This window comes from Crinia signifera, chromosome 19 (genome assembly GCF_055691185.1).
Source record: "Crinia signifera chromosome 19, ASM5569118v1, whole genome shotgun sequence".
NCBI lineage: Eukaryota > Metazoa > Chordata > Amphibia > Anura > Myobatrachidae > Crinia > Crinia signifera.
Window position 1 is genome coordinate 2,100,709 of NC_139226.1, and position 144,179 is coordinate 2,244,887.

Here is a 144,179-nt window from a genome sequence, read left to right on the forward strand (position 1 = left end):
ATACTGTCCTGGCCGCAGCACACAGTGTAACACACAGGCGTCACCCCCGGATACTGTCATGGCTGGGTAATGTCTGTACCGGGCACACTGCTAATTGCATTTCTCCTGTGTGACAGGTGCCACGCACACCCCTACTGCTGGCAGCACAGAAGTATCAGCAGGTACTACTGCCCGAGAAGCAGCCACAGCAGGAGAACAACACAACCACTGACTCCGAGATGGAGACCTTCGTGCCAGGTACCCAGGGGCAGCGGGCCATACACGAGTGTGCGTAGTCCGGCCTGTACACTGCCACACAGTCTCTGTATGTCTGTGCTATGGTTAGTGTGTGATTGGATGGTGATGTCACAGTCTATGCAGCAGGTTAGTGTGTGATTGGATGGTGATGTCACAGTCTATGCAGCAGGTTAGTGTGTGATTGGATGGTGATGTCACAGTCTATCCAGCAGGTTAGTGTGTGATTGGATGGTGATGTCACAGTCTATCCAGCAGGTTAGTGTGTGTGATTGGATGGTGATGTCACAGTCTATCCAGCAGGTTAGTGTGTCAGGTGTGAAATTAGCGCAATTGCAGTCACACAGAGCACAAGCACTCCAACATGGCTGCTGCTGAGTTGGCCTCTGGATTAGTCTTAGGGCGGTGTCACGGACCCACCGGTCGCCTGCTCCGATACGTCAATCTGAGCAGCGCCGGCCGTGACTGGGGTTCACTCAGGACACTCGGGTCCTTTCCTTGAGGTACACTGCCACCAGCCAAAACCTGATTTTAGCGCCTGAAACTGCGCAAGGGGCGGCTTGGCTCGCCCCTGACCACACAATACAAGATAACAATGGTAACGTTTTCCAGCCTTTCTCTCCTGAGGCTAATGAGTCTTAAGAACACAGAACCAGAACTGGGAATATGTATTATTTATTCCTAGAAATACTACAGAACTTTAAACAAAATGGTTACAAGACATTACAATGATTTTAAAAGTACACACAACGATTTTTAAATGCAAATTTCAGAAATAAAATAAAAAGGGAAAAAAGACAGAACCGTATCTTACAATCCTGAAGTGGGGGGGTTCTCCACAAGAAATCTCTCGTCGCCTACAGCCTGATTGCTAGACCCCCAGGTAGTGACACTGACTATAGGGAGAAAGGTCTTAGTTATACCTTGCAGACTCCCTCATCCCTCCCACCCTTGGGATTCCACTCTTTCCATGCTGAAGGAGTGTGGAAGGTCCCTGGCAATATATCTTCACAGTCTGCTGTTTTCAAAGTGATTGATCCTCCTTCCTTGCATAGCAGACCCACTGATAAGAGATGTGAAGGAAGGGGACACTCTCTAACCTCTTCTTCTGGACCATGGTTTATGAGGGGCTCAGATCTTATCTTACATCCTAACTCCGGAGGAGTCCACAGGATGTCACACTGAGGGAATACAGGCCTCAAACTCAAACCAGGGTCACCTACAGTTTACATACAAGACATGTCCTGATTCCAATACTCACAGGAGACATAACTATTACACCAATATCAGACATACATTCACCGGACAGATAATCATAACAGGAGGCATACGTTAATTTGATCGATCACCTGATCTGATCGTTACACCTCCCCCTTTTAAAATGGCGCACAGAGGCGGTGACCCACGTCACCGTCTCATCAGTGCGCTATTAACTACATCACCTGGACAGGTAGCAGTGGTCTCTGTGCTGAGACAGACTGCCACTGATTCTGCGGGATCTGTACTAACACTTCACTATACTTGACGTCTGTCATGGCACCACCTGACGCCATAGCCGTGGCTAGGGTGGGCAATGGGCATAGTCCCTGTCCCTCTCGCAGGAGATGGCAAACTAAAAGCACACAGGTGTCCTCGAACCCATAGTCTGTGAGCACACTGATATAGTGGGAGCTGTGTCCATCCCGGCTGATATTGACACAGCCCACCACAGCTGTGCGTCGTACTCCTGGACACGGATTCTCCCCTGCAGCTGGCAGTTTGGCCTTACTCACTGAGATCAGTACCAGACCATTCCTCCACACCCCAAACGGCCATCCCCCTGGGACTCGCAACTCGGCACGTTTAACTATACCACAGGTGTGGGGCATTCTCCCAGCACTATATACAGACTTAAACATGTCTTCCCAGCACCTCTCCTGAGCTGACTGACCCCCCCTCCCCTTCACTGGGGGGAAGGTCCACTCACTCAACACCTCACACCTCATCCTTTTGTGAGGAGATTCGCCCTCTGTGTCTGTGTGTGTGAATTGTGAAGGGGGGCACGTTTCTGCAAGGGGGAATACCAGCAGGTCCTTGTCCCCTGTCTTGGGAACATCCCAGCTCAGCTTTTCTGAGGTTAATATAGCTGAGTTTACCTGTGCTTCGCGGGCCCTCCCACCCTTCTGGTAACACACAGCAGCTTCCCTACTAGCCACTGGCTCTATTCCTGAAACAACCCTCTCACTGTACCCAGGGGTATCTTTCCCACTTCCCAGGTATGGGGCAGCCTGTGCCGGGTTGATTCTCAGTTCTGCGTGGAAAGCCAAGCTTTCCATGGCCGTCCAGGACACCTTTCTGAGCCTGACCTTCCCTCCCAGACCCGCAGGTTCTGTGGCTGGGGTGGTGCCACTGAGGTTCTCAGGAGAGGCATCCGTTATCCAGTGATGCTGGAAAAATGCACTCTCTGGAGGGTTCTCAGTGTCTGGAGGGAACCCCTGCTGTGTTCCTGTATCTGTTCTTGTGTGGCTACAGTAAGGAGGGGGGTTTGCGGGGAAAGCTGCAGTAAGGGACACTCTCTCCCTATCTGACAGTTCTACAGTGCACACAGGACCCACCGGGTCACTTATTATACCTGGTACCACATTTCCCACAGTAGCGCAAGACATCACATTATCAACAGTAACATCAATATCATAACCTGGGGAGACATCCTGCAATACCTGCAAATTAGCCTGTGCATCTTCCACAACACATGGGGCCCATCCTGCTGGCTTACAATTGCACCATGGCAAACCCGCTATATCTGGGTCCCATTGTCTCTGAGCAGGAATGGGGTTATCTGAGCATGTTGTCACCAGTAACTTATTGGCAGGTACATGCTCTGCCTGCAACCAACTCAGATCTGTCCCATTTCTGCAGTTAGCGTCCCCGGGCACCATGTCACAACCAGACATCACTGGAGGAACAGGGTTAACTTCTAGCACAGCAACCTTAATGACATCACCAGCAGCACTCCTACCACTGGTGAGTGAGGGTGTCTCATTCCCAACTAGATTAGGGCATTCATTTAACCCCACCAACTGGCAAGGATTACCCACTATACCTGTCTCTAACTCACCCTCCACCTCTACCGAAGGTACGGCACTATCACAGATCATCCCAGGGGCTTCACACAAAATAACAACATTGCAATGTTCAGCATGGTTACATACTACCTGAGATGCATCATATGGTTCAGAAGGGTTAGCGACAGATATGTGTGGAGTTAATAAAAGTCCCACATCAGTAGTCCCACACATACTTGTGTGCATACAGTCAGAAAGTCCCATTCCTATTTCCGACATAGTCTCTCCCCTGCATACTTTCACTATGCAGCCAGCCTCTTCCGGCAACAAATCTGGAGCAACGGGTGGGAACATGCTGCTCACATCTTCCAGCAGTTTAAACTGGGCCTTGTGATGTGAGGTCTCCTGAGCAGGTTCCATGACTGCTGTAGTAGGCAGAGGCACCTTGCCCTGGTGGGGCACCCCTGGTGAGAGCAAGCTGCTGACATCCTCAGCTTCTGCTTCTCTCAACCGTTTAAACTGGAACTTTGCTTTCAGAGCTGGTAACAGCAGCTGTTCTAGGCGACGCCACTCCACACCTATCCGGCGGCACTGATCTCCCCAAAATGGGGTATCCAGCTTTCTCCAAGCATCGACCTCCTGCTGCGCAAATTTGTAACATTGTCCCAGTTCTCTCAGCAGCACCCAAGGAGACGCGGATGGACCCCAGAAACGAAATGCTGCACGATACTGGCTGAAGGCATTGCACCCATCGTCCCTGGCCTGGGTGAGCTGCATGATCATCTCCCCACGAGTATGGTTGTGGCAGGAGATACCTTGCAGCTGGCATTCTTCCGTTAGTTCCTCTGTGCTCAGTAGGGTAAACATATCATCATCCTCCACTGGGTCAATATACCCACTGGGCTCTTCTGGTGCTGTAGGGGATTGGTACTCTGCAGTCTCCCTGACTGCCACACATCCTACAGTCTCCCTGGTGCTAGCAGAGATGTCACCTCTCTGAGCATCGGTTGTAGTGTCCAGGGCCAGCTCATTACTCACAACCAAGCTGACACTCACTTGGCTTCCTCTGTCTGCTTCCAAGACAGGGAACTGTGCATGACACGGTCCGGTGAAATTCGCGTCAGCGGTCATTTGGGACCTCTGTCCCTTGTTAGGCTCCCCATGATTGATAACAGAGTCCACACCATGATCCAACACATTATTTACTTCCGCAGACAGTAAAAGTTCAGTACGAAGCCCATCTCCTGCTAACTCAGTAGCCACGGCAGATAAAGTCTCACGTAAAGGTTCGCCATCATGATGCCCTGTATCATCCTCCACTGGTTCACCAACAGCGATCAGGCCTCTGAGCCTCCCCAGCACCAACTGGTGTTCACGCTCAGCCTGACGCTCTGCAGCCTCTCGTACGGCTTTGCGCTCCTCAGCCTCTCGTCTGGCTTTGCACTCCGCAGCCTCTCTGTCGACAATGGCTTTGCGCTCCGCAGCCTCTCTGTCGACAATGCCTTGGCAGAACTGCACCAGCTGCAAAGCGAATACGGGGTTCACATTCTTAATTTGCCTGATAACAGCTAGAAGGTCGCTCGGCAGTGTAGACTTGCTGGGTCCAGCAGAAGTGTTTGACCCTGGCGCGGAATCGTTTGTACTGTCCAGTGCTGACTGAGCCCCTGGGGTAGGATTGTCCATGGACTGGTTTCCTCCAGCAGCTAGAGTCCGATCGGCATCCACTAGTGCCTGAATCATACGTTTTCTACTCTGGCCAGACCAAGGGATATTCCTCTGCACACACACGACCGCCAGGTCATCTCTCCTCATCTGCTGGTAATCAGCCATCCGGAGTCTCACACTTGTCAAATAAAATGATAGGACAGAAAAACAAGAGAAGGAAGGGGAACAGAAATTGCACTCACTGTGTGACCTTTAAACTATAGTAAAGCTCTGAGTTCTGATTCTGGTGATGTGGGTATTTCTCACAAAATTCTACCCACACTCACTTAAGTTCTTAAAGAGAAAAATGAATTCTCCACCCCACCGCTTGCCACCAAATGTCACGGACCCACCGGTCGCCTGCTCCGATACGTCAATCTGAGCAGCGCCGGCCGTGACTGGGGTTCACTCAGGACACTCGGGTCCTTTCCTTGAGGTACACTGCCACCAGCCAAAACCTGATTTTAGCGCCTGAAACTGCGCAAGGGGCGGCTTGGCTCGCCCCTGACCACACAATACAAGATAACAATGGTAACGTTTTCCAGCCTTTCTCTCCTGAGGCTAATGAGTCTTAAGAACACAGAACCAGAACTGGGAATATGTATTATTTATTCCTAGAAATACTACAGAACTTTAAACAAAATGGTTACAAGACATTACAATGATTTTAAAAGTACACACAACGATTTTTAAATGCAAATTTCAGAAATAAAATAAAAAGGGAAAAAAGACAGAACCGTATCTTACAATCCTGAAGTGGGGGGGTTCTCCACAAGAAATCTCTCGTCGCCTACAGCCTGATTGCTAGACCCCCAGGTAGTGACACTGACTATAGGGAGAAAGGTCTTAGTTATACCTTGCAGACTCCCTCATCCCTCCCACCCTTGGGATTCCACTCTTTCCATGCTGAAGGAGTGTGGAAGGTCCCTGGCAATATATCTTCACAGTCTGCTGTTTTCAAAGTGATTGATCCTCCTTCCTTGCATAGCAGACCCACTGATAAGAGATGTGAAGGAAGGGGACACTCTCTAACCTCTTCTTCTGGACCATGGTTTATGAGGGGCTCAGATCTTATCTTACATCCTAACTCCGGAGGAGTCCACAGGATGTCACACTGAGGGAATACAGGCCTCAAACTCAAACCAGGGTCACCTACAGTTTACATACAAGACATGTCCTGATTCCAATACTCACAGGAGACATAACTATTACACCAATATCAGACATACATTCACCGGACAGATAATCATAACAGGAGGCATACGTTAATTTGATCGATCACCTGATCTGATCGTTACAGGCGGGATGTACTATGACAAAAATGCTCCAGTTTTACTGCATTTTCAAATTTACTAAAACCCGGCCGCACCGTCTTCGGCAGGCAGGGTATCGCCACCTTTAGGTGGCGATACCCTATAGAAGCCTATGGGTTTCTATCGCTGCCCGCCATCCGCACCCCCCCTCCCCTGTCCTCCGTGCTGCTCCTCCTCCCCCAGCAGCATGTCCCAGCCGGGAACATCCCGCCTGCAGGGGGGAGGAGGACATGCCAGGGATGCCGCATAGCCCAGGCGGTGACGGATAACCCACACACACCACATCACAGGCACCACGATGCCAACCGTATATATTCGTACATATGCGCTGGCATCGGGGTGGACACGTGTGTGAGGGGTGGTGATCTATGTTAATACATCCCGCCCATTGTGTAGTACAGATCCCCTCCCCCAGCTCCTATATATTCACATCTTTGTTTTTGATTTTTTTAAGAATCCAAAAATGAGAACGATCCTCCAAAACTGAAGTGTGAGCTCTGTGGTCGGGTGAACTTTGAATACAAGTTTAAGCGATCCAAGAGATTTTGCTCCATGGCGTGTGCAAAGAGGTAAGTGGTTGTGTAATGAATGTGACAGGTGTGTACACCCGGGGACACCTGACACCAGACTGAGGCAGGTGTACGGGGCACATTGTGTTACAGGTGTGTACACCCGGGGGCACCTGACACAGGACAGGGACAGGTGTACGGGGCACATTGTGTTACAGGTGTGTACACCCGGGGGCACCTGACACAGGACAGGGACAGGTGTACGGGGCACATTGTGTTACAGGTGTGTACACCCGGGGGCACCTGACACAGGACAGGGACAGGTGTACGGGGCACATTGTGTTACAGGTGTGTACACCCGGGGGCACCTGACACAGGACAGGGACAGGTGTACGGGGCACATTGTGTTACAGGTGTGTACACCCGGGGGCACCTGACACAGGACAGGGGCAGGTGTACGGGGCACATTGTGTTACAGGTGTGTACACCCAGGGGGCACCTGACACAGGACAGGGACAGGTGTACAGGGCACATTGTGTTACAGGTGTGTACACCCGGGGGCACCTGACACCGGACTGAGGCAGGTGTACGGGGCACATTGTGTTACAGGTGTGTACACCCGGGGGCACCTGACACAGGACAGGGGCAGGTGTACGGGGCACAATGTGTTACAGGTGTGTACACCCGGGGGCACCTGACACAGGACAGGGGCAGGTGTACTGGGAACATTGTGTTACAGGTGTGTACTCCCGGGGGCACCTAACACAGGACAGGGGCAGGTGTACAGGGCACATTGTGTTACAGGTGTGTACACCCGGGGGCACCTGACACAGGACAGGGGAAGGTGTACGGGGCACATTGTGTTACAGGTGTGTACACCCGGGGGCACCTGACACAGGATAGGGGCAGGTGTACTGGTCACATTGTGTTACAGGTGTGTACATCCGGGGGCACCTGACACAGGATAGGGACAGGTGTACGGGGCACATTGTGTTACAGGTGTGTACACCCGGGGGCACCTGACACAGGACAGGGGCAGGTGTACGGGGCACAATGTGTTACAGGTGTGTGCTCCTGGGGGCAGCTGACACAGGACAGGTGTACGGGGCACCTTTGTGTTACAGGTGTGTACTCCCGAGGGCACCTGACACAGGACAGGGGCAGGTGTACTGGGAACATTGTGTTACAGGTGTGTACTCCCGGGGGCACCTAACACAGGACAGGGGCAGGTGTACAGGGCACATTGTGTTACAGGTGTGTACACCCGGGGGCACCTGACACAGGACAGGGGCAGGTGTACGGGGCACATTGTGTTACAGGTGTGTACACCCGGGGGCACCTGACACAGGATAGGGGCAGGTGTACTGGTCACATTGTGTTACAGGTGTGTACATCCGGGGGCACCTGACACAGGATAGGGACAGGTGTACGGGGCACATTGTGTTACAGGTGTGTACACCCGGGGGCACCTGACACAGGACAGGGGCAGGTGTACGGGGCAAAATGTGTTACAGGTGTGTGCTCCTGGGGGCAGCTGACACAGGACAGGTGTACGGGGCACCTTTGTGTTACAGGTGTGTACTCCCGAGGGCACCTGACACAGGACAGGGGCAGGTGTACGGGGCACATTGTGTTACAGGTGTGTACACCCGGGGGCACCTGACACAGGACAGGGACAGGTGTACGGGGCACATTGTGTTACAGGTGTGTACACCCGGGGGCACCTGACACAGGACAGGGACAGGTGTACGGGGCACATTGTGTTACAGGTGTGTACACCCGGGGGCACCTGACACAGGACAGGGACAGGTGTACGGGGCACATTGTGTTACAGGTGTGTACACCCGGGGGCACCTGACACAGGACAGGGGCAGGTGTACGGGGCACATTGTGTTACAGGTGTGTACACCCGGAGGCACCTGACACAGGACAGGGGCAGGTGTACGGGGCACATTGTGTTACAGGTGTGTACACCCAGGGGGCACCTGACACAGGACAGGGACAGGTGTACGGGGCACATTGTGTTACAGGTGTGTACACCCGGAGGCACCTGACACCGGACTGAGGCAGGTGTACGGGGCACATTGTGTTACAGGTGTGTACACCCGGGGGCACCTGACACAGGACAGGGGCAGGTGTACGGGGCACAATGTGTTACAGGTGTATACACCCGGGGGCACCTGACACAGGACAGGGGCAGGTGTACTGGGAACATTGTGTTACAGGTGTGTACTCCCGGGGGCACCTAACACAGGACAGGGGCAGGTGTACAGGGCACATTGTGTTACAGGTGTGTACATCCGGGGGCACCTGACACAGGACAGGGGCAGGTGTACGGGGCACATTGTGTTACAGGTGTGTACACCCGTGGGCACCTGACACAGGATAGGGGCAGGTGTACGGGTCACATTGTGTTACAGGTGTGTACATCCGGGGGCACCTGACACAGGATAGGGACAGGTGTACGGGGCACATTGTGTTACAGGTGTGTACACCCGGGGGCACCTGACACAGGACAGGGGCAGGTGTACGGGGCACAATGTGTTACAGGTGTGTGCTCCTGGGGGCAGCTGACACAGGACAGGTGTACGGGGCACCTTTGTGTTACAGGTGTGTACTCCCGAGGGCACCTGACACAGGACAGGGGCAGGTGTATGGGGCACATTGTATTGCAGGTGTGTACACCCGGGGGCACCTGACACAGGACAGGGGCAGGTGTACTGGGAACATTGTGTTACAGGTGTGTACTCCCGGGGGCACCTGACACAGGACAGGGGCAGGTGTACGGGGCACAATGTGTTACAGGTGTGTGCTCCTGGGGGCAGCTGACACAGGACAGGGACAGGTGTACGGGGCACATTGTGTTACAGGTGTGTACACCCGGGGGCACCTGACACAGGACAGGGGCAGGTGTACGGGGCACATTGTGTTACAGGTGTGTACACCCGGGGGCACCTGACACAGGACAGGGGCAGGTGTATGGGGCACATTGTGTTACAGGTGTGTACACCCGGGGGCACCTGACACAGGACAGGGGCAGGTGTACTGGGAACATTGTGTTACAGGTGTGTACACCCGGGGGCACCTGACACAGGACAGGGGCAGGTGTACGGGGCACATTGTGTTACAGGTGTGTACACCCGGGGGCACCTGACACAGGACAGGGGCAGGTGTATGGGGCACATTGTATTGCAGGTGTGTACTCCTGGGGGCACCTGACACAGGACAGGGGCAGGTGTACGGGGCACATTGTGTTACAGGTGTGTACTCCCAGGGGCACCTGACACAGGACAGGGGCAGGTGTACGGGGCTCATTGTGTTACAGGTGTGTACACCCGGGGGCACCTAACACAGGACAGGGGCAGGTGTACAGGGCACATTGTGTTACAGGTGTGTACTCACAGGGGCACCTGACACAGGACAGGGGCAGGTGTACGGGGCACATTGTGTTACAGGTGTGTACACCCGGGGGCACCTGACACAGGACAGGGACAGGTGTATGGGGCACATTGTATTGCAGGTGTGTACACCCGGGGGGCACCTGACACAGGACAGGTGTACGGGGCACATTGTGTTACAGGTGTGTACACCCGGGGGCACCTGACACAGGACAGGGGCAGGTGTACAGGGCACATTGTGTTACAGGTGTGTACTCACAGGGGCACCTGACACAGGACAGGGGCAGGTGTACGGGGCACATTGTGTTACAGGTGTGTACACCCGGGGGCACCTGACACAGGACAGGGACAGGTGTACGGGGCACAATGTGTTACAGGTGTGTACACCCGGGGGGCACCTGACACAGGACAGGTGTACGGGGCACATTGTGTTACAGGTGTGTACACCCGGGGGCACCTGACACAGGACAGGGGCAGGTGTACTGGGAACATTGTGTTACAGGTGTGTACTCCTGGGGGCACCTGACACAGGACAGGGGCAGGTGTACGGGGCACATTGTGTTACAGGTGTGTACTCCCAGGGGCACCTGACACAGGACAGGGGCAGGTGTACGGGGCTCATTGTGTTACAGGTGTGTACTCCTGGGGGCACCTGACACAGGACAGGGGCAGGTGTACGGGGCACATTGTGTTACAGGTGTGTACTCCTGGGGGCACCTGACACAGGACAGCGACAGGTGTACGGGGCACATTGTGTTACAGGTGTGTACACCCGGGGGCACCTGACACCGAACTTGTCAGGTTCTGGGTCTGCTGTGTTCCCGACCCTGACCGTGGTGAACCAGTGGAGGGCGCTGTGTAGCGGAAGGCCGGAGGCCTGATGAATGACATGCACAGAGGCACTGCCTTGCGTACCAGAGTGTTGGCTGAAACCAGAAACAGAGGCGCGGAGTCTAACCTGCCAGCGGTATTCACCAGAGACCCCCGCAAGGGGATATGGACTTCGCTGCGTCTGACAGGCAGGTCGCGGCCCTCTGCCCTGGTCCTCTGGACGTAGGCGGAGAGTGGTAGTGATATTGGAGACACTGGGAATTGGAATAGTCTCTGGAGGGTACAGTGTGAAAGTGTCAACACTGATGTCGACAGCAGGGTCGATGAGATCATTCAACTGCACGATGGTTATTTTGCAGGAGGCTTCTGGAGATGGTATGCCAGGTAAAGATGGTAACAGGAGTAATACTCGACTGCAGAGTGGAATGGCAGGAGTCTTCTGGAGATGACAAACCAGGTAGTATGCAGGAAACTGCGAGAGGTACACGGGGAGACCGGATAACCAGGAGCCTTTGGAAACAGCTGAACACAGGAGGGACTGAGGTCAGATGAACACATATTCAAGGCGATGACTGTGAGTTAGAAGCCGGAATATATCCCCCTTGCTGCGCACTGATTGGTTAGCGTCAGCAGCACCAATCAGTCCAGGGAAAGAGTGAGTACACCTGAGAGGTGTGCAGGTGTGTGGGTCAGAGGTCACCCTGGCTGGACCGCGGGATTGGACCCTCTGGTCAGCTGAGCGCATGTGTCATGGCGGCGCCCATGACGCGCGGGCTCCAGCGTGCCGGCATGTCGATTGCACGGGTCAACACCAGCCAAACATGGGACATCTCGCCAGGCGCTGACAGCTACCAGAGGCCTTACTCTCACCGCTGACCACCGGGAAGGTAATGGACGTGGTCTCAGACGGGGCTGAGACCCACGGTTTGTGACAGTACCCCCCCCTTTTAGGGTGGGCACCGAACACCCTTTAGGCTTGGACGGGTTCTCTTCGTGAAATACTTTGATTAGTCGGGGGGCATGTACATCTTCTGCATCTGCCCAACTCCTCTCCTCAGGACCATATCCTCTCCAATCAATGAGATATTGGAGATGCCCATACCTCCGACGAGAATCAACAATTTTATTAATCTCGAATTCTACTCCCCTGCTGGTTTGAACTTTGGGTAGTGAGGGTGAGGAAGTATGGAAGCGATTCAGGATGAGAGGACGTAACAAAGAGATGTGAAATGAGTTGGGGATGCGTAAAGATTTGGGCAACTTCAGTTTGTATGCGACAGGATTGATCCTTTGTAGAACCGTATAGGGACCAATGAATCTGGGAGCAAATTTCATAGAGGGAACTCTCAGTCTGAGATTCCGTGTGGAAAGCCACACTCTATCTCCTGGGTGCAACTCAGGAACAGCTCTTCTCTTGCGATCTGCAAAGAATTTATACCTTGTTGAGGCTTTCGTGATGTTGGAATGAACCTCTCGCCAGATTTGAGAGAAATGGTTAATGGCTGCTGCGGCTGCAGGTACCTCTATCGCTGGTAACATTTCAAAATTGGGGGCCCGGGGGTTTTGTCCATAGACTATAAAGAAAGGGGAATGACCAGTGGTTATGTGGTACCTGAAATTATGAGCAAATTCTGCCCACGGGAGGAGTCTCGACCAGTCATCTTGCGAGGATGATATATAAAGACGAAGGAAGGTTTCCAGATCTTGGTTCACCCTTTCTGTCTGACCGTTGGATTGGGGATGATAGCCTGAAGAAAACTTTAATTTGATTTGGAATGCATGAGACAGAGCTCTCCAGAACCGTGCCACAAATTGTACCCCCCGATCGGACACAATTTCGCTAGGCAAGCCATGACTTCTAAAGATATGCTGTACAAACAGCTGAGCCAGAGTGGGAGCGGACGGTAGGCCGGGTAATGGGATGAATCGGGCCATCTTGGAAAACCTGTCAACTATTACCCATATGGTGTTGTACTCTTGGGATTTGGGTAAGTCACAGATAAAGTCCATTGAGATGTGAGTCCAGGGACGAGATGGAACGGACAGAGGATGGAGCTGGCCGGCTGGGGCTTGTCGGGATACTTTGTGCTGTGCACATTCTGGACATGATGCCACGAACTCCTTCACTTCTTTGCCAATCTGTGGCCACCAATAGGATCTCTGAAGAATTTTTAATGTCCCTTGAGCGCCAGGATGCCCAGAGAATAATGACTTGTGAGCCCAGGAAAGAAGCTTCTGACGTAATTCAGTGGGAACGAAGATTTTACCAGGAGGAGGCACAGGCGACACCTGAGTGGGAGCAAAGGCGATGGGGTCCAGAATGGGCCGATTTTCCTGTAGGTCAGAATCTTCTTGCATGGAACGTGATAAGGCATCCGCTTTCACATTCTGAGTGCCAGGACGGTATAACAGTTTGAAAGAAAAACGAGAGAAAAACAAGGACCAACGAGCCTGTCGGGGGTTCATACACTGGGCAGACTGGAGGTACAGGAGGTTTTTATGATCTGTGAAGATCGTCACGGGAAACTTAGCACCTTCTAAAAGATATCTCCATTCTTCGAGAGCTAATTTGATGGCCAGTAATTCTTGGTCTCCAATGGAGTAATTTCTTTCTGCTGGAAGAAACTTGCGAGAGAAGAACCCACAGGGGTGGAGTTTTTCATCACTGTTCTTTTGAGATAGTACAGCACCGACTCCTATGTGAGAGGCATCTACCTCAAGAAAAAAGGGTTTGTCGACATCAGGCTGGGACAGGATAGGAGCAGTGACAAAAGCTTGTTTTAAAAACTGGAAGGCTGCGATGGCTTCTGAGGGCCAGTTGGCTGGATTAGCCCCTTTTTTTGTGAGTGCGGTGATGGGTGCAATCAGCGTGGAGAAGCCTCGAATGAATTTCCTGTAGTAGTTGGAAAACCCTATGAAGCGTTGGACTGCTTTGAGGGAAGTGGGTTGTGACCACCCATTAATAGCCTCTAACTTCTCTGGATCCATACGTAGGTCGAACCCAGAAATGATGTATCCGAGGAAGGGCACAGAAGGGACTTCGAAAGTACATTTGGAGATTTTGCCATACAGTTTGTTTCTGCGAAGACGAGACAATACTTCCTTGACCTGAGTTCGATGAGAGGATAAGTCTTTTGAAAAAATGAGGATGTCATCGAGGTATACCACAAGGCAAACGTAGAGCATGTCCCTAAAGACCTCGTTTACAAATTGCTGGAATACTGCTGGGGCATTACAAAGACCGAAAGGCATTACCAGGTACTCGTAATGACCATCCCGGGTGTTAAATGCGGTCTTCCACTCGTCACCTTCACGGATTCTTATTAAGTTGTATGCCCCACGGAGATCCAATTTGGTGAAGACTTGGGCACCTCGCACTCGGTCAAAAAGTTCTGTAATAAGAGGAAGGGGGTAACTGTTCTTGACTGTGATACTGTTTAAACCCCGGTAGTCGATGCACGGACGGAGGCCTCCATCTTTTTTCTTTACAAAAAAGAAACCTGCGCCTGCTGGTGAACTTGAGCGCCGGATGAAGCCTTTCTGAAGATTCTCTTGTATGTATGCCGACATGGATTGTGTCTCAGGAACGGACAATGGGTAAGTTCGACCTTTAGGGGGGAATTTCTCTGAGAGAAGGTCAATTTTACAGTCCCAATCACGATGAGGAGGAAGAGTATCAGCGGACTGCTCGCAGAACACATCAGCAAATTCACTATAGACTTCAGGGAGGCCAGGAAGAATTTTTACATTGGCTGAACGAGTGGGCACCACTGACTTGATACACTGCTGTTGGCAATGAGAACTCCATTGCTCGATCTGTAGCGTCTTCCAATTGATGTTTGGGTTATGAAGACGAAACCAGGGAAGACCAAGGACGATTTCATAAGAAGATTTGGGAATAACGAGAAATTTGATCTGTTCCTGGTGCAGCATGCCGACTCTGAGGGTGAGGAGACTGGTACAGAAGCGAACCTCACTGCCTGGGATTCTGCTGCCGTCAACTGCTGTCACAGCTAAGTGTTGAACTAATGGTTCCATTGGAATCTTCAGTTTAGTAACCAGGTCTTGAGAAATAAAGTTCCCGGCCGAGCCGGAGTCTGCCAGGGCGGTACTGGAATGGGTACCAGTAGGGGTATCCAAAGATACGGGTAAGACAAAGTCATATTCTGGAGGAGATTTTGCCACTTGACCCAACCTGACTCCTCCCTTGCAGGTTAGGCCCGGTCGTTTCCCGAACGCTCGGGACAATTGTTAATGAAATGGCTAGGAGCAGCACAATATATGCACAAGCGATTGCGCTGCCTACGGGTGCGTTCTTCGGGAGTCAGTCGTGATCTACCCACTTGCATTGGTTCTTCACGCGTAGGAGACTCAGAACGAATCTTGGGAGAAACTTTGGGAATTAACTTCTTGTGTTTTTCTAGTCCTCTCTCACGAAGACGTAGATCAATCTTGACACATAGAGATATGAGATCTTCCAAGGGGGTAGGAAGGTCGCGAGATGCCAGCTCATCTTTGATCCGGTCAGAAACTCCTAACCAGAAGGCAGCTGTCAGGGCTTCATTGTTCCACTGTAATTCAGACGCGAGAGTTTGAAAGTGGATTACATACTGCCCCATGGGGCGGGACCCTTGCTTAACCTGGAGGATGTCGGTAGCTGCTGACACGGGTCGACCTGGCAAGTCGAATATGCGGCGGAAGGTCAGGAGGAATTGGTCATAGTCTGTCAGCAGAGGATCTGCTTTTTCCCATAAGGGTGATACCCACTTCAGGGCCGAGCCAGTTAATAATGACACCATGTATGCGATTTTAATTCTGGCCGTAGGAAAGTTATGAGGAACCAATTCGAACTGAATTTGGCACTGGTTGATAAACCCTCTGCAGGTCTTGGGGTCACCATCGTATTTGGTGGGTGCTGGCAGGTGGAGACGGGATGATAAAGCTGGTGTTGCTGATCTTACGGTAGTGGTTGACACAGAAGTCGACAGGGACTGTTGCAGGGTGTCCAACCGACTGGATACATCTTGTAAGAATTTAATCACCTGCTGCTGAGTAGCTTCTTGGGTCTCCATTCTGGCAGCAACATTTTGAAGAACCGCTGGTCCCACACTTGGGTCTTGGGCCGAGTCCATCGGCCTTGAATATACTGTCAGGTTCTGGGTCTGCTGTGTTCCCGACCCTGACCGTGGTGAACCAGTGGAGGGCGCTGTGTAGCGGAAGGCCGGAGGCCTGATGAATGACATGCACAGAGGCACTGCCTTGCGTACCAGAGTGTTGGCTGAAACCAGAAACAGAGGCGCGGAGTCTAACCTGCCAGCGGTATTCACCAGAGACCCCCGCAAGGGGATATGGACTTCGCTGCGTCTGACAGGCAGGTCGCGGCCCTCTGCCCTGGTCCTCTGGACGTAGGCGGAGAGTGGTAGTGATATTGGAGACACTGGGAATTGGAATAGTCTCTGGAGGGCACAGTGTGAAAGTGTCAACACTGATGTCGACAGCAGGGTCGATGAGATCATTCAACTGCACGATGGTTATTTTGCAGGAGGCTTCTGGAGATGGTATGCCAGGTAAAGATGGTAACAGGAGTAATACTCGACTGCAGAGTGGAATGGCAGGAGTCTTCTGGAGATGACAAACCAGGTAGTATGCAGGAAACTGCGAGAGGTACACGGGGAGACCGGATAACCAGGAGCCTTTGGAAACAGCTGAACACAGGAGGGACTGAGGTCAGATGAACACATATTCAAGGCGATGACTGTGAGTTAGAAGCCGGAATATATCCCCCTTGCTGCGCACTGATTGGTTAGCGTCAGCAGCACCAATCAGTCCAGGGAAAGAGTGAGTACACCTGAGAGGTGTGCAGGTGTGTGGGTCAGAGGTCACCCTGGCTGGACCGCGGGATTGGACCCTCTGGTCAGCTGAGCGCATGTGTCATGGCGGCGCCCATGACGCGCGGGCTCCAGCGTGCCGGCATGTCGATTGCACGGGTCAACACCAGCCAAACATGGGACATCTCGCCAGGCGCTGACAGCTACCAGAGGCCTTACTCTCACCGCTGACCACCGGGAAGGTAATGGACGTGGTCTCAGACGGGGCTGAGACCCACGGTTTGTGACAGAACTGATGCAGGTGTATGGTGCACATTGTGTTACAGGTGTGTACACCCGGGGGCACCTGACACAGGACAGGGGCAGGTGTACGGGGCACATTGTGTTACAGGTGTGTACATCCGGGGGCACCTGACACAGGATAGGGACAGGTGTACGGGGCACATTGTGTTACAGGTGTGTACAACCGGGGGCACCTGACACAGGACAGGGGCAGGTGTACGGGGAACAATGTGTTACAGGTGTGTGCTCCTGGGGGCAGCTGACACAGGACAGGTGTACGGGGCACATTGTGTTACAGGTGTGTACTCCCGAGGGCACCTGACACAGGACAGGGACAGGTGTATGGGGCACATTGTGTTACAGGTGTGTACACCCGGGGGCACCTGACACAGGACAGGGGCAGGTGTACGGGGCACATTGTGTTACAGGTGTGTACACCCGGGGGCACCTGACACAGGACAGGGGCAGGTGTACGGGGCACATTGTATTGCAGGTGTGTACACCCGGGGGCACCTGACACAGGACAGGGGCAGGTGTACTGGGGACATTGTGTTACTGGTGTGTACACCCGGGGGCACATGACACAGGACAGGGGCAGGTGTACGGGGCACATTGTGTTACAGGTGTGTACACCCGGGGGCACCTGACACAGGACAGGGGCAGGTGTACGGGGCACATTGTGTTACAGGTATGTACATCCGGGGGCACCTGACACAGGACAGGGACAGGTGTACGGGGCACATTGTGTTACAGGTGTGTACACCCAGGGGGCACCTGACACAGGACAGGGACAGGTGTATGGGGCACATTGTGTTACAGGTGTGTACTCCCGAGGGCACCTGACACAGGACAGGGGCAGGTGTACGGGGCACATTGTGTTACAGGTGTGTACACCCGGGGGCACCTGACACAGGACAGGGGCAGGTGTACGGGGCACATTGTGTTACTGGTGTGTACATCCGGGGGCACCTGACACAGGACAGGGGCAGGTGTACGGGGCACATTGTGTTACAGGTGTGTACACCCGGGGGCACCTGACACAGGACAGGGGCAGGTGTACGGGGCACATTGTGTTACAGGTGTGTACTCCCGGGGGCACCTGACACAGGACAGGGGCTGGTGTACGGGGCACATTGTGTTACAGGTGTGTACACCCGGGGGCACCTGACACAGGACAGGGGCAGGTGTACGGGGCACAATGTGTTACAGGTGTGTACACCCGGGGGCACCTGACACAGGACAGGGGCAGGTGTATGGGGCACATTGTGTTACAGGTGTGTACACCCGGGGGCACCTGACACAGGACAGGGGCAGGTGTACGGGGCACATTGTGTTACAGGTGTGTACACCCGGGGGCACCTGACACAGGACAGGGGCAGGTGTACGGGGCACATTGTGTTACAGGTGTGTACACCTGGGGGCACCTGACACAGGACAGGGACAGGTGTATGGGGCACATTGTGTTACAGGTGTGTACACCCGGGGGCACCTGACACAGGACAGGGGCAGGTGTACGGGGCACATTGTGTTACAGGTGTGTACTCCCGGGGGCACCTGACACAGGACAGGGGCAGGTGTACTGGGAACATTGTGTTACAGGTGTGTACACCCGGGGGCACCTAACACAGGACAGGGACAGGTGTACGGGGCACAATGTGTTACAGGTGTGTACTCCCGAGGGCACCTGACACAGGACAGGGGCAGGTGTACGGGGCACATTGTGTTACAGGTGTGTACACCCGGGGGCACCTGACACAGGACAGGGGCAGGTGTACGGGGCACAATGTGTTACAGGTGTGTACACCCGGGGGCACCTAACACAGGACAGGGACAGGTGTACGGGGCACAATGTGTTACAGGTGTGTACTCCCGAGGGCACCTGACACAGGACAGGGGCAGGTGTACGGGGCACATTGTGTTACAGGTGTGTACACCCGGGGGCACCTGACACAGGACAGGGGCAGGTGTATGGGGCACATTATGTTACAGGTGTGTACACCCGGGGGCACCTGACACAGGACAGGGGCAGGTGTACGGGGCACAATGTGTTACAGGTGTGTACACCCGGGGGCACCTGACACAGGACAGGGGCAGGTGTACGGGGCACATTGTGTTACAGGTGTGTACACCCGGGGGGCACCTGACACAGGACAGGGGCTGGTGTACGGGGCACATTGTGTTACAGGTGTGTACACCCGGGGGCACCTGACACAGGACAGGGGCAGGTGTACGGGGCACAATGTGTTACAGGTGTGTACACCCGGGGGCACCTGACACAGGACAGGGGCAGGTGTACGGGGCACATTGTGTTACAGGTGTGTACTCCCGGGGGCACCTACTTCTGGTAGCAGCTGGCACTCGCCACATAATGGAAGGAGGTATATAGATATATAGCTGTCACTGGATTGGTTGTCCATTACACCCGCTGTGAAGTCACATCCTGCACAGCGTATGGGGTGGCGAGAGTTTGGCGGTCACTCTGGATTCCCCAGTAACCAGATATAATAACTGCTATTAGTACATTTTGGGGAATACATGTGTCAGCCCAGGAACCATGTGTCCCAGCTTCTCCCAGTATTGGGGTCCCTATTTCTATATCGGGAGATCACTCTGGATTATGCCCGGAGCACACGGGGAGCCTGGCGCCCACCTGGCAGAGCACATGGGGAGCCTGGTGCCCACCTGGCAGAGCACACAGAGAGCCTGGTGCCCACCTGGCAGAGCACGAGGAGTCTTGCGCCCACCTGGCAAAAAACACGGAGAGCCTGGCACCCACCTGGCGGAGCACACGGAGAGCCTGGCACCCACCTGGCGGAGCACACGGAGACCTGGACGCCCACGTGGCAGGGCACATGGGGAGGCGGGCACCCACCTGGCGGAGCACATGGGGAGCCTGGCGACCACCTGATGGAGCACACACAGGGCCTGGCGCCCACCGGGCGGAGCCTCCAGGGTGGGCACAGTGTACAGGAAGGCTAGTGTCAGACAGACCTGTATGACTAAATTCCGGTCAGTGAGTGAGCACTTCAGCTGCGTGTGAGTCCAGTTCTCACACAAGTCCTAAAAGTAGATACAGAACCAAATCAACCAAATGAGACAAATAACTGGAACCTTCTCATCCTTTGTCATAGAATAGGCTATGATCTATCTGTGGGTGGCAAAAGTCTGTGACACTTTGTCATTTTGTATCCCGTGTGACCCCTACTGCCGCAATAACGGCATTGAAACATTTCTGGTAATTGGTTATTAGTCCTGAACATCAGCTTGGAGGAATATAACCCCGTTCCTCCATATACCTACCGTCTATGTTGGTGGGATACCTCCCGTGAGCTACTCATCTCAGGTCCTTCCAGGACATTTCCATTGGACTAAGGTCAGGACTGTAACATGGTTATTCCTAAACTCTCTGTAACCTTCTTGTCCCATATGAATTGTGTTCCTTGGGTCAATGTCTTACTGGATGACCCACGTTCTCCTGGCTCAGGGTTCTAACCTTTTCCTTTAGAATATTATGTTATAATTCAGAATTCATTGTCGCATCAATGATGGCAAGCCTTCCTGGACAAGCTACAGCAAAACAGGCCCAGACCATGATTCAACCTCTGTGTATCACAGGGGTAGGGGGGGGGGGGGAGATATGAGGGTTCTATGCTGGAATGGAGTGTCCTCTGTTCTCCAAATGCGATATTTCTTATTTATACCAAAAAGCTTTATTGAGGTCTCCTCTATCCACAAAACATTGTTCCAATATAATTCGTCCAAGTGATCTTTAGCACATTGGAGATCATTCTGTTTGGAGAACAGAGTCTTTCTCCTTGTATCCCTGCCATGCACACCATGGTTGTTCAGTGTCCTCTTGATGGTGGACTCATGAACATTTGCTAATGTGAGAAGGCCTTCAGTTGCTTAGAGGGTATCTTTGGTTCTTCTGTGACCTTGGGAACTATTAGACCTTGCTCTTGGCGTGGTCTTGTTGGGAGGATAAGAATGGTCTGGAATTTGCTCTGTTGATTGGTGGAGTACAAACTCTTCATAGATGGTTGTGTAACCAGCATCAACAATTCTTCTTCAGAGGTCCTCAGACATCTATTTTGTTCCTGGAATGATACTTCCACAAACATGTGACTATCAGACTGTGATAGAACCCTGCTCTTCTATAAAGACGGTTGTTTCCTCACACCTGGTTGGTATCCCATAGAATGACCAAATCTGACTCTGTCACCTTCACAATATCTGCTAAGCCTAAGGTGCCCACACTTCTGTCCCTCACACGTGCCATATTGGATCCTTTTCCTCAATAAAATAATGAGAACATCTATTTTTTTGGTCTCAGTTGTTTGATTTTTAGTTTTTGTATCTACATTTAGACTTGTGTGATAACCTGAGGTAGTTTTGGGCCACATTCCAGCAGAAATGTAGAAAGTTTTGGAGGGTCACAAGCAGCACTGTAGATCTGAGTGTTGGACTTCATAGTGGGTTACTTCTGATAGTACATAGATAAATCTACTACCTTTGTCTATAGTTCTGTATTAGTTTTATAAAATTACATCTTTGTTCTTTGTTCCTATATTAACCATTGTGTAATTGTGCCGCAGGTATAATGTGGGATGCACCAAACGCGTCGGACTTTTCCACCCCGATCGCAGCAAGCTACAGAAAGCCGGAGGTCCTAAACATGTGCAGCGGAGATCACGAAAGGGCGGCCTACAAAATCCTGGAGCAGACTCCATAAAGCAGGTACCAGATGAGGTCTCTTTCTGTACAGTACCCTGAGATAATCTGGTCCAATAGTAAAGGGTGAAATAGGGTCCACATTTACAAAGGGAGAGGCAGAGTTTAGAGCATGGATGAAGAGGGAGGGGAAAATGCAGAGCATGGATGAAGGGGGGGGGGGGAAATGCAGAGCATGGATGAAGGGGGAGGGAAAGGGTGCAGAGCATGGAGTAAGGGGGAGGGGAGGGGTGCAGAGCATGGAGGAAGGGGGAGGGGAGGGGTGCAGAGCATGGAGGAAGGGGGAGGGGAAGGTTGCCGAGCGTGGATGAAGAGGAAAGGGAAGGTTGCGGAGAGTGGATGAAGGGGGAAGGGTGCAGAGCGTGGATGAAGGGGGAGGGGAATGTTGCAGAGTGTGGATGAAAGGGGAAGGGAAGGGTGTGGAGCATGGATGAGTGGGTGGGGTGCGGAGCATGGATGAAGGGGGAGGGGAAGGGTGCAGAGCATGGATGAAGGGGGAGGGGAAGGGTGCAGAGCATGGATGAAGGGGGAGGGGAAGGGTGCAGAGTATGGATGAAGGGGGAGGGGAAGGGTGCAGAGCATGGATAAAGTGGGAGGTGAAGAGTCCAGAGCAAGGATGAGGGGGGCGGGAAGGGTGCAGAGGGTGGATGAGGGGGGAGGAGAAGGGTGCTGAGCAAGGATGAAGGGAAAGGTGCAGAACATGGATAAAGTGGAAGGTGAAGAGTCCAGAGCATGGATGAGTGGGGGGGGGGGTGTGGAGCATGGATGAGTGGGGGCAGGAAGAGTGCAGAGCATGGATGAGGGGGGGCGAGAAGGGTGCAGAGCATGGATGAAGGGGGGCAGGAAGGGTGCAGAGCATTAATAAAGGGGGGGCGGGAAGGGTGCAGAGCATGGATGAGGGGGAGTGGGAAGAGTACAGATGAAAGGAGAGGTGAAGGGTGCAGAGCATGAATGAGGGGGGGTGGAAAGGTTGCAGAGCATGGATGAGGGGGGCAGGAAGGGTGCAGAGCATGGATGAAGGGGGCAGGAAGGGTGCAGAGCATAGATGAAGGGGGAAGGGTGCAGAGCATGGATGAGGGGCGGGAAGGGTGCAGAGCATGGATGAGGGGCGGGAAGGGTGCAGAGCATAGATGAAGGGTGCAGAGCATGGATGAGGGGCGGGAAGGGTGCAGAGCATAGATGAAGGGTGCAGAGCATGGATGAGGGGCGGGAAGGGTGCAGAGCATAGATGAAGAGGGAGGTGAAAGGGGAGAGGTGAAAGGTGCAGAGCATAGATGAAGGGGGAAGGGTGCAGAGCATGGCTGGGCAGGAGCAGGAGGCCAATGAAAGCATCTGTGAGTTCCTGGTTCGAATAACCGACCAATAAGAGTGTCTGTAACATAGTAATTAAAGCTGATAAAATACATTAGTCCATCGAGTCCAACCTATCTGACCTGTAACTACTGACGTGAGTAAGTCATATCTGCAGGGTTCCCTTAGTGGCCAATAATGTATCCAGTTTTGATATAAATTCATTAACAGTAGTTGCATACTAATCATATCACCTCTCAGCCTCCGTTTCTCCAGTGAGAACATATTCAGCCTGGTATAACCTATCTTTGTATTCTAGTGATTTAAGACCTGTTACTGGCTTAGTCGCCCTTCTCTGTACCTGTTCCAATTCATTTATGTCCTTTTTAAGGGATTCAGTATTGAATCCCGGCGGTCGGGATCCCGGCGTTCAGAATCCCGACGCCGGAATCCCGACAGCCGAAATGCCGACAAGGGGGGGACGTGGATCGCCCCCCCTTGCGGGCTCGCTGCGCTCGCCACGCAGCGGGCACGGTGCCTCGCTACGCTCGGCACACTAATTTATTCTCGTGGACACCCACGGAGGGAGAATGTGTCGGTATTTCGGCGGTCGGGATTCCGGCGTCGGGATTCTGAACGCCGGGATCCCGACCGCCGGGATATTAACTGCATCCCCTTTTTAAGGTGCGGTGCCCAGAACTGAACACAATATTCCAAGTGTGGTCTCACCAAAGCCTTGTAAAGAGGCACTATCACATTGGCATCCCTTGAATCCATGCCCCTTATAATGCATGCCAGTGTCCGGTTTGCTTTTGCTGCTGCACTTGAGCAGTGTGCACTATTACCCAATTTTTAATCTACAGATGGGGTAGTTCCCATCCTTGCTGGCGGGTCGCCAGGATGTCCCCTTTGGCGACCCGCCAGCAGCCTCGCCAGCGAATATACTGAGACGCGCGTGCGTCGCACGCGCGTCTCAGTCTCCGTCGCCAGTGCGATGGAAACCCTGTCCGTCTCCGCCTCAGGGAGACGGACAGGGTTAGGGGGGGGTGCGGGCAGGCGGCGGGGACCCTGGGTTACCGCCGGCAAGCCGGCGGGGACCCGGGGGAACGGATGGAAGCGCCATCGGAAGGGGACGCGCGCGCCTCTCGTGCGCGCTCGTCCCCTTCTCGCCATCGCCATGGCGCTGGCGGGGGATGGCGGCTGGCGACGCCAGTGCCATCCCCTGCCAGGATGAGACCTACTCCATCTGTATGATGACCCCCAAGTCCTTCTCTACTGCAGAATTCCCTATAATAACTCCATTTAGCCTATAAGTAGCTTGGTCATTATTGTTCCCATAATGAATTACTTTACGTTTATCAACGTTAAACTGCATTTTCCACCTTTCCAGTTTAATTAAGTCACTTTGTAGTGTAGCCACATCCTCTTTCTTGTCATCTGCAAATATTGCAATTTTACTCACTATGTCACTTCCAATATCATTAATGAATATATTAAACAAGGTGGGTCCCAATCCCAATATTAAACCTTGCGGGACTCCACTTTGGACCTTACCCCAGCTGGAATGTGTGCCATTTACCACCACTCTCTGTCCCAGATTGTGCAACCAGTTTTTAATACAATTACAAATTGTATCTCCTATCCCTAAATTACCTAGTTTCATTAATAACCTATGAGGCACTGTGTCAAAAGCTTTAGCGAAATCAAGCAGTATTATATCAACAGATTTCCCTAAGTCCAGCCCCCTACTGACTTCCTCATAGAAGCTAATTAAATTAGTCTGACATGATCTATTTTTGACGAACCCATGCTGAGCCTTAATTATCACTTTCTCCTGTTCTAAGAAATTCTAAGAAATATTGGATACTATCTCTTATTATTCCTTGTAATATTTTCCCCACAATGGATGTATGGCTGACTGGTCTATAATTTTCAGGGTTAGTTTTACTACCTTTCTTCCATACTGGTTCTACGTTAGCTATGTGCCAGTCCCTTGGTACCGTCCCCGAGATTATTGATTCCCCGAATATCAGATATAATGGTAGTGCTATGACAGAACTCAATTCTTTTAGTATCCTAGGGTGTATTTCAGCCGGGCCAGGAGATTTGTTACTGTTTACTATTTGTTACTATTGTTACTATATAGGTTCTGTAATCTATTTTTGACCATTTCCTCACTCACTTGGGAGCCATCCAGAGTCGAGCATTTAGGGGGGGTTATGCAATCCCTGATCAAGGCTGTCGATCCCTCCCGACAGCTGTGATCCGGGCCCGTTTGCAGTTTGTCCGATAGCAAATCGGCAGGCGAGATTTAATGTTCCACCTGCCGATCTGTGAAAAGGGGGCTTGTCCGCAAAAATGGGAGTGGATTGTCGTTCTACAGCCAGGATTGCGACAATCTACGGCCGTTATCGGTGGAACGGGCCCCACAGCTTCTAAATTCGGGCTCATTCTGCCATGATCCCTCTTCAATGCTGTTGGTAAAGACAGCATTGAATAGGGCCCCGCCACTATTTTCCCCGTCGGGAATAGTGGCAGAAGATTGCATACCCCCCTAAATCTGTGGGAGATCTTCTGAAGATTCTTCCCTTGTAAATACCAAAGCAAAAATGTAATTGAATAGTTCCGCTTTCTCTTTTCCCTTCTAGTACCAGGGTAGCTATTTCACATTTGACTTTGCTGTTAAGCCACATCGGTTTCCTTTTGACATTTGTTCTTTTATTTACCCTAGGAGTACATTTATCAGTGCCCTCATTTATTCTTTTTTATAAAATTTGCCACCTTTTAGTAGTATCCTCTAAATAAATCCTTCCAGTTTATATACAGTTTATATACTTTAAGGCAGGGGTGTCCAAACCTGTCCTCAAGAACTACCAACGGTGCATGTTTTCCAGGCAACCTGTGGATCTATAGTAGGAAGGAATGCAGCAGGTTTTAAAATGTGAGTTAGTAATGACTACAGCTGTGGCAACCTGGAAAACGTGGACCGTTGGTAGATCTCGAGGACTGGTTTGGCCACCCCTGCTTTAAGGACTCCTCAAACTTACCAAAGTTTGCTTTTCTGAAATCTAAGGACCTAGTTGCTTTTAAGGATGGTTTAACATATGAACAAACCACCCCTTCTACCTAATCTGTTTTTTTCTAACCAGACTATAACCTTCTATGTTAGCCTCCCACTCACGTGATTCATCCCACCAAGTTTCAGTAATACCTATGAGGTCAAAATCGTCCTCCAAAACTAGGGTCTCTAGTTCCCCCATTTTACCAGTTAATCTCCTAGCATTCAGATAAAGGCATTTCAGATCTGGTTTTTCCTTTGCCGTTGTCCTGTTACCTGTTACAGTCGCAGAAGGTTCCTGAAACGATAAATCCGTATCATGGACAATATTTGTACTTGGCCGTGTGTCTCTTATACACCTTTCGTATACCTTGTTCCCTTTTTCCTCCCTTCCCCTTGCTTCCTCCACAATGAAGCTGTCTCTGCCCTCTATTCTACACTCATTTATTGGTTTAAGGTTTCTTACTATACCCTCCCCCCCTCCCCCCACCCTCCTAGTTTAAAATCTCCTCAAGCCTTCCCACCATTCTACCCCCGAGCACCCCTGCCCCCTCCTTGTTCAGGTGCAATCCTTTGTGGCAAAAGAGATGGCGCCTGACCGAGAAGTCCACCCAGTTTTCTAGGAACTCAAATCCCTCCCTCCTGCACCAGTCTTTGAGCCACACGTTAACCACCCTAATCTCCCTGGGCTAGCTCGTGGCACAGGAAATATGTCTGAGATTATTACCTTAGATGTCATCGCCTTAAGTTTATTGCATAGATCCCTGTGAGTTCCTGGGTCAGATAACCAGACAATAAGAGCGTCTGTGAGTTCCTGGGTCGTAAAACCGGCCAATAAGAGCGTCTGTGAGTTCCTGGGTCGGATAACTGGCCAATAAGAGAATTTGAGTTCCTCTTGCTGCATTCAGCTGTGTGATCATTTGGGATAGCTGGAGTTGGGCACCTGAAATGATCCCCTATAAGGACATTTCTAAGGATCCTCTACCACTTATAACCTGTCTTTCTCTCCACAGACTCCTGAATCCGCTCCTCCTCTAACCCCGGCGCCCATAACCACTTCCAATGTAAAGCACAGCAACAGCCAGGAGGACTCCAGCCGCTGCTCAGAGAATTCCAGCTTTGAGGAGCCATTGTCTCCCATCTCCGTCAGCTCCTCCCTCTCCCGCAAGCATCACAATGACCGGAAGGCAGAGCTTCCAGACCTGCAGGGTGGAGACTTGTTGGAGAATGACCACACCTTCTTACCCAGCGACCCTACCAAGTGGAACGTGGAAGAGGTCTACCAGTTCATCCGGTCACTGCCAGGTGCATAATGACCTATATATTTATACTTGCCTCTCCCGGACTCTTATGGTGGCTGGCTTACCAAATCCTTGGATGGGATCCTCTCTAGTACATGAAGTGATCCAAGATTCTTCAGAAAATCCCAATCCCCATGGACCGGCGCTGTACATTAGGTACAGGATTAGCACATTGTGGGAGTGCTGATTGGCTGAGAGTGTGAGAACTGGTATTCTCAGCCAATCAGCCTTGTCCCCTTTCATCCCTATAAGAGCACCGTATCCGGTGTACAATACTTGTCGGCAGGGAGTAAGAATTTTATGTTTATTTGGTACACCAAAACCAACTGAAAATCACCCAAAAACATGGCGCATGTGCCCACTTTTACTGCCCTACCTTATTTCATATCCAAAATGTTGGCCAAGGCAAATTGTGGGTGGGTGATAGGTAAGTGACCAGTCTGTGTGGGTTCAAAAAAGTGTCAAATTTGATTTGTTGACCAATGCTGTTAAACTCATGCCCTACTACTTCTAATGCCAATCAATAACATTAGTTCCTGTGCCCACTTTACTGTCCTATTCTGTGCCCAAATCCTAGTTGCCATGGGAAAAAACAATTGGCGTTTTTGTAAGGGAGAGGATTCTTTGTTGACACATTGGTGTCTGAGCCATGCAACTGGATTTGTTGTCATAGAACATGTTCTGGGTAAGAAGCTGGGGCACAAGTAAGATGTAAGACGCCATATTGAGCCTCATTGTTCCATTGTTCCATTATGTCCGCTCTTCCCTAATACCTTCTTCTCTGACTGTCCAGGCTGCCAGGAGATCTCTGAGGAGTTCCGAGCACAAGAGATCGATGGACAGGCTCTGCTTCTTCTCAAAGAAGACCATCTTATGAGCACCATGAACATTAAATTGGGGCCAGCCCTCAAGATCTATGCCCGGATCAGTATGCTGAAGGACTCTTAAATAATATGGGACAGATTGATTCTCCAGCCTTGTTTCTCCACCTCCTCGGTGCGCTACCGCGTTCCACTACCTCTTGCTGTGTTGACGCATTCCACCACCTCACTCAATGAGAAGCTTCCACAGGAGACGGCAGCGAGGAAGCCCCTGTTCTTCCCCCGCAGAGTATGTTGGATTTAAACACCTGCCCCCCTACGGAGGGGATATGGGTTATGCTGTAACCAGTAATATGTGGACTGGGATCTAAACCATAGTATTTATAGGAATCTTCATCTTTTCTTTATATTTTTTACAACCAAATTCTCTATTTTAAAAGGGATGTTGTGGTTTTCAGCAGAGATAATTTTGTATGTGATGGGTTTTATGTTTAGATCACGTAGATATCGGCCGCGTCCCACGCCCCCTGGCTCCCGTAGATGCCGGCTTTATTGCAGCATCGTAATGTAAGCGCATTGTGTTCTCCTTCCAGTGTAGTGGTCAGGGCCGTGGAGTTGGTACGGATCATGGTGACCTATAATGCTACATGTATGGGGGAGATGAAATGGGCATGGTATGGACTGACGGCTATTACTTGGACCCTCCCTGATTTGGCACTTGCTCACCTAAGCTTCAAACCTTGTCTTTGGTGATAGACGCCTTCTTACCTCTTGCCCGAAATTGAAAAATAAAGGTTATCTGGTGCCTCCAGCAGAGTCCTGGCCAAGTCCCAAGGGTGCCCGTCTGTCTCGCCATGGTGTCTCCCAATGACTGATGTTGGTGAGGCCTTCCAGAGGTTTGGACTGGAGCCACCTGTGCAGCTTAGGGTAATGCTAGAACCTAATCATCTGCATTGTGTCCAGTGTAGGAGATCTGGCCGGGTTCCACTGTAGGTTGTATAGGCAGCCATTGTGGTCTGAGGTATGGGGCACATAGAGATAGAGGCAGATCAGAATCCTGTGCCTGAATTCCTAATGATAACTACACCGTGAGGCTAATATAATATGTATAATCCCCACACAGCCAAGCAGCATCTGCTGCCTCTCACCACTGCAATGTCCCATGGTGGTCCGGCAGTGGTGAACCCTAAGATGCTTCGGGGGTGGGGATTCACTAATCAGTGGGATCATTTCCAAACATCGGTCCAATTCCGTTTGTTTATAATGCAGCCTGTAAGCATCCGAGCAGCTCAGGGCCAGCGCTATACAGCGGACAGTACGCTAACTACAGTTGCACCCGCTTTCCTGATTTTTAGATGATTCCCGCAGGATTTGGGGAATTTTGCCACCATCAAATGTTTGTGCCAGACAAACTGAGACTTGCACTGTAAAGGAGAAGAGGGGTAAATGGCTAAGCTGCTAGCCCCTGTTTCTCTATACAGCCTGGGAGGGGTCCTGGGACTATCGCAGGAATAGTTACTGTGTAATACACCTCTGTAACCCTCCCGATGGTCTCTACTTTTCCTAGGCCCTGGGGACTGGTGAACTGGTGCTATATTGGTGCTAGGTTATAAAACATTTTGCAAGTGTTCTTTATTTTATAAATAAAGTTGCAGTTGACTAAACGCTATTTGTGGTGATATTTATAACTGCTTCAGAAAACTCATGCAAGACACTAACAGGCCCATTTATCGCATTTCTAGTTCAATATTAGTTCCCAGAATCACATTGCATGATGCGGTTCTAACAGAAGTACACCCGAAGGGAAAAGCCTGCAATGTCCAACTGGATCACTCATCTCCTGATATACTCTGTGCTGCTGGGGAACCTGCTCCTCCCACTATATAACTCTCAGTCTGTGGCTTCCTGCTGCCCCCATTACCCTCCTCACATCATGTCACTGCCCCTGTCACATGCAGCCTTGTCCTCACTGACACATCACTCGTCTCCTGAAATACCCTGTGCTGCTGGGGACCCTGCTCCTCCCACTATATAACTCTCAGTCTGTGGCTTCCTGCTGCCCCCATTCCCCTCCTCACATCATGTAACTGCTCCTGTCACATGCAGCCCTGTCCTCACTGACACATCACTCATCTCCTGATATACTCTGTGCTGCTGGGGACCCTGCTCCTCCCACTATATAACTCTCAGTCTGTGGCTTCCCGCTGCCCCCATTCCCCTCCTCACATCATGTCACTGCCCCTGTCACATGCAGCCTTGTCCTCACTGACACATCACTCGTCTCCTGATATACTCTGTGCTGATGGGGACCCTGCTCCTCCCACTATATAACTCTCAGTCTGTGGCTTCCTGCTGCCACCATTCCCCTCCTCACATCATGTCACTGCCCGAACAGCACATCTCTATCTTTCAGCAGTGAATACTAAGCCGAAATAAATATTAATATTATCTGCTATTACATTGTCCCCCTGAAGAAGACTTCCACTCTCTGCCTTTAGTCTTATTACTCCACTTTTTGTTTCTCCATTCACTTATATACCTAAAAGAAGTTTCCACCTCTTTACTCACTGACTGGGCCATTTTCTCCTGAGCCTGTGCTTTTGCACATCTGATTACCATCAGCCTCCTTCTGTCTGACCGATTTGTCTTCATTATTCTGCATCTGCTCATATTTGCTAAAAGCCAACTTTTTGCCTTCACAATACTTGCTACTTCTTTCGCAAAACAATTCTGGCTTCCTTTTCCTTGTGTTTTTCCGAACTTATCCTGCACTCCTTCCAAGTTCTTCCACTCTGCCAAAGAATCCCTTACAGAGTTTCCCATCTCTACAAAATCAGCCTTCCTAAAATCTATCACCTTTGTTTTTGTGTGCGATGAGTCAGTCTCTGTCTTTATCAGATATTCTGTCACCATTTGTAAGTCTAATATTGCGTCTTTACGAGTGGGCTCCCTCACCAATTACTGGAGGGATGCTCCTTGCAAGGAATTCAGAATGTCCCTACTTCTGGTGGAACTTGCAACGGGCAGCTCCCAAGTTCCTCTTCCTGAGCTGGTGGTTTGTAGATCACTCCTATACGAAGAATCACCTACTCCCCGTAGGAAGGCAAAGGGTTGATTTACCATGTCCGATGGCACTGGTCTCCCTGTTTGTCTTCTCTCCGATGACTGGCTGCAGTGGTGCCTCTTCTCCCTATGGTTACAGGTGACTGCAGCGCTTATAGAGATGCCCACATCAGTCTTATTGTAATTTAAAGGGCCAGACGTGCCAACATGTGATGTAACTTTTGGTACCAAATTTCAATCGCCACCTTATTTAGTTTCTTATATAGCGCAGCAGATTCCGTTGCACTTTACAATAGTAGACAGTGATAAAACAAACTGGGTAACAACAGACAGACTTTGAGGTAGGAGGGCCCTGCTACAAGCTTACAATCTATAGACAAAGAAGTACCTGTCCGCTATCCTGTGTCATTCTGTGGGCATTACGGACAGTGTAATGGTTAGCATTACTGCCTCACAGCACTGAGGTCATGGGTTCTATCCCCACCATGTGTTATATATACAGGGCAGTACGGATGGTGTAATGGTTACATTACTGCCTCACAGCACTGAGGTCATGGGTTCTATCACCACCATGTGTTATATATACGGGTCAGTACGGACGGTGTAATGGTTAGCATTACTGCCTCACAGCACTGAGGTCATGGGTTCTATCCCCACCATGTGTTATATATACAGGCAGTACGGACGGTGTAATGGTTATAGCATTACTGCCTCACAGCACTGAGGTCATGGGTTCTATCCCCACCATGTGTTACATATACGGGGCAGCACGGACGGTGTAATGGTTACATTACTGCCTCACAGCGCTGAGGTCATGGGTTCTATCCCCACCATGTGTTATATATACGGGGCAGTATGGATGGTGTAATGGTTAGCATTACTGCCTCACAGCACTGAGGTCATGGGTTCTATTCCCACCATGTGTTATATATACAGGGCAGTACGGATGGTGTAATGGTTACATTACTGCCTCACAGCACTGAGCTCATGGGTTATATCCCCACCATGTGTTATATATACGGGGCAGTACGGATGGTGTATTGGTTAGCATTACTGTCTCACAGCACTGAGGTCATGGGTTCTATCTCCACCATGTGTTATATATACGGGGCAGTACGGATGGTGTAATGGTTAGCATTACTGTCTCACAGCACTGAGGTCATGGGTTCTATCTCCACCATGTGTTATATATACGGGGCAGTATGGATGGTGTAATGGTTACATTACTGCCTTACAGCGCTGAGGTCATGGGCTCTATTCCCACCATGTGTTATGTATACGGGCAGTACGGATGGTGTCATGGTTACATTACTGCCTCACAGCACTGAGGTCATGGGTTCTATCCCCACCATGTGTTATATATACGGGGCAGTACGGATGGTGTAATGGTTAGCATTACTGCCTCACAGCCCTGAGGTCATGGGTTCTATCCCCACCATGTGTTATATATACGGGGCAGTACGGACGGTGTAATGGTTAGCATTACTGCCTCACAGCGCTGAGGTCATGGGTTCCATTCCCACCATGTGTTATATATACGGGGCAGTATGGATGGTGTAATGGTTAGCATTACTGCCTCACAGCACTGAGGTCATGGGTTCTATCCCCACCATGTGTTATATATACGGGGCAGTATGGATGGTGTAATGGTTACATTACTGCCTTACAGCGCTGAGGTCATGGGTTCTATCCCCACCATGTGTTATATATACGGGGCAGTACGGATGGTGTATTGGTTAGCATTACTCCCTCACAGCACTGAGGTCATGGGTTATATCCCCACCATGTGTTATATATACGGGGCAGTACGGATGGTGTATTGGTTAGCATTACTGTCTCACAGCACTGAGGTCATGGGTTCTATCTCCACCATGTGTTATATATACGGGGCAGTATGGATGGTGTAATGGTTACATTACTGCCTTACAGCGCTGAGGTCATGGGCTCTATTCCCACCATGTGTTATATATACGGGGCAGTACGGATGGTGTAATGGTTAGCATTACTGCCTCACAGCCCTGAGGTCATGGGTTCTATCCCCACCATGTGTTATATATACGGGGCAGTACGGACGGTGTAATGGTTAGCATTACTGCCTCACAGCGCTGAGGTCATGGGTTCCATTCCCACCATGTGTTATATATACGGGGCAGTATGGATGGTGTAATGGTTAGCATTACTGCCTCACAGCACTGAGGTCATGGGTTCTATCCCCACCATGTGTTATATATATACGGGGCAGTATGGATGGTGTAATGGTTACATTACTGCCTTACAGCGCTGAGGTCATGGGTTCTATCCCCACCATGTGTTATATATACGGGGCAGTACGGATGGTGTAATGGTTATATTACTCCCTCACAGCACTGAGGTCATGGGTTCTATCCCCACCATGTGTTATATATACGGGGCAGTACGGATGGTGTAATGGTTAGTATTACTGCCTCACAGCACTGAGGTCATGGGTTCTATCCCCACCATGTGTTATATATACGGGGCAGTATGGATGGTGTAATGGTTAGCATTACTGCCTCACAGCACTGAGGTCATGGGTTCTATCCCCACCATGTGTTATATATACGGGGCAGTATGGATGGTGTAATGGTTACATTACTCCCTCACAGCACTGAGGTCATGGGTTCTATCCCCACCATGTGTTATATATACGGGGCAGTACGGATGGTGTAATGGTTAGTATTACTGCCTCACAGCACTGAGGTCATGGGTTCTATCCCCACCATGTGTTATATATACGGGGCAGTATGGATGGTGTAATGGTTACATTACTGCCTCACAGCGCTGAGGTCATGGGTTCTATCCCCACCATGTGTTATATATACACGGGGCAGTACGGATGGTGTAATGGTTACATTACTGCCTCACAGCACTGAGGTCATGGGTTCTATCCCCACCATGTGTTATATATACACGGGGCAGTATGGATGGTGTAATGGTTACATTACTGCCTTACAGCGCTGAGGTCATGGGTTCTATCCCCACCATGTGTTATATATACAGGGCAGTGCGAACGGTGTAATGGTTACATTACTGCCTCACAGCACTGAGGTCATGGGTTCTATCCACCATGTGTTATATATACGGGGCAGTATGGATGGTGTAATGGTTACATTACTCCCTCACAGCACTGAGGTCATGGGTTCTATCCCCACCATGTGTTATATATACGGGGCAGTACGGATGGTGTAATGGTTAGTATTACTGCCTCACAGCACTGAGGTCATGGGTTCTATCCCCACCATGTGTTATATATACGGGGCAGTATGGATGGTGTAATGGTTACATTACTGCCTCACAGCGCTGAGGTCATGGGTTCTATCCCCACCATGTGTTATATATACACGGGGCAGTACGGATGGTGTAATGGTTACATTACTGCCTCACAGCACTGAGGTCATGGGTTCTATCCCCACCATGTGTTATATATACACGGGGCAGTACGGATGGTGTAATGGTTACATTACTGCCTCACAGCACTGAGGTCATGGGTTCTATCCCCACCATGTGTTATATATACACGGGGCAGTATGGATGGTGTAATGGTTACATTACTGCCTTACAGCGCTGAGGTCATGGGTTCTATCCCCACCATGTGTTATATATACAGGGCAGTGCGAACGGTGTAATGGTTACATTACTGCCTCACAGCACTGAGGTCATGGGTTCTATCCCCACCATGTGTTATATATACGGGGCAGTACGGACGGTGTAATGGTTAGCATTACTGCCTCACAGCGCTGAGGTCATGGGTTCTATCCCCACCATGTGTTATATATACACGGGGCAGTACGGATGGTGTAATGGTTACATTACTGCCTCACAGCACTGAGGTCATGGGTTCTATCCCCACCATGTGTTATATATACACGGGGCAGTATGGATGGTGTAATGGTTACATTACTGCCTCACAGAACTGAGGTCATGGGTTGGATTCCCACCATGGCCCTAACTGTGCGGAGTTTGTATATTCTCCCCGTACTAGCGTGGGTTTCCTCCGGGTACTCCGGTTTCCTCCCACAATCCAAAAATATACTGGTAGGTTAATTGGCTCCCAACAAAATGATCCCTAGAATGTCTGTGTGCATGTACATGTGGTAAGGCAACTAGGAATTGTGACTAAATCCTCTATGACTGCCGTCACAAGCCCTTTGCCGCCGATGTGCCTAAATCACTTTTTACTGTATCATCCTTGATTCTTCCCTATATAAATCTCATCCTTTCCGTTTCTATCGCTAAAATATCTTCAAGATCAGACCCTCTCTCTGCAGAGACCATCGACAACCTTATCTGTGCACTCGTCCTCTCCCGCCTAGACTACTGTAACCACCTTCTCCTCTCTGAAGCTCATCCACTCCTGAAGCTCAAGGAGGCAGCCACCGAGGAGTCAGACTGGTTTCTTTGTACCAAGAGAACGGGAAAGCCACACGTCATGGGCATCATAGACGTAGCAGTGGAAATGCAGATTATTCACCAAGTGGCTGCATTAATGAAGCCTATGACAAGTGCACTAGTATAGAAAAAGCATCTGGTTTTGCCACCTGAAGATCAAAAATCCAGAACACCGGCCTGTGCCCGCACTATGCAATTTCCAGGGTTCTTAATAGAATGGATTGCAATTCTCATGCGTGGGAGAGACTGTGCTCGGAGGTGGTGCACTTGGCAGAGGTGGGTGGCAGCACTGAAGAAGGACGGACCTCATGGAGATGGGGGTTAGGGGAGCATGAGTTGGTATACCATGCTGGTCAATTGGCTTCCATTGCCCAGGCCTGTGACATATATACAGTGCTACAAAACACAAGTTGGCATCAGTTCACACGTTGCATTTGGAAATAAAGTCTAAATCTGAAAATGAATGTACAATCCAATTCTCCATCTGCCACCGTCCCCAGAGGTCACATGTAAAGCGATTCATTCCCCGTGACCTGGGACTGTGTGATGCCGTGATGTCACTGGACTATACAGGAACGTGGAAATAAAGTGGTCAGGAACGGGGGTTTTATACAAATGTTGCATTTACAAGTTTATTCTCACAACAGATACAAATAGCAACTTCTCAAATTTTTTTTCCATTTTACTTTTTTTTTTTATTTTGTACATAATGCAAACTGATTGGTCAGCCGTCCCGATGGAGACATGTTACTGAATGAGATAGCTAGGCTCTACATACATGTGGCTTGTATTTCATATAGAAAAGAAAGGTGTTAATAAGTATATTAGCATATTTACACATTATTAACATGCCGAGGGGTAAGGTCAGTCCTTGCATAACCCTTACACAACACATCAGAAGCGGGGAGAGGGGCAGCCAGAGTCAGCCTAACAACAAAAGGGAACAAATGATAATAAAACATACAACTGGTAAAATAACAATATAGTTAAGGCTTAAAACGTGTATAAAAATAACAGTTACAGTTGGAGGAACGTATACCGAGTCATCTGAGGAGCGGATACAGCCGGAGGCCGCGGCGCGGGATGTACGTCTGTACAGGGCCAGGTCTCCTCTGCTGACAGCATGGTTGTGTAAACCCCCAATTCTGGGATGGGGGGGACCAACACAAGAGGAAGGCGGTGGGATGTCATTACTACGAAGTGGAGGTCATGGAGCAGGCAGGGGACCTTTCTGGTTACACCACAGCACTCTCCCTCCCGGCTGGGTAACTCTCGGGATTAGTACATAGGAGTACATTATGGTGACCGGGCCTCAGCAGGAGAGGTAACTGGTTTTCACTTTTGGTTCACTACTTTTAATGCAAGATCCATCTAAACAAGTCATCTGCTCCCGACACAACACATGGGAGACTCCTGCCCCGTGGTAAGAGGGAATGGGGGCAGGTGACATGAGAGGTAGGGGTCTCTCCTCAGCTATGAGGGATGTCCAATAACTGGATAATGGGGTCTACTGGGCACAGCTCCGTGGCTACAGTTTGTTCTGAGACCTTTGTAGAATGGCAGGAAGTATTCACGCCGTCAGCTCCATGAGACAACCGCCTCCTACTCGTCCGCCAGGCCCCGCTCAGTCATGTGACATAGACAAGCGCACCTTGGGACACCGCGGGGACACTCCTGCATCAGGCACACACTGCCGGCACATTTCAGGTACGCTGATCTGCGCTCGCACCTCACATCCATCTCTGAGAGCGGTCTCACAAAGCCGCAGGAAGCCATTCCGCCGCGCACGCAGGTAAGTGTATGGACTAACACCCATAGACACTGTCCTGTAGCATAACCAGACGTCCACCCTCCCTGTGAGACAACAGTCCGAGAGGAACGTGTAAGGGGGAGTCTCAGGATTTCCTCATCTAGTCAGAAGTGGCTACAAATACCTAATAGGGGTACCCCTGGGTCACAGCTACGCCCCTCCCCAGACTGGTGGTGCTACAACCCAATCTCTGGCGTTAGTCTGTATTTTTACCCCAGGACTTGGGATCATTATTTGGGAAACGGTTCCGGAGTTAACATTGTATGTAACGCAGGGATCAGAGCCGTGTAATAGGGCACAGCTGCCCCTCCAGCGATTACATACGCCACCATATGTGTTACGTGTAGGGCACAGCTGCCCCTCCAGCGATTACATACGCCATATGTGTTACGTGTAGGGCAGATGGAGCTACATATCCTAACACACATTTCCTGCCAGTAATACCCCATACATACAACATCCTGGGCCCAGCCTGGGTCACAAACATCGGTATCCAACCGGGTCACAAACGTGGGTAACCAGCCCGAGGCACTGAACGTGGGTAACCAGCCCGGGGCACTAAACGTGGGTAACCAGCCCGGGGCACTAAACGTGGGTAACCAGCCCGGGGCACTAAATGTGGGTAACCAGCCGGGTCACAAACGTGGGGGTACTTATGTAATATCTGGGCTCCCGGTTTTCTTATGAGACCGTGTCCGCTCGCCACACTATATAAAATCAACTCCATTGCATTTAACATGGGAGTCCAGATAATACATAAGTACCAACGTGGGTAACCAGCCGGGTCACAAACGTGGGTAACCAGCCGGGTCACAAACGTGGGTAACCAGCCGGGTCACAAACGTGGGTAACCAGCCGGGTCACAAACGTGGGTAACCAGCCCGGGGCACTGAACGTGGGTAACCAGCCCACCTGGGACCCTGTGACCTGTATACACACAGAGCCAGCAGTGATATCTGGGGACCCTGTGACCTGTATACACACAGAGCCAGCAGTGATTTCAGGGGACCCTGTGACCTGTATACACACAGAGCCAGCACTGATATCAGGGGACCCTGTAACCTGTATACACACAGAGCCTGCAGTGCTTTTGGGGGACCCTGCAACCTGTATATATACAGAGCTAGCAGTGAATTTGGGGGACCCTGTAACCTGTATACACACAGAGCCAGCACTGGACATGAAGTCCCTGAAACCTGTATACATAAAGATCCAGTGATCACCACTGGTGTAATACTGCTTTACCCAAACTATAATACTTAACCTCAGGATCCCCACTGTAACCCCGGGAACCCCACTGTAACCCCAGGATCCCCACTGTAACCCCAGGATCCCCACTGTAATACCCATCAGAAGGGATTGTCAGCTGTATGGGTAAGGTGGGGAGAGTGGTGGGAGGGGAGTCACTGCGAGGTGATGGGGGGGGACAGGGGTGACACAAGCAACCCAGACATGTGTGCAGTGCGCTCCATGTCACATGATGGACAGACGCCGGTGTGCATGACCGTCGCTGAGCAGCATATGTCCAAGACTCCCCTAGTACTGGCCTTTACCTGACACAGAAATAGGTTTCCTGAGAGGTCCCACCTAGTGGCCAGCAGTGTTATTGCAGCATCACTCAGTGACACCTGTAGCACGAGGTGACGGACCCGGGTCACTTCTGTGTACAGCGCATACTGTAGCATCAGCAATGGTCCAGATGGTCCAACGGCTCTGTACAGTGCTGTGTATATAGTAACTTCATACACTACTCGGCCACCTGGCCATGGGCATCGCTTGTAACCACAGTTGGACAATATAATGTGGTACTAGGGAGCCAGTGGGGGACGTCACCCCAACAGGCAGCTCCCAGCACACAGGACCCGTCAGTGACTGGGATGGAGGACGCGGGGGCACGGACCAGCATACAGGACCGTCAGTGACTGGGATGGATGATACCGGGGCACGGACCAGCATACAGGACCGTCAGTGACTGGGATGGATGATACGGGGGCACGGACCAGCATACAGGACCGTCAGTGACTGGGATGGATGATACGGGGGCACGGACCAGCATACAGGACCGTCAGTGACTGGGATGGATGATACAGGGGCACGGACCAGCATACAGGACCGTCAGTGACTGGGATGGATGATACGGGGGCACGGACCAGCATACAGGACCGTCAGTGACTGGGATGGATGATACGGGGGCATAGGCCAGCATACAGGACCGTCAGTGACTGGGATGGATGATACCGGGGCACGGACCAGCATACAGGACCGTCAGTGACTGGGATGGATGATACGGGGGCACGGACCAGCATACAGGACCGTCAGTGACTGGATTGGATGATACGGGGGCACGGACCAGCATACAGGACCGTCAGTGACTGGGATGGATGATACGGGGGCACGGACCAGCATACAGGACCGTCAGTGACTGGGATGGATGATACGGGGGCACGGACCAGCATACAGGACCGTCAGTGACTGGATTGGATGATACGGGGGCACGGACCAGCATACAGGACCGTCAGTGACTGGATTGGATGATACGGGGGCACGGACCAGCATACAGGACCGTCAGTGACTGGGATGGATGATACGGGGGCATAGGCCAGCATACAGGACCCATCAGTGACTGGGATGGATGATACGGGGGCACGGACCAGCATACAGGACCGTCAGTGACTGGGATGGATGATACGGGGGCATAGGCCAGCATACAGGACCGTCAGTGACTGGGATAGGGCGAGTCTTGGAGGGGAAGTCTCTAGGTGCAGAGTATGGTGGTATATCAGCATGGCCCCAATAATGCTCTATACACATAGCAGGGCGCGAGGAGAACCATCAGCACCTTCGGTATGGTCAGGACAAGACTGGTCACACGTTACTGCATACATCGGGCAGTTGGTATCTTCGTCCTACAGACACCCGATCCATGGCAGGTGATGGGCTTCCTCTAGGCATGTCTACCCAGCCCCCTCTCCCGGGACCCATCAGTGCCAGGATGCCAGGGATATGGGCACACTACTGTAATACATAAACCCTCAGTCCTCAGTCACCAGTAAATGTGGCATATAATTATCCCAGAGGCCTCGCTGGTCAGTCCATTCCTGGAGCAAAACAGTCAGAATGCGGGCAGGGCGCCCGGTAGAGCACCGCGGCACGTTATCGCCTTCTGCTTATTTTCTATTTCATTTCCCCGATTAGCAGCACCAAATTCTTGGCCAATAAATAGGATTTTTTTTTTTATTGTTTTCTTATATGTAAAAAATGGAGGATAAAAAAAGGTTAGAGAAACATAACGAGATATAAAATATGAAAAGTGCTCAGCTGGGGACTCCGTGTGTCACCAAATATTGTGGGCAAATTAATGTACAGTCTCACACCCAGGGCAGACCTCCACAGCTCAGCCAATCCGAGACCACTCCTAAAGCAGCCAGCCAATCACAAGTTGCTGCGGTTCCGCTTGTATGAAGCCAAATAAAAGCTTTGTAATCCCGGAGGCAGCCAATGACAGGCAGGAATCCAGAGGTAAAATCCATTTGTATCCATAGGTCAGTGAAATGTAACAAATCCACGAGCAGCCGCCACCAACGCTGACAAAAGGGTATCCGAGCCGGAAGGTGGTGGACTCACTCCTGGTCCCGATTCCCGGCCAGATAACTGCAGCTCAGGCTGCCCTTAGTCTTTGGTCACCGTCTCTGAGGCTGCTCTATATGAGGGAAATTCTAACGGGAATGCCGGGAGACTCGGTCCTCTGAGGAGAATGGTGGTTGACGAGGTGTTCGACCACAGTGTGCTTGGACATATGCTTCATCAAATAGGTCTCCTGCAAGGAGAGACAAAGTCATGGAACATAAAGCCAATAACAAGCCGGCGCCCCATATAATGCACAGACATGCGGTACTCACGGATGTGTACGCTCTCCCGCACATGCTGCAGCAGTACGCCTTGGCGTGCTTCACGGCGTGGGCCGAGAGGTGGATCTGAAGTGAGGCAGAGTCTGTGTACGCCCGGTAGCAGTTGGGACACTTGTAGGGTTTGTCTTTGTTGTGCTGTCGCTGGTGAGACTGTGAGAGAAGAGGAAGGTCATTACACACAGGGATCACACACACACACATCCGCAACGGCATAATGACAACCCTGAATGAGGCCCTTACAGCCCGCCCACTGTCTGATGTAACTAGGCGGAGTAACTCAGCACATCGGCTACACACCGTTACTGCCTACAGCCCGCCCACTGTCTGATGTAACTAGGCGGAGTAACTCAGCACATCGGCTACACACCCTTACTGCCTACAGCCCGCCCACTGTCTGATGTAACTAGGCGGAGTAACTCAGCACATCGGCTACACACCCTTACTGCCTACAGCCCGCCCACTGTCTGATGTAACTAGGCGGAGTAACTCAGCACATCGGCTACACACCCTTACTGCCTACAGCCCGCCCACTGTCTGATGTAACTAGGCGGAGTAACTCAGCACATCGGCTACACACCCTTACTCCCTACAGCCCGCCCACTGTCTGATGTAACTAGGCGGAGTAACTCAGCACATCGGCTACACACCCTTACTCCCTACAGCCCGCCCACTGTCTGATGTAACTAGGCGGAGTAACTCAGCACATTGGCTACACACCCTTACTCCCTACAGCCCGCCCACTGTCTGATGTAACTAGGCGGAGTAACTCAGCACATCGGCTACACACCCTTACTGCCTACAGCCCACCCACTGTCTGATGCAACTAGGAGGAGTAACTCAGCACATCGGCTACACACCCTTACTCCCTACAGCCCGCCCACTGTCTGATGTAACTAACAGAGTAACTCAGCACATCGGCTACACACCCTTACTGCCTACAGCCCACCCACTGTATGATGCAACTAGGAGGAGTAACTCAGCACATCGGCTACACACCCTTACTCCCTACAGCCCACCAACTGTCTGATGTAACTAGGCGGAGTAACTCAGCACATCGGCTACACACCCTTACTGCCTACAGCCCGCCCACTGTCTGATGTAACTAGGCGGAGTAACTCAGCACATCGGCTACACACCCTTACTCCCTACAGCCCTCCCACTGTCTGATGTAACTAGGCGGAGTAACTCAGCACATCGGCTACACACCCTTACTCCCTACAGCCCTCCCACTGTCTGATGTAACTAGGCGGAGTAACTCAGCACATCGGCTACACACCCTTACTCCCTACAGCCCTCCCACTGTCTGATGTAACTAGGCGGAGTAACTCAGCACATCGGCTACACACCCTTACTCCCTACAGCCCGCCCACTGTCTGATGTAACTAGGCGGAGTAACTCAGCACATCGGCTACACACCCTTACTCCCTACAGCCCTCCCACTGTCTGATGTAACTAGGCGGAGTAACTCAGCACATCGGCTACACACCCTTACTCCCTACAGCCCACCCGCTGTCTGATGTAACTAGGAGGAGTAACTCAGCACATCAGCTACACACCCTACTCCCTACAGCCCGATCACTGTCTGATGTAACTAGGCGGAGTAACTCAGCACATCCGCTACACACCCTTACTGCCTACAGCCCGCCCACTGTCTGATGTGACTAGGCGGAGTAACTCAGCACATCCGCTACACACCCTTACTGCCTACAGCCCGCCCACTGTCTGATGTAACTAGGCGGAGTAACTCAGCACATCGGCTACACACCCTTAGTCCCTACAGCCCGCCCACTGTCTGATGTAACTAGGCGGAGTAACTCAGCACATCTGCTACACACCCTTACTGCCTACAGCCCGCCCACTGTCTGATGTAACTAGGCGGAGTAACTCAGCACATCGGCTACCCACCCTTACTCCCTACAGCCCGCCCACTGTCTGATGTAACTAGGCAAAGTAACTCAGCACATCGGCTACACACCCTTACTCCCTACAGCCCACCCACTGTCCAATGTAACTAGGCGGAGTAACTCAGCACATCGGCTACACACCCTTACTCCCTACAGCCCGCCCACTATCCGATGTAACTAGGCAGAGTAACTCAGCACATCGGCTACACACCCTTACTGCCTACAGCCCGCCCACTGTATGATGTAACTAGGCGGAGTAACTCAGCACATCCGCTACACACCCTTACTGCCTACAGCCTGCCCACTGTCTGATGTAACTAGGCGGAGTAACTCAGCACATCGGCTACACACCCTTACTCCCTACAGCCCTCCCACTGTCTGATGTAACTAGGCGGAGTAACTCAGCACATCGGCTACACACCCTTACTCCCTACAGCCCGACCACTGTCTGATGTAACTAGGCGGAGTAACTCAGCACATCGGCTACACACCCTTACTGCCTACAGCCCGCCCACTGTCTGATGTAACTAGGCGGAGTAACTCAGCACATCGGCTACACACCCTTAGTCCCTACAGCCCGCCCACTGTCTGATGTAACTAGGCGGAGTAACTCAGCACATCTGCTACACACCCTTACTGCCTACAGCCCGCCCACTGTCTGATGTAACTAGGCGGAGTAACTCAGCACATCGGCTACCCACCCTTACTCCCTACAGCCCGCCCACTGTCTGATGTAACTAGGCAAAGTAACTCAGCACATCGGCTACACACCCTTACTCCCTACAGCCCGCCCACTGTCCGATGTAACTAGGCGGAGTAACTCAGCACATCGGCTACACACCCTTAGTCCCTACAGCCCGCCCACTGTCCGATGTAACTAGACGGAGTAACTCAGCACATCCGCTACACACCCTTACTGCCTACAGCCCGCCCACTGTCCGATGTAACTAGGCGGAGTAACTCAGCACATCGGCTACACACCCTTACTCCCTACAGCCCGCCCACTGTCCAATGTAACTAGGCGGAGTAACTCAGCACGACTACACACCCTTACTCCCTACAGCCCGCACACTATGCGATGTAACTAGGCGGAGTAACTCAGCACATCGGCTACACACCCTTACTGCCTACAGCCCGCCCACTGTATGATGTAACTAGGCGGAGTAACTCAGCACATCCGCTACACACCCTTACTGCCTACAGCCCGCCCACTGTCTGATGTAACTAGGCGGAGTAACTCAGCACATCGGCTACACACCCTTACTCCCTACAGCCCGACCACTGTCTGATGTAACTAGGCGGAGTAACTCAGCACATCGGCTACACACCCTTACTGCCTACAGCCCGCCCACTGTCTGATGTAACTAGGCGGAGTAACTCAGCACATCCGCTACACACCCTTACTGCCTACAGCCCGCCCACTGTCTGATGTAACTAGGCGGAGTAACTCAGCACATCGGCTATACACCCTTACTCCCTACAGCCCGCCCACTGTCCGATGTAACTAGGCAGAGTAACTCAGCACATCGGCTACACAACTATAAGAACCACTTGGCCCATCTAGTCTGCCCCTTTTTTAAACATGTTACCTCAAACCATATTTGATCCTTATTTTTCTGTAAGGATATCAATATGCCTATCCCAAGCATGGTTAAATTGTTCTACTGTATTTGCCTCTACCACGTCTGATGGGAGGCTATTCCACTTATCTACTACTCTTTCTGTGAAGTAATTCTTCCTCACATTTCCCCTGAATCTTCTTCCCTCCAGTATCAGTGCATGTCCTCGTGTTCTGCTGCTCCTCTTCCTGTGATGAATGTCTGCCACCTGTACCTTCCTCCCCCTAGTGTCAGTGCATGTCCTCGTGTTCTGCTGCTCCTCTTCCTGTGAAGAATGTCTGCCACCTGTACCTTCCTCCCTCTAGAGTCAGTGCATGTCCTCGTGTTCTGCTGCTCCTCTTCCTGTGAAGAATGTCTACCACCTGTACCTTCCTCCCCCTAGTGTCATTGCATGTCCTCGTGTTCTGCTGCTCCTCCTCTTCCTGTGACTAATGTCTCACACCTGCACCTTCCTCCCTCTAGAGTCAGTGCATGTCCCCGTGTTCTGCTGCTCCTCTTCCTGTGAAGAATGTCTGCCACCTGTACCTTCCTCCCTCTAGAGTCAGTGCATGTCCTCGTGTTCTGCTGCTCCTCTTCCTGTGACTAATGTCTTCCACCTGTACCTTCCTCCCTCTAGTGTCAGTGCATGTCCCCGTGTTCTGCTGCTCCTCTTCCTGTGAAGAATGTCTGCCACCTGTACCTTCCTCCCTCTAGAGTCAGTGCATGTCCTCGTGTTCTGCTGCTCCTCTTCCTGTGAAGAATGTCTCCCACCTGTCCCTTCCTCCCCCCAGTGTCAGTGCATGTCCTCGTGTTCTGCTGCTCCTCTTCCTGTGAGGAATGTCTGCCACCTGTACCTTCCTCCCCCTAGTGTCAGTGCATGTCCTCGTGTTCTGCTGCTCCTCTTCCTGTGAAGAATGTCTGCCACCTGTACCTTCCTCCCCCTAGTGTCAGTGCATGTCCTCGTGTTCTGCTGCTCCTCTTCCTGTGAAGAAAGTCTGCCACCTGTACCTTCCTCCCCCTAGTGTCAGTGCATGTCCTCGTGTTCTGCTGCTCCTCTTCCTGTGAAGAATGTCTCCCACCTGTACCTTCCTCCCTCTAGTGTCAGTGCATGTCCTCGTGTTCTGTTGCTCCTCTTCCTGTGAAGAATGTCTCCCGCCTGTACCTTCCTCCCTCTAGTGTCAGTGCATGTCCTCGTGTTCTGCTGCTCCTCTTCCTGTGGAGAATGTCTCCCACCTGTACCTTCCTCCCCCCAGTGTCAGTGCATGTCCTCGTGTTCTGCTGCTCCTCTTCCTGTGACTAATGCCTCCCACCTGTACCTTCCTCCCCCTTGTGTCAGTGCATGTCCTCGTGTTCCGCTGCTCCTCTTCCTGTGACTAATGTCTCCCACCTGTACCTTCCTCCCTCTAGTGTCAGTGCATGTCCCCGTGTTCTGCTGCTCCTCTTCCTGTGACGAATGTCTCCCACCTGTACCTTCCTCCCCCTAGTGTCAGTGCATGTCCTTGTATTCTGCTGCTCCTCTTCCTGTGACTAATGTCTCCCGCCTGTACCTTCCTCCCTCTAGTGTCAGTGCATGTCCCCGTGTTCTGCTGCTCCTCTTCCTGTGACGAATGTTTCCCACCTGTACCTTCCTCCCTCTAGTGTCAGTGCATGTCCTCGTGTTCTGCTGCTCCTCTTCCTGTGACTAATGTCTCCCACCTGTACCTTCCTCCCTCTAGTGTCAGTGCATGTCCTCGTGTTATGCTGCTCCTCTTCCTGTGACGAATGTCTCCCTCCTGTACCTTCCTCCCCCTAGTATCAGTGCATGTCCCCGTGTTCTGCTGCTCCTCTTCCTGTGACGAATGTCTCCCACCTGTACCTTCCTCCCTCTAGTGTCAGTGCATGTTCCTGTGTTCTGCTGCTCCTCTTCCTGTGACGAATGTCTCCCACCTGTACCTTCCTCCCCCTAGTGTCAGTGCATGTCCATGTATTCTGCTGCTCCGCTTTCTGTGACTAATATCTCCCACCTGTACCTTCCTCCCTCTAGTGTCAGTGCATGTCCCCGTGTTCTGCTGCTCCTCTTCCTGTGAAGAATGTCTCCCACCTGTACCTTCCTCCCTCTAGTGTCAGTGCATGTCCTCGTGTTCTGCTGCTCCTCTTCCTGTGAAGAATGTCTCCCACCTGTACCTTCCTCCCCCTAGTGTCAGTGCATGTCCTCGTGTTCTGCTGCTCCTCTTCCTGTGAAGTATGTCTCCCACCTGTACCTTCCCCCCCCCTAGTGTCAGTGCATGTCCCCGTGTTCTGCTGCTCCTCTTCCTGTGAAGAATGTCTCCCACCTGTACCTTCCTCCCTCAAGTGTCAGTGCATGTCCTCGTGTTGTGCTGCTCCTCTTCCTGTGACGAATGTCTCCCACCTGTACCTTCCTCCCTCTAGTGTCAGTGCATGTCCTCGTGTTCTGCTGCTCCTCTTCCTGTGACTAATGTCTCCCTCCTGTACCTTCCTCCCCCTAGTGTCAGTGCATGTCCTCGTGTTCTGCTGCTCCTCTTCCTGTGACTAAGGTCTCCCACCTGTACCTTCCTCCCTCTAGTGTCAGTGCATGTCCCCGTGTTCTGCTGCTCCTCTTCCTGTGACGAATGTCTCCCACCTGTACCTTCCTACCCCTAGTGTCAGTGCATGTCCTCGTGTTCTGCTGCTCCTCTTCCTGTGAAAAATGTCTCCCACCTGTACCTTCCTCCCTCTAGTGTCAGTGCATATCCCCATGTTCTGCTGCTCCTCTTCCTGTGACGAATGTCTCCCACCTGTACCTTCCTCCCTCTAGTGTCAGTGCGTGTCCTCGTGTTCTGCTGCTCCTCTTCCTGTGAAGAATGTCTCCCACCTGTACCTTCCTCCCCCTAGTGTCAGTGCATGTCCTCGTGTTCTGCTGCTACTCTTCCTGTGACGAATGTCTCCCACCTGTACCTTCCTCCCCCTAGTGTCAGTGCATGTCCTCGTGTTCTGCTTCTCCTCTTTCTGTGACTAATGTCTCCCACCTGTACCTTCCTCCCTCTAGTGTCAGTGCATGTCCTCGTGTTCTGCTGCTCCTCTTCCTGTGACTAATGTCTCCCACCTGTACCTTCCTCCCTCTAGTGTCAGTGCATGTCCTCGTGTTCTGCTGCTCCTCTTCCTGTGAAGAATGTCTCCCACCTGTACCTTCCTCCCCCTAGTGTCAGTGCATGTCCTCGTGTTCTGTTGCTCCTCTTCCTGTGACTAATGTCTCCCACCTGTACCTTCCTCCCTCTAGTGTCAGTGCATGTCCTCGTGTTCTGCTGCTCCTCTTCCTGTGAAGAATGTCTCCCACCTGTACCTTCCTCCCCCTAGTGTCAGTGCATGTCCTCGTGTTCTGTTGCTCCTCTTCCTGTGAAGAATGTCTCCCACCTGTACCTTCCTCCCCCCAGTGTCAGTGCATGTCCTCGTGTTCTGCTGCTCCTCTTCCTGTGAGGAATGTCTGCCACCTGTACCTTCCTCCCCCTAGTGTCAGTGCATGTCCTCGTGTTCTGTTGCTCCTCTTCCTGTGACTAATGTCTCCCACCTGTACCTTCCTCCCTCTAGTGTCAGTGCATGTCCTCGTGTTCTGCTGCTCCTCTTCCTGTGAAGAATGTCTCCGACCTGTACCTTCCTCCCTCTAGTGTCAGTGCATGTCCTCGTGTTCTGCTGCTCCTCTTCCTGTGAAGAATGTCTCCCACCTGTACCTTCCTCCCCCCAGTGTCAGTGCATGTCCTCGTGTTCTGCTGCTCCTCTTCCTGTGAGGAATGTCTGCCACCTGTACCTTCCTCCCCCTAGTGTCAGTGCATGTCCTCGTGTTCTGCTGCTCCTCTTCCTGTGAAGAATGTCTGCCACCTGTACCTTCCTCCCCCTAGTGTCAGTGCATGTCCTCGTGTTCTGCTGCTCCTCTTCCTGTGAAGAATGTCTGCCACCTGTACCTTCCTCCCCCTAGTGTCAGTGCATGTCCTCGTGTTCTGCTGCTCCTCTTCCTGTGAAGAATGACTCCCACCTGTACCTTCCTCCCTCTAGTGTCAGTGCATGTCCCCGTGTTCTGCTGCTCCTCTTCCTGTGACTAATGTCTCCCACCTGTACCTTCCTCCCCCTAGTGTCAGTGCATGTCCTCGTGTTCTGCTGCTCCTCTTCCTGTGACTAATGTCTCCCACCTGTACCTTCCTCCCTCTAGTGTCAGTGCATGTCCTCGTGTTCTGCTGCTCCTCTTCCTGTGACTAATGTCTCCCACCTGTACCTTCCTCCCTCTAGTGTCAGTGCATGTCCTCGTGTTCTGTTGCTCCTCTTCCTGTGAAGAATGTCTCCCGCCTGTACCTTCCTCCCTCTAGTGTCAGTGCATGTCCGCGTGTTCTGCTGCTCCTCTTCCTGTGACTAATGTCTCCCACCTGTACCTTCCTCCCCCTAGTGTCAGTGCATGTCCTCGTGTTCTGCTGCTCCTCTTCCTGTGAAGAATGTCTCCCACCTGTACCTTCCTCCCTCTAGTGTCAGTGCATGTCCTCGTGTTCTGCTGCTCCTCTTCCTGTGACTAATGTCTCCCACCTGTACCTTCCTCCCTCTAGTGTCAGTGCATGTCCCCGTGTTCTGCTGCTCCTCTTCCTGTGAAGAATGTCTCCCACCTGTACCTTCCTCCCCCCAGTGTCAGTGCGTGTCCTCGTGTTCTGTTGCTCCTCTTCCTGTGACTAATGTCTCCCACCTGTACCTTCCTCCCTCTAGTGTCAGTGCATGTCCGCGTGTTCTGCTGCTCCTCTTCCTGTGACTAATGTCTCCCACCTGTACCTTCCTCCCTCTAGTGTCAGTGCATGTCCTCGTGTTCTGCTGCTCCTCTTCCTGTGAAGAATGTCTCCCACCTGTACCTTCCTCCCTCTAGTGCCAGTGCATGTCCTCGTGTTCTGCTGCTCCTCTTCCTGTGACTAATGTCTCCCACCTGTACCTTCCTCCCTCTAGTGTCAGTGCATGTCCTCGTGTTCTGCTGCTCCTCTTCCTGTGAAGAATGTCTCCCTCCTGTACCTTCCTCCGCCCAGTGTCAGTGCATGTCCTCGTGTTCTGCTGCTCCTCTTCCTGTGAAGAATGTCTCCCACCTGTACCTTCCTCCCCCTAGTGTCAGTGCATGTCCTCATGTTCTGCTGCTCCTCTTCCTGTGAAGAATGTCTCCCACCTGTACCTTCCTCCCCCTAGTGTCAGTGCATGTCCTCGTGTTCTGCTGCTCCTCTTCCTGTGACTAATGTCTCCCACCTGTACCTTCCTCCCCCTAGTGTCAGTGCATGTCCTCGTGTTCTGCTGCTCCTCTTCCTGTGATGAATGTCTCCCACCTCTACCTTCCTCCCTCTAGTGTCAGTGCATGTCCTCGTGTTCTGCTGCTCCTCTTCCTGTGAAGAATGTCTCCCACCTGTACCTTCCTCCCCCTAGTGTCAGTGCATGTCCTCGTGTTCTGCTGCTCCTCTTCCTGTGAAGAATGTCTCCCTCCTGTACCTTCCTCCCCCTAGTGTCAGTGCATGTCCTCGTGTTCTGCTGCTCCTCTTCCTGTGACAAATGTCTCCCACCTGTACCTTCCTCCCCCTAGTGTCAGTGCATGTCCTCGTGTTCTGCTGCTCCTCTTCCTGTGACTAATGTCTCCCACCTGTACCTTCCTCCCCCTTGTGTCAGTGCATGTCCTCGTGTTCTGCTGCTCCTCTTCCTGTGACTAATGTCTCCCACCTGTACCTTCCTCCCCCTAGTGTCAGTGCATGTCCTCGTGTTCTGCTGCTCCTCTTCCTGTGAAGAATGTCTCCCACCTGTACCTTCCTCCCCCTAGTGTCAGTGCATGTCCTCGTGTTCTGCTGCTCCTCTTCCTGTGACTAATGTCTCCCACCTGTACCTTCCTTCCCCTAGTGTCAGTGCATGTCCTCGTGTTCTGCTGCTCCTCTTCCTGTGACTAATGTCTCCCACCTGTACCTTCCTCCCCCTTGTGTCAGTGCATGTCCTCGTGTTCTGCTGCTCCTCTTCCTGTGACTAATGTCTCCCACCTGTACCTTCCTCCCCCTAGTGTCAGTGCATGTCCTCGTGTTCTGCTGCTCCTCTTCCTGTGAAGAATGTCTCCCACCTGTACCTTCCTCCCTCTAGTGTCAGTGCATGTCCTCGTGTTCTGCTGCTCCTCTTCCTGTGAAGAATGTCTCCCACCTGTACCTTCCTCCCTCTAGTGTCAGTGCATGTCCTCGTGTTCTGCTGCTCCTCTTCCTGTGAAGAATGTCTCCCACCTGTACCTTCCTCCTTCTAGTGTCAGTGCATGTCCTCGTGTTCTGCTGCTCCTCTTCCTGTGACTAATGTCTCCCACCTGTACCTTCCTCCCCTTAGTGTCAGTGCATGTCCTTGTGTTCTGCTGCTCCTCTTCCTGTGAAGAATGTCTCCCACCTGTACCTTGTTAAAGCCCTTGATATATTTGAAAGTTTCTATCATGTCCCCCCTTTCCCTTCTCTGCTCTAAAGTATACATATTAAGATCTTTTAGTCTTTCCTGGTACGTTTTGTGATGTAGGCCATGCACCATTTTAGTTGCCCTTCTTCGTACAGTCTCTAATGTATTTATATCCTTCTGGAGATATGGCCTCCAGAACTGAACACAATACTCTAGGTGAGGTCGTACCAATGACCTATACAGTGGCATTATTACTTCTTTCTTTCTACTGCTGATACCTCTCCCTATGCAACCAAGCATCTGACTTGCCTTCTTCATTGCTTTGTTACATTGCCTACCTGCCTTCAAGTCCCCAGAAATAGTGACACCTAGATCCCTCCATTATTTCCATTATATTGCTATATCTGCAAGACATGAGCTATTGGGGGCACCACAGAATCAGGGCAGACAAAATGGAGTCACTCACCTGCAGGTTGGAGAGCTGGGTGAAAGCCTTTTCACAGCCGGGTTGAGGACATTTGTAGGGCCGGTCTCCAGTATGAATCCTTCAAAACAATCAGAAACATCATTATACTACAGAGGGAAAGCATAAAGAACAAGTAGAGTGCACAAATGCTGTATATGATGGTGGAGCCGCCAGTACACCAATGGTTTATATGATGGGGGAGACATGAAAGGCCAGTACACCAATGCTGTATATGATGGGGAGACATGAAAGGCCAGTACACCAATGGTTTATATGATGGGGGAGACATGAAAGGCCAGTACACCAATGCTTTATATAATGGGGGAGACATGAAAGGTCAGTACACCAATGCTGTATATGATGGGGGAGACATGAAAGGTCAGTACACCAATGCTGTATATGATGGGGGAGACATGAGAGGCCAGTACACCAATGCTGTATATGATGGGGGAGACATGAGAGGCCAGTACACCAATGCTGTATATGATGGGGGAGACATGAAAGGTCAGTACACCAATGCTCTATATGATGGGGGAGACATGAGAGGCCAGTACACCAATGCTGTATATGATGGGGGAGACATGAAAGGCCAGTACACCAATGCTGTATATGATGAGGAGACATGAAAGGCCAGTACACCAATGCTGTATATGATGAGGAGACATGAAAGGCCAGTACACCAATGCTCTATATGATGTCGGGAGACATGAAAGGCCAGTACACCAATGCTGTATATGATGGTGGAGACATGAAAGGCCAGTACACCAATGCTCTATATGATGGGGGAGACATGAGAGGCCAGTACACCAATGCTGTATATGATGGGGGAGACATGAGAGGCCAGTACACCAATGCTGTATATGATGGGGGAGACATGAGAGGCCAGTACACCAATGCTGTATATGATGGGGGAGACATGAGAGGCCAGTACACCAATGCTGTATATGATGGGGAGACATGAGAGGTCAGTACACCAATGCTTTATATGATGGGGGAGACATGAAAGGCCAGTACACCAATGCTGTATATGATGGGGGAGACATGAAAGGCCAGTACACCAATGCTTTATATGATGGGGGAGACATGAAAGGTCAGTACACCAATGCTTTATATGATGGGGGAGACATGAAAGGTCAGTACACCAATGCTGTATATGATGGGGAGACATGAAAGGTCAGTACACCAATGCTCTATATGATGGGGGAGACATGAAAGGTCAATACACCAATGCTGTATATGATGGGGAGACATGAAAGGTCAGTACACCAATGCTGTATATGATGGGGAGACATGAAAGGTCAGTACACCAATGCTGTATATGATGGGGGAGACATGAAAGGCCAGTACACCAATGCTGTATATGATGGGGGAGACATGAAAGGTCAGTACACCAATGCTGTATATGATGGTGGAGACTCCAGTATACCAATGCTTTATATGATGGGGAGAATGAAAGGCCAGTACACCAATGCTGTATATGATGGGGGTGACATGAGAGGCCAGTACACCAATGCTGTATATGATGGGGGAGACATGAGAGGCCAGTACACCAATGCTCTATATGATGGGGGAGACATGAGAGGTCAGTACACCAATGCTGTATATGATGGGGAGACATGAGAGGTCAGTACACCAATGCTTTATATGATGGGGGAGACATGAGAGGCCAGTACACCAATGCTTTATATGATGGGGGAGACATGAAAGGTCAGTACACCAATGCTCTATATGATGGGGGAGACATGAGAGGTCAGTACACCAATGCTGTATATGATGGGGGAGACATGAAAGGTCAGTACACCAATGCTGTATATGATGGGGAGACATGAAAGGCCAGTACACCAATGGTTTATATGATGGGGGAGACATGAAAGGCCAGTACACCAATGCTTTATATAATGGGGGAGACATGAAAGGTCAGTACACCAATGCTCTATATGATGGGGAGACATGAAAGGTCAGTACACCAATGCTGTATATGATGAGGAGACATGAAAGGCCAGTACACCAATGCTGTATATGATGAGGAGACATGAAAGGCCAGTACACCAATGCTCTATATGATGGGGAGACATGAAAGGCCAGTACACCAATGCTGTATATGATGGGGGAGACATGAGAGGCCAGTACACCAATGCTGTATATGATGGGGAGAATGAAAGGCCAGTACACCAATGCTGTATATGATGGGGGAGACATGAGAGGCCAGTACACCAATGCTCTATATGATGGGGAGACATGAAAGGTCAGTACACCAATGATCTATATGATGGGGGGAGACATGAAAGGCCAGGACACCAATGCTGTATATGATGGTGGAGACATGAAAGGCCAGTACACCAATGCTCTATATGATGGGGAGACATGAAAGGCCAGTACACCAATGCTTTATATGATGGGGAGACATGAAAGGTCAGTACACCAATGCTGTATATGATGGGGAGACATGAGAGGCCAGTACACCAATGCTGTATATGATGGGGAGACATGAAAGGCCAGTACACCAATACTGTATATGATGGGGGGAGACATGAAAGGCCAGTACAGCAATGCTGTATATGATGGGGAGACATGAAAGGCCAGTACACCAATGCTGTATATGATGGGGGAGACATGAGAGGCCAGTACACCAATGCTGTATATGATGGGGGAGACATGAAAGGCCAGTACACCAATGCTTTATAGGATGCTGGAGACATGAAAGGTCAGTACACCAATGGTTTATATGATGGGGGAGACATGAAAGGTCAGTACACCAATGCTCTATATGATGGGGGGAGACATGAAAGGCCAGTACACCAATGCTGTATATGATGGTGGAGACATGAAAGGCCAGTACACCAATGCTTTATATGATGGGGAGACATGAAAGGTCAATACACCAATGCTGTATATGATGGGGGAGACATGAGAGGCCAGTACACCAATGCTGTATATGATGAGGAGAATGAAAGGTCAGTACACCAATGCTGTATATGATGAGGAGAATGAAAGGTCAGTACACCAATGCTGTATATGATGCTGGAGACATGAAAGGTCAGTACACCAATGCTTTATATGATGGGGAGAATGAAAGGCCAGTACACCAATGCTGTATATGATGGGGAGACATGAAAGGCCAGTACACCAATGCTGTATATGATGAGGAGAATGAAAGGTCAGTACACCAATGCTGTATATGATGCTGGAGACATGAAAGGCCAGTACACCAATGCTTTATATGATGGGGAGAATGAAAGGCCAGTACACCAATGCTATATATGATGGGGGAGACATGAAAGGTCAGTACACCAATGCTCTATATGATGGGGAGACATGAAAGGCCAGTACACCAATGCTGTATATGATGGGGAGACATGAAAGGTCAGTACACCAATGCTGTATATGATGGGGGAGACATGAAAGGCCAGTACACCAATGCTGTATATGATGGGGAGACATGAAAGGCCAGTACACCAATGCTGTATATGATGGGGAGACATGAAAGGCCAGTACACCAATGCTGTATATGATGGGGGAGACATGAAAGGCCAGTACACCAATGCTGTATATGATGGGGAGACATGAAAGGTCAGTACACCAATGCTGTATATGATGGGGGAGACATGAAAGGTCAGTACACCAATGCTGTATATGATGGGGGAGACATGAAAGGTCAGTACACCAATGCTCTATATGATGGGGGGAGACATGAAAGGCCAGTACACCAATGCTGTATATGATGGTGGAGACATGAAAGGCCAGTACACCAATGCTTTATATGATGGGGAGACATGAAAGGTCAATACACCAATGCTGTATATGATGGGGGAGACATGAGAGGCCAGTACACCAATGCTGTATATGATGAGGAGAATGAAAGGTCAGTACACCAATGCTGTATATGATGGGGGAGACATGAGAGGCCAGTACACCAATGCTGTATATGATGGGGGAGACATGAGAGGCCAGTACACCAATGCTTTATATGATGGGGGAGACATGAAAGGCCAGTACACCAATGCTTTATATGATGGGGAGAATGAAAGGCCAGTACACCAATGCTATATATGATGGGGGAGACATGAAAGGTCAGTACACCAATGCTCTATATGATGGGGAGACATGAAAGGCCAGTACACCAATGCTGTATATGATGGGGAGACATGAAAGGTCAGTACACCAATGCTGTATATGATGGGGGAGACATGAAAGGCCAGTACACCAATGCTGTATATGATGGGGAGACATGAAAGGCCAGTACACCAATGCTGTATATGATGGGGAGACATGAAAGGCCAGTACACCAATGCTGTATATGATGGGGGAGACATGAAAGGCCAGTACACCAATGCTGTATATGATGGGGAGACATGAAAGGTCAGTACACCAATGCTGTATATGATGGGGGAGACATGAAAGGTCAGTACACCAATGCTGTATATGATGGGGGAGACATGAGAGGCCAGTACACCAATGCTGTATATGATGGGGGAGACATGAGAGGCCAGTACACCAATGCTGTATATGATGGGGGAGACATGAGAGGCCAGTACACCAATGCTGTATATGATGGGGGAGACATGAGAGGCCAGTACACCAATGCTGTATATGATGGGAGACATGAAAGGTCAGTACACCAATGCTGTATATGATGGGGGAGACATGAGAGGCCAGTACACCAATGCTGTATATGATGGGGGAGACATGAGAGGCCAGTACACCAATGCTGTATATGATGGGGAGACATGAGAGGTCAGTACACCAATGCTGTATATGATGGGGGAGACATGAGAGGCCAGTACACCAATGCTGTATATGATGGGGGAGATATGAAAGGCCAGTACACCAATGCTGTATATGATGGGGGAGACATGAAAGGCCAGTACACCAATGCTGTATATGATGGGGGAGACATGAAAGGCCAGTACACCAATACTGTATATGATGGGGAGACATGAAAGGCCAGTACACCAATACTGTATATGATGGGGAGACATGAAAGGCCAGTACACCAATACTGTATATGATGGGGAGACATGAAAGGCCAGTACACCAATGCTTTATATGATGGGGGAGACATGAAAGGCCAGTACACCAATGCTATATATGATGGGGGGAGACATGAAAGGCCAGTACACCAATGCTGTATATGATGGGGAGACATGAAAGGTCAGTACACCAATGCTGTATATGATGGGGAGACATGAAAGGTCAGTACACCAATGCTGTATATGATGGGGAGACATGAAAGGTCAGTACACCAATGCTTTATATGATGGGGGAGACATGAGAGGCCAGTACACCAATACTGTATATGATGGGGAGACATGAAAGGTCAGTACACCAATGCTGTATATGATGGGGAGACATGAAAGGTCAGTACACCAATGCTTTATATGATGGGGGAGACATGAGAGGCCAGTACACCAATACTGTATATGATGGGGAGACATGAAAGGTCAGTACACCAATGCTGTATATGATGGGGAGACATGAGAGGCCAGTACACCAATGCTCTATATGATGGGGGAGACATGAAAGGTCAGTACACCAATGCTTTATATGATGGGGGAGACATGAGAGGCCAGTACACCAATACTGTATATGATGGGGAGACATGAAAGGTCAGTACACCAATGCTGTATATGATGGGGAGACATGAAAGGCCAGTACACCAATGCTGTATATGATGGGGAGACATGAAAGGCCAGTACACCAATGCTTTATATGATGGGGAGACATGAAAGGTCAGTACACCAATGCTCTATATGATGGGGAGACATGAAAGGTCAGTACACCAATGCTGTATATGATGGGGAGACATGAAAGGTCAGTACACCAATGCTGTATATGATGGGGGAGACATGAGAGGCCAGTACACCAATGCTTTATATGATGGGGGAGACATGAAAGGTCAGTACACCAATGCTCTATATGATGGGGAGACATGAAAGGCCAGTACACCAATGCTTTATATGATGGGGGAGACATGAAAGGGCAGTACACCAATGCTTTATATGATGGGAGACATGAAAGGCCAGTACACCAATGCTGTATATGATGGGGAGACATGAAAGGTCAGTACACCAATGCTGTATATGATGGGGAGACATGAAAGGTCAGTACACCAATGCTTTATATGATGGGGAGACATGAGAGGCCAGTACACCAATGCTCTATATGATGGGGGAGACATGAAAGGTCAGTACACCAATGCTGTATATGATGGGGAGACATGAAAGGCCAGTACACCAATGCTGTATATGATGGGGAGACATGAAAGGTCAGTACACCAATGCTTTATATGATGGGGGATACATGAAAGGCCAGTACACCAATGCTGTATATGATGGGGGAGACATGAAAGGCCAGTACACCAATGCTGTATATGATGGGGGAGACATGAAAGGCCAGTACACCAATGCTGTATATGATGGGGGAGACATGAAAGGTCAGTACACCAATGGTTTATATGATGGTGGAGACATGAAAGGCCAGTACACCAATGCTCTATATGATGGGGAGACATGAAAGGCCAGTACACCAATGCTCTATATGATGGGGGAGACATGAAAGGTCAGTACACCAATGCTGTATATGATGGGGAGACATGAAAGGCCAGTACACCAATGCTTTATATGATGGGGGAGACATGAAAGGTCAGTACACCAATGGTTTATATGATGGTGGAGACATGAAAGGCCAGTACACCAATGCTCTATATGATGGGGAGACATGAAAGGCCAGTACACCAATGCTCTATATGATGGGGGAGACATGAAAGGTCAGTACACCAATGCTGTATACGATGGGGAGACATGAAAGGTCAGTACACCAATGCTGTATATGATGGGGAGACATGAAAGGCCAGTACACCAATGCTTTATATGATGGGGGAGACATGAAAGGTCAGTACACCAATGGTTTATATGATGGTGGAGACATGAAAGGCCAGTACACCAATGCTCTATATGATGGGGAGACATGAAAGGCCAGTACACCAATGCTCTATATGATGGGGGAGACATGAAAGGTCAGTACACCAATGCTGTATATGATGGTGGAGAATCCAGTATACCAATGCTTTATATGATGGGGAGAATGAAAGGCCAGTACACCAATGCTGTATATGATGGGGGAGACATGAGAGGCCAGTACACCAATGCTCTATATGATGGGGGAGACATGAAAGGTCAGTACACCAATGCTCTATATGATGGGGGAGACATGAGAGGTCAGTACACCAATGCTGTATATGATGGGGGTGACATGAGAGGCCAGTACACCAATGCTCTATATGATGGGGGAGACATGAGAGGTCAGTACACCAATGCTGTATATGATGGTGGAGACTCCAGTATACCAATGCTTTATATCAGTGGTAGCCAACCCTAACCCTCGAGAGCTACCAACAGTTCACATTTTCCAGACAACCTAGCTGCTGCACAGCTGCACTCATTAATCACTGACACATTTTAAAAGATCCACAGATGGAGCTAATTATCTAACTTGTGATTCTGTGAGGAGACCTGCAAAACATGCACTGTTAGCTCTCGAGGACTAGGGTTGGCTACCCCAGGCTTAGAAGATGGAAAGACTGGAAGAGATCAGTGTCTGTAAGGCAATATGTAATCTAGCTGGAGTTTAACGAGAACTGGGCTAATACTTCGGAATTGGTGGTCTGTCATCTGGTTTAGGACAGTTCTGTAACGTCCCCTGTTGCGGATAAAGCACTTACCGGGTGTGCTGCTGGAGATGAGAGAGCTGGCGGAAGGATTTCTCACAGTACGAGCAGTGGTAGGGCTTGACGCCGAGGTGGATGCGCAGGTGCTGTGCTAGGTATGAGGCATTGGCAAACGATTTAGAACAATGCGGGCACTTGTGAGGTTTGGCCTCTGTATGGGACTTCGAGTGAATCTGCATCTCTGACTTGGTAAAGAAGGTCAAAGGGCAAACTTTACACCTAGATACGTCAAGGGGGCGATAAAGGAAAGGGTTTTAGAATATCAGCAAAATGTCATTATGTAGACACACGGAGGCTGGCTCCAGTATATAGACATTTTATTTTTGCCGCGGCAGAACTATACACAGGCTGCTTTAACATTAGCTACCCAAGGTTCTACACTGTGGGCCTTATTCAGATCTGAGCTCAGTACAAATTTGTTTGGAAAATGGGCAAAACCATGTGCGCTGCAGGTGGGGCAGATGTAACATGTGCAGAGAGAGTTAGATTTGTTTGGGGTGTGCTGAAACTAAAATCTAAATTGCAGTGTAAAAATAAAGCAGCCAGTATTACAAAATAACTCACACAAATCTAACTCTCTCTGCACACGTTACATCTGCCCCACCTGCAGTGCACATGCTTTTGACCATTTTCCGAACAAATTTGTACTGAGCTCAGATCTGAATAAGGCCCATTGTTTGGACTCATCCCCTACACAGGGGCTGCAACATAATAGCCACCAACATGGTGATAAGTAGCAACTTAAGGTGGATCCGTGGAAGAACTGGGAAAAGGTGCGGCTGTGGATTTCGGTATCCGGACAAGGGATCTAAAGCAAAAAGATAGAACACCATTAGGTCGACACCATTAGTTCGACAAGCAAAAAGGTCGAAATGCAAAAAGGTCGACAAGCAAAAAGGTTGCCATGAAAAAAGGTCGACATGGGGTTTTCACTGTTTTTTGATCCGACATGTGCTGACAGGTGGTATTTCATGCCCTACCATCCACTAGGGCATGGAGGGAGAATAAAATAGTGTGCCGAGCGCAGCGAGGCACCGTGTCCAGGCATTGCGAGCGAAGCGAGGAAATGCGGTGCACCTCAAACTGTGTCCATGTCGACTGTGTCGACAATCGGTATAAAAAACAGTGAAAACCCCATGTTGACCTTTTTGCATGTCAACCTAATGGTGTTCTATCTTTTTGCTTTAGATCCCTTGTCCCGGTTCCGTGGATTTCTGTCTTGTTATTAGAACCCGCAGCTAATTAAATATGGGCCTTAGACCAGCAGTTTAACCACACTTCTTTCAAGTAAAATATGTTTGAATTTCAATGAATGAGAAATTGTATGTGGTATATCAGCAGCAAAAAATAAAAATAGACAGAAAAATCTACAAAAATGAAAAAGAAATAAACTAATAGAAAAATAGAAAAATAAAAATGGAAAAAAAGTCTGTTCTATACGCAGCTGCCAACCGTGCAGGCCAGATTTACGGTGGGTGCGGCTCCGACTAACTGGCATCAAAGAGCCCAGTTCTGTATCACTGGCAGTTGTCTTGCAGCTGCATCTCAGAGACCTTGTCAAGGAAGTCTGTCCTCCATTAGACTTATTATTTGGGTAACATTTTTCAAAAAGTTCCTTATATTTAAAACATTTATCAGTGAAAATTATAATGATGATAATTATATATTTTTAAAATTATTTTAATTATTTGTACTTATTAATAATAAAAATAATGGTACTTGTTTCCTAGAACGGCCACCATCGGGGGTAATCGTGTACCTTAACTTAAGGTACACGATTACCCCCCGATAGACCCGATTTCCTTTGAAATCAGGTCCATTTTGCCGGCAAAGGCAAAATCGGGTCCATCGCGTCGGTTGGGTGCATTAACATGGCACGCGACGCGACCGATGCGATGCACCCGATTTTGCCATAGGGTTCAATGTTAAAATATTTTTAGCTTTGAAATCGGGAAACAAATGGGAAATGGGCCAATATGGCCCATTTCTCATTGTATATGCCCCCCCCCCCCCCCATTGTGAACGTCACCCCACGATTGACGACAACCAGAAGCGTGGCGAGCGTAGCGAGCCCGCGAGGGGCAGCGGTACGTGTGCTCCGACCTTTTCATACCCCTACTTTCCACGTCGGCGTGGAGTTGAGAATATAAAGTGTGGCGAGCCCGAAGCGTGGCGAGCGCAGCGAGCCCCGCGAGGGGACGCGTATACCTGTGAAGTTATACGCGTCCGCTCGCCACGCTTCGGGCTCGGTGGCTCGCTGCGCTCGCCACACTTTATATTCTCAGCTCCACGCCGACGTGGATAGTAGGGGTATGAAAAGGTCGGAGGACGCGTACCGCCGCCCCTCGCGGGCTCGCCACGCTTGCCACGCTTCGGGTTGGCGTCAATCGTGGGGTGGCGTTGAGGGGGTTAAAATTGGGGTCTGGGGATAATTTTACATTGAATCCAATGTAAAATAGGGTCCCAGGGACCCTATTCACATTTCAATCAATGTAAAAATCGGGACCATCGCGTCGGTCGCATCGCATGCGATTTGGTCGCATGCGATGCGATCAATGCGATGCGACCGATGCGATGTGACCGACCCGATCAACATCGGTGTGGCCGTTCTAGGAAACAAGTACCAAAATAATGATTTTATTATTAACAACAATAATAATAAAAAATATTTTGACTATTTTTACTAATAGTAATTATAATTAAATGTAATGCTTTCATTTCCATTAATATTGTTTTTAATAATAATAATAATAACAATAAAAACAACATTTTATTAATAACTATATTAATGGAAACAAAAGCATTATGTTTAATTATAATTACTATTATTTTTAAGTAAAAATATTTAACATAGTGAAAATTATTTTTATTTTATTTCCATTAATAATAATAATAATAATTATTAGTAGTAGTTAAAAAATAATTATTATTTTATTATTTTTAATCATTGAAATAAAAACATTTTTATTATATTGTTATTAAAAAGTAAAATAATTAAATATAATGAAAATAAGTTAATTGTTCATTATTATTATTAATAATAATAAACCATAATACTCATTATTTTAACTCCTACTAATAATAATAATAACAGTAATATAATTGTTACTGTCAGTATATGTTTTAAATATACAGAACTTTATTTTTATTTAAGTGCTTTTAATTTTTATGTTTATTTTTGTATCTGTTGCTGCTAATAATAAACCACATTATATTACAAATTCATTGAAACCCAGTAATACATTATTCTTATTATTATAATTTTGCTTCAGCAATTCTAGGAACCGAACTATAAGGCCAAATGTAAATCAGCCAACATTTACGGGAGCCGCCGAGATCCCAGCATGAGAGACATTTTTGCCTGTACACTAATTGGCACTATAAATCTAGCGTCTCCCTCGCCAGAATCTCGGCAGTTCCTACAAATTGTGCGTGGCAACATTTTGCCCATAGTCCATGCCAGCGTGGAACAGGTTAGGTCATTCTGCTTATGTCAGAGTGGATAGGATTTTGTCACACCTGTAGGTTTTGCCCTCTTTTCCGATATCTCCCGAGGCCAGGATGGGGTATGGCACGACAAGCACGGGGTGTCCTGGTGGGTTCTCCGCTTTGATTTTCTTGCGCCCCCTTTCAGGTTTGGTGGGGCCTAGTAGACTGTGCCCCTGGATGGTTTTTATGGAATCGAGCGTGGCGGAGTTGGTGATTCCTGAGATGAGGGTGGGGGAGGTGGCGATGAGCCGAGTCTGGCTGTTGGAGGTGGGGGTGGAGGGTGTACCGCTGCTAGTACCGGTACTGGACTCCGAGGTGCTGACGTTCGTGCGGGAGGAGGACAGACCCAGCCCTGCAAAGTAAGAAGAGAACCCAGCTAAGTCATGAAAGGGAAAGAAAAAAAGAGAAGGTTAGATCATCAAAGTGGAAAGTGATCGATACATTCAACGCTAACGTCCCTCCATAATAATGACACACATCCCTCCTGCACATGAACAGAAAAACAATCAAGTCCACTGAGGGGGGCACAATGATCTGGTAACAAGGGTGCAACCTGCAGCTTGTTTTAAAGAAATACGCCTGTAACCCTCCCCCTTCTGTATGATCCTCTCGGCGAGGTGGGGGGGGGGGGGTCAAGCTCCCCAGACACCACTATAAAACCAAACACGTATACAGGATGGTATCTGTGTCACCTGTGTGCGCTGCAGCACTCAGAGGTTTCCATTTATACCCGGCCACCATGTGGCGATGATAGGGGGTCTACCTGTCCTCCACCTAAGAGGACGCTAAGACCATCGCTGGTCTCCTCTCCCCTGTAAGACGCATACGGTCCTACGTCTCAGACTCTGAGGTCCAGAACAGTAAAGGTGTCATCCTCACCTTGCCAACTAGTATAATGCCGTATAATGCCATGTGACCCCTCAGCCACAGCCCTCTTCTGCTCACCAGTGTGCCACCTGATCCCCCATGTGATTAGGTATGTATCCCACCACAGTATGCTGTAGATACCCCATTCTATAGGAGGAAGAACCATAATCCTGCCCGCTTTGGGCACATTACTGTGCCGCTGACCTCAGCACCAGGCAGCACTGTGCGTTCTCAGGACAAGGGGAGGGGCTATAGGAGGGGAGGAGTTTCAGGTGCCCCCCACAGGATGGAACAGAATAATCATTGCAGACAAATGAAAACAGCATAATTCCGGATATTTCTAAGATTAACAAGTCAGACACAGAGAATGGGAAACATTTCAGGGGAAAATATCTTTCCATAGGACGTTAGTGTCAGAAGAGGGTTATCCGCCTGGCCAGCAGCGGCCGTCGCTGTTATTACATGTGGTTATCAGATAGCGCTGAGCCTGGTGATGTCACTGGATCTGGGTGACCTCTATGATTGTCACCCATACCACATAGAGAGCCACGTGCTGGGTGAGGGCATCTAACGACATTGGGTACATTATACCCGTAGGCTACAGCTTCTGATAACAGGGCAATGTGTGTACTGAAAATGGGACATCCACAGTGGCGCACGTGACTCTGCTGGGCATTATAGGATGGGCCGCACACAGCACTAAGCAGGAATTACCAGTGACAGAGCTGCTGGCAGGCCGGGCATGTAATGCCACATCTGGCTGGGGAACGGCTTGTGGGTGCAGACCTTGGACTTGCTGGAGCTTCTGTAGGGACATGACAGACTGGCTGGTCTCCGCGGGCGAGTGAGAGGAAATGAGCAGAGGCTGCTGCGATGGGACGGACGTCGGAGGCAAATGAGGAGGTCGGATCTTCTCAGCCATCAGCTGCTCCTTGATCTTGTTGATTAACACCAAGTTATCCAACTACGGAGAGAGAGAGGGGTCAGTGTGGTCCAGGTACACACAACAGGGGGACACAATCCCATGGGGGAATAGGCTGACACAACTTTCTCACGCGAACCCCCAATTAGTGTCCTTATAAAGACAGAAGTCTCTGGTGGAGCCGGTGCTGAGGTGAAGCCGCCTGTACAGAGGGAACAAGTGCAGCAGCCGCTAGGGAACCGGACCAGGGGCATGCTGGGTATATATACTGTATATAGTGACCTCTCTGGTGGAGCCGGTGCTGAGGTGAAGCCGCCTGTACAGAGGGAACAAGTGTAGCAGCCGCTAAGGATCCGGACCAGGGGCATGCTGGGTATATATACTGTATATAGTGACCTCTCTGGTGGAGCCGGTGCTGAGGTGAAGCCACCTGTACAGAGGGAACAAGTGCAGCAGCCGCTAGGGAACCGGACCAGGGGCATGCTGGGTATATATACTGTATATAGTGACCTCTCTGGTGGAGCCGGTGCTGAGGTGAAGCCGCCTGTACAGAGGGAACAAGTGTAGCAGCCACTAAGGATCCGGACCAGGGGCATGCTGGGTATATATACTGTATATAGTGACCTCTCTGGTGGAGCCGGTGCTGAGGTGAAGCCGCCTCTACAGAGGGTACAAGGGCAGCAGCCGCTAGGGAACCGGACCAGGGGCATGCTGGGTATATATACTGTATATAGTGACCTCTCTTGTGGAGCCGGTGCTGAGGTGAAGCCGCCTGTACAGAGGGAACAAGTGCAGCAGCCGCTAGGGAACCGGACCAGGGGCATGCTGGGTATATATACTGTATATAGTGACCTCTCTGGTGGAGCCGGTGCTGAGGTGAAGCCGCCTGTACAGAGGGTACAAGTGCAGCAGCCGCTAGGGAACCGGACCAGGGGCATGCTGGGTATATATACTGTATATAGTGACCTCTCTGGTGGAGCCGGTGCTGAGGTGAAGCCGCCTCTACAGAGGGTACAAGGGCAGCAGCCGCTAGGGAACCGGACCAGGGGCATGCTGGGTATATATACTGTATATAGTGACCTCTCTGGTGGAGCCGGTGCTGAGGTGAAGCCGCCTGTACAGAGGGTACAAGTGCAGCAGCCGCTAAGGATCCGGACCAGGGGCATGCTGGGTATATATACTGTATAAAGTGACCTCTCTGGTGGAGCCGGTGCTGAGGTGAAGCCGCCTCTACAGAGGGTACAAGGGCAGCAGCCGCTAGGGAACCGGACCAGGGGCATGCTGGGTATATATACTGTATATAGTGACCTCTCTGGTGGAGCCGGTGCTGAGGTGAAGCCGCCTGTACAGAGGGTACAAGTGCAGCAGCCGCTAGGGAACCGGACCAGGGGCATGCTGGGTATATATACTGTATATAGTGACCTCTCTGGTGGAGCCGGTGCTGAGGTGAAGCCGCCTGTACAGAGGGTACAAGTGCAGCAGCCGCTAGGGAACCGGACCAGGGGCATGCTGGGTATATATACTGTATATAGTGACCTCTCTGGTGGAGCCGGTGCTGAGGTGAAGCCGCCTCTACAGAGGGTACAAGGGCAGCAGCCGCTAGGGAACCGGACCAGGGGCATGCTGGGTATATATACTGTATATAGTGACCTCTCTGGTGGAGCCGGTGCTGAGGTGAAGCCGCCTGTACAGAGGGTACAAGTGCAGCAGCCGCTAGGGATCCGGACCTGGGGCATGCTGGGTATATATACTGTATATAGTGACCTCTCTGATGGAGCCGGTGCTGAGGTGAAGCCGCCTGTACAGAGGGTACAAGTGCAGCAGCCGCTAAGGATCCGGACCAGGGGCATGCTGGGTATATATACTGTATATAGTGACCTCTCTGGTGGAGCCGGTGCTGAGGTGAAGCCGCCTGTACAGAGGGTACAAGTGCAGCAGCCGCTAAGGATCCGGACCAGGGGCATGCTGGGTATATATACTGTATATAGTGACCTCTCTGGTGGAGCCGGTGCTGAGGTGAAGCCGCCTGTACAGAGGGTACAAGTGCAGCAGCCGCTAGGGAACCGGACCAGGGGCATGCTGGGTATATATACTGTATATAGTGACCTCTCTGGTGGAGCCGGTGCTGAGGTGAAGCCGCCTGTACTAAGGGAACAAGTGCAGCAGCCGCTAGGGATCCGGACCAGGGGCATGCTGGGTATATATACTGTATATAGTGACCTCTCTGGTGGAGCCGGTGCTGAGGTGAAGCCGCCTGTACAGAGGGTACAAGTGCAGCAGACGCTAAGGATCCGGACCAGGGGCATGCTGGGTATATATACTGTATATAGTGACCTCTCTGGTGGAGCCGGTGCTGAGGTGAAGCTGCTTGTACAGAGGGTACAAGTGCAGCAGCTGCTAAGGATCCGGACCTGGGGCATGCTGGGTATATATACTGTATATAGTGACCTCTCTGGTGGAGCCGGTGCTGAGGTGAAGCCGTCTGTACAGAGGGAACAAGTGCAGCAGCCGCTAGGGAACCGGACCAGGGGCATGCTGGGTATATATACTGTATATAGTGACCTCTCTGGTGGAGACGGTGCTGAGGTGAAGCCGCCTGTACAGAGGGAACAAGTGCAGCAGCCGCTAAGGATCCGGACCAGGGGCATGCTGGGTATATATACTGTATATAGTGACCTCTCTGGTGGAGCCGGTGCTGAGGTGAAGCCGCCTGTACAGAGGGTACAAGTGCAGCAGCCGCTAAGGATCCGGACCAGGGGCATGCTGGGTATATATCCTGTATATAGTGACCTCTCTGGTGGAGCCGGTGCTGAGGTGAAGCCGCCTGTACAGAGGGTACAAGGGCAGCAGCCGCTAGGGAACCGGACCAGGGGCATGCTGGGTATATATACTGTATATAGTGACCTCTCTGGTGGAGCCGGTGCTGAGGTGAAGCCGCCTGTACAGAGGGTACAAGTGCAGCAGCCGCTAGGGAACCGGACCAGGGGCATGCTGGGTATATATACTGTATATAGTGACGTCTCTGGTGGAGCCGGTGCTGAGGTGATGCCGCCTGTACAGAGGGTACAAGTGCAGCAGCCGCTACGGATCCGGACCAGGGGCATGCTGGGTATATATACTGTATATAGTGACCTCTCTGGTGGAGCCGGTGCTGAGGTGAAGCCGCCTGTACAGAGGGTACAAGTGCAGCAGCCGCTAAGGATCCGGACCAGGGGCATGCTGGGTATATATACTGTATATAGTGACCTCTCTGGTGGAGCCGGTGCTGAGGTGAAGCCGCCTCTACAGAGGGTACAAGGGCAGCAGCCGCTAGGGAACCGGACCAGGGGCATGCTGGGTATATATACTGTATATAGTGACCTCTCTGGTGGAGCCGGTGCTGAGGTGAAGCTGCCTGTACAGAGGGAACAAGTGCAGCAGCCACTAAGGATCTGGACCAGGGGCATGCTGGGTATATATACTGTATATAGTGACCTCTCTGGTGGAGCCGGTGCTGAGGTGAAGCCGCCTGTACAGAGGGAACAAGGGCAGCAGCCTCTAGGGAACCGGACCTGGGGCATGCTGGGTATATATACTGTATATAGTGACCTATCTGGTGGAGCCGGTGCTGAGGTGAAGCCGCCTGTACAGAGGGTACAAGTGCAGCAGCCGCTAGGGAACCGGACCAGGGGCATGCTGGGTATATATACTGTATATAGTGACCTCTCTGGGGGCAGCCGGTGCTGAGGTGAAGCCGTCTGTACAGAGGGAACAAGTGCAGCAGCCGCTAGGGAACCGGACCAGGGGCATGCTGGGTATATATACTGTATATAGTGACCTCTCTGGTGGAGCCGGTGCTGAGGTGAAGCCGTCTGTACAGAGGGAACAAGTGCAGCAGCCGCTAGGGAACCGGACCTGGGGCATGCTGGGTATATATACTGTATATAGTGACCTATCTGGTGGAGCCGGTGCTGAGGTGAAGCCGCCTGTACAGAGGGAACAAGGGCAGCAGCCGCTAAGGAACCGGACCAGGGGCATGCTGGGTATATATACTGTATATAGTGACCTCTCTGGTGGAGCCGGTGCTGAGGTGAAGCCGTCTGTACAGAGGGTACAAGTGCAGCAGCCGCTAGGGAACCGGACCTGGGGCATGCTGGGTATATATACTGTATATAGTGACCTCTCTGGTGGAGCCGGTGCTGAGGTGAAGCCGCCTGTACAGAGGGTACAAGTGCAGCAGCCGCTAGGGAACCGGACCAGGGGCATGCTGGGTATATATACTGTATATAGTGACCTCTCTGGTGGAGCCGGTGCTGAGGTGAAGCCGTCTGTACAGAGGGAACAAGTGCAGCAGCCGCTAGGGAACCGGACCAGGGGCATGCTGGGTATATATGCTGTATATAGTGACCTCTCTGGTGGAGCCGGTGCTGAGGTGAAGCCGCCTGTACAGAGGGAACAAGTGCAGCAGCCGCTAGGGAACCGGACCTGGGGCATGCTGGGTATATATACTGTATATAGTGACCTCTGTGGTGGAGCCGATGCTGAGGTGAAGCCGCCTGTACAGAGGGAACAAGTGCAGCAGCCGCTAGGGAACCGGACCAGGGGCATGCTGGGTATATATACTGTATATAGTGACCTCTCTGGTGGAGCCGGTGCTGAGGTGAAGCCGCCTGTACAGAGGGTACAAGTGCAGCAGCCGCTAGGGAACCGGACCAGGGGCATGCTGGGTATATATACTGTATATAGTGACCTCTCTGGTGGAGCCGGTGCTGAGGTGAAGCCGTCTGTACAGAGGGTACAAGTGCAGCAGCCGCTAGGGAACCGGACCAGGGGCATGCTGGGTATATATACTGTATATAGTGACCTCTCTGGTGGAGCCGGTGCTGAGGTGAAGCCGCCTGTACAGAGGGTACAAGTGCAGCAGCCGCTAGGGAACCGGACCAGGGGCATGCTGGGTATATATACTGTATATAGTGACCTCTCTGGTGAAGCCGGTGCTGAGGTGAAGCCGCCTGTACAGAGGGTACAAGGGCAGCAGCCGCTAGGGAACCGGACCAGGGGCATGCTGGGTATATATACTGTATATAGTGACCTCTCTGGTGGAGCCGGTGCTGAGGTGAAGCCGCCTGTACAGAGGGTACAAGGGCAGCAGCCGCTAGGGAACCGGACCAGGGGCATGCTGGGTATATATACTGTATATAGTGACCTCTCTGGTGGAGCCGGTGCTGAGGTGAAGCCGCCTGTACAGAGGGTACAAGTGCAGCAGCCGCTAGGGAACCGGACCAGGGGCATGCTGGGTATATATACTGTATATAGTGACCTCTCTGGTGGAGCCGGTGCTGAGGTGAAGCCGCCTGTACAGAGGGAACAAGGGCAGCAGCCGCTAGGGAACCGGACCAGGGGCATGCTGGGTATATATACTGTATATAGTGACCTCTCTGGTGGAGCCGGTGCTTAGGTGAAGCCGCCTGTACAGAGGGTACAAGTGCAGCAGCCGCTAGGGAACCGGACCAGGGGCATGCTGGGTATATATACTGTATATAGTGACCTCTCATCTTCCTGTATATACTGAGGAGTATACAGCATTGTGCTTTACATCTGGAAGCTGTGATATGTATTTACAGTCATTGCTCCTGGTATATGTGGTGTATTATACATTTATACCCCAGTATATAATTCCTAGTCACCGGCCACACATGAGTCAGGCTGGTGACTCTTAGTGGGCGGCTATAGGCCCTTATTCTGGTTGATTCGCTCAGATGCGAATTCGCATCCTTGCAAGCCACTCTATGGCAGACACACAAGCTGCTGTCAGGAAATAACTGAGAGTCAGACATCATCAGCGATATGGCAGCATGCACTGATAAATCATGGAACCAGTGTGGTGGTCAGTGCAGGGCACCATAATAACATCAGTAACTTTATACTCTTCTATATGGAATTAACATTATGTACGAAAAAACAAAAAACACAGAAAAAGGCTTTTCTCCGCCTCTGGTTCATCTGAGGAAGCCGCTGTAAAAGAGGCGGAGAAACGCGTATGTAGGCCTCAAAAAGGCTGATAATCGCAATCCATCTTGCATTGGGCTGACAGAGACTATCTTTGTACTGTGGACCTGAGTAACATCTGAGCCTGGGAGTGTGGAGTCCAGCTGAAAGCAAGTAAAGGGGGCACTTATACCCCATACAGAGAGACTGCCTAAAGCACACCAGGAAGGAACATCCTCAAAAGTACATCTACATGGCCACAGGTGATATTTACTCTGGTAACTATTATCCATTGCCTCATATGAATTGAAAAGCCTCAATTACCAAAGCCCCATTATATATCGAATATAGCCTCATAAGGTTTCTATATTGATTTTATGTTATATGTTGTCTGTCTATTTTATGCCCCTTTCCCACTGTAGCCTTAAAACGGTATATTGCCGATTTTTTAGGGCAAAATACCGTTTAAGGCTGCAGTGGGAAAACGCCAGAGTTGAAATACCGTTTAAAGTTAAACAGTATTTCAACCCGTTTTCAAAGCAGTGTTTTACACGGTAATCTACCGTTTAAGAGGCAATGGGAATGCATCTTAAACGGTATTCTTAATGTAAACCGGCTACAATTCAAGCGATTGGTTGTTGCCTGTGTTGTGACACTCCCCACAACCCTGAAAAGCCCATTAAAGTCACAGGCACTCATTTGTGCTGTAAAAACGTTTTGAAGAGCTAAAACGTTTTACCTGCAATGGGAATGGTACTTAAATGGCATTTAAAACTGTAATCTGCTGCAGTGGGAATGCTAAATACCGTTTAAGATTACCTGTAACTTAAAATGGGTCTGCAGTGGGAAAGCAGCATTATTGTGTTAGAAGTGCACTTCGATAAACGTTTTTTTATGACATTTATGGAAAATAAATATATTATGTTTTGAATATACAAAAATTGTGCTTATTGCCCTGGGTGTAGCTGCGCCTCCTATAAACAGAAGTTGGTGATATTCACTGATTTCTACATTCTATCTAATGCTGCACCTGGATCTGTGTTATACAGTAACCCTCCCTGCTATACGTCCGCTGTGTCATCATACAAAGCACAAGCAGGAATAAGACACCGTATCAGTCACCATCGCTCTCACCTGGCTGGGCATCGCTGGAGGAGGAGGCCAAAAATAAGGGTTGTTAAAGCGGGGTTCGGCCATCCTGCAAAAAGGAAAGAGAGTTACACTGCTGGCTGCGGGACACAGAATAATACATTAATAACCAGACAGCTGTAATCATCACAATGTGTCAGATAACAGCTACACGCACACGGCCGCAGGTGCTGGGCGCAGAGACAGGGCGCAGACACAGGACGCAGAGACAGGGCGCAGAGACAGGGCGCAGACACAGGACGCAGATGCAGGGCGCAGACACAGGACGCACACAGGGCACAGACACAGGGCACAGACACAGGATGCAGACGCAGGATGCAGACGCAGGATGCAGACACAGGACGCAGACACAGGACGCAGACACAGGACGCACTATACAGTAGGGCGGAGTGAAAAGGTTGAAATTGAGATATTCAGAATCGGCTAGTGTGGGAAAGTTGTGACGACCTGAATAACAAACGAGCACAAGCGTTTTGCTCTAAGTCAATAACGTCTGATCCGGCAAGACATCTAAAGTTTCCCTTTTTAGGTGAAAATAACGAAAAGTATGAAGAAGCTCCGATCTAGTTACAATTATGTCAGGACGTCTCAGAGTGGTTCATTAATATACTTCAGCATAGTAAAGAGAGTACGAGCTTGTCCTAGTGCAAAGTGACTGACTTTGGCGGGAGAAAAAAATCCGGTCACAATTGTGAATATTGTGTTCTCACAACAGAAAAGAGGTGAAAGAGGGTGCTCTGTAATTGAAGTGACCAAAGAAAAGAGACCATTATGGAATATCGGATGCTGCATTCACACCCAGACGGTAGAAGCACCAGGTGTCCCATGAGAAGTGTTCCTTTACATCTTCTGGATTAGACCACTCACCCCCACTCAGGGCCGGTGCAAGGCACCGGAGCGCCGCAGGCGAGTCGGGGTGGGGGCGCCCCGGTGTCAGGGGGTACCTGTTGCGCCATCTGGGGAGCGGGCAGGGGAGTCTATGCTAGCATCTGACAGGAGCCTGCAGTGGTGTCCTTGCCGCGCGGGTACCTGCGGCGCTGTGTATAAAGCTGGTGGCGGCAGGGGGTCCCTGCAGTGAATAAAAAACTAGCGTTATGCGGTGGCGCGGGAAGCACTTCTGTTTTGAAAACACTGGCTGCATGCTGATTGGCTGAATCTCACCTCCAGCTTTATACACAGCGACGCAGATACCCGCGCGGCAAGGACACCACTGCAGGGTCCTGTCAGAAGCCGGCATGGACCCCCCTGCCCGCTCCCCAGATGGCACAGCAGGTACTCCCTTTGCACGGGGGGCGAGGGGCGAACTGCCGCCCTCCAGTGGCCGGTGCCCTAGCCAAATGCCTAGACCTGCCTAGTGGTGGCGCCGGCCCTGCCCCCACTCCCTACCTGTCTTTCATGTTTTAGTCAAAAGTGGACGGAAATTCCTAACTGCATCCACTGTGCGGTCAACATGAAAGGCCAATATCAGGCATGTCCAAACTATGGCCCTCCAGCTGTTGTGGAACTACAAGTCCCATCATGCCTTGCCACAACTGTGCTAATAGGGAATGCTAAAACAATGGCAAGGCATGCTGGGATGTGTAGTTTCTCAAAAGCCGAAGGGCCTCAGTTTGGACATGCCTGGCCTATATGATATTACTCCCCCCAATGGCTGTTATTGGAATTGTATAAACCTTTCATGAATTATTAATAGGTTGGAGTATGTGCCACTAATCTGTACATATACCACATTGTAATCATGTTCGCCCTTCTCTCAGTGAGTAATTGATTACAAATCTCTGGTTTTAAATTAAAAATTGCATTGTAATATTAACAAGGGCCTAGAGCAGGCATGTCCAACGTTGGCCCTCCAGATGTTGTGAAACTACACATCCCAGCATGTTTTGCCACAGTTTTGCTATTAGAGAATGCTAAAACTATTGCAAAGCATGCTGGGATTTGTAGTTTCACAACATTTGGAGGGCCAACGTTGAACATGCCTGGCCTAGAGACACATTCTCTCTCCCAGCATTTTAAACTAAAACATCAATGCTCCCCCAGGTATATAAAAAAGTTTTTAGGCTTGAAACTTGTGGCAGGTGACAGGAGGAGAGATGCCCCCGGAGCACAGTTATAGCCAGAGCAGAGATGGAATAATTCATGAGTTTACTACACTTAAACTGCATGGATTAAATGCGGACTTGTAAGTCATCTTTTATCCTTTCCTCTTATCGGCCATATATATTTTATTCAATATGTACTGTATTTTTTGCTGCTATGTATAAATTATTAATATATTCATATTTTTTTCTTGTATGTACTGTACTTTCCTTAATAATACCGTGTACTAAGGGCGGAAGCGATATGACTGCCAGTAATAGGAATGCAGGGGGATGCGGGTCACCGGCGCTCCAGCCGGGACTCTAATCCCTGTGCAAACACCTAATTTGGGACGTCTACTTTTTCAAGGCCAGAAAAGCCTTGAAAAAGCTGTAGCGAAGCGCGCGCCGGCTAGCGGTGACGCTCACTCACTTGCACAACTGACTAGGAAATGTATTTTGATCTGTACTTTTTACCCACAGGAGTCTGACCAGTGCGGTGTATGTACACTGTATGAAACATATTACGTATGTAGAGAATATCAGAGACTGTAGACACCAGTGAGCAGTCAAACCTATCCCTGCCGTGTGCGGAGGCGATACATATACCGTCAGAGATTGGCATGGCTACCTCCAGTACTAACAGGGGTTATCAATAGGATCACTGCTATCCCTGCTCAGGGAACAGCAGTGTGTGACATTTGAACCACACTCGAGAACTCCAAACAAATTAACAAATTAGTCGTGGTACCCTGCAGGTGGATGATCACCGATCTGTGCGGATGGTGATACTCCACTGCATACCACTTTCAGGCTCATGTAACCATTCGCTGCTCCCTCAAGATTGACACATTTGGCGACATACAAGTTGACTGATGTGCGTGGAGCGCGAGAATATTTCCAGACATAGATGTTTATTCTCACATGACATATGATGTTGGTCCTATATATGGTGAAATAAAACAATGATGTGAAAACACTTGGTTGAAGCGTGCCACTCAACTACAGGACACCCTCAGTCATTTATCATTCTAGTGTCACTAACTGCTAGAACTTCATCAGTATACAGTCTTAGATACTAATATCTCACCCTCTAATACTGTCAATCAACTAATTATATATGTGATAGGACCAGCAAATAACAAGACACCTCATACAGCCCCATACACCTCCACACTGGGGTAATAACCGTTTAAGACACCAGCACATTTAATATTCATTTTAAATAGCATACAAGTGTCAGCAATACCTGGTCACAGTTATTTAAAACAGTCAATAAAATTGTGCGAAGCCAGTGAGCCGCCGCTTTTAAAACACACCACATTCATGTTGTTCTGTCTTGTGCGTTTTTATATTTCGCTATCTTAAAAAATGGTAATAAAAGTAAATTTTTACTCGTGCGAGTCCATATAGGTGCACCACGCAAGGACACACTTTTCTTTCTTGTATATATGCAGATTCAAATATACCCTCCTGCATTTGTTTCATATTTTCTATATATATATGTATCACTCATAGAAAAGTGACATCTTTTAAATTGTGCAATAAAAGTTACGTTTTGAATTTACATAATTTTTAATTTCTTCACCAATTGTATAAAAGTGCGCCCCAAAACCCCTCTGCGTTCTTCCGGGGCCTGTCTTACGTACCTCTTCTCTCACCGTCCCTAATAAGAGGATGAAAAATTAATTTTGCTTGTGTCAACCCTTTGTGTATGTCAACCATGTCAATGTTGACCACATGGTGCCCATCTATTGACTGTCAACCACAAGAGAAGGCAGAGAGACCACAAGGGAAGGTGGAGAGAGGGAGAGACCATTAGGAAAGGTGCGGAGAGGGAGAGATCACAAGGGAAGGTGGAGAGAGGGAGAGACCATTAGGAAAGGTGCGGAGAGGGAGAGACCATTAGGGAAGGTGCGGAGAGGGAGAGACCACAAGGGAAGGTGGAGAGAGGGAGAGACCATTAGGAAAGGTGCGGAGAAGGAGAGACCACAAGGGAAGGTGGAGAGATCATTAGGGAAGGTGCGGAGAGGGAGAGACCACAAGGGAAGGTGGAGAGAGGGAGAGACCATTAGGGAAGGTGCGGAGAGGGAGAGACCATTAGGGAAGGTGGAGAGATCATTAGGGAAGGTGTGGAGAGGGAGAGACCATTAGGGAAGGTGGAGAGAGGGAGAGACCATTAGGGAAGGTGCGGAGAGGGAGAGACCATTAGGGAAGGTGGAGAGATCATTAGGGAAGGTGCGGAGAGGGAGAGGCCACAAGGGAAGGTGGAGAGAGGGAGAGACCATTAGGGAAGGTGCGGAGAGGGAGAGACCACAAGGGAAGGTGGAGAGAGGGAGAGACCATTAGGGAAGGTGCGGAGAGGGAGAGACCATTAGGGAAGGTGCGGAGAGGGAGAGACCATTAGGAAAGGTGCGGAGAGGGAGAGACCATTAGGGAAGGTGCGGAGAGGGAGAGACCACAAGGGAAGGTGGAGAGAGGGAGAGACCATTAGGAAAGGTGCAGAGAAGGAGAGACCACAAGGGAAGGTGGAGAGATCATTAGGGAAGGTGCGAAGAGGGAGAGACCACAAGGGAAGGTGGAGAGAGGGAGAGACCATTAGGGAAGGTGCGGAGAGGGAGAGACCATTAGGGAAGGTGCGGAGAGGGAGAGACCATAAAGAAAAGGGAGAGAGATGGAGAGACCACAAAGGAAGATTTGGAGAGGGAGAGACCATTAGGAAATGTGGAGGGGGAGAGACCATTAGGGAAGGTGCAGAGAGAGAGAGACCATTAGGGAAGGTGCGGAGAGGGAGAGATCACAAGGGAAGGTGGAGAGAGGGAGAGACCATTAGGAAAGGTGCGGAGAGGGAGAGACCATTAGGGAAGGTGCGGAGAGGGAGAGACCACAAGGGAAGGTGGAGAGAGGGAGAGACCATTAGGAAAGGTGCGGAGAAGGAGAGACCACAAGGGAAGGTGGAGAGATCATTAGGGAAGGTGCGGAGAGGGAGAGACCACAAGGGAAGGTGGAGAGAGGGAGAGACCATTAGGGAAGGTGCGGAGAGGGAGAGACCATTAGGGAAGGTGGAGAGATCATTAGGGAAGGTGTGGAGAGGGAGAGACCACAAGGGAAGGTGGAGAGAGGGAGAGACCATTAGGGAAGGTGCGGAGAGGGAGAGACCACAAGGGAAGGTGGAGAGAGGGAGAGACCATTAGGAAAGGTGCAGAGAAGGAGAGACCACAAGGGAAGGTGGAGAGATCATTAGGGAAGGTGCGAAGAGGGAGAGACCACAAGGGAAGGTGGAGAGAGGGAGAGACCATTAGGGAAGGTGCGGAGAGGGAGAGACCATTAGGGAAGGTGCGGAGAGGGAGAGACCATAAAGAAAAGGGAGAGAGATGGAGAGACCACAAAGGAAGATTTGGAGAGGGAGAGACCATTAGGAAATGTGGAGGGGGAGAGACCATTAGGGAAGGTGCAGAGAGGGAGAGACCATTAGGGAAGGTGCGGAGAGGGAGAGACCATTAGGAAATGTGGAAGGGGTGAGAGACCGTATGGGAAGGTAGAGAGCAGTGTGCAGATGGATGAATAAGCGAGGAGATGGCCAGAGTGAGGGCAGAAGAGGAAAGCTCAATGCAATCCCCCGAATTAAACACAATCCTGATCATTGCTAAAGCCAGTCTTCTGTACACGTCAGAGCAACAGTGGTGAGCAGTGCCCCCCCCCCCTTACTGTACATGTCAGAGTAACAGTGGTGAGCAGTGTCCCCCCCCTCCTTACTGTACACGTCAGAGTAAAGGCCCCCATACACTAGCCGATTTTGGTCAGATTTCGGCCAGATCAGTCGGATCTGGCCGAAATCGGACCAAAATCGGCTAGTTTTGATGTCCCCTCAGATCCGATGCGCGGTCCCGTGCGCATCGGATCTGCGTCGGGTGGTCGGACCTGCTGCACGTCCGACCACCCGACTTGGGACCTAGTGGGGCGGCGCGGCGGTGGAGGGAGCAGGGGGGGCTGGGGACGCTGCGGGGGACACAGGCGGCATAGAGCCGGGCAGGGGGAGCGGTCAGTACTGAATAAAAAAAAAAGCCCATACAATGAATGGGCGGCCTGTGATTGGCTGAGCGCTCTCTCAGCCAGTCAGCAATTGGCTGAGAGAGCGCTCAGCCAATCACAGGCTGCCCATTCATTGTATAGGCTTTTTTTTCTAGCACTGACAGCTCCCGGCTCCCTCTGCCCGGCTCTATGCCGCCTGTGTCCCCCGCAGCGTCCCCAGCCCCCCCTGCTCCCACCAGCAGCCCTGCTCTGTAGCCCCCCCCCCCCCCCCCCCTGCTCCCCGGGTTTTTTACATGTGATAAATCGAGACGATTTATCACATGTAAAAAATGGCACATCAAGTGCCAATCTAATCAAGCTCCCCCGGGGAGCAGCCGGGGAAGCTCAGGGGGAAGTCGGGGGCGACTTGTCCTAAGGACAAGTCGCCCTAATGTATGGGGGCCTTAACAGTGGTGAGCAGTGCCCCCCCCACTCCTTACTGTACACGTCAGAGTAACAGTGGTGAGCAGTGTCGTCGTCCCCCCCTTACTGTACACATCAAAGTAACAGTGGTGAGCAGTGTGTCCCCCCCCCCCCCTTACTGTACACGTCAGAGCAACAGTGGTGAGCAGTGTCCCCCCCTCCTTACTGTACACGTCAGAGCAACAGTGGTGAGCAGTGTCCCCCCCCCTTACTGTACACGTCAGAGCAACAGTGGTGAGCAGTGTCCCCCCCTTACTGTACACGTCAGAGTAACAGTGGTGAGCAGTGCCCCCCCTTACTGTACACGTCAGAGTAACAGTGGTGAGCAGTGTCCCCCCCCCCCTTACTGTACACGTCAGAGCAACAGTGGTGAGCAGTGTCCCCCCCTTACTGTACACGTCAGAGTAACAGTGGTGAGCAGTGCCCCCCCCTTACTGTACACGTCAGAGCAACAGTGGTGAGCAGTGTCCCCCCCCTTACTGTACACGTCAGAGTAAAAGTGGTGAGCAGTGTCGTCGTCCCCCTTACTGTACACGTCAGAGTAACAGTGGTGAGCAGTGTCCCCCCCCCCTTACTGTACACGTCAGAGTAACAGTGGTGAGTAGTGACCCCCCCCTTACTGTACACGTCAGAGTAAAAGTGGTGAGCAGTGTCGTCGTCCCCCTTACTGTACACGTCAGAGTAACAGTGGTGAGCAGTGCCCTCCCCCCCTTACTGTACACGTCAGAGTAACAGTGGTGAGCAGTGTCCCCCCCCCTCCTTACTGTACACGTCAGAGTAACAGTGGTGAGCAGTGCCCCCCCCCCTTACTGTACACGTCAGAGTAACAGTGGTGAGCAGTGCCCTCCCCCCCTTACTGTACACGTCAGAGTAACAGTGGTGAGCAGTGTCCCCCCCCCTTACTGTACACGTCAGAGTAACAGTGGTGAGCAGTGTGTCCCCCCTTACTGTACACGTCAGAGTAACAGTGGTGAGCAGTGCCCCCCCCCCCTTACTGTACACGTCAGAGTAACAGTGGTTAGCAGTGTGTCCCCCCCCTTACTGTACACGTCAGAGCAACAGTGGTGAGCAGTGTGTCCCCCGCCCTTACTGTACACGTCAGAGCAACAGTGGTGAGCAGTGTCCCCCCCCCCTTACTGTACACGTCAGAGTAACAGTGGTGAGCAGTGTGTGTCCCCCCCCTTACTGTACACGTCAGAGCAACAGTGGTGAGCAGTGTCCCCCCCTTACTGTACACGTCAGAGCAACAGTGGTGAGCAGTGTCCCCCCCCTTACTGTACACGTCAGAGTAAAAGTGGTGAGCAGTGTCGTCGTCCCCCTTACTGTACACGTCAGAGTAACAGTGGTGAGCAGTGTCCCCCCCCCTTACTGTACACGTCAGAGTAACAGTGGTGAGTAGTGACCCCCCCCTTACTGTACACGTCAGAGTAAAAGTGGTGAGCAGTGTCGTCGTCCCCCTTACTGTACACGTCAGAGTAACAGTGGTGAGCAGTGCCCTCCCCCCCTTACTGTACACGTCAGAGTAACAGTGGTGAGCAGTGTCCCCCCCCTCCTTACTGTACACGTCAGAGTAACAGTGGTGAGCAGTGCCCCCCCCCCTTACTGTACACGTCAGAGTAACAGTGGTGAGCAGTGCCCTCCCCCCCTTACTGTACCATCAGAGTAACAGTGGTGAGCAGTGTCCCCCCCCCTTACTGTACACGTCAGAGTAACAGTGGTGAGCAGTGTGTCCCCCCTTACTGTACACGTCAGAGTAACAGTGGTGAGCAGTGCCCCCCCCCCCCCTTACTGTACACGTCAGAGTAACAGTGGTTAGCAGTGTGTCCCCCCCCTTACTGTACACGTCAGAGCAACAGTGGTGAGCAGTGTGTCCCCCGCCCCCCCTTACTCTGCACAGTGCAGGACATTAGTACAACAATGATCTTCTATGCTCAATACATTCCCCTGCATCCAACTGAGAATAGCATTATCGGAGCGTAGTCAGGACCACCCCAGAGATGTATCTACCCCACGTACTCAGGACCACCACAGTGATGTATCTACCCCACGTACTCAGGACCACCCCAGAGATGTATCTACCCCACGTACTCAGGACCACCCCAGGGATTTATCTACCCCACGTACTCAGGACCACCCCAGAGATGTATCTACCCCACGTACTCAGGACCACCCCAGAGATGTATCTACCCCACGTACTCAGGACCACCCCAGGGATTTATCTACCCCACGTACTCAGGACCACCCCAGAGATGTATCTACCCCACATACTCAGGACCACCCCAGGGATGTCACATGTAGAACCTGCCCATAACACATGGCACAATACAGCCTGCCCGTCACACACACAGCACCATACAGCCTGCCCGTCACACACACACAGCACAATACAGCCTGCCCGTCACACACATAGCACAATACAGCCTGCCTGTCACACATGGCACAATACAGCCTGCCCGTCACACATGGCACAATACAGCCTGCCCGTCACACATGGCACAATACAGCCTGCCCGTCACACATGGCACAATACAGCCTGCCCAACACACATGGCACAATACAGCCTGCCCGTCACACATGGCACAGCACAATACAGCCTGCCCATCACACACAGCACAATACAGCCTGCCCGTCACACACAGCACAATACAGCCTGCCCGTCACACATGGCACAGCACAATACAGCCTGCCTGTCACACATGGCACAATACAGCCTGCCCGTCACACACAGCACAATACAGCCTGCCTATCACACATGACACAATACAGCCTGCCCGTCACAAACACAGCACAATACAGCTTGCCGTCACACATGGCACAATACAGCCTGCCCGTCACAAACACAGCACAATACAGCTTGCCGTCACACATGACACAATACAGCCTGCCCGTCACACATGGCACAATACAGCCTGCCCGTCACACACACAGCACAATACAGCCTGCCCATCACACACACAGCACAATACAGCCTGCCCGTCACACATGACACAATACAGCCTGCCCGTCCCACACACAGCACAATACAGCTTGCCTGTCACACACAGCACAATACAGCCTGCCCGTCACACACACAGCACAATACAGCTTGCCTGTCACACACAGCACAATACAGCCTGCCGTCACACATGACACAATACAGCCTGCCCGTCACACACACAGCACAATACAGCCTGCCCGTCACAAACACAGCACAATGCAGCCTGCCGTCACACATGACACAATACAGCCTGCCCGTCACACACACAGCACAATACAGCTTGCCTGTCACACATGGCACAATACAGCCTGCCCGTCACACACACACAGCACAATACAGCCTGCCCGTCACATGTAGCACAATACAGACAGCTTGTTACTTATTAGCTGGCAGTAAATGGCATGCCTTTGTGCCCCTCTACCAATGCTCTACCACACTTTATATAGAGCCGCTCTGGAGAATGTCCAGCCTCCACCTGACCGGACGTTGCCATCTCACATATGGCCAGAAAGCGCAGCACGCGGCAGGAGGAGAGGTGAATGGCTGTCTGTAATGGTCCTCCGGTGTTCTACAGGTCAGGGACTTGCCCACTCTGTATTCCCTCACACAATAACGATGGGTCTGTCCCCTCACATGTCTATAACACAGCAGTCACCAAGCCGCCAGCCAGCATCCATTCCAGCAGCCAAGGCGTTAATCCAGAGACCAGGCTTTCTGAGGAATGCTATGAAAGGCTGTGTTTATTTTTAGTCAGATGAAGATCTCAGCAGGTTCCAGGGTCAGTTCCTGCTCAGCTCCAGGCCTCACACAGAAAGAGGGCACAATCCTGACATGCGAAGGGAAAGTCTCATCTTAACCCATAGGATGCCGGCCAGCTCCGGGTCTCGCTGAATACTGCGCCATATTACCTCTGTACAATGGTAGGCGGCAGGTCCAAACATATCCCAGGGAAAGTGCATGCAGGAACCAGGCCACCCGAATCATCAGCAACTGCTTAATGCCTCTCCTGACAAAGGTCCGAGCACAGGGTACAGGCCCAAATCGTGTCAGCCAATCAAAGCCAGCCGCGGAGAGAGTACATCAGGAACTTACTGGGACAAGGTGGTCTCCCGGCTTGTACAGTGATCCCTGTGACCCCACAGGATCCTGGGAGAACCCCACACATTACAGTACACACCATCATGCACCAATAATGCATATATCCCTATGTAGAATCCTTAATAAGTTCCCTACACAGGTCAGTGTGGGATTTGTAGTGCAACAAATCCAAGCGTCAAGCATTACATACAAGGATCGCTGAATATTACTGTAACAATTCACCCATCCAATGGTCTACGTCTGACCCAGGACCTGCACTCCATGATCAGACCAGGGAGAGAGATAAAGTGGGTGGAGCCATAGAGAGAGATAAAGTACCATCCAACCAGCTCCTGCCATTTCCAAAAACAACCTGTGACGTATCAGTTAGGAGCTGATTGGATGCTACTTTATCTCTCTTCGGTATCTCTCTGCAAGGCTCAGTACATAGATCACTGCCATCTGACACCCATGATAAATGCCCAGGGCTAAGTGACGGGTGCGATACTGTTTCCGCAAGCGGTGAGCACACCTCTAGCCCTGACACATCGGATGTACATCCCCGCTAGCACACACTCCTATGTACCATCTGTCACAGTGAGGATAGCACACTGCATACATACCCGCTAGCACTCACTCCTATGTACCATCTGTCACAGTGATAGCACACTGCGTACATACCCGCTAGCACTCACTCCTATGTACCATCCGTCACAGTGAGGATAGCACACTGCATACATACCACTAGCACTCACTCCTATGTACCATCTGTCACAGTGATAGCACACTGCGTACATACCCGCTAGCACTCACTCCTATGTACCATCCGTCACAGTGAGGATAGCACACTGCATACATACCACTAGCACTCACTCCTATGTACCATCCGTCACAGTGAGGATAGCACACTGCATACATACCCACTAGCACTCACTCCTATGTATCATCCGTCACAGTGAGGATAGCACACTGCATACATACCACTAGCACTCACTCCTATGTACCATCTGTCACAGTGATAGCACACTGAATACATACCACTAGCACTCACTCCTATGTACCATCCGTCACAGTGAGGATAGCACACTGCATACATACCACTAGCACTCACTCCTATGTACCATCCGTCACAGTGAGGATAGCACACTGCATACATACCCACTAGCATTCGCTCCTATCTACCATCCGTCACAGTGAGGATAGCACACTGCATACATACCACTAGCACTCACTCCTATGTACCATCCGTCACAGTGAGAATAGAACACTGGTACATACCCGCTAGCACTCACTCCTATGTACCATCCGTCACAGTGAGGATAGCACACTGCGTACATACCTGCTAGCACTCTCTCCTATCTCCCATCTGTCACAGTGAGGATAGCACACTGCATACATACCCGCTAGCACTCACTCCTATGTACCATCCGTCACAGTGAGAATAGCACACTGTGTACATACCCGCGAGCACTCACTCCTATGTACCATCCGTCACAGTGAGAATAGCACACTGGTACATACCCGCTAGCACTCACTCCTATGTACCATCCGTCACAGTGAGGATAGCACACTGCGTACATACCCGCTAGCACTCACTCCTATCTCCCATCCGTCACAGTGAGGATAGCACACTGCATACATACCCACTAGCACTCTCTCCTATCTCCCATCTGTTACAGTGAGGATAGCACACTGCACACATACCCGCTAGCACTCACTCCTGTGTACCATCTGTCTCAGTGAGAATAGCACACTGCGTACATACCCGCTAGCACTCACTCCTATGTACCATCCGTCACAGTGAGGATAGCACACTGCATACATACCCGCTAGCACTCACTCCTATGTACCATCTGTCACAGTGAGGATAGCACACCGCATACATACCCGCTAGCACTCACTCCTATGTACCATCTGTCACAGTGATAGCACACTGCATACATACCCGCTAGCACTCACTCCTATCTACCATCTGTCTCAGTGAGGATAGCACACTGCGTACATACCCGCTAGCACTCACTCCTATGTACCATCCGTCACAGTGAGGATAGCACACTGCATACATACCCGCTAGCACTCACTCCTATGTACCATCCGTCACAGTGAGGATAGCACACTGCATACATACCCGCTAGCACTCACTCCTATGTACCATCCGTCACAGTGAGGATAGCACACTGTGTACATACCCGCGAGCACTCACTCCTATGTACCATTCGTCACAGTGAGGATAGCACACTGCATACATACCCGCTAGCACTCACTCCTATGTACCATCCTTCACAGTGAGAATAGCACACTGCATACATACCCGCTAGCACTCACTCCTATGTACCATCCGTCACAGTGAGGATAGCACACTGCATACATACCCGCTAGCACTCACTCCTATGTACCATCCGTCACAGTGAGGATAGCACACTGCATACATACCCGCTAGCACTCACTCCTATGTACCATCCGTCACAGTGAGGATAGCACACTGCATACATACCCGCTAGCACTCACTCCTATCTACCATCCGTCACAGTGAGGATAGCACACTGCATACATACCACTAGCACTCACTCCTATCTACCATCCGTCACAGTGAGGATAGAACACTGCATACATACCCGCTAGCACTCACTCCTATCTACCATCCGTCACAGTGAGGATAGAACACTGCATACATACCCGCTAGCACTCACTCCTATATACCAGGATAGCACACTGTCTATACCCACTAGCACTTACTCCTGTCATCTGAAGGAGTAGATGGAACTGATAAACAAACTGAAGTGGGAGCCAGTGGCCAATGCAGCTAGCCACATAGTCCTACTGTCCTTTGATTCCCAGTACAACAGTACTGTTGGGAAAAGATCAGGGCAAGGGTGCCCTCTCCTGGGCTAGATGGGCACCTTCAAACACACAGCTGCCAGGAAAGCAGCACACCGGTCCCGGGATTTTATGTAATCTAGCTGTGGCTGGTGTTATTGTGCAGTACATAAATCCTAGCCCATCTGGGCCTCTCTCTCATGGTGGTAGGAGCGAATGCCCCTACCACAAACACAGGCATATGCACACCACTTACAGTCAGTAAGTCACAGTACCCCAGAACTGGCCTGCTGCCTGCTTCCCCAGGTAGTGAGACCCCAAGCCAAGCCCAACACAGCTTCTAGTAGCCAAATGCAGGGACTTATGAGTCTGTTCCCAACCTAAAGACCCACAATGGGCCTAGTGGATGGAGCCCTCTCTTCTGTCTCACATCTGTACCCCCAGGACCCATTATCCATCTTCTTAAATAATCCCAATCTGTAATGAGGTCTGCTAAGGTTTTCTTGGGGGTATAAAATGCATGGACCAACAAGTGACGTTCCCCGCACTTCTGTCACAGTTTTGTATGGGTGCGGGTTACAAAGCTGGAAAACAACTTTAATTGCATATTAGAAATGGGATAAATCTCTGCATACATGTTGGGGTCTCCCTGTGTCACGCTCACCGGAACATTCGGCATGTGCACGGTACTATACGGTACAACTCTCAGTGTAATAGTATGACGGTAACTCCTGGGACGCGTCTGACACTCAGCGAAAGCCTCCTAGACTGGACAATATGGCCAAGAAAATCAGTAACAGCCCAAATCCACGTGACCTCCAGCAGGTCTGTATCATAGAGTCTCTTCCTGGCTAGGAACCCCTTACTCACGTCTGGAACTGCTGACTCTATGGTATAATGCCAGTATATTGTTATCCTTCACACGCGTCCCTTCATTCATCCACTATCAGTTCTTATACATAGTTGAATGGATCTGAAATACAAGATATATATCTAACACACACGCACATACATACATACATACATACATACATACATACATACATACATACATATATATATATATATATATATATATATATATATAGACAGAAGGCAGACTGATCTGCAGCATGTGCTCACGTTACGTCACCGACCCTCTAGTAATGAGAATAATATAAGAGAGATCGTCCTAGGTGTATAGTATTAGGGCGATATAACGAGGCAGCGGAATCCTCTCACGGTGTCGATATTCTGCAGATACATCGTAACAATCTCTGCAAACAAGTAAATCAAACGCAATGATATACCAAGCTCAGAACCTCCAGCACTGGCGTCTCCGCATCACTACACTGCACCATAGGCGGGCACTGCTGACCAGCGGAGTGGGTCTCATGCCCAGAGGCACCAATGGCAAGCGTCTTACTATCATTATTTGGCGTGCCCGATCTCTGGGCTACATCCTGTGCCGCAGACATCTCTGGCTACATCCTGCGCTACAGACAGCTCCCGGCTACATCCTGTGCTACAGACATCTCCAGGCTACATCCTGTGCTACAGACATCTCCGGGCTACATCCTGCGCCGCATACATCTCCGGCTACATCCTGCGCTGCAGGCATCTCCGGGCTACATCCTGTGCTGCAGGCATCTCCGGGCTACATCCTGTGCTGCAGACATCTCCGGGCTACATCCTGTGCTGCAGACATCTCCGGGCTACATCCTGTGCTGCAGACATCTCCGGGCTACATCCTGTGCTGCAGACATTCAGAGCTGCATCCTGTGCTACAGACATCTCCGGGCTACATCCTGTGCTACAGACAGCTCCGGGCTATATCCTTTGCTACAGACATCTCTGGGCTACATCCTGTGCTACAGACATCTCCGGGCTACATCTTGTGCTACAGACATCACTAGGCTACATCCTGTGCTACAGACAGCCCCGGGCTACATCCTGTGCTACAGACAGCTCCGGGCTACATCCTGTGCTACAGACATCTTTGGGCTACATCCTGTGCTACAGACATCTCCGGGCTATATCCTGTGCTACAGACATCTCCGGGCTACATCCTGTGCTACAGACATCTCTGGGCTACATCCTTTGCTACAGACATCTTTGGGCTACATCCTGTGCTACAGACATCTCCGGGCTACATCCTTTGCTACAGACATCTCCGGGCTACATCCTGTGCTACAGACAGCTCTGGGCTACATCCTGTGCTACAGACATCTCCGAGCTACATCCTGTGCCACAGACATCTCCGGGCTACATCCTGTGCTACAGACATCTCCGGGCTACATCCTGTGCTACAGACATCTCCGGGCTACATCCTGTGCTACAGACAGCTCTGGGCTACATCCTGTGCTACAGACAGCTCTGGGCTACATCCTGTGCTACAGACAGCTCTGGGCTACCTCCTGTGCTGCAGACATGAATGCAGTAAGATAAATACACTATATAGACCGCTGTCAACAAACTTGGCGAACACCAATACCACAGCAGTGGGAGCCTGGTCTAAGGGGCCCATGTACCGAACAATATATGTAGCTATTTCCCCAAAACACATTTACAGGGGGGTTAGTCACAACAAATACATATCACCCAAGGGCGACACTGCCCCCCAGGTATTCCCAGTGCCGTCACACTGTCCGCACACCCTTCCTTATGGCACTGGTGTCACCCAGAGCAACCAATAAGACTTATTTTTCTAGTATGGAATAGAGTAATTACTGCAAAATCCGACTGGCTGCTATAGAAGACAACACTTTCATTTGTAGAAGCTTTAGTAAATCTAGTCCATAATTACTGTCTATTTCTGTACAGATCCTATGTATAACACAGCAGCCAGCACGCCCCCCGGGTACAGACCCTATGTATAACACAGCAGCCAGCACGCCCCCCATGTACAGATCCTATGTATAACACAGCAGCCAGCACGCCCCCCATGTACAGATCCTATGTATAACACAGCAGCCAGCACGCCCCCCGGGTACAGATCCTATGTATAACACAGCAGCCAGCACGCCCCCCGGGTACAGATCCTATGTGTAACACAGCAGCCAGCACGCCCCCCCGGGTACAGATCCTATGTGTAACACAGCAGCCAGCACGCCCCCAGTGTACAGATCCTATGTATAACACAGCAGTCAGCACGCCCCCCGGGTACAGATCCTATGTATAACACAGCAGCCAGCACGCAACCCGGGTACAGATCCTATGTATAACACAGCAGCCAGCACGCCCCCCGTGTACAGATCCTATGTATAACACGGCAGTCAGCACGCCCCCCCTGGGTACAGATCCTATGTATAATACAGCAGCCAGCACGCCCCCCAGTGTACAGATCCTATGTATAACACAGCAGCCAGCACGCCCCCCGGGTACAGATCCTATGTATAACACAGCAGCCAGCACGCCCCCCAGTGTACAGATCCTATGTATAACACGGCAGTCAGCATGCCCCCCGGGTACAGATCCTATGTATAACGCAGCAGCCAGCACGCCCCCCGGGTACAGATCCTATGTATAACACAGCAGCCAGCACGCCCCCCGGGTACAGATCCTATGTATAACACAGCAGCCAGCACGCCCCCCGGGTACAGATCCTATGTATAACACAGCAGCCAGCACGCCCCCAGTGTACAGATCCTATGTATAACACGGCAGCCAGCACGCCCCCCGGGTACAGATCCTATGTATAACACAGCAGCCAGCACGCCCCCCGGGTACAGATCCTATGTATAACACAGCAGCCAGCACGCCCCCCGGGTACAGATCCTATGTATAACACAGCAGCCATCACGCCCCCCGGGTACAGATCCTATGTATAACACAGCAGCCAGCACGCCCCCCGTGTACAGATCCTATGTATAACACAGCAGCCAGCACGCCCCCAGTGTACAGATCCTATGTATAACACAGCAGCCAGCACGCCCCCCGGGTACAGATCCTATGTATAACACAGCAGCCAGCACGCCCCCCGGGTACAGATCCTATGTATAACACAGCAGCCATCACGCCCCCCGGGTACAGATCCTATGTATAACACAGCAGCCAGCACGCCCCCCGTGTACAGATCCTATGTATAACACAGCAGCCAGCACGCCCCCAGTGTACAGATCCTATGTATAACACAGCAGCCAGCACGCCCCCCGGGTACAGATCCTATGTATAACACAGCAGCCAGCACGCCCCCCGTGTACAGATCCTATGTATAACACAGCAGCCAGCACGCCCCCTTGTACAGATCCTATGTATAACACAGCAGCCAGCACGCCCCCCGGGTACAGATCCTATGTATAACACAGCAGCCAGCACGCCCCCCGTGTACAGATCCTATGTATAACACGGCAGCCAGCACGCCCCCAGTGTACAGATCCTATGTATAACACAGCAGCCAGCACGCCCCCCGGGTACAGATCCTATGTATAACACAGCAGCCAGCACGCCCCCCGTGTACAGATCCTATGTATAACACGGCAGCCAGCACGCCCCCAGTGTACAGATCCTATGTATAACACGGCAGCCAGCACGCCCCCCGGGTACAGATCCTGTGTATAACACAGCAGCCAGCACGCCCACCGGGTACAGATCCTATGTATAACACAGCAGCCAGCACGCCCCCCGTGTACAGATCCTATGTATAACACGGCAGCCAGCACGCCCCCCCGTGTACAGATCCTATGTATAACACAGCAGCCAGCATGCCCCCCGGGTACAGATCCTATGTATAACACAGCAGCCAGCACGTCCCCCGGGTACAGATCCTATGTATACCACAGCAGCCAGCACGCCCCCCGGGTACAGATCCTATGTATAACACAGCAGCCAGCACGCCCCCCGGGTACAGATCCTATGTATAACACAGCAGCCAGCACGCCTCCCGGGTACAGATCCTATGTATAACACAGCAGCCAGCACGCCCCCCGGGTACAGATCCTATGTATAACACAGCAGCCAGCACGCCCCCCGGGTACAGATCCTATGTATAACACAGCAGCCAGCACGCCCCCAGTGTACAGATCCTATGTATAACACAGCAGCCAGCACGCCCCCCGGGTACAGATCCTATGTATAACACAGCAGCCAGCACGCCCCCCGGGTACAGATCCTATGTATAACACGGCAGCCAGCACGCCCCCAGTGTACAGATCCTATGTATAACACGGCAGCCAGCACACCCCCCGGGTACAGATCCTATGTATAACACAGCAGCCAGCACGCCCCCCGTGTACAGATCCTATGTATAACACGGCAGCCAGCACGCCCCCAGTGTACAGATCCTATGTATAACACAGCAGCCAGCACGCCCCCAGTGTACAGATCCTATGTATAACACAGCAGCCAGCACGCCCCCCGTGTATAGACCCTATGTATAACACAGCAGCCAGCACGCCCCCCGGGTACAGATCCTATGTATAACACGGCAGCCAGCACGCCCCCCGGGTACAGATCCTATGTATAACACAGCAGCCAGCACGCCCCCCGTGTACAGATCCTATGTATAACACAGCAGCCAGCACGCCCCCAGTGTACAGATCCTATGTATAACACAGCAGCCAGCACACCCCCCGGGTACAGATCCTATGTATAACACAGCAGTCAGCACTCCCCCCGTGTACAGATCCTATGTATAACACAGCAGCCAGCACGCCCCCAGTGTACAGATATTATGTATAACACAGCAGCCAGCACGCCCCCCGTGTACAGATCCTATGTATAACACGGCAGCCAGCACACCCCCCGGGTACAGATCCTATGTATAACACAGCAGCCAGCACGCCCCCCGTGTACAGATCCTATGTATAACACGGCAGCCAGCACGCCCCCAGTGTACAGATCCTATGTATAACACAGCAGCCAGCACGCCCCCAGTGTACAGATCCTATGTATAACACAGCAGCCAGCACGCCCCCCGTGTATAGACCCTATGTATAACACAGCAGCCAGCACGCCCCCCGGGTACAGATCCTATGTATAACACGGCAGCCAGCACGCCCCCCGGGTACAGATCCTATGTATAACACAGCAGCCAGCACGCCCCCCGTGTACAGATCCTATGTATAACACAGCAGCCAGCACGCCCCCAGTGTACAGATCCTATGTATAACACAGCAGCCAGCACGCCCCCCGGGTACAGATCCTATGTATAACACAGCAGTCAGCACTCCCCCCGTGTACAGATCCTATGTATAACACAGCAGCCAGCACGCCCCCAGTGTACAGATATTATGTATAACACAGCAGCCAGCACGCCCCCCGTGTACAGATCCTATGTATAACACGGCAGCCAGCACGCCCCCAGTGTACAGATCCTATGTATAACACAGCAGCCAGCACGCCCCCAGTGTACAGATCCTATGTATAACACAGCAGCCAGCACGCCCCCCGTGTATAGACCCTATGTATAACACAGCAGCCAGCACGCCCCCCGGGTACAGATCCTATGTATAACACGGCAGCCAGCACGCTCCCAGTGTACAGATCCTATGTATAACACGGCAGCCAGCACACCCCCCGGGTACAGATCCTATGTATAACACGGCAGCCAGCACGCCCCCCGGGTACAGATCCTATGTATAACACGGCAGCCAGCACGCCCCCCAGATACAGATCCTATGTATAACACGGCAGCCAGCACGCCCCCCGTGTATAGACCCTATGTATAACACGGCAGCCAGCACGCCCCCCGTGTACAGATCCTATGTATAACACAGCAGCCAGCACGCCCCCCAGATACAGATCCTATGTATAACACGGCAGCCAGCACGCCCCCCGTGTATAGACCCTATGTATAACACGGCAGCCAGCACGCCTCCCGTGTACAGATCCTATGTATAACACGGCAGCCAGCACGCCCCCCGGGTACAGATCCTATGTATAACATGACAGCCAGCACGCCCCCAGGGTACAGATCCTATGTATAACACGGCAGCCAGCACGCCCCCCGGGTACAGATCCTATGTATAACACGGCAGTCAGCACGCCCCCCGGGTACAGATCCTATTAATAACATAGCAGCCAGCACGCCCCCCGGGTACAGATCCTATGTATAACACAGCAGCCAGCACGCCCCCCGGGTACAGATCCTATTAATAACATAGCAGCCCGGGACCCACGGCCACTATACTGCTGCTCACCAGCCTGGAACCCACGGCCACCATACTGCCGCTCACCACCCTGGGACCCACGGCCACTATAGTGCCACTCACCACCCTGGGACCCTTGGCCACTATACTGCCGCTCACCAGCCCGGGACCCATATCCACTATAGTGCCGCCCACCAGCCCGGGACCCACGGCCATTATACTGCCACTCACCAGCCTGAGACATGCTCCCCCCACTACTGGCCACCAAGGAAGAGTTAGATACCTGAAGATTCAAACAATGGTGACATTTCCTACAGAGCCGCTGAATTGTAATTTTGTACATGGATGTTGTATGTGTATTTCTGTACCCAGTAAAGGAGTGCTCACTAGTTAACACTCAGGCCTCCATGTCCACACAGACACACGAAAACCATGGGTGAAATGTAATAGGATGAGAGATTCAGAAAGTGAGAGATTTGGTAAGAAATCTCCAGTTTTTTTTTTTAAAGTGGCAATCATTTACACAGCAAAATCACACTGGTTTTGCAGTGTAAATGATTGCCACTTTAAAAAAACTGGAGATTTACATTTCACCCCTTGTGTCAAACATTTCCACCTATGCTTGTGTCAACCTTTTGCCAGTAGACCAACAACCTATTGACTGTTGACCTAATGATCCACCCACCCACCCCGCCCCCTTCCCCCCCTCCTCCACACTTGCTGGTCCCCCCTTCCCCCTACTGGCTGCCTTCCCTTATGTCCCCCCTACATCCGCGGACTCACCTTCCCTTACGTCCCCCCTACACCCGCTGGCTGCCTTCCCTTATGTCCCCCCTACATCCGCTGGCTGCCTTCCCTTATGTTCCCCCTACATCCACTGGCTCTCTTCCCTTATGTCCCCCCTACACCCACTGGTTGCCTTCCCTTATGTTCCCCCTACATCCCCTGGCTGTCTTTCCTTACATCCCCTACACCCACTTGTTGCCGTCCCTTGCGTTTCCCTTACATCCGCTGGCTGCCCTTCCCTAATGTCCCCCCTACACCAGCTGGTTGCCTTCCTTTACGTCCCCCCTACACCCACTGGCTCCCTTCCCTTATCTCCGCCCTACGTCCCCCCTTCACCCGCTGGCTTTCTTCCCCTACACCCCCCCCCTACACCCACTGGCTATATTTCCTTACATCCCCCCTACACCCACTGGCTGCCTTCCCTTACGTACCCCCTACAACCGCTGGCTGCCTTCCCTTACATCCCCCTACACCCGCTGGCTATCTTTCCTTACATCCCCCCTACACCCACTGGCTGCCTTCCCTTACATCCCCCCTACACCCGCTGGCTGCCTTCCCTTACGTCCCCCACCTACACCCGCTGGCTGCCATCCCTTACGTCCCCCCCTACACCCGCTGGCTATCTTTCCTTACATCCCCCCCTATACCCGCTGGCTGCCTTCCCACTACACCCGCTGGCTACCTTCCCTTTCGATCCCCCCTACACCCGCTGGCTGCCTTCCCTTACGAATCCCCCCTACACCCGCTGGCTATCTTCCCTTGCGTCCCCCCTACATCTGCTGGCTTCCCTTCCCTAACGTTCCCCCTACACCAGCGGAAGCAGGCTGCCTTCCCTTACGTCCCCCTACACCCGCTGGCTGCCTTCCCTTACGAATCCCCCCTACACCCGCTGGCTATCTTCCCTTGCGTCCCCCCTACATCCTCTGGCTGCCCTTCCCTAACGTCCCCCCTACACCAGCTGGCTGCCTTCCCTTACGTCCCCCTACACCCGCTGGCTGCCTTCCCTTACGTCCCCCCTACACCCGCTGGCTATCTTTCCTTGGATTCAGTATTGAATCCCGGCGGTCGGGATCCCGGCGTTCAGAATCCCAACGCCGGAATCCCGACAGCCGAAATGCCGACAAGGGGGGGACGTGGATCACCCCCCCCCCCCCCCCCCCCCTGCGGGCTCGCTGAGCTCGCGACGCAGCGGGCCCGGTGCCTCGCTACACTCGGCACACTAATTTATTCTCCCTCCAGGGGTGTCGTGGCTGCCTTTTCTTACATCCCCAATACACCCGCTGGCTGCCTTCCCTTACATCCCCCCCTATACCCGCTGGCTGCCTTCCCTATGCCATATGATTTCCCCTGACTCCTCTCCCCTTGCGTTAATCTAGCAGTTTTCCTAGTACCTGGCTTTCCATAACTGCCAAATTTCAGGATTCACAGATCGCTCTCACGTTACCCCATCTCGCACCATTACTGTAACACTACAGCAATTTATACTATATAGCACAATGAATGGAGACGACGGTATTTATAAAGGCCTAGACCAAGCACATACATATTCCCATGGCGGCGATGTGCGCAGAACTGCGCCAGCTAGTAATATATAACACATCGGCTACTATGGGACAGAAAACCTTGTCCACCACAAATCACTAATCTAAGGATAAAGTTATAGACAATCCAATTACAGCACGGGAGAGATCCCAAAAGCTAATGATCTATACGTTCCGCTATAGGATTCTCTTCCTGCCAGCGGCTGACACACACACACAGTGTCCTGCAGCCTCAGACACAGGGGCCCCAAAAGGCTGCACACAGAGGATGAGGCCTTTCATCCAACTAAAGCAGCAGGGCCACAGCGCCGGACACAGCAGGGCCCGGCCTGCCAATAAACATACGGGAACAGCAGCACCTGCATGCCGGACAGGGTGCCCAGGGCCAAGGCACTCCATGGCAGGAGGACTGTACAGCAATGCTGATAACTCTCCAGATGTGACATCTCTTTGTGTGGTCACCGTGTTCCGAAATGCTGAGCATTCCAGCCCCAGCATGCAGCCCTTTATGCACCCCAGTATCTCAGCGTGCAGCCCCCCCTCCCCACAACAACCATACAGTACCTCCTACATCTCAGCATGAAGCCCTCTATCCTGCACCCTTACCCCCTGAACCCCAGCATGCAGTTCCCTCCACACCCCAGCATCAGCGTGCGCACCCCCCTACATCACAGCATCCTGCACCGCAGCCCCCTGGCATGCAGACCCTCCAGACTGAGAAAGAAATAAAGTTTCTGGGGCAGACTGCACATCCCCCCCTCCCTGTGAGTGCCCTCACACAGTAACCTTACCCCACCCAGGAGATATTACCCCACTTTGTGATGCCTCGTCCAATAACCCATCCTGGAGGTGTTCCCAGTCAGTCCCCCCTCCCAAGACAGGTCATGGCCAATCCACCCTCCAGGAGGTGAGGTGCCCCACCCCCACCCACACACACGATCCACCCCAGATATTTCCCCTCCTCCTGTCTTGGTGATTTCCCAGTAAATCCACCTACCTGGAGGTGCCCCCAGCCAGTTCACCCTCCTCTTGGAGGTGCCCCCAGCCAGTCCGCTCAGGAGATGCCCTGTCCCTCCTACCTTTCCTGCCCCCAGACAATCCCCTCTTGGAAGGGCCCCTGGCATGTCCCCTTCTTGGTGATGCCCCCAGCCAGTCCCCTTTATGAGATCCACCCATCCTTCCAGGTGGTGCCACCAGCCTGGACCCAGACAGTTTCCCTACCCCTCATGGAGGTGGCCCTGGCCTGTCCCCCCTTTGGGGATGCGCCCATTCAGTCCCCCTTCTGTAGGTGTCCCCCAGCCAGTCCCCCCATTCTTCTTGGTATAGCTACCAGCCGGTCCACTAGACAGCCCCCCGCCCCCCCCCCCCCCCTTTCCTTGTGGTGCCCCAGCTAGTACTACCAGGAGATGCCACTACCTTCCTGAAGATAACACCCCCGCCAGTGCCCCACTACCCCCCCCCCCCCCGTGGTACCCCCGCCAGTGCCCCCTCCCCCCCGGTGGTATCCACCTCCCCCCCCCGGTGGTACCTCCGCCAGTGCCCCCCTTCCCCGATAGTACCCCCGTCAGTCCCCCTTCCCCGGTAGTACCCCCGCCAGTGCCCCCCTCCCCCCGGTGGTACCTCCGCCAGTGCCCCCCCCCCCCCCCGTGGTACCCCCGCCAGTGCCCCCTCCCCTCGGTGGTACCCCCGTCAGTGCCCCCCCCCCCCCCCCCCCGGTGGTACCCCCGCCGGTGCCCCCCTCCCCCCATCCTGCCCCCTCCGCCTCTCCCACATTCTCAGACAGTTTTATTCTACGCTCAGACAAAAGAAAGGGAAGATGGCAGCTGCTGAGGAGCCCGGAGCCCAGCGCCGCCATGTTCTGCAGATCTCCAGCACATATATGGGGGAGCCGGGGCCCCTCCGCACCCCCAAACTGCGGGCCCCTCCGCCCCCCTCCCTCTCCGGGTGACCGGGCGGCAGCGCGGGAAGAGGCCGGCATACAGACCTGATGTGTGGCCGGACATAGACACCAGGGCCGGCGGCGGCCTGACGGGGACACCGGGCGCTGGGCGGGTTCCGGGTCGCCGCGGGTCACTTCTGCCTATTCCGCTCCGTGCCCACAATTCACCCACCAGCGGCGGCTCATTTACACGGAGATTTCCACGGAGGAGCCCCCCCTTCCCTCCACAGCTCTCCAGCAGCCCTCCCCCCCGTGCCCAAATATCCTCCCCCTGCTCCCCCTCCCGCCTCCGTGCCTCCTCACACTGCTGTATCCCCTATGTCCCCCTCACCCTGCTGTATACCCCAGCTATATACCCCTCACTGACCATACTGTATATATATATACCCTGTATCCTCCCCCTCCTCACACTGCTGTATCCCCTATGTCCCCCTCACCCTGCTGTATACCCCAGCTATATACCCTCACTGACCATACTGTATATATATATACCCTGTATCCTCCCCCTCCTCACACTGCTGTATCCCCTATGTCCCCCTCACCCTGCTGTATACCCCAGCTATATACCCCTCACTGACCATACTGTATATATATACCCTGTATCCTCCCCCTCCTCACACTGCTGTATCCCCTATGTCCCCCTCACCCTGCTGTATACCCCTCACTGACCGTACTGTATATATACCCTGTATCCTCCCCCTCCTCACACTGCTGTATCCCCTATGTCCCCCTCACCCTGCTGTATACCCCAGCTATATACCCCTCACTGACCATACTGTATATATATATATATATATATATACCCTGTATCCTCCCCCTCCTCACACTGCTGTATCCCCTATGTCCCCCTCACCCTGCTGTATACCCCAGCTATATACCCCTCACTGACCATACTGTATATATATACCCTGTATCCTCCCCCTCCTCACACTGCTGTATCCCCTATGTCCCCCTCACCCTGCTGTATACCCCTCACTGACCATACTGTATATATATATATATATATATATATATACCCTGTATCCTCCCCCTCCTCACACTGCTGTATCCCCTATGTCCCCCTCACCCTGCTGTATACCCCAGCTATATACCCCTCACTGACCACACTGTATATATATATATATACCCTGTATCCTCCCCCTCCTCACACTGCTGTATCCCCTATGTCCCCCTCACCCTGCTGTATACCCCAGCTATATACCCCTCACTGACCATACTGTATATATATATATATATATATATATATACCCTGTATCCTCCCCCTCCTCACACTGCTGTATCCCCTATGTCCCCCTCACCCTGCTGTATACCCCAGCTATATACCCCTCACTGACCATACTATGTATATATATACCCTGTATCCTCCCCCTCCTCACCCTGCTGTATCCCCTATGTCCCCCTCACCCTGCTGTATACCCCAGCTATATACCCCTCACTGACCATACTGTATATATATATACCCTGTATCCTCCCCCTCCTCACACTGCTGTATCCCCTATGTCCCCCTCACCCTGCTGTATACCCCAGCTATATACCCCTCACTGACCATACTATGTATATATATACCCTGTATCCTCCCCCTCCTCACCCTGCTGTATCCCCTATGTCCCCCTCACCCTGCTGTATACCCCAGCTATATACCCCTCACTGACCATACTGTATATATATACCCTGTATCCTCCCCCTCCTCACACTGCTGTATCCCCTATGTCCCCCTCACCCTGCTGTATACCCCAGCTATATACCCCTCACTGACTATACTGTATATATATATATATATACCCCGTATCCTCCCCCTCCTCACACTGCTGTATCCCCTATGTCCCCCTCACCCTGCTGTATACCCCAGCTATATGCCCCTCACTGACCATACTGTATATATATATACCCTGTATCCTCCCCCTCCTCACACTGCTGTATCCCCTATGTCCCCCTCACCCTGCTGTATACCCCTCACTGACCATACTGTATATATACCCTGTATCCTCCCCCTCCTCACACTGCTGTATCCCCTATGTCCCCCTCACCCTGCTGTATACCCCAGCTATATACCCCTCACTGACCATACTGTATATATATACACCCTGTATCCTCCCCCTCCTCACACTGCTGTATCCCCTATGTCCCCCTCACCCTGCTGTATACCCCAGCTATATACCCCTCACTGACCATACTGTATATATATATATATATATATACCCTGTATCCTCCCCCTCCTCACACTGCTGTATCCCCTATGTCCCCCTCACCCTGCTGTATACCCCAGCTATATGCCCCTCACTGACCATACTGTATATATATATATATATATATATATACCCTGTATCCTCCCCCTCCTCACACTGCTGTATCCCCTATTTCCCCCTCACCCTGCTGTATACCCCAGCTATATACCCCTCACTGACCATACTGTATATATATATATATACCCTGTATCCTCCCCCTCCTCACACTGCTGTATCCCCTATGTCCCCCTCACCCTGCTGTATACCCCAGCTATATACCCCTCACTGACCATACTGTATATATATACCCTGTATCCTCCCCCTCCTCACACTGCTGTATCCCCTATGTCCCCCTCACCCTGCTGTATACCCCTCACTGACCGTACTGTATATATACCCTGTATCCTCCCCCTCCTCACACTGCTGTATCCCCTATGTCCCCCTCACCCTGCTGTATACCCCAGCTATATACCCCTCACTGACCATACTGTATATATATATATACCCTGTATCCTCCCCCTCCTCACACTGCTGTATCCCCTATGTCCCCCTCACCCTGCTGTATACCCCAGCTATATACCCCTCACTGACCATACTGTATATATATATATATATACCCTGTATCCTCCCCCTCCTCACACTGCTGTATCCCCTATTTCCCCCTCACCCTGCTGTATACCCCAGCTATATACCCCTCACTGACCATACTGTATATATATATACCCTGTATCCTCCCCCTCCTCACACTGCTGTATCCCCTATGTCCCCCTCACCCTGCTGTATACCCCAGCTATATACCCCTCACTGACCATACTGTATATATATACCCTGTATCCTCCCCCTCCTCACACTGCTGTATCCCCTATGTCCCCCTCACCCTGCTGTATACCCCTCACTGACCGTACTGTATATATACCCTGTATCCTCCCCCTCCTCACACTGCTGTATCCCCTATGTCCCCCTCACCCTGCTGTATACCCCAGCTATATACCCCTCACTGACCATACTGTATATATATATATATATATATATACCCTGTATCCTCCCCCTCCTCACACTGCTGTATCCCCTATGTCCCCCTCACCCTGCTGTATACCCCAGCTATATACCCCTCACTGACCATACTGTATATATATATATATATATATATACCCTGTATCCTCCCCCTCCTCACACTGCTGTATCCCCTATGTCCCCCTCACACTGCTGTATACCCCAGCTATATACCCCTCACTGACCATACTGTATATATATACCCTGTATCCTCCCCCTCCTCACACTGCTGTATCCCCTATGTCCCCCTCACCCTGCTGTATACCCCAGCTATATACCCCTCAGTGACCATACTGTATATATATATATACACCCTGTATCCTCCCCCTCCTCACACTGCTGTATCCCCTATGTCCCCCTCACCCTGCTGTATACCCCAGCTATATACCCCTAACTGACCATACTGTATATTTATATATATATATAACCTGTATCCTCCCCCTCCTTACACTGCTGTATCCCCTATGTCCCCCTCACCCTGCTGTATACCCCAGCTATATACCCCTCACTGACTATACTGTATATATATATACCCTGTATCCTCCCCCTCCTCACACTGCTGTATCCCCTATGTCCCCCTCACCCTGCTGTATACCCCAGCTATATACCCCTCACTGACCATACTGTATATATATATATACCCTGTATCCTCCCCCTCCTCACACTGCTGTATCCGCTATGTCCCCCTCACCCTGCTGTATACCCCAGCTATATACCCCTCACTGACCATACTGTATATATATATATATATATATATACCCTGTATCCTCCCCCTCCTCACACTGCTGTATCCTCTATGTCCCCCTCACCCTGCTGTATACCCCAGCTATATACCCCTCACTGACCATACTGTGTATATATATACCCTGTATCCTCCCCCTCCTCACACTGCTGTATCCCCTATGTCCCTCTCACCCTGCTGTATACCCCAGCTATATACCCCTCACTGACCATACTGTGTATATATATACCCTGTATCCTCCCCCTCCTCACACTGCTGTATCCCCTATGTCCCCCTCACCCTGCTGTATACCCCAGCTATATACTCCTCACTGACCATACTGTATATATATATATATATATATATATATACCCTGTATCCTCCCCCTCCTCACACTGCTGTATCCCCTATGTCCCCCTCACCCTGCTGTATACCCCAGCTATATACCCCTCACTCACCATACTGTGTATATATATATATATATATATATATATATACCCTGTATCCTCCCCCTCCTCACACTGCTGTATCCCTTATGTCCCCCTCACCCTGCTGTATACCCCAGCTATATACCCCTCACTGACCATACTGTGTATATATATATACCCTGTATCCTCACCCTGCTGTATCCCCTATGTCCCCCTCACCCTGCTGTATACCCCAGCTATATACCCCTCACTGACCATACTGTATATGTATATATACCACGTATCCTCCCCCTCCTCACACTGCTGTATCCCCTATGTCCCCCTCAAACTGCTGTATACACCAGCTATATACCCCTCACCGGCCATACTGTGTATATATATATACCCTGTATCCTCACCAGAGCCGGCCTTAGGCATAGGCAAACTAGGCAATTGCCTAGGGCAGGGGTTCCCAAACTTTTTTGAATCACGGCGCCCTAGAGCATAAAAATATTTGGTACTTGTTTCCTAGCACGGCCACCAGAGCCAGATTAAGGTCTAAATGGGCCTGGAGCTAAAACTGATCAAGGGCCTATTATGCGCTATAATAGGGGTTGTGGCCAGCACCTAATAATGTGGGGGGCGTGACCAGTGTTCTGTTTTGGTGGTCTGCTCATGGGTGTGTCTCTATTTGTGTAAATACTTTCAACTAATTATATATGCCTGGAAAAGGCAGGTGGCTGGCATAAGAAAAATGCAGGGAGATATATTGGAGGGTGCACTCCAAAGGTGCAGCCGCAGGATGCTGATGCGGGGTGAGGCGGCACTCCAGTCATAAAAAAAAACTTGGTAGACAACATTTCAGCACCTTTTATGTGGTCACCTAAATTTACCACACCATATACCCCTTATACAAATCATGCAATACAATAGTAATTATACTGTACTTGCCTCTTACACATTATGCCACATGGAATGAGTCAAAATTCACACTGATTGAGCCAAAATTCACACTATGGCACACAGATTGAGTCAAAATTCACGTTATGCCACACAGATTAAGGCAAAATTCACATTTTGCCACATGGATTGAGCTAACATACACAATATACCAGGCATGTCTAAACAGTGGCCCTCCAGCTGTTGTGAAACTACACGTCCCAGCATGCCTTGACATAGTTTTAGCATTCCCTAATAGCAAAACTGTGGCAATGCATAATGGGACTTGTAGTTTCACAACAGCTGGAGGGCCATAGTTTGGACATGCCTGCACTATACTAAACAGATTGAGCCATAATGCACAATATGCTTCATAAATAGGGGCATTGCGCGCAAAAGGCGCGCATTCAAAATTTACACCATAATGCCCATTACATTTTAAGCCACTCACCATAATCTCCATTACGTATTATGCCAAACACCATAATGCCTATTAAAAATTATGCTACATAAGTGTTGCTTAACTACATGTTCATTGCCAGGGGTTCCATGTTCATTACCAGGGGTTCAATGCTCATTGCCAGGGGTTCCATGCTCGTTGCCATGTGGGATTACATGATCATTGCCAAGGGGGAATACATGCTCGCGGTAACTGGGGTACAGCCGCCACCGAGAGCAGGGGGCTGCCTGGCTGTATTCAGAGCACTGCATGTCCCCCTGGGACGCAGCCCTGCATCCCAGGGGGCTAGTGACGCAGGGCTGGGCCCTTTCATACCAGAAAATGCAGGGATTTACCCGGGAATATGGTCTCAGGATCATGCAGGGACATTCCCGGACTGGCCCCTTTTACATCAGCCTAGTCCCTGCATTTTCTGGTGTTAGGGGGAGAGAAAAAACCCACGTTCCCCTTTAAACAACCAGCTATATCTTCGGAACCAACTGACCCATTTACATGTAGGCTTCGAACGATTTTGGTCCCGTGAAACTGGGCCGTTTGGTTCCAGAGAAATCTGCCCTCAAACAACATGAACAGCCATGAAATTACATTTCAGAAATGAAGACAAATTGGTTTACCCGCAATATCTCTAGAACCAATGAATCCATATGGAACAGGTATCAGATTGAAGGCCCAGCGATTTGAGTTTGACTGAGATCAACCTCGAGCTTCTGTGATGCCGGAGGGGGAACTGGCAGCCGTTGGAACCTGTCGGAGGTTGGGAATTAGCGGGTTCCATGGGGAAAACGTTCCAGGTTTGCCTGGCGGTATCTCCGGTTCCCAGGGGGCTAGTGACGCAGGGCTGGGCTCGTTAGAAAGCCCTGACCCTCAGCTACAAAATGGGCCTATTTGGAGAATGGGCCTGGAGCTGTAGCTCCATCAGGTCCATTGTTAATCCGGCCCTGACGGCCACAATCTTGTGGATCGTGTACCTTTAAGTTAAGGTACACGATCCACACGATGGACCCGATTTCCTTTGAAATCAGGTCCATTTTGCCGGCAAAGGTACAAAATCGGGGGCATCGCGTCGGGAGGGACCATTAACATTGGTCCCGACGCGACCGACGCGATGCCCCCGATTTCCCCATAGGCTTCAATGTTAAAATATTTTACCTTTAAAAAAATGTGAAACATGTGAAATGGGCCAATATGACCCATTTCACATTATAGATGTCCCCGTCGTCACCCCACGATAGACGCCAACCCGAAGCGTGGCGAGCGCAGCGAGCCCGCGAGGGGCGGCGGTGCGCGTCCTCCGACCTTTTCATTCCCCTACTATCCACGTCGGCGTGGAGTTGAGAATAGAATAGTGTGGCGAGCGCAGCGAGCCACCGAGCCCGAAGCGTGGCGAGCGCAGCGAGCCCCGTGAGGGGACGCGTATAACTTCACAGGTATACGCGGCCGCTCGCCACGCTTCGGGCTCGGTGGCTCGCTGCGCTCGCCACACTATTCTATTCTCAACTCCACGCCGACGTGGATAGTAGGGGAATGAAAAGGTCGGAGGACGCGCACCGCCGCCCCTCGCGGGCTCGCTGCGCTCGCCACGCTTCGGGTTGGCGTCTATCGTGGGGTGGGGTTTACGTCGTTAAATTTGGGGGTCTAGGGAATATTTTACATTGAATCCAATGTAAAATCGGGTCCCAGGGACCCGATTTACATTTCATTCAATCAAAAAATCGGGTCGAAAATCGGGTCGGTCGCGTCGATCGCATCGCATGCGACCAAATCGCATGCGATGCGATCGACCCGATTTTTCCGACACGACCACCCCGATGTAAATCGGGGGTGCCGTGCTAGGAAACAAGTACCAAATATTTTCAAGGCACCCCTAGGCCAAATGCTTCTTATCGAGAAATTCAGAAAAAAAATATTAAAGTGCATTGTGTTTATATGTCACAGTTATGTGGTGAGGGAAAGGATTTGCTCCTGTTTGTCCACATATATTATGATTGGCAGCCACAAGCATTGGTTTTGCCTGGTACATTGACCATAAATAATATGAATTGATCCTGGTCCAACAACCCAAGGCACCCCTGCAAGTGTCCAGAGGCACTCCAGGGAGCCTAGGCACACAGTTTGGGAACCACTGGCCTAGGGCATTTTGGAATACCTAGGGGCACCAGCAGCTTCTGCTGATTAAAATGATATGCAGCATGCCTATATTCTATGTGTGAGTGAGGCTGTATCTGCATATGAAATAGTGTATTCATGGAAATCACTGTAACATAGCATTCCGTATGCAGGTAGAGCCACAGTCGCACACATAATATAAGCATGCCACATATTATTTTAATCATCGGAAGCTTCTTGTGTGTGCTGGTCATAACAATGCAAATAAGACAAATTTTCAGCAAAAAAGGCAACGTTAGCAGAACTGGCCAGGAGCTGCATGGCCTATTGAGACAAGATGGATGAGGAAACATCTGTATCCAAGCAAAGGCAGAGGTCACAGTGTTAGCGGCTGTGCGAGTGCTGTCTGCGGGTGGGTTGGTTGTGCAATAGTGTTCGGCATATGTGTAAGGGGCATTATGTGTGTCATGTATAAATGCATTAATAATGTATGACATATGTGTAGCAGGCATGTGTGTCATGTGTATAAGGGTATTAATAATGTGCGACATATGTGTAACAGGCATTATGTGTGTCAGGTGTATAAGGGCATTAATAATGTGCAACATATGTGTAAGGGGCATTATATGTGTCATTATGTGTACGAAGGGCATTAATAAAGGTTGGCATAATGTGTAAGGGGCATTATGGTTATAAGGACATTTATAATGTGTGTCATGCGTAAGGGGCATTACTGCGTGGTATTATCAGGGGTGCCAAGAGAAAGGGGTAGGGGGTAGCCAGGCCAAAGTCTGATGGAAGGGTCCAGTGGGGGCCCTGGGCCCCTTCCCCTTGAGTGACAGCAGCAGCTGCAGCTCTTCTCCTCTGCCCAGCACACACTGCTTTGTGCTGGGTTGCAGTGTGGCCATGGAGGTGCTTAAAATACAATATTTTCTCATGATTTTTTTCTAAGGGAATAATGTGAGGAGTAATGTATATAAGGTAAAGTGGTACTACTGTGTGATGTAACATGAATAAGGGACACCATCGCCTGATATAATGTGAATAAAGTGGCACTACTGTGTGATGTAATGGGAATAAGGGACACCATCGCATGATATAATGTGAATAAAGTTGCACTACTGTGTAGCATCATTTCAATTGGGGGTACTATTGTGTGGCCATGCCCCTTCCCAGCAAGAACACACCCTTGTTTGGGCTACGCACCGAATGTGTGCACTGTTTCTATTTAAAATATTGCTGGTAGGAGCACCAAAATGATGACTGCTATGATGAGGGTTGATGGTGCTGGGAAAGGGGAGCAGGGTCAGAGGTGGAACTAGTGGCGGTGCTAGGGGGCACCAGCCAAAATCTTGCCTAGGGCATCATTTAGGCTAGGGCCGGCTCTGATCCTCCCCCTCCTCACACTGCTGTATACCCCTCACCATGTTCGTGTATACCCTTATATCCTTCTCACCCTATAGATATATACTGGCCATGGGGTGAGGGCTGATGAATGGGGCACAGAAGAGGGTGGCGATGGAGGCGGGATACGGTCATTGGGTCACCACTAAGCAGATCGACATGACTTTAGGTCGACATGCAGTAAGGTCAACAAGACTTTAGGTAGTATTTCATGCTCTACCATCCACTAGGACATAAGGGTAAAAAAAAAAAGTTAACTTTTTCACTGTCGACCTAATGACCCTGTCCACCTTATGAACCTGTCCACCTAATGACCCTATCCACCTTATGAACATGTCCACCTAATGACCCTGTCCACCTTATGACCCTGTCCACCTAATGACCCTGTCCACCTAATGACCCTGTCCACCTAATGACCCTGTCCACCTTATGAACCTGTCCACCTTATGACCCTGTCCACCTTATGACCCTGTCCACCTTATGACCCTGTCCACCTAATGACCCTGTCCACCTTATGACCCTGTCCACCTTATGAACCTGTCCACCTTATGACCCTGTCCACCTAATGACCCTGTCCACCTAATGACCCTGTCCACCTTATGAACCTGTCCACCTTATGAACCTGTCCACCTAATGACCCTGTCCACCTTATGAACATGTCTACCTAATGACCCTGTCCACCTTATGACCCTGTCCACCTAATGACCCTGTCCACCTTATGACCCTGTCCACCTTATGACCCTGTCCACCTAATGACCCTGTCCACCTTATGAACCTGTCCACCTAATGACCCTGTCCACCTTATGACCCTGTCCACCTAATGACCCTGTCCACCTTATGAACCTGTCCACCTTATGAACCTGTCCACCTAATGACCCTGTCCACCTTATGAACCTGTCCACCTTATGAACCTGTCCACCTAATGACCCTGTCCACCTTATGACCCTGTCCACCTTATGACCCTGTCCACCTTATGAACCTGTCCACCTTATGACCCTGTCCACCTAATGACCCTGTCCACCTTATGAACCTGTCCACCTTATGACCCTGTCCACCTTATGAACATGTCCACCTAATGACCCTGTCCACCTTATGAACCTGTCCACCTAATGACCCTGTCCACCTAATGACCCTGTCCACCTAATGACCCTGTCCACCTTATGAACCTGTCCACCTTATGACCCTGTCCACCTTATGAACATGTCCACCTAATGACCCTGTCCACCTTATGAACCTGTCCACCTAATGACCCTGTCCACCTAATGACCCTGTCCACCTTATGAACCTGTCCACCTAATGACCCTGTCCACCTAATGACCCTGTCCACCTTATGACCCTGTCCACCTAATGACCCTGTCCACCTAATGACCCTGTCCACCTTATGACCATGTCCACCTAATGACCCTGTCCACCTAATGACCCTGTCCACCTAATGACCCTGTCCACCTTATGAACCTGTCCACCTAATGACCCTGTCCACCTTATGACCCTGTCCACCTTATGAACCTGTCCACCTAATGACCCTGTCCACCTTATGACCCTGTCCACCTTATGAACATGTCCACCTAATGACCCTGTCCACCTAATGACCCTGTCCACCTTATGACCCTGTCCACCTAATGACCCTGTCCACCTTATGAACCTGTCCACCTTATGAACCTGTCCACCTTATGAACATGTTCACCTAATGACCCTGTCCACCTTATGACCCTGTCCACCTAATGACCCTGTCCACCTTATGACCCTGTCCACCTTATGACCCTGTCCACCTAATGACCCTGTCCACCTTATGAACCTGTCCACCTTATGAACCTGTCCACCTAATGACCCTGTCCACCTAATGACCCTGTCCACCTTATGAACCTGTCCACCTAATGACCCTGTCCACCTTATGACCCTGTCCACCTAATGACCCTGTCCACCTTATGAACCTGTCCACCTAATGACCCTGTCCACCTTATGAACCTGTCCACCTTATGACCCTGTCCACCTAATGACCCTGTCCACCTTATGAACCTGTCCACCTAATGACCCTGTCCACCTAATGAACCTGTCCACCTAATGACCCTGTCCACCTTATGAACCTGTCCACCTAATGACCCTGTCCACCTTATGACCCTGTCCACCTTATGAACCTGTCCACCTAATGACCCTGTCCACCTAATGACCCTGTCCACCTTATGACCCTGTCCACCTAATGACCCTGTCCACCTTATGAACCTGTCCACCTTATGAACCTGTCCACCTTATGACCCTGTCCACCTAATGATCCTGTCCACCTTATGAACCTGTCCACCTAATGACCCTGTCCACCTTATGACCCTGTCCACCTTATGACCCTGTCCACCTTATGACCCTGTCCACCTAATGATCCTGTCCACCTTATGAACCTGTCCACCTTATGAACCTGTCCACCTAATGACCCTGTCCACCTAATGACCCTGTCCACCTTATGAACCTGTCCACCTAATGACCCTGTCCACCTTATGACCCTGTCCACCTAATGACCCTGTCCACCTTATGAACCTGTCCACCTAATGACCCTGTCCACCTTATGAACCTGTCCACCTTATGACCCTGTCCACCTAATGACCCTGTCCACCTTATGAACCTGTCCACCTAATGACCCTGTCCACCTAATGAACCTGTCCACCTAATGACCCTGTCCACCTAATGACCCTGTCCACCTTATGAACCTGTCCACCTTATGACCCTGTCCACCTAATGAACCTGTCCACCTAATGACCCTGTCCACCTAATGAACCTGTCCACCTAATGACCCTGTCCACCTTATGACCCTGTCCACCTTATGAACCTGTCCACCTAATGACCCTGTCCACCTAATGAACCTGTCCACCTAATGACCCTGTCCACCTTATGACCCTGTCCACCTTATGAACCTGTCCACCTTATGAACCTGTCCACCTTATGACCCTGTCCACCTAATGAACCTGTCCACCTTATGACCCTGTCCACCTTATGAACATGTCCACCTAATGACCCTGTCCACCTAATGACCCTGTCCACCTAATGACCCTGTCCACCTAATGACCCTGTCCACCTTATGAACCTGTCCACCTAATGACCCTGTCCACCTTATGAACCTGTCCACCTAATGAACCTGTCCACCTTATGACCCTGTCCACCTTATGAACCTGTCCACCTTATGACCCTGTCCACCTTATGACCCTGTCCACCTTATGACCCTGTCCACCTTATGACCCTGTCCACCTAATGATCCTGTCCACCTTATGAACCTGTCCACCTTATGAACCTGTCCACCTAATGACCCTGTCCACCTAATGACCCTGTCCACCTTATGAACCTGTCCACCTAATGACCCTGTCCACCTTATGACCCTGTCCACCTAATGACCCTGTCCACCTTATGAACCTGTCCACCTAATGACCCTGTCCACCTTATGAACCTGTCCACCTTATGACCCTGTCCACCTAATGACCCTGTCCACCTTATGAACCTGTCCACCTAATGACCCTGTCCACCTAATGAACCTGTCCACCTAATGACCCTGTCCACCTAATGACCCTGTCCACCTTATGAACCTGTCCACCTTATGACCCTGTCCACCTAATGAACCTGTCCACCTAATGACCCTGTCCACCTTATGAACCTGTCCACCTAATGACCCTGTCCACCTTATGAACCTGTCCACCTTATGACCCTGTCCACCTTATGAACCTGTCCACCTAATGACCCTGTCCACCTAATGAACCTGTCCACCTAATGACCCTGTCCACCTTATGACCCTGTCCACCTTATGAACCTGTCCACCTAATGACCCTGTCCACCTAATGAACCTGTCCACCTAATGACCCTGTCCACCTTATGACCCTGTCCACCTTATGAACCTGTCCACCTTATGAACCTGTCCACCTTATGAACCTGTCCACCTTATGAACCTGTCCACCTTATGACCCTGTCCACCTAATGAACCTGTCCACCTTATGACCCTGTCCACCTTATGAACATGTCCACCTAATGACCCTGTCCACCTAATGACCCTGTCCACCTAATGACCCTGTCCACCTAATGACCCTGTCCACCTTATGAACCTGTCCACCTAATGACCCTGTCCACCTTATGAACATGTCCACCTAATGACCCTGTCCACCTAATGACCCTGTCCACCTTATGAACCTCAGCTATGATGTCAGCTGGTGTGGCATAATTTGAATTGGGGGTACTATTGTGTGGCCATGCCCCTTCCCAGCAAGAACACACCCCTGTTTCGGGATTTCGGCAGTCGGGATTCCGACCGCCGGGATCCCGACCGCCGGCAAATTGACTGCATCCCGCATATGCGCATACACAAAACCTGACCGCTGGGGCAGGGAACGGATTCATTTCACTAAGAGTGTGTGTGCACCAGATCCATGTGCTGAAACACTCTGTGCTGTGAGTCACTTCCATCTACACTATTAGTAAGGCGCTGTCGACCCCTTGTGGCGCCAAATATATAAAGGACACAAATGACACTAACGCCGTCCTCTCCTTTCTCTAATACAGGTCATGAGTGTGGTCTGAGGGTGCGGCCAGTCATTAATTACCATCTGTCTCCGTGTAACCGTAGCTTGTGTTACTATTGCCACCGTACAGGCACAGCCCAGCGCCTCTCCAGACATCGCTATGAGACGACCCTGCCGCGGTCATGTGACATGCATGTGACATGCACACACATCGCTGAAAGGTAAAAAAAGGTATCCATCCATCCATCCACTGTGTGTGTGTGTGTGTGGCCCAGGCTGATACATCTCCCTGCCTAGTAGGTCCCTGTCTGTGTATGGCCCATGTGTGTGTGGCCCGTGTGTGTGTGGCCCGTGTGTGGCCTGTGCGTGTGTGTGTGTGGCCCAGGCTGATACATTTCCCTGCCCAGTAGACCCCAGTGTGTGTGTGTGTGGCCCATGTGTGTGTGTCTTTGTGTGGCCCGTGTATGTGTGTGGCCCCGGCTGATACATGTCCCTGCCCAGTAGTAGGGATGGCCATCGACTATCGATATTCCCAAAACATCGATGGTTGGGACCTAGTGCTCAATGTTTTGGGCATCGATAGTGGATGGTCGAATAGTTTTATGCCATCGATGGATGGCTTCCGATGGTAAAAGTTGTGGGTGCGTGTGCGGCACCATTGCGTCCAGCGGCATCGCTGCGGGAGGCCCGCCCCGCCGGAAGGTGCGCGCATGCGCAAAAGATAGTTAAACTGGATTGATAGCTAAAGTTTCTTCTGCGCATGCGTGCGGATCCCGGCCGAGCAGGCTGCCCGCAGCGACCCTTCCCGTTGCTCTGCGCATGCGCGGCTAAGCAATGGAAGGAACCATCGATGGTGTGCGGTAGAATGGTTTATAGCCATCGATAGTTCCTGCTCTAGAAGCCATCAATGGCAACCATCGATGGGGGATGTGCCGATGGCCATCCCTACCCAGTAGGCCCCAGTGTTTGTATGACGGGGAAGGATTCCTAGGAACGCACACCTCCCAGCATGCCCCTCTCCAGGAGGACACAGTGCTCTGCTCCTGGGCTTCCCTGGTAATGTATGATTGCCAGCACCTGTGGTGACACCTTTCTTATCAGTTACCTAGCTCCCCACAGGTGCTGGCAATCATACATTATCCATACCTCCCAGCATGCCCCTCTCCAGGGGGACACAATGCTCTGTTCCTGGGCTTCCCTGGTAATGTATGATTGCCATCACCTGTGGTGACACCTTTCTTATCAGTTACCTAGCTCCCCACAGGTGCTGGCAATCATACATTATCCATACCTCCCAGCATGCCCCTCTCCAGGAGGACACAATGCTCTGTTCCTGGGCTCCCCTGGTAATGTAGGATTGCAGCACCTGTGGTGACACCTTTCTTATCAGTTACCTAGCTCCCCACAGGTGATGGCAATCATACATTATCCATACCTCCCAGCATGCCCCTCTCCAGGAGGACACAGCGCTCTGTTCCTGGGCTTCCCTGGTAATGTATGATTGTCAGCACCTGTGGAGACACCTTTCTTATCAGTTACCTAGCTCCCCACAGGTGCGGGCAATCCTACATTATCCATACCTCCCAGCATGCCCCTCTCCAGGAGGACACAATGCTCTGTTCCTGGGCTCCCCTGGTAATGTAGGATTGCAGCACCTGTGGTGACACCTTTCTTATCAGTTACCTAGCTCCCCACAGGTGCTGGCAATCATACATTATCCATACCTCCCAGCATGCCCCTCTCCAGGAGGACACAGCGCTCTGTTCCTGGGCTTCCCTGGTAATGTATGATTGCCAACACCTGTGGTGACACCTTTCTTACCAGTTACCTAGCTCCCCACAGGTGCTGGCAATCATACATTATCCATACCTCCCAGCATGCCCCTCTCCAGGAGGACACAATGCTCTGTTCCTGGGCTTCCCTGGTAATGTAGGATTGCCAGCACCTGTGGTGACACCTTTCTTATCAGTTACCTAGCTCCCCACAGGTGCTGGCAATCATACATTATCCATACCTCCTAGCATGCCCCTCTCCAGGAGGACACAGTGCTCTGTTCCTGGGCTTCCCTGGTAATGTATGATTGCCAGCACCTGTGGTGACACTAGGGTTACCACCTAGTCCCTTTAATTCCGGACACATATTAATTACACAGGTTCTGTGGCTGGCTGACTTCAAGACTCCACTTCACCTGATTTTAAACTGCCACAGAACCTGTGTAATTAACATGTGTCCGGAATTAAAAGGGACTAGGTGGTAACCCTAGGTGACACCTTTCTTATCAGTTACCTAGCTCCCCACAGGTGCTGCCAATCATACATTATCCATACCTCCCAGCATGCCCCTATCCAGGAGGACACAATGCTCTGCTCCTGGGCTTCCCTGGTAATGTATGATTACCATCACCTGTGGTGACACCTTTCTTATGGAGAAGGGCATGCTGGTAGGTATGGATAATGTATGATTGCCAGCACCTGTGGGGAGCTAAGTAACTGATAAGAAAGGTGTCACCACAGGTGCTGGCAATCATACATTACCAGGGAAGTCCAGGAGCAGAGCATTGTGTCCTCCTGGAGAGGGGCATGCTGGGAGGTATGGATAATGTATGATTACCAGCACCTGTAGGGAGCTAGGTAACTGATAAGAAAGGTGTCACCACAGGTGCTGGCAATCATACATTACCAGGGAAGTCCAGGAGTAGAGCATTGTGTCCTCCTGGAGAGGGGCATGCTGGGAGGTATGGATAAGGTATGATTGCCAGCACCTGTGGGGAGCTGGGTAACTGATAAGAACGGTGTCACCACAGGTGCTGGCAATCATACATTACCAGGGAAGCCCAGGAACAGAGCATTGTGTCCTCCTGGAGAAGGGCATGCTGGGAGGTATGGATAATGTATGATTGCCAGCACCTGTGGGGAGCTAGGTAACTGATAAGAAAGGTGTCACCACAGGTGCTGGCAATCATACATTACCAGGGAAGCCCAGGAACAGAGCATTGTGTCCTCCTGGAGAGGGGCATGCTGGGAGGTATGGATAATGTATGATTCCCAGCACCTGTGGGGAGCTAGGTAACTGATAAGAAAGGTGTCACCACAGGTGCTGGCAATCATACATTACCAGGGAAGCCCAGGAACAGAGCATTGTGTCCTCCTGGAGAGAGGCATGCTGGGAGGTATGGATAATGTATGATTGCCAGCACCTGTGGGGAGCTAGGTAACTGATAAGAAAGGTGTCACCACAGGTGCTGGCAATCATACATTACCAGGGAAGCCCAGGAACAGAGCATTGTGTCCTCCTGGAGAGAGGCATGCTGGGAGGTATGGATAATGTATGATTGCCAGCACCTGTGGGGAGCTAGGTAACTGATAAGAAAGGTGTCACCACAGGTGCTGGCAATCATACATTACCAGGGAAGCCCAGGAACAGAGCACTGTGTTCCCCTGGAGAGGGGCATGCTGGGAGGTATGGATAATGTATGATTGCCAGCACCTGTGGGGAGCTAGGTAACTGATAAGAAAGGTGTCACCACAGGTGCTGGCAATCCTATATTACCAGGGAAGCCCAGGAACAGAGCACTGTGTCCCCCTGGAGAGGGGCATGCTGGGAGGTATGGATAATGTATGATTGCCAGCACCTGTGGGGAGCTAGGTAACTGATAAGAAAGGTGTCACCACAGGTGCTGGCAATCCTATATTACCAGGGAAGCCCAGGAACAGAGCACTGTGTCCCCCTGGAGAGGGGCATGCTGGGAGGTAAGGATAATGTATGATTGCCAGCACCTGTGGGGAGCTAGGTAACTGAGAAGAAAGGTGTCACCACAGGTGCTGGGAATCATACATTACCAGGGAAGACCAGGAACAGAGCATTGTGTCCTCCTGGAGAGGGGCATGCTGGGAGGTATGGATAATGTATGATTGCCAGCACCTGTGGGGAGCTAGGTAACTGAGAAGAAAGGTGTCACCACAGGTGCTGGCAATCATACATTACCAGGGAAGCCCAGGTGCAGAGCATTGTGTCCTCCTGGAGAGGGGCATGCTGGGAGGTATGGATAATGTAGGATTGCCAGCACCTGTGGGGAGCTAGGTAACTGATAAGAAAGGTGTCACCACAGGTGCTGGCAATCCTATATTACCAGGGAAGCCCAGGAACAGAGCACTGTGTCCCCCTGGAGAGGGGCATGCTGGGAGGTATGGATAATGTATGATTGCCAGCACCTGTGGGGAGCTAGGTAACTGATAAGAAAGGTGTCACCACAGGTGCTGGCAATCCTATATTACCAGGGAAGCCCAGGAACAGAGCACTGTGTCCCCCTGGAGAGGGGCATGCTGGGAGGTAAGGATAATGTATGATTGCCAGCACCTGTGGGGAGCTAGGTAACTGATAAGAAAGGTGTCTCCACAGGTGCTGGCAATCATACATTACCAGGGAAGACCAGGAACAGAGCATTGTGTCCTCCTGGAGAGGGGCATGCTGGGAGGTATGGATAATGTATGATTGCCAGCACCTGTGGGGAGCTAGGTAACTGAGAAGAAAGGTGTCACCACAGGTGCTGGCAATCATACATTACCAGGGAAGCCCAGGTGCAGAGCATTGTGTCCTCCTGGAGAGGGGCATGCTGGGAGGTATGGATAATGTAGGATTGCCAGCACCTGTGGGGAGCTAGGTAACTGATAAGAAAGGTGTCACCACAGGTGCTGGCAATCCTATATTACCAGGGAAGCCCAGGAACAGAGCACTGTGTCCCCCTGGAGAGGGGCATGCTGGGAGGTATGGATAATGTATGATTGCCAGCACCTGTGGGGAGCTAGGTAACTGATAAGAAAGGTGTCACCACAGGTGCTGGCAATCCTATATTACCAGGGAAGCCCAGGAACAGAGCACTGTGTCCCCCTGGAGAGGGGCATGCTGGGAGGTAAGGATAATGTATGATTGCCAGCACCTGTGGGGAGCTAGGTAACTGATAAGAAAGGTGTCTCCACAGGTGCTGGCAATCATACATTACCAGGGAAGACCAGGAACAGAGCATTGTGTCCTCCTGGAGAGGGGCATGCTGGGAGGTATGGATAATGTATGATTGCCAGCACCTGTGGGGAGCTAGGTAACTGAGAAGAAAGGTGTCACCACAGGTGCTGGCAATCATACATTACCAGGGAAGCCCAGGTGCAGAGCATTGTGTCCTCCTGGAGAGGGGCATGCTGGGAGGTATGGATAATGTAGGATTGCCAGCACCTGTGGGGAGCTAGGTAACTGATAAGAAAGGTGTCACCACAGGTGCTGGCAATCATACATTACCAGGGAAGCCCAGGAGCAGAGCACTGTGTCCCCCTGGAGAGGGGCATGCTGGGAGGTATGGGAACGCCCTTTGGAAGTATCTGGAGCCTCTGTACGAGGGGAGCTGGGAAGGAGGAAGTGTAACTGGTTGCAGGTACAGCATGACAGGACAGGCATGTAGGGCGAGTGCACCTCGCTCCGGGCTGTTTTACATGTACTTAGCATGATCACGATACGCCCCAGGTCAGCCATATCCTTCTCTCATGTGTCCCTTTAGCGGGACATTTGTGTTATGAGATGTCACTGAGGCCCACATGCAGTGCCAGGTTACCACATAGGCACAGCAGGCACTGGCCTAGGGGCACTGCCACATTTAGGGATCAAAATAATATTGATTTCATAATAATAAATTCACAATCAGCCTCATTCAGACCTGACCGTGGTTTATCGATGAACTGCGTGTGGCTCACAATGCGCATTCCCTGTGTTAGTCATTCCCAAGGTGATTGACAGGAAGTTGGCGTCTGGGGAAGTAACCGCGGTTTAATGGGATTTGTTCGGGGAAACGCTGGGAGTGTCCGGGGAAACGCTAGGAGTGTCAGGGGAAACGTGGGAGTGTCCGGGGAAACGCTAGGAGTGTCAAGGGAAACGCTGGGAGTGTTCGTGGGAAAGCTGGGAGTGTCAGGGGAAACGCTGGGAGTGTCCGGGGGAAACGCTGGGAGTGTCAGGGAAACGCTGGGAGTGCCAATTAAATCGCCGGGAGTGTCAGGCTAAACGCTGGGAGTGTCCGGGGAAACGCTGGGAGTGTCAGGGGGGAAACGCTGGGAGTGTCAGGGGGGAAACGCTGGGAGTGTCAGGGGGGAAACGCTGGGAGTGTCAGGGGGGAAACGCTGGGAGTGTCCGGGGGGAAACGCTGGGAGTGTCCGGGGAAACGCTGGGAGTGTCCGGGGAAACGCTGGGAGTGTCCGGGGAAACGCTGGGAGTCGGCAATGTGAGGCACTGTCTGTCACAGGGGATACTACAATGTCGGCAATGTCAGGCACTGTCTGTCACAGGGGATACTACAATGTCGGCAATATGAGGCACTATCTATCACAGGGGATACTACAATGTCGGCAATGTGAGGCACTGTCTGTCACAGGGGATACTACAATGTCGGCAATGTGAGGCACTGTCTGTCACAGGGGATACTACAATGTCGGCAATGTGAGGCACTGTCTGTCACAGGGGATACTACAATGTCGGCAATGTGAGGCACTGTCTGTCACAGGGGATACTACAATGTCGGCAATGTGAGGCACTATCTATCACAGGGGATACTACAATGTCGGCAATGTGAGGCACTGCCTGTCACAGGGGATACTACAATGTCGGCAATGTGAGGCACTGTCCGTCACAGGGGATACTACAACATGACAGGTTCTCCGGGAGAAGCCCAGAGAGGAGACTTTCAGCAAGAATTGGGGGCAGGGCTTGAACGTGCCGTCATTAAGCCCCACCCCCATCCTGGAAAATGACTGGTTTGCCTATCTCGGGGGGGGGGGGGGGGGGGTGCTAAATGACGTGATTATGGCACTTTAGCCCCGCCCCCTCACAGAGATCGGCAAATCAGGTTATCTAAACGCCGCGGTCAGGGGGGGGGGGAGCAGGGGTCCCTCAGAATCTGGGAGGGTTGCCCACCTTTACGGGGGGGCCGGGAGGGGGGGCCTGATTTTTGGCCATTCCTGGATGGTAAGCAACCCTGCAACTTGATGGTCGACACCATTAGGTCGACATCGGGAAAGGTCGACATGGGTCAAGGTCAACATGGGTCTAGGTGGACGTGTCTTTAGGTCGACATGGCTTTAGGTAGAAACAAGCATTAGGTCGACATGTGCAAGGTCGACAGTCAAAAGGGGTCTACATGGGGTTTTTCACTGTTTTTTGACAGGCGGTATTTCATGCCCTACCATCCACTTGGGTGTGCCATGGGTAGCGAGGCACCATGTCCGAAGCATGGCAAGCACATTGAGCCATGCGAGGGGACGCGGTGCATTTTAACCTGTGTCAATGTCGACTGTGTCGACATTTGGGTAAAAAACAGAGAAAAATCCCATTCCGACCTTTTGACTGTCGACATTTGCCCATGTCAACATAATCATTATGTCAACCTAATGACACGTAGACTAAAGCCACGTCGACCTTCACCCATGTCAACCTAGACCCACGTCGACCTTTCCCCATGTCCACCTAATGGTGTCGACCCAATGCTTGTTGTAGACCAAATGATCCATACCCGCAGACCACGTTGTGATCAGAAGGAGATGGCGGACAGCAGTCTGTGAGCACTGGGCAGAGCGGTGACACCGTGACGCTGCTGGTGATGCATCATTGATAAAGTATTTCAGTAAAGATGAACCTTAGGGGGAAATTTACTAAAGGAAATTTGTAAAAAATAGGTGTAAAAATAGGTGTATTTGTATCCAGAAATACACTTATTTTTTACATTTAGGGGGACATTTACCAAAATGGATTCGTAGAAAAAAGGTGTATTCGTAGGGAGAAATACACCTTTTTTTTACGAATTTGTATTTTCGGGATTTACAATCCCAAAAATACAACAATTCGTTGTCCTAAAGATGGAACATTCGTATTTGTATTTACAAATACAAATGTCTACACCATCGATAGGATACGACAGAAATCACCATTCAAAAGAATGGTGGTTCCTGATGTACTAAGCAGCCGTACTGATAATACGGCTGCTTAGTGGTGTGAAACACCCACGCAAATACGACAGGAAAATACACCTTGCTTTCCCTGTCGTATTTGCTTTAAGCCTGCACGGATCAGTCAGATCCGTGCAGGCTGCAGTGTAAAAAAAAAAAAACAGCGTGGGGTCCCCCCCCCCACAGCTGTAACCAGCACCAGGCTGAAGGAGCCGGGGCCGGTAATTAAAAATCAGGGAACCCGACAAATAGGGGTTCCCCGATTTTTAACAACCAGCCCCAGGCTCCAGGTCCGGGGCTTGTTCCCAAAATACGGGGGACAAAATGACTAGGGGTCCCCCGTATTTCAAGAACCAGTCCCAGGCCAAACTAGCCAGCAGGGTAATGCCACAGCCGGGGGACACTTATGATATAAGGTCCCGCGGCCAAAACATTAACCCCCTGACCGGTCAGCCTGGCCAGGGGCCCTGGGGGAGTGGGGACCCCCCAATGAAGGGGTCCCCCCCTCCAGGACTTACCTGACCAGGCTGAAGCCTGGTACTGTCCCCGATGCCCCTGGGCGGTGGGCATCGGGCTGATTATGGTGTAAAAAATAGATTAAACTATTGTTTTTTACTGTGGCACTACAAGTGCCAGCAAGCCTCCCCAGCAAGCTGGGACTTGGAGAACCACAAGGCCCAGCCTGCTGGGCATTAAAGGGCCCGCTGGCACTTGTAGTTCCACAGTTAAAAAAATAGTACACAAAACACACTGACACACTTTTAAAATAAAACTTTAATACATACAAAGCCCACACATACTAATACTTACCTATCTTCTTTCCATAGGTAGCCCTGTTCCTGTGTCGCCTTCTGGTCCTGTGTCGGCGGTCTTCTGGATCCATGTCGACGTCCTTCTTCATGTCGACGTCGCTGTCGGCGATGGCTTCCGGATCCGACGAAATCCATGGAGGAAGCTGTGGAAGGAAACCATACTCACCTGTCCCAGCGCGACGTAGTCCAGGTAAGGGTCTTGGCAAAAATACAAACCGACACCCCGAAACCAGACTGGACAGAGAGCCGCACGGTGTTTGTTTACATCGTGCGGCTCCGCCTCCCGAATGCCGCTATTGCCCGCCTTGCGGCCTAGCGGCTCCTGATTGGCCGCTAGGCCGCAAGGCGGCCAATAGCGGCATTCGGGAGGCGGAGCCGCACGATGTAAACAAACACCGTGCGGCTCTCTGTCCGGCTGGTTTCGGGGTGTCGGTTTGTTTTTTTGCCAAGACCCCTTACCTGGACTACATCGCGCTGGGACAGGTGAGTATGGTTTCCTTCCACAGCTTCCACATGGATTTCGTCGGATCCGGACGCCATCGCCGACAGCGACGTCGACTTGAAGAAGGACGTCGACATGGATCCAGAAGACCGCCGACACAGGACCAGAAGACGACACAGGAACAGGGCTACCTATGGAAAGAAGATAGATAAGTATTAGTATGTGTGGGCTTTGTATGTATTAAAGTTTTATTTTAAAAGTGTGTCAGTGTGTTTTGTGTACTATTTTTTTAACTGTGGAACTACAAGTGCCAGCGGGCCCTTTAATGCCCAGCAGGCTGGGACTTGTGGTTCTCCAAGTCCCAGCTTGCTGGGGAGGCTTGCTGGCACTTGTAGTACCACAGTAAAAAACAATAGTTTAATCAATTTTTTACACCATAATCAGCCCGATGCCCACCGCCCAGGGGCATCGGGGACAGTACCAGGCTTCAGCCTGGTCAGGTAAGTCCTGGAGGGGGGGACCAGTGTTCCCTCTAAGCTGTGCGCGCGTGCGCGCGCACACAGCTCAACGAGTGTGCGCACAGACATTACAACAGAGCGCACAAAGCAGCACTGGTCCCTTTTTGCAGTTGTGGACTCAATTAATGTGTGTTTCACCCAATAACTATATTGTGTGCTGTGTTTTTGAATGTTTAAATGTTTAATATCATTTTGAAGTAAAGTTAACACAAATGCTGAACATCATTTTCCAGTTATATATAAGTGACGCATAAAAATTAAAATTTCCTTCCAAAGTTGCACAGCCAAAATCTTTTGCCGCACACAGCCTTCGTAAAATTAGAGGGAACATTGGGGGGGACCCCTTCATTGGGGGGGTCCCCACTCCCCCAGGGCCCCTGGCCAGGCTGACCGGTCAGGGGGTTAATGTTTTGGCCGCGGGACCTTATATCATAAGTGTCCCCCGGCTGTGACATTACCCTGCTGGCTGGTTGTGCCTGGGACTGGTTCTTGAAATACGGGGGACCCCTAGTCATTTTGTCCCCCGTATTTTGGGAACCAGCCCCGGACCTGGAGCCTGGGGCTGGTTGTTAAAAATCGGGGAACCCCTATTTGTCGGGTTCCCTGATTTTTAATTACCGGCCCCGGCTCCTTCAGCCTGGTGCTGGTTTCGGCTGTGGGGGGGACCCCACGCCGTTTTTTTTAAAAATTTATTTAATTTTTCTATTTTTTTACACCTTGCAGCCTGCACGGATCTGACTGATCCGTGCAGACTGCCTGTACGAATTCGTATTAGCGGCCGTATATATGTGCCGCTAATACGAATCATTACACCATCGGAGGGTTACAAAGCAGTCGTATCTGACTGCTTTGTAATTTCCCCTCCGGAACACGACTTTGCATACGACTCAAACATTCGTATGCAGCCGTAGGGGAAATACCAATACGAAAAACTAGGTTTTTCATATTGGTAAATTTCCCCCTTACTATCCCGAAAATACGGCAATTCGTATTCGTATTGATAGCACATCAATACGACTACGAATTGCCATATTTTCAGTACAGTAAATGTCAAAAATAAGTGTATTTCTGGATACAAATACACCTATTTTTACACCTATTTTTTACAAATTTCATTTAGTAAATTTCCCCCTTAATACCTGGTTCAAAGCTGATTTGTTCTCAAATGGACAAAACCATACTGCACTGCAGTGGGGCAGATGTAACATGTGCAGAGAGTGGCTGTGACGGGTTGTAGTCAGATGTGAGAGAGCATTGTGTGCCCTGTACATTCACACAAGTGCGTCACACACCGACGATGAGCACATGATTCGTACGGCGGTTCTGGGATAAAGACCAAATCTGTTCCTCCACTGAGGAAGAGGCCCCGGACATTCTGCTCTCCCTTGTGACTGTGCCGGAGACAGTGAGGGGGGCTAAGGAATCAGTCCCGGGGCTCAGTTATTGCCTTTACCGACCTTCAGCGGGACCACGGCAGTACGGCCGGTGCACGGTTATGGTCGCTTATTAATGTGCGCACCTTGCTGTGTGAGCACGGGGGGTGCAGGCTGGGCACCGAAATATGTGGTTGTGCGCACTTCACGTGGACATCCCGTACACACTGGTGTCCATGGTTTGTGCGCTACCCTAGCAGGCATCAGAATGTGTCCATATTAATGCGGCACAGATTCCTGCTGGATGAACAGTGTCAGCCGATCCCGGGTTAACAGATCTACAGACAATAAGTCCACACCAAAAGACCGACATTCAAGACAATCACAAGGCCAACATTGCCAAACACCCTAAAGCAGCCCATACACGGTCCGTTTAACGGATCTGTTTGGGACTTAATTAGCACACATCGTATCGGATCCCTAGTGCATGCACTGCGATCCGATCCGATGTGTACCTAGTACAAAAAGTATGTGCAGCAGATACTTTTTGTACCGTACTATGTGATGCGCGGGGGGAGAGCGCATCGCATAGTACAGAACGGAGCCGGCGAACATGGACCGTGTATGGGCTCCTTTATTCAGATCTGATCGCAGTACAAATGTATTCTCCAAATGGGCAAAACCATGTGCACTGCAGGTGGGGCAGATGTAACAGGTGCAGAGAGAGTTACATTTGGGTGGGGTGTGCCGAAACTGAATTTGCAGTGTAAAAATAATGCAGCCAGTATTTACCCTGCACAGAAACAAAATAACTCACACAAATGTAACTCTCTCTGCACCTGTTACATCTGCCCCACCTGCAGTGCACATGGTTTTGCCCATTTTGAGAACAAACTTGTACTGCGATCAGATCTGAATAAGGGCCAAAATGTTGACATACACATACAAATGTTGACATACACGACACCTAAACACGTGGAGCCCCAATGCACCTCTCCCAGTCAATGGTTGCTATGGGCAATAGAACGCCCGTTTTAGTGAATGTACCACTGTAGATATATCCACCAGATGCCGTCTCAGCGATCCCACCACCTCCATGCACACCCCCAGCCAAACTCCATGCACACCCCCAGCCTACCTCCATGCACACCCCCAGCCTACCTCCATGCACATCCCCCACCACCTCCCTGCACATCCCCAGCCTACCTCCAAGAACATCCCCAGCCTACCTCCGAGAACATCACCAGCCTACCTCTATGCACATCCCGATGCACACCCCCACCACCTCCATGCACACCCCCAGCCTACCTCCATGCACACCCCCACCTCCATGCACATCCCCAGCCTACCTCCCAGCTGTCCTGATTACAGAACACACCGTGGGGCCCCGGAACAGCATTGTGACCTGCAGCGTGCAGGCTGGTGGAGTATTACCCATAGGGAACCTGCTCTGTACTGTGGCGTGGGGCCCCGGAGCACCAATGTGACCTGCAGGCTGGCGGAGGGTACCTGCGCTGTACTGTGGCATGGGGCCCCGGAGCAGCATTGTGACCTGCAGCGTGCAGGCTGGCGGAGCGTTACCCATAGGGTACCCGCTCTGTACTGTGGCGTGGGGCCCCGGAGCAGCAATGTGACCTGCAGGCTGGCGGAGCGTTACCCATAGGGTACCCGCTCTGTACTGTGGCGTGGGGCCCCGGAGCAGCAATGTGACCTGCAGGCTGGCGGAGCATTACCCATACGGTACCTGCTCTGTACTGTGGGACGGGCTCGGACCTGTTTGTTCGGGGGCTAATCTGCAGGCGTGGAAATGGCGTATGGATAGTAAGTGGCCGCAGTGTGACTGAAAGGAAGCCGGCGTTTGGGAGCAATATCCATCATCATGGAGGGTCTGTGACATCTGGGGTCAGACTTACTTACATTTGCACAGACGGTAAAATAGAGATGTGCAGGTTCGGATTTACCCGGATTTCAAAATCGGATCTTATTGGCTATCCAGCTGTCACATGTTTTGGAACAAAAACATGTGACAGCATGTAGCCAATAAGATCCCATTTTGAGATCCGGGTAAATCCGAACCTGCACATCTCTACTGGAAAATCATTCAATGGTTCGTGAATTGCATACGGATTTGCGGGTAGATAGTGAATAGCGATCCATCCACAATTGTGCGTGACGTTATACTCGCGGTCATCTGCAACTTGGCACAACTGGATGGATTAGAGGTACCGTCCAGTAAGCGGTGGTCTGATGTATTACAGGTACCGTCCAGTAAGCGGTGGTCTGATGGATTACAGGTACCGTCCAGTAAGCGGTGGTCTGATGTATTACAGGTACAGTCCAGTAAGCGGTGGTCTGATGGATTACAGGTACAGTCCAGTAAGCGGTGGTCTGATGTATTACAGGTACAGTCCAGTAAGCGGTGATCTGATGGATTACAGGTACAGTCCAGTAAGCGGTGGTCTGATGTATTACAGGTACAGTCCAGTAAGCGGTGGTCTGATGGATTACAGGTACAGTCCAGTAAGCGGTGGTCTGATGGATTAGAGGTACCGTCCAGGAAGCGGTGGTCTGATGGATTAGTGGTACCGTCCAGTAAGCGGCGGTCTGATGGATTACAGGTACAGTCCAGTAAGCGGTGGTCTGATGGATTACCGGTACAGTCCAGTAAGCGGTGGTCTGATGGATTACAGGTACCGTCCAGTAAGCGGTGGTCTGATGGATTACAGGTACCCTCCAGTAAGCGGCGGTCTGATAGATTACAGGTACAGTCCAGTAAGCGGTGGTCTGATGGATTACCGGTACAGTCCAGTAAGCGGTGGTCTGATGGATTACAGGTACAGTCCAGTAAGCGGTGGTCTGATGGATTACAGGTTCCGTCCAGTAAGCGGTGGTCTGATGGATTACAGGTACAGTCCAGTAAGCGGTGGTCTGATGGATTACAGGTACAGTCCAGTAAGCGGTGGTTTGATGGATTACAGGTACAGTCCAGTAAGCGGCGGTCTGATGGATTACTGGTACCGTCCAGTAAGCGGTGGTCTGATGGATTACAGGTACCGTCCAGTAAGCGGTGGTCTGATGGATTACAGGTACAGTCCAGTAAGCGGTGGTCTGATGGATTACAGGTACAGTCCAGTAAGCGGTGGTCTGATGGATTACAGGTACCGTCCAGGAAGCGGTGGTCTGATGGATTACAGGTACCCTCCAGTAAGCGGTGGTCTGATGGATTACAGGTACAGTCCAATAAGCGGCGGTCTGATGGATTACTGGTACCGTCCAGTAAGCGGTGGTCTGATGGATTACAGGTACAGTCCAGTAAGCGGTGGTCTGATGGATTACAGGTACAGTCCAGTAAGCGGTGGTCTGATGGATTACAGGTACAGTCCAGTAAGCGGTGATCTGATGGATTAGAGGTACCGTCCAGTAAGTGGTGGTCTGATGGATTACAGGTACAGTCCAGTAAGCGGTGGTCTGATGGATTACCGGTACCGTCCAGTAAGCGGTGGTCTGATGGATTAGAGGTACCGTCCAGTAAGCGGTGGTCTGATGGATTACAGGTACAGTCCAGTAAGCGGTGGTCTGATGGATTACTGGTACCGTCCAGTAAGCGGTGGTCTGATGGATTACAGGTACAGTCCAGTAAGCGGTGGTCTGATGTATTACAGGTACAGTCCAGTAAGCGGTGGTCTGATGGATTACAGGTACAGTCCAGTAAGCGGTGGTCTGATGGATTAGAGGTACCGTCCAGGAAGCGGTGGTCTGATGGATTAGTGGTACCGTCCAGTAAGCGGCGGTCTGATGGATTACAGGTACAGTCCAGTAAGCGGTGGTCTGATGGATTACCGGTACAGTCCAGTAAGCGGTGGTCTGATGGATTACAGGTACCGTCCAGTAAGCGGTGGTCTGATGGATTACAGGTACCCTCCAGTAAGCGGCGGTCTGATGGATTACAGGTACAGTCCAGTAAGCGGTGGTCTGATGGATTACCGGTACAGTCCAGTAAGCGGTGGTCTGATGGATTACAGGTACAGTCCAGTAAGCGGTGGTCTGATGGATTACAGGTACAGTCCAGTAAGCGGTGGTCTGATGGATTACAGGTACAGTCCAGTAAGCGGTGGTCTGATGGATTACAGGTACCGTCCAGTAAGCGGTGATCTGATGGATTACAGGTACAGTCCAGTAAGCGGTGGTCTGATGGATTACAGGTACAGTCCAGTAAGCGGTGGTCTGATGGATTACAGGTACAGTCCAGTAAGCGGTGGTCTGATGGATTACAGGTTCCGTCCAGTAAGCGGTGGTCTGATGGATTACAGGTACAGTCCAGTAAGCGGTGGTCTGATGGATTACAGGTACAGTCCAGTAAGCGGTGGTTTGATGGATTACAGGTACAGTCCAGTAAGCGGCGGTCTGATGGATTACTGGTACCGTCCAGTAAGCGGTGGTCTGATGGATTACAGGTACCGTCCAGTAAGCGGTGGTCTGATGGATTACAGGTACAGTCCAGTAAGCGGTGGTCTGATGGATTACAGGTACAGTCCAGTAAGCGGTGGTCTGATGGATTACAGGTACCGTCCAGGAAGCGGTGGTCTGATGGATTACAGGTACCCTCCAGTAAGCGGTGGTCTGATGGATTACAGGTACAGTCCAATAAGCGGCGGTCTGATGGATTACTGGTACCGTCCAGTAAGCGGTGGTCTGATGGATTACAGGTACAGTCCAGTAAGCGGTGGTCTGATGGATTACAGGTACAGTCCAGTAAGCGGTGGTCTGATGGATTACAGGTACAGTCCAGTAAGCGGTGATCTGATGGATTAGAGGTACCGTCCAGTAAGTGGTGGTCTGATGGATTACAGGTACAGTCCAGTAAGCGGTGGTCTGATGGATTACCGGTACCGTCCAGTAAGCGGTGGTCTGATGGATTAGAGGTACCGTCCAGTAAGCGGTGGTCTGATGGATTACAGGTACAGTCCAGTAAGCGGTGGTCTGATGGATTACTGGTACCGTCCAGTAAGCGGTGGTCTGATGGATTACAGGTACAGTCCAGTAAGCGGTGGTCTGATGGATTACAGGTACAGTCCAGTAAGCGGTGGTCTGATGGATTACAGGTACAGTCCAGTAAGCGGCGGTCTGATGGATTACAGGTACAGTCCAGTAAGCGGCGGTCTGATGGATTACAGGTACCGTCCAGTAAGCGGCGGTCTGATGGATTACAGGTACCGTCCAGGAAGCGGTGGTCTGATGGATTACAGGTACAGTCCAGTAAGCGGTGGTCTGATGGATTAGAGGTACCGTCCAGGAAGCGGTGGTCTGATGGATTACAGGTACCGTCCAGTAAGCGGCGGTCTGATGGATTAGAGGTACCGTCCAGGAAGCGGTGGTCTGATGGATTAGAGGTACCGTCCAGGAAGCGGTGGTCTGATGGATTACAGGTACCGTCCAGGAAGCGGTGGTCTGATGGATTACAGGTACAGTCCAGGAAGCGGTGGTCTGATGGATTACAGGTACCGTCCAGTAAGCGGTGGTCTGATGGATTACAGGTACCGTCCAGTAAGCGGTGGTCTGATGGATTACAGGTACCGTCCAGTAAGCGGTGGTCTGATGGATTACAGGTACCATCCAGTAAGCGGTGGTCTGATGGATTACAGGTTCCGTCCAGTAAGCGGTGGTCTGATGGATTACAGGTACAGTCCAGTAAGCGGTGGTCTGATGAATTACAGGTACAGTCCAGTAAGCGGTGGTCTGATGGATTACAGGTACAGTCCAGTAAGCGGTGGTCTGATGGATTACAGGTACAGTCCAGTAAGCGGTGGTTTGATGGATTACAGGTACAGTCCAGTAAGCGGCGGTCTGATGGATTACTGGTACCGTCCAGTAAGCGGTGGTCTGATGGATTACAGGTACCGTCCAGTAAGCGGTGGTCTGATGGATTACAGGTACAGTCCAGTAAGCGGTGGTCTGATGGATTACAGGTACAGTCCAGTAAGCGGTGGTCTGATGGATTACAGGTACAGTCCAGTAAGCGGTGGTCTGATGGATTACAGGTACCATCCAGGAAGCGGTGGTCTGATGGATTACAGGTACCCTCCAGTAAGCGGTGGTCTGATGCATTACAGGTACAGTCCAATAAGCGGCGGTCTGATGGATTACTGGTACCGTCCAGTAAGCGGTGGTCAGATGGATTACAGGTACAGTCAAGTAAGCGGTGGTCTGATGGATTACAGGTACAGTCCAGTAAGCGGTGGTCTGATGGATTACCGGTACCGTCCAGTAAGCGGTGGTCTGATGGATTACAGGTACAGTCCAGTAAGCGGCGGTCTGATGGATTACAGGTACAGTCCAGTAAGCGGTGATCTGATGTATTACAGGTACAGTCCAGTAAGCGGTGGTCTGATAGATTACAGGTACAGTCCAGTAAGCGGTGATCTGATGGATTAGAGGTACCGTCCAGTAAGTGGTGGTCTGATGGATTACAGGTACAGTCCAGTAAGCGGTGGTCTGATGGATTACTGGTACCGTCCAGTAAGCGGTGGTCTGATGGATTAGAGGTACCGTCCAGTAAGCGGTGGTCTGATGGATTACAGGTACAGTCCAGTAAGCGGTGGTTTGATGGATTACAGGTACCCTCCAGTAAGCGGTGGTCTGATGGATTACAGGTACCGTCCAGTAAGTGGTGGTCTGATGGGTTACAGGTACAGTCCAGTAAGCGGTGGTCTGATGGATTACAGGTACCGTCCAGTAAGCGGTGGTCTGATGGATTACAGGTACAGTCCAGTAAGCGGTGGTCTGATGGATTACAGGTACCGTCCAGTAAGCGGCGGTCTGATGGATTACAGGTACCGTCCAGTAAGCGGTGGTCTGATGGATTACAGGTACAGTCCAGTAAGCGGTGATCTGATAGATTACAGTTACAGTCCAGTAAGCGGTGGTCTGAAGGATTACAGGTACAGTCCAGTAAGAGGTGGTCTGATGTATTACAGGTACCGTCCAGTAAGCGGTGGTCTGATGGATTAGAGGTATCCTCCAGTAAGCGGTGGTCTGATCGATTACAGGTACAGTCCAGTAAGCGGTGGTCTGATGGATTACAGGTACCGTCCAGTAAGTGGTGATCTGATGGATTACAGGTACAGTCCAGTAAGCGGTGGTCTGATGTATTACAGGTACAGTCCAGTAAGCGGTGGTCTGATGTATTACAGGTACAGTCCAGTAAGCGGTGGTCTGATGTATTACAGGTACAGTCCAGTAAGCAGTGATCTGATGGATTACAGGTACAGTCCAGTAAGCGGTGGCCTGATGGATTACAGGTACAGTCCAGTAAGCGGTGGCCTGATGGATTACAGGTACAGTCCAGTAAGCGGTGGCCTGATGGATTACTGGTCACGTGTTTTCGTTACCATATAGGTGAGAGCCTCTGAGGTGAGCTGGAATGGAAATTCCAGTTCAGCAGGAACAGTCCCTGCGACACGCTCATATACCCGCTGATGGGCACAGTCCCTGCGACAAGCTCATATACCCGCTGATGGGCACAGTCCCTGTGACACGCTCATATACCCGCTGATGGGAACAGTCCCTGCGACACGCTCATATACCCGCTGATGGGCACAGTCCCTGCGACACGCTCGTATACCCGCTGATGGGAACAGTCCCTGCGACACGCTCGTATACCCGCTGATGGGCACAGTCCCTGCGACACGCTCATATACCCGCTGATGGGCACAGTCCCTGCGACACGCTCATATACCCGCTGATGGGCACAGTCCCTGCGACACGCTCATATACCCGCTGATGGGCACAGTCCCTGCGACACGCTCGTATACCCGCTGATGGGCACAGTCCCTGCGACACGCTCGTATACCCGCTGATGGGCACAGTCCCTGCGACACGCTCGTATACCCGCTGATGGGCACAGTCCCTGCGACACGCTCATATACCCGCTGATGGGCAAAGTCCCTGCGACACGCTCGTATACCCGCTGATGGGCACAGTCCCTGGGACACGCTCGTATACCCACTGATGGGCACAGTCCCTGGGACACGCTCGTATACCCGCTGGTGGGCACAGTCCTGCGACACGCTCATATACCCGCTGATGGGCACAGTCCCTGGGACACGCTCATATACCCGCTGATGGGCACAGTCCCTGCGACACGCTCATATACCCGCTGATGGGCACAGTCCCTGCGACACGCTCATATACCCGCTGATGGGCACAGTCCCTGAGACACGCTCGTATACCCGCTGATGGGCACAGTCCCTGCGACACGCTCGTATACCCGCTGATGGGCACAGTCCCTGCGACACGGCGACACGCTCATATACCCGCTGATGGGCACAGTCCCTGCGACAAGCTCATATACCCGCTGATGGGCACAGTCCCTGCGACACGCTCATATACCCGCTGATGGGCACAGTCCCTGCGACACGCTCGTATACCCGCTGATGGGCACAGTCCCTGCGACAAGCTCATATACCTGCTGATGGGCACAGTCCCTGCGACACGCTCATATACCCGCTGATGGGCACAGTCCCTGCGACACGCTCGTATACCCGCTGATGGGAACAGTCCCTGGGACACGCTCATATACCCGCTGATGGGCACAGTCCCTGCGACACGCTCGTATACCCGCTGATGGGCACAGTCCTGCGACGCGCTCGTATACCCGCTGATGGGCACAGTCCCTGCGACACGCTCATATACCCGCTGATTGGAACAGTCCCTGCGACATGCTCATATACCCACTGATGGGCACAGTCCCTGCGACACGCTCGTATACCCGCTGATGGGCACAGTCCCTGGGACACACTCGTATACCCACTGATGGGCACAGTCCCTGGGACACGCTCGTATACCCGCTGATGGGCACAGTCCCTGCGACACGCTCATATACCCGCTGATGGGCACAGTCCCTGCGACACGCTCATATACCCGCTGATGGGCACAGTCCCTGCGACACGCTCCTATACCCGCTGATGGGCACAGTCCCTGCGACAAGCTCATATACCCGCTGATGGGCACAGTCCCTGTGACACGCTCATATACCCGCTGATGGGCACAGTCCCTGCGACAAGCTCATATACCCGCTGATGGGCACAGTCCCTGTGACAAGCTCGTATACCCGCTGATGGGCACAGTCCCTGCGACACGCTCGTATACCCGCTGATGGGCACAGTCCCTGCGACACGCTCATATACCCGCTGATGGGCACAGTCCCTGCGACACGCTCATATACCCGCTGATGGGCACAGTCCCTGCGACACGCTCATATACCCGCTGATGGGCACAGTCCCTGCGACACGCTCCTATACCCGCTGATGGGCACAGTCCCTGCGACACGCTCATATACCCGCTGATGGGCACAGTCCCTGTGACACGCTCGTATACCCGCTGATGGGCACAGTCCCTGTGACACGCTCATATACCCGCTGATGGGCACAGTCCTGCGACACGCTCGTATACCCGCTGATGGGCACAGTCCCTGCGACACGCTCATATACCCGCTGATTGGAACAGTCCCTGCGACATGCTCATATACCCGCTGATGGGCACAGTCCCTGGGACACGCTCGTATACCCGCTGATGGGCACAGTCCCTGCGACACGCTCATATACCCGCTGATTGGCACAGTCCCTGCGACACGCTCATATACCCGCTGATGGGCACAGTCCCTGCGACACGCTCCTATACCCGCTGATGGGCACAGTCCCTGCGACAAGCTCATATACCCGCTGATGGGCACAGTCCCTGCGACAAGCTCATATACCCGCTGATGGGCACAGTCCCTGTGACACGCTCATATACCCGCTGATGGGCACAGTCCCTGCGACACGCTCATATACCCGCTGATGGGCACAGTCCCTGCGACACGCTCATATACCCGCTGATGGGCACAGTCCCTGCGACACGCTCATATACCCGCTGATGGGCACAGTCCCTGCGACACGCTCATATACCCGCTGATGGGCACAGTCCCTGCGACACGCTCGTATACCCGCTGATGGGCACAGTCCCTGCGACACGCTCATATACCCGCTGATTGAGAACATCCTCGTATTTCATTCCCATCACATTTGTGCTAATAAATGTTCTTGTTACCGGTTCATGATTATTTAATTTTCGCTAATCGGGAGCAGGGATTGAACATGTTCTGATTAATGAAACTTCTCAATCAGCCCACATCTCACAGGCAGCGAGAGGCTGCAGATGGCTCCACACCTGGGCCGGACGCTCATTCACTATCCCAACAGAACTGGTCTGTACTTGCGGGTGAGCAGCCCAGGAGCCCTGCTCACATCTTCATCTGTTCTGGGGCTCTGTACAAGCTGGGCGCCCTCTGCTGGCCATCTGGAGGAATGGCAAAATCCATGACATGCAGAGGTTTGCCTCTACAGGTTGAGTATCCTTTATGCGAAATGCTCGGGACCACAATCATTTTGGATAAGGAATTTTTCAGTTTTTGGAATATTTATTTTTCCATACTTACCTGTTCCCCAGGTGAAGCCTCGATGGTCTCCAAATGTCCACGGTGTCCCCCGGGGTCTATGGCAGCCTCCAGGATCCTCTTCAGCGGCATCTCGGGTCCCAGGGGTGCATTGCGCAAGTGCACGGTCGCACCCCCTATATACAGCACGGTCGCACCCCCTATATACAGCATGGTCACACCCCCTATATACAGCACGGTCGCACCCCCTATATACAGCATGGTCACACCCCCTATATACAGCACAGAGCCCCTCTATATACAGGACAGAGCACCCCCTATATACAGCACAGAGCACCCCCTATATACAGCACAGAGCACCCCCTATATACAGCACAGAGCACCCCTATATATATACAGCACAGAGCACCCCCTATATACAACGCAGAGCACCCCCTATATACAGCACAGAGCACCTCTATATACAGCACAGGGCACCCCCTATATACAGCACAGAGCACATCTATATACAGCACAGGGCGCCCCCTATATACAGCACAGGGCGCCCCCTATATACAGCCCAGAGCACCCCTATATACAGCACATAGCACCCCCTATATACAGCACAGAGCACCCCCTATATACAGCACAGAGCCCCCCTTATATACAGCACAGAGCACCCCTATATATACACAGCACAGAGCACCCCTATATACAGCACAGGGCACCCCCTATATACAGCACAGGGCACCCCCTATATACAGCACAGAGCACCCCTATATATACACAGCACAGAGCACCCCTATATACAGCACAGGGCACCCCCCTATATACAGCACAGGGCACCCTCTATATACAGGACAGAGCACCCCTATATACAGCACAGGGCACCCCTATATACAGCACAGGGCACCCCTATATACAGCACAGAGCACCTCTATATATACAGCACAGAGCACCCCCTATATACAACGCAGAGCACCCCTATACACAGCACAGAGCACCCCCTATATACATCACAGGGCACCCCTATATACAGCACAGGGCACCCCCTATATACAGCACAGGGCGCCCCCTATATACAGCCCAGAGCACCCCTATATACAGCACATAGCACCCCCTATATACAGCACAGAGCACCCCCTATATACAGCACAGAGCCCCCCTTATATACAGCACAGGGCACCCCCTATATACAGCACAGAGCACCCCTATATATACACAGCACAGAGCACCCCTATATACAGCACAGGGCACCCCCCTATATACAGCACAGGGCACCCCTATATACAGCACAGAGCACCTCTATATATACAGCACAGAGCACCCCCTATACACAGCGCAGAGCACCCCCTATATACATCACAGGGCACCCCTATATACAGCACAGGGCGCCCCCTATATACAGCACAGGGCGCCCCCTATATACAGCCCAGAGCACCCCTATATACAGCACATAGCACCCCCTATATACAGCACAGAGCACCCCCTATATACAGCACAGAGCCCCCCTTATATACAGCACAGGGCACCCCCTATATACAGCACAGAGCACCCCTATATATACACAGCACAGAGCACCCCTATATACAGCACAGGGCACCCCCCTATATACAGCACAGGGCACCCTCTATATACAGGACAGAGCACCCCTATACACAGCACAGAGCACCCCCTATATACAGCACAGGGCACCCCTATATACAGCACAGAGCACCCCTATATACAGCACAGTGCACCCCATATAAACAGCACAGGGCACCCTCTATATACAGGACAGAGCACCCCTATATACAGCACAGAGCACCCTCTATATACAGTACAGAGCACCCCTATACACAGCACAGAGCACCCCCTATATACAGCACAGAGCACCCCCTATACACAGTACAGAGCACCCCTATATATACAGCACAGGGCGCCCCCTATATACAGCACAGGGCACCCCCCTATATACAGCACAGAGCACCCCCTATATACAGCACAGGGCACCCCCTATATACAGCACAGGGCACCCCCTATATACAGCACAGGGCACCCCTATATACAGCACAGGGCACCCCCCTATATACAGTACAGAGCACCCCTATACACAGCACAGAGCACCCCCTATATACAGCACAGAGCACCCCCTATACACAGTACAGAGCACCCCTATATATACAGCACAGAGCATCCCTATATACAGCACAGGGCACCCCCTATATACAGTACAGAGCACCCCTATATATACAGCACAGAGCTGGCACCCCTATATACAGCACAGGGCACCCCTATATACAGCACAGAGCACCCCTATATACAGCACAGGGCACCCCCTATATACAGCACAGGGCACCCCCTATATACAGGACAGAGCACCCCTATATACAGCACAGAGCACCCCCTATATACATCACAGGGCACCCCCTATATACACAGTACAGAGCACCCCTATATATACAGCACAGAGCCCCCCTATATACAGCACAGGGCGCCCCCTATATACAGTACAGAGCACCCCCTATATATACAGCACAGAGCAGCCCTATATACAGCACAGGGCACCCCCCTATATACAGCACAGGGCACCCTCTATATACAGGACAGAGCACCCCTATACACAGCACAGAGCACCCCCTATATACAGCACAGGGCACCCCTATATACAGCACAGAGCACCCCTATATACAGCACAGTGCACCCCATATAAACAGCACAGGGCACCCTCTATATACAGGACAGAGCACCCCTATATACAGCACAGAGCACCCTCTATATACAGTACAGAGCACCCCTATACACAGCACAGAGCACCCCCTATATACAGCACAGAGCACCCCCTATACACAGTACAGAGCACCCCTATATATACAGCACAGAGCATCCCTATATACAGCACAGGGCACCCCCTATATACAGTACAGAGCACCCCTATATATACAGCACAGAGCTGGCACCCCTATATACAGCACTGGGCACCCCCTATATACAGCACAGGGCACCCCCTATATACAGCACAGGGCACCCCCTATATACAGCACAGGGCACCCCCTATATACAGCACAGGACACCCCCTATATACAGGACAGAGCACCCCTATATACAGCACAGAGCACCCCCTATATACATCACAGGGCACCCCCTATATACACAGTACAGAGCACCCCTATATATACAGCACAGAGCCCCCCTATATACAGCACAGGGCGCCCCCTATATACAGTACAGAGCACCCCCTATATATACAGCACAGAGCAGCCCTATATACAGCACAGGGCGCCCCCTATATACAGCACAGAGCGCCCCCTATATACAGAACAGGGGACCCCCTATATACAGCACAGAGCACCCCCTATACACAGTACAGAGCACCCCTATATATACAGCACAGAGCATCCCTATATACAGCACAGGGCACCCCCTATATACAGTACAGAGCACCCCTATATATACAGCACAGAGCTGGCACCCCTATATACAGCACTGGGCACCCCTATATACAGCACAGGGCACCCCCTATATACAGCACAGAGCACCCCTATATACAGCACAGGGCACCCCCTATATACAGCACAGGGCACCCCCTATATACAGGACAGAGCACCCCTATATACAGCACAGAGCACCCCCTATATACATCACAGGGCACCTCCTATATACACAGTACAGAGCACCCCTATATATACAGCACAGAGCCCCCCTATATACAGCACAGGGCGCCCCCTATATACAGTACAGAGCACCCCCTATATATACAGCACAGAGCAGCCCTATGTACAGCACAGGGCACCCCCCTATATACAGCACAGGGCACCCTCTATATACAGGACAGAGCACCCCTATACACCGCACAGAGCACCCCCTATATACAGCACAGGGCACCCCTATATACAGCACAGAGCACCCCTATATACAGCACAGTGCACCCCATATAAACAGCACAGGGCACCCTCTATATACAGGACAGAGCACCCCTATATACAGCACAGAGCACCCTCTATATACAGTACAGAGCACCCCTATACACAGCACAGAGCACCCCCTATATACAGCACAGAGCACCCCCTATACACAGTACAGAGCACCCCTATATATACAGCACAGAGCTGGCACCCCTATATACAGCACTGGGCACCCCTATATACAGCACAGAGCATCCCTATATACAGCACAGGGCACCCCCTATATACAGTACAGAGCACCCCTATATATACAGCACAGAGCTGGCACCCCTATATACAGCACTGGGCACCCCTATATACAGCACAGGGCACCCCCTATATACAGCACAGGGCACCCCCTATATACAGCACAGGGCACCCCCTATATACAGGACAGAGCACCCCTATATACAGCACAGAGCACCCCCTATATACATCACAGGGCACCCCCTATATACACAGTACAGAGCACCCCTATATATACAGCACAGAGCCCCCCTATATACAGCACAGGGCGCCCCCTATATACAGTACAGAGCACCCCCTATATATACAGCACAGAGCAGCCCTATATACAGCACAGGGCGCCCCCTATATACAGCACAGAGCGCCCCCTATATACAGAACAGGGGACCCCCTATATACAGCACAGAGCATGGTGTATCTCCTGGAGAGGGGCATGCTGGGAGGTATGTGCTACATATGTAACACTGTAGCAGTGTCATTACCTGGCACAGGGGAGGGGAGGGGCTGAGGAGGACGCGGTCCCTTTAAGCTCCCCCCTCCCTGCTGACTTTGTCTAGGCTCCCACTAGCTGTGTGCAGAACAATGAGGAAATGATGGAGTGAACCACTCAGCCAATATAGGGGGATCAGCCGGGTGGTGGCATGCTGTCCCCTGTTACAGCTGGTGCCAGGGAGAGGACCTCCCTCTAGCCCCCACTGCCAGGGTAAGGCAGCCAGGCTGGGGCTGTGGCACAATGAGGGGTGACCTCTGCTCGGGGCTGCAGGTGATGCTGTGGTGGTTTCTCCCATGTTCCCAGGGGTGGGATTCTGCATTTGCTTTCTGACCTGGAGCAGGATAGCAGCAGCTGAACCTGTGAGCTGCAGGGGAGGGGGGCATGCTGCTGCTGCTGTCAACCTAGGACGGGGCTGCACCACCCGGATCTGCACCGCAGGTTTGTCTGCATGGCCTTATATGTTATATTGCTGGGGGGAGAGGACAGGTGCAGTGGTAGCAAATGTAGGGACGGGTACAATGGTAGGGACAGGTGCAGTGGTAGCAAAGGTAGGGACGGGTACAATGGTAGGGACAGGTACAGCGGCAGCAAAGGTAGGGACGGGTACAATGGTAGGGACAGGTACAGCAGCAGCAAAGGTATGGACGGTTACAATGGTAGGGACAGGTGCAGTGGTAGCAAAGGTATGGACGGTTACAATGGTAGGGACAGGTACAGCGGCAGCAAAGGTATGGACGGGTACAATGGTAGGGACAGGTACAGCGGCAGCAAAGGTAGGGACGGGTACAATGGTAGGGACAGGTGCAGTGGTAGCAAATGTAGGGACACGTATAATGGTAGGGACAGGTACAATGGTAGGGACAGGTACAGCGGCAGCAAAGGTATGAACGGGTACAATGGTAGGGACAGGTGCAGTGGTAGCAAATGTAGGGACACGTATAATGGTAGGGACAGGTACAGCGGCAGCAAAGGTATGGACGGGTACAATGGTAGGGACAGGTGCAGTGGTAGCAAATGTAGGGACACGTATAATGGTAGGGACAGGTACAGCGGCAGCAAAGGTATGGACGGGTACAATGGTAGGGACAGGTGCAGTGGTAGCAAAGGGATGGACGGGTACAATGGTAGGGACAGGTACAATGGTAGGGACAGGTACAGCGGCAGCAAAGGTAGGGACAGGTACAATGGTAGGTACAGCGGCAGCAAAGGTATGGACGGGTACAATGGTAGGGACAGGTACAGCAGCAGCAAAGGTAGGGACAGGTACAAAGGTAGGGGTCACAATAGTAGGTACAAGTGCAGGGATAGCAAAGGTAGGGACAGGTGCAGGGATAGCCCCCATAGAGGCTGAGAGGAGGGGGCAGGTGCAGGGATAGCCCCCAGAGGCGAGAGGAGGGGGCAGGTGCAGGAATAGCCCCCCATAGAGGCGGAGAGGAGGGTGCAGGGATAGCCCCCCATAGAGGCGGAGAGGAGGGTGCAGGGATAGCCCCCCATAGAGGCGGAGAGGAGGGTGCAGGGATAGCCCCCATAGAGGCAGAGAGGAGGGGGCAGGTGCAGGGATAGACCCCCATAGAGGCGGAGAGGAGGGTGCAGGGAAAGCCCCCATAGAGGCAGAGAGGAGGGTGCAGGGATAGCCCCCCATAGAGGTGGAGAGGAGGGTGCAGGGATAGCCCCCCATAGAGGCGGAGAGGAGGGGGCAGGGATAGCCCCCCATAGAAGCGGAGAGGAGGGTGCAGGGATAGCTCCCCATAGAGGCGGAGAGGAGGAGGCAGGTGCAGGGATAGCCCCCCATAGAGGCGGAGAGGAGGGTACAGGGATAGCCCCCATAGAGGCTGAGAGGAGGGGGCAGGTGCAGGGATAGCCCCCATAGAGGCTGAGAGGAGGGGGAAGGTGCAGGGATAGACCCCCATAGAGGCAGAGAGGAGGGGGCAGGTGCAGGGATAGCCCCCTATAGAGGCGGAGAGGAGGGTACAGGGATAGCCCCCATAGAGGCTGAGAGGAGGGGGAAGCTGCAGGGATAGCCCCCATAGAGGTGGAGAGGCGGGGGCAGGTGCAGGGATAGACCCCCATAGAGGCGGAGAGGAGGGTGCAGGGATAGCCCACCTAGAGGTGGAGAGGAGGGTGCAGGGATAGCCCCCTATAGAGGCTGAGAGGAGGGGGAAGGTGCAGGGATAGCCCCCCATAGAGGCTGAGAGGAGGGGGAAGGTGCAGGGATAGACCCCCATAGAGGCGGAGAGGAGGGTGCAGGGATAGCCCACCTAGAGGTGGAGAGGAGGGTGCAGGGATAGCCCCCTATAGAGGCGGAGAGGAGGGGGCAGGGATAGCCCCATAGAGGCGGAGAGGAGGGGGCAGGGATAGCCCCCCCATAGAGGCGGAGAGGAGGGTGCAGGGATAGCCTCCATAGAGGCGGAGAGGAGGGGGCAGGTGCAGGGATAGCCCCCCATAGAGGCGGAGAGGAGGGTGCAGGGATAGCCCCATAGAGGCGGAGAAGAGTGGGCACGTGCAGGTGCAGCATTTGGGAGATCATTGTGTTACTGTATTTTCTGTGCTATTAAGTGATTTGTAGAACATCTCAGTAATCAGTGGAAAATATTTCTCCGGCCAATCCATAATCTCCAGGCCAGAAAGTATCTGAGCGTATATGTCAGAGAAACCATAATGTGTGGCCTTAAACTGAGAGGGGAGAGCGCAGTGTATCGTTATACTGAGAGGGGAGAGCGCGGTGTACCGTTATACTGAGAGGGGAGAGCGTGGTGTACCGTTATACTGAGAGGGGAGAGCGCGGTGTACCGTTATACTGAGTGGGGAGAGCGCGGTGTATCGTTATACTGAGAGGGGAGAGCGCGGTGTACCGTTATACTGAGAGGGGAGAGCGCGGTGTATCTTTATACTGAGAGGGGAGAGTGCGGTGTACCGTTATACTGAGAGGGGAGAGCGCGGTGTACCGTTATACTGAGAGGGGAGAGCGCGGTGTATCGGTATATTGAGAGGGGAGAGCGCGGTGTACCGTTATACTGAGAGGGGAGAGCGCGGTGTATCGTTATACTGAGAGGAGAGAGCGCGGTGTACCGTTATACTGAGAGGGGAGAGCGCGGTGTACCGTTATACTGAGAGGGGAGAGCGTGGTGTATCGTTATACTGAGAGGGGAGAGCGCGGTGTACCGTTATACTGAGAGGGGAGAGCGCGGTGTATCTTTATACTGAGAGGGGAGAGTGCGGTGTACCGTTATACTGAGAGGGGAGAGCGCGGTGTACCGTTATACTGAGAGGGGAGAGCGCGGTGTATCGTTATACTGAGAGGGGAGAGCGCGGTGTACCGTTATACTGAGAGGGGAGAGCGTGGTGTATCGTTATACTGAGAGGGGAGAGCGCGGTGTACCGTTATACTGAGAGGGGAGAGCGCGGTGTACCGTTATACTGAGAGGGGAGAGCGCAGTGTATCGTTATACTGAGAGGGGAGAGCGCAGTGTATCGTTATACTGGGAGGGGAGAGCGCAGTGTATCGTTATACTGAGAGGGGAGAGCACAGTGTATCGTTATACTGAGAGGGGAGAGCGCGGTGTACCGTTATACTGAGAGGGGAGAGCGTGGTGTACCGTTATACTGAGAGGGGAGAGCGCGGTGTACCGTTATACTGAGTGGGGAGAGCGCGGTGTATCGTTATACTGAGAGGGGAGAGCGCGGTGTACCGTTATACTGAGAGGGGAGAGCGCGGTGTATCTTTATACTGAGAGGGGAGAGTGCGGTGTACCGTTATACTGAGAGGGGAGAGCGCGGTGTACCGTTATACTGAGAGGGGAGAGCGCGGTGTATCGTTATACTGAGAGGGGAGAGCGCGGTGTACCGTTATACTGAGAGGGGAGAGCGCGGTGTATCGTTATACTGAGAGGGGAGAGCGCGGTGTACCGTTATACTGAGAGGGGAGAGCGCGGTGTACCGTTATACTGAGAGGGGAGAGCGTGGTGTATCGTTATACTGAAAGGGGAGAGCGCGGTGTACCGTTATACTGAGAGGGGAGAGCGCGGTGTATCTTTATACTGAGAGGGGAGAGTGCGGTGTACCGTTATACTGAGAGGGGAGAGCGCGGTGTACCGTTATACTGAGAGGGGAGAGCGCGGTGTATCGTTATACTGAGAGGGGAGAGCGCGGTGTACCGTTATACTGAGAGGGGAGAGCGTGGTGTACCGTTATACTGAGAGGGGAGAGCGCAGTGTATCGTTATACTGAGAGGGGAGAGCGCAGTGTATCGTTATACTGGGAGGGGAGAGCGCAGTGTATCATTATACTGAGAGGGGAGAGCACAGTGTATCGTTATACTGAGAGGGGAGAGCGCGGTGTACCGTTATACTGAGAGGGGAGAGCGCGGTGTATCGTTATACTGAGAGGGGAGAGCGCGGTGTACCGTTATACTGAGAGGGGAGAGCGCAGTGTACCGTTATACTGAGAGGGAAGAGCGCAGTGTACTGTTGTACTGAGAGGGGAGAGCGCAGTGTATAATACTTAGAGCGATACACTGCACTCTCCCTTCTCAGTATACTGGTACACTGCGCGCTCTCCCTATCAGTATAACAGTACACTGCACTCTCTCCCTATTAGTATAACGGTACACCGCGCTCTCTCCCTATCAGTGTAACGGTACACCGCGCTCTCTCCCTATCAGTGTAACGGTACACTGCGCTCTCTCCCTATCAGTGTAACGGTACACTGCGCTCTCTCCCTATCAGTGTAACGGTACACTGCGCTCTCTCCCTATCAGTATAACGGTACACCTCGCTCTCTCCCTACACTGCGCTCTCTCCCTATCAGTATAACGGTACACCGCGCTCTCTCCCTATCAGTATAACGGTACACTGCGCTCTCTCCCTATCAGTATAATGGTACACTGCGCTCTCTCTCCCTATCAGTATAACGGTACACTGCGCTCTCTCTCCCTATCAGTATAACGGAACACTGCGCTCTCTCCCTATCAGTATAACGGTACACTGCGCTCTCTCCCTATCAGTATAACGGTACACTGCGCTCTCTCCCTATCAGTATAACGGTACACTGTGCTCTCTCCCTATCAGTATAACGGTACACTGCGCTATCTCCCTATCAGTATAATGGTACACCTCGCTCTCTCCCTACACCGCGCTCTCTCCCTATCAGTATAACGGTACACTGCGCTCTCTCCCTATCAGTATAATGGTACACTGCGCTCTCTCCCTATCAGTATAACGGTACACCGTGCTCTCTCTCTATCAGTATAACGGTACACCGCGCTACACCGCGCTCTCTCCCTATCAGTATAATGGTACACTGCGCTCTCTCTCCCTATCAGTATAACGGTACACTGCGCTCTCTCTCCCTATCAGTATAACGGTGCACTGCGCTCTCTCTCCCTATCAGTATAACGGTACACAGCGCTCTCTCTCCCTATCAGTATAACGGTACACCGCGCTCTCTCCCTATCAGTATAACGGTACACCGCGCTCTCTCCCTATCATTATAACGGTACACCGTGCTCTCTTCCTATCATTATAACGGTACACCACGCTCTCTCCTTATCAGTATAACGGTACACTGCGCTCTCTCCCTATCAGTATAACGGTACACTGCGCTCTCTCCCTATCAGTATAACGGTACACTGCGCTCTCTCCCTATCCGTATAACGGTACACTGCGCTCTCTCCCTATCCGTATAACGGTACACTGCGCTCTCTCCCTATCCGTATAACGGTACACTGCACTCTCTCCTCTCAGTGCAAAGATGCACTGTGCTCTCCCCTCTCAGTTTAATGATACACTGCACTCTCCCCTCTCAGAGCGCGTGGTACCATTGTACTGAGGGGGGAGAGTGCTGGGTATAGTTGTACTGAGGGGGGAGAGCGCAGTGCATCTTTGCACTGAGAGGATAGAGCACGGTGTACTGTTGTACTGAGAGGGGAGAGCGCAGTGTATAATACTCTTAGAGCGATACACTGCACTCTCCCTTCTCAGTATAACGGTACACTGCGCTCTCTCCCTATCAGTATAACGGTACACTGCGCTCTCTCCCTATCAGTATAACGGTACATCGTGCTCTCTCCCTATCAGTATAATGGTACACTGCGCTCTCTCCCTATCAGTATAACGGTACACTGCGCTCTCTCCCTATCAGTATAACGGTACACTGCGCTCTCTCTCCCTATCAGTATAACGGTACACCGTGCTCTCTCCCTATCAGTATAACGGTACACCGTGCTCTCTCCCTATCAGTATAACGGTACACTGCGCTCTCTCCCTATCAGTATAACGGTACACTGCGCTCTCTCCCTATCAGTATAACGGTACACTGCGCTCTCTCCCTATCAGTATAACGGTACACCGCGCTACACCGCGCTCTCTCCCTATCAGTATAATGGTACACTGCGCTCTCTCTCCCTATCAGTATAACGGTACACTGCGCTCTCTCTCCCTATCAGTATAACGGTGCACTGCGCTCTCTCTCCCTATCAGTATAACGGTACACGGCGCTCTCTCTCCCTATCAGTATAACGGTACACCGCGCTCTCTCCCTATCAGTATAACGGTACACCGCGCTCTCTCCCTATCATTATAACGGTACACCGTGCTCTCTTCCTATCATTATAACGGTACACCGCGCTCTCTCCTTATCAGTATAACGGTACTCTGCGCTCTCTCCCTATCAGTATAACGGTACACTGCGCTCTCTCCCTATCGGTATAACGGTACACTGCGCTCTTTCCCTATCCGTATAACGGTACACTGCGCTCTCTCCCTATCCGTATAACGGTACATTGCACTCTCTCCTCTCAGTGCAAAGATGCACTGTGCTCTCCCCTCTCAGTTTAACGATACACTGCACTCTCCCCTCTCAGAGCGCGTGGTACCATTGTACTGAGGGGGGAGAGTGCTGGGTATAGTTGTACTGAGGGGGGAGAGCGCAGTGCATCTTTGCACTGAGAGGATAGAGCACAGTGTACTGTTGTACTGAGAGGGGAGAGCGCAGTGTATAATACTCTTAGAGTGATACACTGCACTCTCCCTTCTCAGTATAACGGTACACTGCGCTCTCTCCCTATCAGTATAACGGTACACTGCGCTCTCTCCCTATCAGTATAACGGTACATCGTGCTCTCTCCCTATCAGTATAATGGTACACTGCGCTCTCTCCCTATCAGTATAACGGTACACTGCGCTCTCTCCCTATCAGTATAACGGTACACTGCGCTCTCTCTCCCTATCAGTATAACGGTACACCGTGCTCTCTCCCTATCAGTATAACGGTACACTGCGCTCTCTCCCTATCAGTATAACGGTACACTGCGCTCTCTCCCTATCAGTATAACGGTACACTGCGCTCTCTCCCTATCAGTATAACGGTACACCGCGCTCTCTCCCTATCAGTAT

The 144,179-nt window shown here is 51.5% G+C and overlaps 2 protein-coding genes across 6 annotated transcripts in view; one reads left to right on the forward strand and one right to left on the reverse strand.

Moving 5' to 3' along the window:
• PHC2 (polyhomeotic homolog 2) overlaps window positions 1-30,002 on the forward strand; it is a 118,985-nt gene extending 88,983 nt beyond the window's left edge. The window contains exons 12-16 of the mRNA XM_083162364.1: window positions 117-237; window positions 6,750-6,864; window positions 21,739-21,880; window positions 27,236-27,527; window positions 28,317-30,002. Of these exons, the coding sequence (XP_083018490.1) occupies window positions 117-237; window positions 6,750-6,864; window positions 21,739-21,880; window positions 27,236-27,527; window positions 28,317-28,471 (825 nt within the window). The 3' untranslated portion in view covers window positions 28,472-30,002. The remainder of the gene's footprint in view (window positions 1-116; window positions 238-6,749; window positions 6,865-21,738; window positions 21,881-27,235; window positions 27,528-28,316) is intronic.
• A 6,426-nt stretch (window positions 30,003-36,428) lies between these two features.
• Window positions 36,429-97,032, reverse strand: ZNF362 (zinc finger protein 362). Of its 5 annotated transcripts, none has more exons than XM_083161776.1 (8): window positions 95,851-96,107; window positions 72,002-72,065; window positions 64,693-64,942; window positions 63,142-63,463; window positions 59,617-59,841; window positions 51,897-51,975; window positions 41,524-41,682; window positions 36,429-41,441 (listed from the first exon to the last, which is right to left on the reverse strand). In XM_083161776.1, the coding sequence occupies exons 1-8, from the start codon at window positions 96,027-96,029 to the stop codon at window positions 41,325-41,327; spliced, it is 1,395 nt and encodes a 464-aa protein (XP_083017902.1). In that variant the 5' UTR covers window positions 96,030-96,107; the 3' UTR covers window positions 36,429-41,324. The 5 variants fall into 5 exon arrangements, with proteins under 5 accessions (XP_083017902.1, XP_083017901.1, XP_083017905.1 ...); XM_083161775.1 differs by having other exon boundaries at window positions 63,142-63,487; XM_083161779.1 differs by lacking the exon at window positions 95,851-96,107 and adding an exon at window positions 96,838-97,032 and having other exon boundaries at window positions 36,430-41,441; window positions 63,142-63,487.
• Between the last annotated feature and the right edge of the window lie 47,147 nt (window positions 97,033-144,179).

Bases quoted from the DNA above. Each gene is read 5' to 3' on its own strand.
- ZNF362 (XM_083161775.1), bottom strand. From the start codon at position 96,029: ATGGGTGGATCTCATAAAGGGGACTGGCTGGGGGCATCACCAAGAAGG. The intron at 72,066-95,850 runs GTAGGTGGATTT...TCCTTTTTGCAG, and splicing joins CTGGCTGGGGGCACCTCCAG to GATGGCCGAACCCCGCTTTA. The intron at 51,976-59,616 runs GTAAGTGCTTTA...ATTGTTTTGAAG, and splicing joins CATCTCCAGCAGCACACCCG to GATTCATACTGGAGACCGGC.